This window comes from Rhinopithecus roxellana, chromosome 13 (assembly GCF_007565055.1).
Source record: "Rhinopithecus roxellana isolate Shanxi Qingling chromosome 13, ASM756505v1, whole genome shotgun sequence".
In the NCBI taxonomy this organism is placed as follows: Eukaryota; Metazoa; Chordata; class Mammalia; order Primates; family Cercopithecidae; genus Rhinopithecus; species Rhinopithecus roxellana.
The window spans coordinates 102,431,958-102,576,136 of record NC_044561.1 but is presented as its reverse complement, the minus strand read 5'-3'; the positions used below and the strand labels follow the sequence as shown (position 1 = coordinate 102,576,136).

Sequence of the window (144,179 nt, the reverse complement as noted above, 5' to 3'; positions counted from 1 at the left end):
ATCAAGGCCTCCTTGTTTATTTTCCTGACAATGTTCCCCTTTACCCAGAACAGCGTGGGGGCCAAGCAGGCCGCAGGCAGGGAAAAAGCTTTAACCTCCCGCCTGCTCAGCTCATCACATCACTATTTGACTTGCATTTTAAAAATAATTGCAAACTTAATGAAAAAATAACCTAACCGCCAAACAGGCCAGGGACTCATGGCCAGCATTGGCAGAAGCAAGCCCTTGGCAGCTGTGAGGATGAGATGTAAGGGGTATAGAGGAGTCACTGGAAGACAGGGGACACTCTTTAGGTGGACACTCCCTCTCTCTAGCGCCAGCTTTGGCTCCCTATTGCCCTTTGTATCATGCCCAAATGTCTCAACCCATGTCTTAGAGCCAGTTTTACTCAGGCCCTATGTGGAAGACACTGGAACCCAAAAGGGAAAGGAAGTTGCTCAGGTTGTGCATTGTGTGGGACCTGATGCAGGTAGTGAGGCTGGTTGCGATGGGCTTTCAGGGAAAGAGCAGATGAAAGTGAGAATGTGTCTTTATTACCATCTGAGCCCTGGCTGGGTGTGGCCAACATGCCAGGCAAGCAGTCTTGGGAAGCAGGCACGATGATTATCCATCTTTGATATCCCAGGACTTGAGCCCAGGTCTGTCTGGCTTTTAGCCACCACACTAAGTTCTATAAAAGGAGTTGGAGGTAGAAATGAAGTAACAATGACAATAATAATAAGCAGCTTTCATGGATTGTAGACTATGTGCCACTGTGCCAAGCTCTTTACCATCTCTTTTAATCTTCACAATAACTTTATCTGATAGGTAGTGTTATTGACCCATTTTACAAACGAGGCACAGAGCATTGGTTCAAGGTTGTGCAGCTGGGAAATGGCCTGTACTCTTCTCCCCTGAGAATAATGCTGTACAGTGAGTCGGGGAGTTTTGTGAGGTCTCAAGAACAGGGACCTTGTCTGTCTTATTCACTTGTGTGTCCTCAGAGCCCAAAAGAGAGACTGGCATATAATAGATATTTAATATCTGTGTTGTGAATAAGAATGAACAAATGCACCTGGACCTAGAAATAACTTCCAGACAAACCATCCCAGTTCTCCCTTCGCCATTCCGGATTATCTTGACTTACCTTGAAGTGAACAAGATATTAAGGGGCTCCAAAAGAACTGAGAAATAGAACTTGGTTTGAAAGACAGTAGGGAGCCACAGCAGGTCCTTCAGGAAAGGAGTTCCAAGCTAAGGGAATGATGGTCTTTCTGTGTCTTTATGGATTCCAGGAGATAGTTAAGGTCAATGAGCCTTTAGTCAAAAGGTCAAGTTATCCCCAGTGGTAAGTGTTGGGGGAAGAGGAGGGCACTTCTTAGGAGTTGAGGGTCCCCAATTTGTCATGCTCATTGGTTTTGTAGCTGGGAGTGCCAGGTTCAGGCTGTCCAGCCAGCCTCTTCAGCTTGCCCATGGTAAATCCCATGATCCTGGGTCAAGGATGCCCAAACATGGTATGTCCATAGCCAGCTGACAGAATTAGTATGTTATTGAATCTTTCAACAATGGATTCTTTGAAACTTACAACTCTGGGGTCTTTGAGGTCCATCACAGACTCTGAGGCTATAGAAACTGTTCATCTTAGAATAATGATAGGTACAAAACATTTATTGAGTGCTTACTACTCCAGACACTGTTTACAAATATCATCGCCTTTAATCCTCACAACCACCCCAGGAGGTAGTAGCAATATGACCCCCACTTTACAGATGTGAAGACGGAGGGACTGAAAGGTCATGTAACTTGCCCAGGGTCACTGGCCGCCTGGCTCTAAAGCACATGGCACTGCCTCACAGACACTTAAAATCGTTGAGACTTACACTCTCAAAATTTTAGAATTGGAGAAAGTTACAAGGCCGGATCTTCAAGCCACAGTCTTAAAATCATAGCACTTTAGAACTTGCCATCATTGACTCATCAAATTCTGCCGTCATAAAATCTGGGCATGTTATAATCCTGGAATTCCAGATTCTTGGGGACTTTAAGTCAGAGAAGTTTGGATCCTGGGATATTAGCCTTGGATTACAGACCCTAGCCCAGTCCTCTCATATAGCACAGGGATACTGAGGCCCACAGAAGTGCCAGGAGAAGCCAAGAGAGGCAGATCCTGGTGGATTCAGTGTCATGTTTGAAGGGAGAAATCGGAGCGAACAAAGAAAGCCCCTGGGCAGGCAGGGATCTGTTTGTGATTAGCAGTGGGTTTTTGTGCTGCCGAGGAATGTGCCCAACGTTACTGTTATCCCTGCAGGTTGCTGCCTCCTTTCTTCCCCCTCAGATGCCCTCCTCAGAGCCCATCCTGGCCAGGCTCAATATCCTGTTTCTACCACCAACAAATTGAATTTTCAGAAGTTCCTCCTAACGAAGCCAGCTTAATACATTGGAGGTTTTCTTTGCCTGCATTGCTATTTCTTGGTGGGGTACCTGCTCTTCAGGAGCCCAGAGAGGTTTTGCACACTCGAATCACAACGCTGGGAGGAATGAGGGACAGGAACTATGGGACAGGTGGCTGGGGGCTTAGATAGGCCGAGAGGTGGGAACAGACATGGAGTGTCTCAAGGGGGTGGTGACAGGTTCACAGGGACCTCCATACTGCTCAGGCCACACCTGGGAATTTGGGGGCCTTTAGTCTTTCAGAAACATTAACCAAATGGGGTTTGTTTAGAGGAGGGATGGGGAGAGGTGGTGGGAACCCCATGCTCTGGGAGACCTTTAGCCTGGAATAGATGGAAAGAAGCATAAATTCTAAAGTTCAGCCTCTCAGCAGCTGCTCCCTTGAAGACAGACTTGGGTGGAGCCCTGGGGTATAGACCTAAGACTGAATGGTGGAAAATCCATGAAGATTTTTGTTTTATCAAAAGCAACAGTTCTCAGGCCGGGCATGGTGGCTCACACCTGTAATCCTGAGGTGGGCAGATCACTTGAGGTCAGGAGTTCGAGACCAGCCTGGCCAACATGGTAAAACCCCATCTCTGCTAAAAATACAAAAATTAGCTAGGTGTGGTGTCAGGCACCTGTAGTCCCAGCTACTCAGGAGGCTGTGGTAGGAGAATTGTGTGAACATGGGAAGCAAAGGTTGCAGTGAGCCGAGATTGCATCACTGCACTCCAGCCTGGGCAATGGAGCAAGACACTGTCTCAAAAAAAAAAAAAAAAAAAAAAAAAAAAAAAAAAGCAATGGTTCTCAAAGTACAGTCTGGAACCCATGGGGTTCCTGAGACCATTCCAGGACATCCACATGGTCAAAACTATTTTCACAACAACACTAAGACATTATTTGTTCTTCTCACCCTCAGTGGGGTTGTCCAAAGTTGATATGACATGTGATGCCACCATCACTCTGATAGCAATGAAAAAAATTAATGCAAAAACATTCATGATGCACAAAATACTAAAACTATAAATAAAGAGAAGACTAATACTACTGATTTTTCCTTTCACCTCAGGCTTCAGTGTGAATTTTTCAAAATATTGCATTAAAATATCCTAATTACTGATATTTTTGGCACACAAATTTTAAACGTAAGGCGAGGGCCTCATAACTCACTCTAGTCCTGGCTGTGGATATAATCCACATACACAGAAGCTCTTTGTGGTCCTCAATAATTTTTAAGGATATAAAGGGTGCTGAGATGAAAACATTTGAGAGTCACTGATAAAAGGGATAATGTTGCATCAGCTCAAACTATCCAACAATGGAGGGGATTACATTCCAAGGTACTGAGTTCCCATCACAAGGTGTGTACAAATGGAGGGATTAAAGGATCAGGTGTGGGGAAGAGGCCTAGCGTGCAGCATCTCTTGCTCGGGTGCCTCCTGTGGTCCCACCCACCTGGTGTCCAAGAGATCTTCTCATTTTCCCACTTGAAAGTTTGCAATGGTACCCCACTGTGCTCTGAGCAAAAACCCACCTCTTCTCCATGGCCTACCAGGCCCTATGTGTCCTGGCCCCGTCTCCCACTCTTTCACCCTAGCCTCTTTCTATTTCTTCAGCATGTCAAACTCTTTCTTACCTCAGAGATTTTGCACACACTGTTCCCTCTGCCTGAAACATCTTCCTCTTCACTCTTCTCATGGCTGTTCCTTGTATCTTCTGAGTTTCAACTTGACTGTTGCCTCTAGGAAGGCTTCCCTGATCACCCCATAGTAAGTAGGATTTCTCTGACATCATCTCTCAACCTCTCTTTTGCTTCCTTCATGGAAGTCATCACCGCTTTTTTATATTTACTTGTTGGCATAGATGGTTCTCATCTATTCTCTCCATGAAACCGTGAGCTCCTCCAGGGCAGGAAGCCTGACTGTTCAGACATGGGGTCTCAGCACCTGACCCAGCACCTGGCATGGAGGAGGCCCTTGAGAAGTGTTTGTTAAGCAAATAAACAAATCCATTATGGATTAGTGAATCAATGAGTACATGAATGAAACATTAAACAGAAAAGGCCTCTGACTGCTGATGCTCAGGCACTCACCAGGAAACCCAAAGTAACACAGGTTGTTGGAAACATCAGTAACCATGGCTGGATGGTGTGTGATGAAGTATTAAGTAGTAAGTGTTTGCCCACCACCCATCAGCGCTGATCAAGTTGGAGGAGAGGGAGACTGGCCTGGCTGCAGAAATCTTGGATGAGTCGGGGCTTGAACACAAGCCTCCAGGCCTTTGCCAAGGCAGGTTCCCCTGCCTAGTTTCTCTGAAGATTCACATTGTATTCACTATTAGGGCCCAGCTCAAATAACCCTGCCTCCTATGGCTCTTCCCTGCCTCTTCTCAGGTCAGAACACACCATCCTTGTTCTGGGTGTTATTGTATTAGGATAGCCACCCTTGTCTATCACTGATTTGAAGACATTAGCTTATAAAAATGTCTTGATAGTCTAGATGTTATCCCAGTTTAGAGATGACAAAAGTAAAGGTCTCAGAAGAACTTACATTCCAGTGGAGGAGACTCATTCATGAGCAAAAATGCAAACCCATGTGTTGTGGGTGTTAAGAGTTAAGGTGAAGAATGTTGCCAGGGAAGAGTGGGGAGGCCTCTCTGAGGGATCAAAGAGATGTGGGTACAAATTCCATCTAATAGTCTCAGCTAAAGTTCAATTAACTGCTACCACTAACATTGAGTTAGCTGTTGCTTCCAGGATGTCTGTTTCATCGGGACAGGGACTATGTTCACTTTTCTGTCCCCAGCACCTAGAACAGTGATCAATACATAGTAGGTGCTCCATGTATGATGTGAGGTGAATAAAGGCCTGTCTGCATCAGGCATTGTATATGAATTATTTAATCTCCATGGTCAGAGAGGTAAGGGTTATCATCCCCATTTTGTAGATAAGGAAACGAGGACACAGTGAAGTTAAAGGCTAATGATTTACCCAAGAACACCCAGATAGTAAATGGTGGAGCCCGAGTCGGATTCAAATCCAGTCCAATCTGTCTCATATCTTAGTCACTCTCCTACACAGCCTTACTCACTTGCTGTGTGACCAGGGCACATTGCCCAACCTCTCTGAGCCTCAGTTTCTTTAGCTTTTAAAATAGTACCCATGTCATAGGGTTACTGTGAAAGTTTGGTTCATGTAGAGCTCTTAGACTCCTGCCTGGCACACATTAACACCTCTTTTCAGGTGACCCATTCTCGTTTGATATTGTCAGCCATTGTGAAATAAGAGGGTACAGAGTAAAGCTTTCCAAATGGAAAAACCTGCTATGATTTCTAGAAAGTCTCGGGAAACTTTCTAGGTCAGTTACGGAGTTTGCAGAGAGGAAGGCCTCAGGGACGAGACGCAAAAACAACACCCATGCAAGTTGATTTGTAAACTGCTTTCTTCATCCTTTAGGAGGAATTGCCCAAAAGGCAGCATTTCTGGGGCATGCCCAGGGTCTCCAGGCACTGTGCTGAGGGCTCTGTATCACCTCTGTCGATTTTTTCCAGTTCCATTATACAGATGGCACCACTGAGGCGGTGAAGGGACTTGCCCAGGGCCTCACAGTGCATCAGAAACAGTCAGGACTCAGCTCAAGAAAAGGCCCCAAAGCCAGCACTCCCAACCACACGATCTAAGACCAGGGAACAAGGGGACCATGAGAGTGAGGGCAGGAAAAACGCTGGAAGATGTACCAGAGACTTAGCACTTTACTGATGGCATCTTTCCAGGCCAGTGCCCACCCCTCCTCTCCTGGCCTTCTCTTCCACCTCCCACCCTCCTGGGTTCCTGCACCATTTTCTCACTGGAGCTCCTGCCATGCCTGTTATCTTCTGTTGGTTCCTGGGAAAAGATTCTGAGATGGAGATTGTCATGCAGTGGGTTTACTGGGGAGAGTGCTCAGGAGTAAGACCAATGCAGGAGTGAGGAAGACAGGCCTGGGAGGAGGGAGCAGCTGGCACAATGGAATTACAACAGAAATCTCAGTGACCCCACAGGAGCTCTGGAGCAGAGATGGCCCTTCAGAGCTGAGGAATGGGGTCAGGCGTTTTTTATCACACACCAGCCACTCATTGGCCACAGGCTGCACCTGGAACGAATGTGTCCTTGGGCAGGGCAAGTCCCTACAGCTGAGGGCCATTCCCAGCTGGGAACTCTCAGCAGCTGGCCGTCCCATCAGCTGGGAAGGGTGTCTGGCGAGGGAATCCATGCTAGCCCTCAGCCTCCCTTCCACCTGTCCACTGTTATCTGACAATAGCGATCATGCCACACTGGCTCACACCGGCAGCACACTGTCTACCTCTCAGGCCCCCCCGCCACGTGTGGTGTGTGGCTTCCCTCATTTCATCCTCATGACAACCATGAGAGGGGGACCCTGTTATCCCCACTTTCCAGATGAGGAAACGGAGGCTCAGTGAGATGAAGAGCTTGCCCAGAGTCCCATGGCACAAGAATGCGGTAGCCGGTATTCTCACCCAAGCAGTGGGACCTTTGGGTCCTATCTTGGTCCCTTATAGAAACTCCTTCCTTTAATCCAACTCAGCACTGAGTCCCCAGGAGTCAAAGCTCCTGCCCTCAAAAAGTTCATAATCCAGTGGGGCAAGTCAAGACATATGCACTGGAAAGATAAGGGGTGGTAAGTGCTGTGATGAGAGGTGACTCGAGGGTGGGTGACAGGGATGTCCTGCCCAGGAAGGCAGGTGAGACAAAGGCGGTGAGTTCAGCCTCAGTGGATGAGGAGAGTGCTGCAGGAAGGATTGGGGCAGGGTGGGCTTCTAGGCAGTGGGAGCGCAGATGCAAAGACAGAGAGGGTAAAAGAGAGGAGCCCTCAAGAAATAGAGAGTGGTCTCCTGAGATGACATAATGGGTGGGGGAAGGAAAACAAGGTCATCAAAGTGGAGGGGCTCCAGCCTCAGGGCCCCACATGACGCAGCCCCTGCCCCTCCGTGAATATTTGCTGAACGAATGAATGGTTGGATGGGTGAATGAATCGCTGCTGTGGAGGGTGGATTGGAGGTTACAGAGAGGGGCAGGGAGACTAGTGGGGGGTCCACAGCAAATATCCAGGTAAGAGGAAATGGGCCCAACTTTGCAGGGACCACAGGAGTGAAGCGATGAGAGAGAGAAAGAGAGAGAGGAGCGGAACCCCGCTGGGCATTGTGACCTAGAGCTTCTGTGGCCCATCTCTCAGTCTCACCCTGTTCCACCTCCATGCCCTGCACCATGCTGGATCCCCCACCTGGCAGCTTTTTCCTCTCCCCTCTGCATCTGCAAGTCTTTCACCGGCTGCCTGAGCTCTGCTTCCTCTGGGAAGTCTTATTGACCAATGCAGCTCTCCCTTACCCTGCAAGGTCACTTCCCATCTCCCTCACAGTTTAACCCCAGCAAACTCCATTTGCAGAGGCTGGTGTTAAATTGCAACTCTGCAACTTCTGAACGTCAGGCCAACAGGGAAGCATTTAATGCCCTTCAGCAGGGGTATGATGGGATAAATGTGGATCCATGTATCCAGTACAGGTAGGACCTCTCTACCCCCATATTGCCTGCTCGTTAGCCCTCTAAGGGCAGCATATGGTAAATCTGGGCTTGGAGTTTGGATGATTGGAAACAGGAACGACCTCTCTGGGGACAGTTCTTAAGTTCTAATGGAGCAACTCTTCACAGAGGGGCTTGCAAAGCCCTTAATTAAAGTTACCATCAGAACAAAGATTCTCTGAAGCAAGAATTTGGACCCCATTGGAGTCCTGAATCCAGGCAACCAAGCTTGCATAAGTGTGCAACACAAAGGCGAATGAGTCCCCAAGGAAGAAGAGGCTCCATCCTCAACTTGCTGCCCTTGTCTGAGGGAAGCACCATGCCCTACGGCCAACGTTTACTGAGTTTGCATCCGTTGACTCTTTTGGTTGTGGAAAACTGGCTCCGACAAAAATGGGATTTGCTGGACTGAGAAGGCCAGGCTGGAGCTATAGTGCAGCAGGATCTAAGGGCTCAAGTGATGTCGTTGGGGTGGGGTTTCTCTCCATTTTTTTCTGCTCAGCATCCTTCAGAGTCCACTTCATTCCCAGAGTCTATGAAGGTGGAGTGCATAGGGACAGTCTGTTGGACCAGTGTGGTCACACACATACCCTGAACCAAGGAGCACAACAGCCTCCCTGAGTGGCTGAGGCTGGGGGGCATGTCCCAGATTACACTGACCAAGGAGTAGGAAAATGTTCCCCATCAGAAATTGGTAGAATGGGGAATGGATTCTGGGGAAGTAAGCAATGAACATTATCCATAAGGGCCTACTATATGGTAAGCAGCTATTAATTGCTTTGCCAATTTATTGTTGAGGAAACAGCCTCAGAGAGGTGAAGTCACTCTGACAGCCAGGAAGTAGGGAAAGGCAAGCTTGGAAAACAGCTCTGTCTGGTATCAGAGCCCAGGGTCTGGGGAGCTCCACCATCCTGCTTTCTAGGCAACATCTTTACCCATCTCTGTTTTGGTCCAAGGCACAAAGCTGGTGTCAGATGGCTCTTGGATAAGCCTGTGTGGGAAGGACAGATAGATGGGAGTGTGTATGGATGAATGGATGGGTGAATGGATGAACAGCGGGTGGATGGATAGGTAGGTAGAAGGATGGATGGATTGCTGGCTGTGTGGTTTACCGGTTATGTGGGTGGGTAAATTGGTAGATGGTTAGGTGGAAGGGTGGATGTATGGATAGGTGGGTGGATGCTTGGGTGAATAAGTGAATGGGCAACTGAAAGGACAGGTGGAAGGATGTGTGGGTAGCTAGATGGGAGGGCGAATAGAATAATGCTGACAGAAGCATTAACAATCATGTCTAGCCTCTTGCCCCTCTCTTCCCAACTGCCTTTTCCAGTGGAAAAATTGAAAATCATGGGCCCGGGGAAGACATTCCCCTGTGGTCTGTTAATAGAGGCCCAGCAAGGCCAGCCGAGGCTGTCAGCTCACCCCCCACTAGGACCCTGTCATTAGCCACACTCCCCCAACCCTGCCCTTTGGTGGAAGTATGATCTGGTGGGCACTGAGGGGCTGGGCCCATCCAGACCCCTTATTAAGCCTTATTAAGCCCACAGAGAGGGAGCAAGAAGGGGAGGAGAACTTTCTCCCAAAGGTCAACTGTTGGAAAAAGAAGATACAGATGTTCTCTGGGGTGGTCGTCTACTCTCAGGCCACAAGGAATGTGAAAGTTTGCCTGGCCCTACCTGCTCTGCTGTCTTCTTACAGGCTAGGAAACTGAGGCCCATATCGGAGAGAGGAGGGACACACAGAAGTGAGGACAGAGCTAGACTCAAACCTCAGTCCGGCTCACAGACCATAGCCCAGCCTTTCCCTGAAACCTACAGCCTCAGCATCAACAATGGGGAGGGAAAGGAATGGGCATGAATGTGGCTCCTGCTATATGCCAGGCCCTTGGGCAAAGCATTTTCTGTTCATAGAGCCACTGGTCTCCTCTGTATCCCCACTGGTAAAATGGAAGTTATGCCTGTCCTTTCACTGATTGAACAAGTATTTGTTAAACATTGGTTATACTATGGGCCAAGCACTGGTCTAGGTGCTAGGAATATGGCATTAACTAGCCAAACAAGGTTTCTGCTCTCAGAGAGCTTACTTTCTAGACAGTGATACAGACAGACAAATAAGTAGATAGATAAAATGTGATATGAAGAAAAATGAGTAGAGATGTGAGATGTACAAGAATGGAAGGGACATTCTTTGGATGAGATGGTTGGGGAGGGCCTCTCTGAGAAGGTGATCATGGTCAAGGTCATTAACTGTCCACCAAATCCATTCTCCCCTTTGCTAGTATGTGGGCGAAGCCCACAAGTGGCTGTCCACGCAGGGTCAACATTTCCTAGCTCTATTTGCATTCAGGTGTGTCCGTGTGACCAGATCTTGCCAATAGAATGAGAGCAGAAGTGATGAGTGCCACATCCGGGCCTAGCTTTTGAGAAGTAGGGGAGCTTCCTCCATGTTCTTGTTACTTTTCCCCTGGCTGAATTCATATGATAACAAGGCCCCAGGATAGGGGAGCCACAAGATTAGAAGAGCCTGGATTCCTGCATCACCACATGGAGGAGAGCCACTCATTGCCCTGGCACATCCATTGCATGAGTGAGAAATAAACTCCAGGTGAGACCCAAGAGACAGGTGATGAACTAGGTTAGGGCATTGCAGGCAGAGGAAATAGCATGTGCAAAAGGCTCAAGGCAGAACCAAGCTTGACATGTTGGCACAGAAAGGATACCAGTGTGGCCAGAATAAATGGCACAAGAGGAGGAAATGAGGTGAGCTATGCAGTCAGTGGCCTCAGTCAGGAGTCTGTATTTCAAGGGGCCCCAGTGGAGGTGGCACCATCAGCAGGGGAGAAATACCATCTGGTTCCTACTTGGAAAAGATCCCTCTGGCCACTGTGCAGAGATGAGTTGGAGGGAGGCGGAAATGGACACACCAGAGAGGAGCTGGTGCAGTCATCCTGGCCTGGATGAGGCTGGGGACTTAAGAGTGAGTGAACAGAGTGGATTTGGATACATTTTCAAGGGCTTGCTGATGGGTTGTTTGTGGAAGGTGAAGGAAACCAAATAACCCACAAACCATTGAACAAAATCTAACGCAGAAGCCAATATACATTGGCAAACTCTTTATGGGTATCTGTCTAGCTTCTAATCTCCCTTCCCTGAGAACCTCCCACTCATGCCTATCTGATAACTCTACTTATCTGATAAACTGACCCCTCCCCTGCCCTAGCTGGTGGAGCTAGAGATCAGTCCCTGACTGGGGCTCAGTCAATCAGATCATCCCTGGCTGTCAGACCCCAGTGTGTGTCTGGATGGGGAATAGGCTGGGCCCCAGGACCCTCTCCTTGATAGAGATGGTGGGGTAGGGGGAAGGTCAGCAGCCTAGAAGCCGAGGAAGAATGAGCCCTCCAAGGACCATCTACCCACCCCATAGCAGGGGAAACATAGCTGCAAGTGGACTCAACCACCCTTAACCACAACTGGAGCTGCCACCAGTCAAGTGTGGAAAGTGTTGGTCTTTGCAGAGGCCTGGACTGGCAGGGCAGAGTGGGTCTCCCAGGGTAGAAGATGGGAGGGGCCAGCTCCACTTCTGTGCCTCAGGTTGGGAGACATGATCCTCTGGGTTCTGTCCATACCCTAGACAAGGATATTCCTTGTCTGAGCCTAGAAAAGTTATTCCCCTGGGAAGAAGGGAGGTGCTTCTGTTTCTCCATCTGTCAGGTGGTGGAGTATAACAGATTTCATTTCCAAAAATGGCCCCAACCGTATTTCCATTCCCTCCTGCTCCTCATGAACGCTGCCACTCTCCATCAAGAGGGAGAGTTTATTTCTCCTATCCTGGAGCCTGGCAGGACTTTGTGACTGCCTTGATGAATAGAATGCAACAGAGGTGACTGTGTAACTTCCAAGGGTGGGTAAGAAAAGACAATACAGCTTCTCCCTGGCTCTTTGTCTTGAGACACTCACCCTGGGAACCCAGCCACCATGGTGTAAGGAAGCCCAGGCCTCCTAGAAAAGCCAGAGGTAAATGTTCTGGCTGACATTTACCCAGCCGGGGTCCCAACCAGCAGTCAGCATCAACCACCAGACCCGTGAGGGAATCAGTCCAGCCCCTGGCCATCAAATCTTCCAGCTGAGGCCCCAGACACCATGGAACACAGACAAATCTACCCGCTTGCCCTTCTGGATTCATGCCCCACACAATATGTGAATGCAATGAATCACTGTTTGATACCACTGTGTTCAGTGGTGATGGGTAACGCAGCACTAGATACCGAGAACGCTGACTCAGGCAGACTCTGCCTCCATGACACCCTCCACGCTAAGCATCTGTTCAATTTCCCCACTGTCTTGAAATTTCCAGACACTCCTCTTTGACCCAGGCTTGGCTATGAGCTGGGGCCTCTCAGAGATCTTCCAAAGATCAGCCATGGAACAAGCACTGCTAGGGAATTCACTCCCTGGTCAAGAACTTTTGCTGACTCTCCATTTCCCCAATATCCAATCTCAGCTCCTCTACTGGGCTTCCCAGGCCTGTCCTAATCTCCTCCATCCTCATGTCTCCCTGAAATGGGCCACAGTTCCTCCCTCTGCAGTGTATCAAGAGTAAGAATGTGGGGTTAGGTGAGGTGAGGGGAATCGCAGGCTCTGGGAAAGCTTTGAGAGCTGGGCCTGAAGCTTTAGAAGGCTGTTTTCCCTCATTTAGCAAATATTGAGTCCTAGTGTGCACTATATTCTATTTAAAGTGCTGGGGATACACAGGTGCACCTGCTAGACATAATCCCTGTCCTAAACCCATGAGAATCATATTCTCTTCCACCTCAGGGCCTTTGCACCTGCCATTCTCCTCACCTAAAATCTATTCCCGAAGATTTGTGTACACCTCATCCTTTATCCTTCTAGTCTCACCTTAGAAGGGCCTGCCTGGCCCTTCTCCACTCTACGTTGGCACTGCAGACCTCTGGTGCCCTGACCTTTTGTGTCCTCTCTCCCTCTCCCCCTCTAGTCGCCCCCATTGCTAATTCCCTTTTTTTTTTTTTTTTTTTTTTTGAGACAGAGTCTCACTCTGTCACCCAGGCAGGAGTGCAACGGTGCAATCTTGCCTCCCGGGTTCAAGCGATTCTCCTGTCTCAGCCTCTTGAGAAGCTGCGATTACAGGCACATGCTGCCACAGCCAGCTAATTTTTTGTATTTTAGTAGAGACGGGGTTTCACCATGTTCGAGGCTGGTCTTGAACTTCTGAGCTCAGGCAATCCACCTGCCTCTGTCTCCCAAGGTGCTAGGATTATAGGTGTGAGCCACCATGCCCGGCCTAATTCCCTTTACTCTTAATTTTATCTCCCTGTTCATTTTCTCCTTAAGTCTTGAACAACAATATATAACCTGTGATGGCTGATTTACTTGACGTTTGTCTGACTTCCGCTACTAGAAATGTCAGCTCCCTGAGGCAGGGACTGCGTCTGTCTCATTCACTGCTGTGTGCCTGGGAATGGCACAGGGCCTGGCACCCATGGGTGCTCTATGACTCTTAAACGTGTGTAGCGCAATGCTAGCTGCACAGTGCCTGCCTGCAGCTGGGAAGCTCTCAGTAGGGGGTGATCCTCTCTTCCTCTTCTGCCCCTTATGTGGACGTGCCCTGTAAACACTCAACAGGCTCCCCTCTGTGCCAGGTTCCATGTGGGCACCAATAGCATGTAAGGGCTCAAACACAGTCGCTGGTACCCAAGCAGCTCCCAAATACTGGGGCAGGAGACAGATACCTAGCCTGTACTGGATATCTGGGGACACAATATAGCTGGTAGGGAGAGAGAACACAAAAGGTCAGGGCACCAGAGGTCTGCAGTGCCAAATTAGAGTGGAGTAAGGACTCCATGCTGAGTAAGGAAGGAAGATCAGACGGGGACTGGGGAGTACTTTGAGGGTGGAAAGGAGGGCGATGGAGGCTGTCTGGAAGGCTGAAAGCGAGTGGTAGCAAGAGAGGCAGCCTAGGGTATGACCCTGGGCACGACACACAACCTCTCTGAATCTGTGTCCATGTCGGTATAACATTCTGTGAAGCACACAGGTCCTGGGGCCTTCCTGGGTTCAAATCCCACCCTCTGATTACTCATGACCCTCAATAAGTTCTTTCACCTTGGTTTCTTCATCTGTAAAATGGAGATGACAATAACAGCACCTCCCCACTATCGTGTCTTCAAGATCACACGAGTTAATGCATTGAAAACACTTACGTCAGTGCGAGGCACATGGTAAGTGGTCAATGTGAGCTAGCACTGAAGCAGGAGTCACAGCGGCAGAGCACAGACCAGTGCCTGCGCATGCACACAGTAGGCACTCGTCAGTGATATGGACCTTCCGTCTGCCTCTTACTCTGTAACACATATCACCACCCAACATGGTATTTTTTTGCTTATGTGATTATTGTCCCTTTCCTCTACCAGAATGTGAGCTCCATGAGGGCAGGGGTTCCGTCTGTTTTGTTCCCTTGCATTATCCCCAGAGCCCAGGAAAGTACTTGGCATATAGTAGGTGCTCAATAAGTAGTTGCTGAATGAATGCATTTCTAATTTTTAGTTTTGTACTTGGTACACAGCAAGTGCTCAATAAATGCTGGTTCTCTTCACCCCTACCAGCCTCTCTATCCCATTTCTACCTGCTCCAGAAAGCCCTCTTAGGCTCACAGCATCCACCAACAGTCCTTCATCCCAGGTCAAGTTCCCCACAGACCCCCTTGGCCCACCTCCCATCTGCTTTATCATGCCTGTGGAGCCAAGGTTCAGTTTGTTCCCCGGCACGCCCACCGGCGTGAGTAAGCATCAGCCAGGACCTGGAGAATAGAACCCACTCAGAGAAGAGCCCCTGCTTCTCTGTCCACCCGAGGCCAGAAGTGCTCTTGCCCCTGGACAAACTAGGGAGGATTTCCAAGTCACTGAGAGCCCCATGATCAGATGTCACCAGATCCTCCCACCCTGGCCGCAGGGGCTGCAGTACCACCAGGCCAGAGCCGTCCCCATGCGTGATTTCAACATCTGTAATACTTTCCCTCTCCCTGTGGAATTCCCCCTCCAAATTCCTCCTGCTTCATTATTAGTATATATAAAAAATAAAAAAAAATAAGCTGTCTTAATCATTTTCCATATTAGCTGACAGCCGGCTCCCATATGCCTGGGAGTGAGACTGTACCTCCTGTCGCCCCCCACCCCCTCTGCTGTTCCAAAATGACTAGCCCCAGACAAGGCCCAGTTATTGAAAACCCTCTGTCTTACAGACTCCGCAGCCCTGACTCCTTGGGGTCCTGTCTGGCTGGTGTGGCCCAAGCCAAAAGCAAAGGATGAAGATTCTCTTATGTCCCCAAAAGCGCAGACCTCAGAGCTGGGCTGATTAGGGTGCAAATCTCAGTGTCATCACCTACAAACTGGAACTCCACAAACTGATTTGTCCTGTCCAAGAAAGGGCACAAATTCTGGAGCAGACGGATCTGAGTTCCGTCACTGGAACTCAGCTCTGTCACCTTGGGTGAGCCAGTTCACCACTCTGAGCCTGAGTTTTGTCATCTGTAAAATGGCAGAAACAATAGCACTGGCCTCTCAGTGTCGCAATGACAAATCAAGGAGACTTTGATAACAACGGTGAATATCCACTGATCCCACTGTGTGCCAGGCACTGAGCCAAGCCCTCCCTGCCTCCCCCTCATTGCATCTGCACAACAATCTGTTTTGCAGAGAGAAACAAAGGGCCTGAGAGATTAAAAATTTCTCCAGGACAAAGAATAGGGAGGTGGAGGAGCATCCTGACCCAGCCCCAGCATTTTCAGTTCCATTCGAGAGCCTGGCACCCTGGAGATACTCCACAAGTCCTCACCCCTTTCCCCCAGTTTCACCTTGGTCTTTCCTCCTCTCATGGTCTTGAGCATGGGCATCAGGGATTGGCAGCACTATTGTGTCCTGTCCCCACTGCCCAAACCCAGTGCCAGGACTGTGAGCATCAGGAGAGTAGGTAGGAGCCCATGGCCCATGCATGGCAGATTCAGGTGGCCCAGCACCTTGCGGCTGCTCCTAAAATCACAGACACCTGTATTGAAGAGAGGGAAGTTCTGGATTGAACTTGAACTGATTGATAAGTCCCAAGCCAGAGGAGATAGACTACTATGCCAGACCTCAAACTTGAAGACTGTTTTTGTTTTTACTTAACTGAACCAAACTGATTTTTTTGTTCCTCCCAAATTATAAGTGAATCAGTTCATAATAGAAGCCCCCATTATATCTCCTAGATTTTTAGCCAAAATATCCAAAAAGAATTGGGTTAACATAGCCACATCATCCTGGAATATTTATAGTGACGTGTCATAAAGACTTCCAGTATTTTGCCTCTACTCTTGCTCCAAACTCCAGTGGTTCTAGTTTCTCTATATTGAGTATTCTTTCTGAACCATGTGCTTTGCATATGTCACTTTTCATCCTTTCTGCAGCCTATTCATCTTCATCTTACAGATGAGGAAATTGAAACTCAAAGTGGTTAAATGATCTATAAGACAAGGTTCTGAATTTGAATTTAGGTCTCAGCTGCAGAGCCATGTTACTGCTAACACAGCCTCTGTATGGTTCTCCAAAAGGCCCCTGATCCACTGAGAAACAGCCCTGTCCCACAGTCCCAGCTGACCCGATCCACGAACCCTCCTTCCTCCAGCCAGACAGGCCTCTGCCCTGAGAGGCAGCAGCATCTCCAGCTGCCTGTACTGTCATCCCAGTTCAGCCACTTGCCAAGCATGACAGCTCAGACAAGACCTTTATCTCCTCAGCTTGTTCCCTCCTGTGTTGAGGAGAAATAAAATCCTCCATCTTCCACGCTGTTCTGTGAAGTGAAGCAATCATGTACCTAAAGTACTAGCACATAGCTGGGCATGGTGGCTCACACCTGTAATCCCAGCACTTTGGGAGGCTGAGGCAGGTGTATCACTTGAGCCTAGGAGTTCAAGACCAGCCTGGCTAACATGGCAAAAATCCATCACTTGAGCCTAGGATTTCAAGACCAGCCTGGCCAACATGGCAAAAACCTATACAAAATTAGCTGGGCGTGGTGGCACACATCTGTAATCCCAGCTACTCGGGAGGCTGAGGCACGAGAATCGCTTCAACCCAGGAGGCGGAGCTTGCAGTGAGCTGAGATGGCACCATTGCATTCCAGCATGGGTGACAGAGCAAGACTCTGTCTCAAAAACCACAACAGCAACAACAAAAAGGGCTAGCACTTATTTTACTTCTAAACTCTCCAGCCTCAACCCAATGTAAGTGAAGTGCATATAATAGGTGCTCAATAATTACTCATTGATGATAGAAGCAAGCTTGGAACAACAAAAATAAGAGACTGGGTAGAAATATTACAAAACGTTGGAAGTAGATCCCTCTGGGGTGGAATTATGGGTGATTTTATTGTCTTCTTTGTGATCTTTGTGATTTTTTTTTTCTATTTTCCAAACTCTCAGCTTGAAAGTATGTTATACTGTTTCCTAATTGTATGACGCTATTAACTATAAAATGCACTGTCCACCTAATAGCAGTTTTTGAGAGGAAAGAACAAAACTACTTCATTAGATTGTAAGACTTATTTTGATTTTGGTAGTTAAACTCTGCAGGGCAGAAAGAGTAGAGAGGTGTCTTAGAATCAAGGAAATACATTGGTAATCAACTAATCAAAGTGGTGGTCTTGGGGGACGGAGGCTAATACAATTATTCTTGTTATTGTTATTATTATTTTTGAGACAGCGTCTCCCTCTGGCGCCTAGGCTGGGGTGCAGTGGCATGATCTCGGCTCACTGTAACCTCCACCTCCTGGGTTCAAGCAATTCTCCTGCCTCAGCTTCCTGAGTAGCTGGGACTACAGGCACACGCCACCACGCCTGGCTAACTTTTTGTATTTTAAGAGAGACTGGGTTTCACGGTATTGCTCAAGCTGGTCTCGAACTTCTGAGCTCAGGCAATCCACCTGCCTCAGCCTCCCAAAGTGCTGGGGTTACAGGCGTGAGCCACTGCGCCCAGCCATAATATTATTTTTAAAAGGAGGAAGAGGATACGGGCAACTTTTCATTGCTTCCAGAACCCTGGAACAGCAGCTTAACCTTACCAGCACATCCAGCTCACCTGGTTTACTTGAAAAAAATACAGATGGCCAGGCCCTGTCCTGGTCTGAGTGACCCAGCATCTCTAGGCTGGGGCCCGGGAGTCTGTGTTTTAAGTGGACACAGCAGATTCTGGGCACTGTGTAGTAAACGAATCTCCTCATCCACGTTCTGTCTCGTCTTGCAGATGGGAAATCAGAAGTCCAAGCAGGGGAGGTGTCTAGCACTCTCCTGCCTGAATGGTGAGGGAGGCCAATCTCTTCTTTCACCCCAAGGGCCTTTCTCAGTCCCTGTCACCATCTTACCTCTCCCAGTCCTAGCCCCTTTCCCGGCCTTGCTCTGCCAGCCTAGAGCTGTTTCTTCCTTTTCTCCCTAAGGAAGTGTCCCCTGTTCTTAATTAGGGAGACTCTGAGTATTTTTGTCTCTTTGAGTACTGCATTCTGTTGCCAGCAAATAACTTTAAATAGAAAAAATATGCCCCAAATTAAACTAGAAAACAGAAAATAAATAGGAAGGGGGTGGGCTGAGTGTCAGCCTGCTCTCGGTGGAGAGGGTGGACTCTGGCTCTCCTTTCCTGCATCTCTGCCATGGACACCATTACAGCACCCACCTTCTGGGGTGCTGTGCAGATCAGACAAGAAAAGGCATGCAGTACACTTTGCACAGGGCATCTGAGTGTCCATCAATATCCAAAGTTACTGGGCATACTCGCTGCTTTGATTTTGAGATAATTATGTAAAGAAAATGTCAAGGGACTCAAAGTCCCTCAGTTGACATTTCCCTACCAAGAGCTACTTTATAACATGCTGCCAGATGTCATTTTCTTAATAGGTACAGTTTTAAAGGTATCTCTCCACCTTCTTCCCTACCCCAGTCCAACTGTCCACAGCTGAAAGAGCGACCTTCCAAAAGCCTAACTCAGATCGTATGATTCTTTGCCTCTGAAATTTTCCAAAGCTCCCCATTGTCCACGAAACGCCGGCCTCAGAGCCTTTCAGGACATGGGTCATGAAGGGTCTCAGATTTCAAATTTCACCTTCCTCTACCTTCCTCCTGTCACCCTCCAGCCACACAGACCTGCCCCTTGATCCCCAAATGGATGCTTACTTCCTTTTTTCCCCCAATTGGAAGCCAGGTGCAGAAAGTTAGATTAATCACAGGCCTTAGCTCCAGTCACACTTTTGGCACCAGAGTGAGACCCCCCCCTTATTTTATGTGTCCCTTTCATGCCTCATCCCTACTCTCATCCCTCCCTCATGTGGACACCCCCCTAATGTGTTCAGCATGTGTCTTTAAACATTCACGTGCCCTCGGAAAATGTGCAATGTTGTCGTCTGTGTGTATGATTTTAATTTACATAAATGCTATTCATATCATGGCTTCTTACCTTCTTTCCTTGACACCATCCTGAGATCTAGCCTGCATATGGGTGGAGTCATCACTTCCAACCGCAGAAGAGTCAGCCACAGGGGGCATCCTCTGTGCTTCCCTGCCCATCGTTCTGGTGCTGGCGGCCTAGGCTACCTCTGACTCCCCACAATAAACCTCTGACTGCTTGTTATGTAGGAGAACACAATGACAGCTCCTGCTTATTGCGTAACTAGCCGTTGTTTAGTGACAAGTGGCAGATGCCTCACTCAAGTGGATTTAGACACAGAGACAAAGAAAGTGTAGATCCAGGTGTTCACTAGCTCCTCAGGTAGCTGTCTCCCTCCATCTTAGCAACTCCAAGATCCCAGTCTCCCACCTTGGCAACTGCAGGGGAAAAGAAGCTCCTGAAGCGTTCTCAGGTGACTTTCTAGACTATACCCTTTGTGCTGCTTCTTTGATGGTGGAACCTGGTTTTGTCCTGGCTTCAGCCTTCCCAGATCCATGTGTTTCAGAAGAAGTGAACTCCAGTCTTGGGGGTGTTATGGACTGAATTCAGAATTGTGTTGAAGCCCTAAAGCCCAACGTGGCTGTATTAGAAGACATGGTCTGAAGGGAGGTAATTCGAGTTAAAGGAGGGCACAAGGGTGCTATCCAGTAGGACTGGTGTCCTTGTAAGAGGAAGAGACATCAGAGCTCTCTCTTCACATAGACGTACAGAGCAGAGGCCACATGAGGACACAGTGAGAAGGTGGCCATCTACTGGTTAGAAAGGCCTCACCAGAAACCAAACCTGATGACATCTTGGTCTTGGACTTCCAGCCTCCAGAACTACGAGGAAATACATTTCTGTTGCTTAAGCCACCCGGTCTGTAGTATGTTGTTATGGTCGCCCAGGCAGACTAACACAGGGAATGAACCATGTTTGGTTTAAGGCAATATTTCTCCAGTTTTTTATTATTACCCCTCATTATTGACCTCCTAAAGAGTTGTTTTAAGAATTTTTTCTCCTGGCCGGGTGCGGTGGCTCAAGCCTGTAATCCCAGCACTTTGGGAGGCCGAGACGGGCGGATCACTAGGTCAGGAGATCGAGGCCATCCTGGCTAACACGGTGAAACCCCGTCTCTACTAAAAAATACAAAAAAGTAGCTGGGCGAGGTGGTGGGCGCCTGTAGTCCCAGCTACTCGGGAGGCTGAGGCAGGAGAATGGTGTAAACCCAGGAGGCGGAGCTTGCAGTGAGCGAGATCCGGCCACTGCACTCCAGCCTGGGTGACGGAGCAAGACTCCGTCTCAAAAAAAAAAAAAAAAAAGAATTTTTTCTCCTAAGAGTGCCTCCCACTATGTATATATATATACATATATACTACAGACATATCTATTTATGTAGTGTGATTTCTTGGAAGGTCACAAACTATTGTCATATCCGAGATTTTATCATACCTTACTCTAAACTAATTTTTACAGCCTTAGGAGCAATATTGCCCCATTGAGAATGCACTGCCTAAGGCAATGTACTTGGTCTGTGATTGGTTAGAACGTGGGCATGTGAGGCTAATGTAGACCATAGATGTGAGAACCACAGAGGAAGAAATCGTCCCTTTTTAACCTTTGGTCTTTATCATGGATGGGCATAATGCCTGGATCTGTGGCAGGTATTTTGTGACTATGAGGACAGGCTGATATGCTTTAAATGGCCGACTTGTAGATAAAACCTAGGCCATTGATCATATATATATATATATTTTTTTTTGAGATGGAGTTTCACTCTTGTCACCCAGGCTGAAGTTCAATGGCTCGATCTTGGTTTACTGCAACCTCTGCCTCTCGGGTTCAAGCAATTCTCCTGCCTGAGCCTCCTGAATATCTGGGGTTACAGGCACCCACCACCACACCCAGCTAATTTTTGTATTTTTAGTAGAGATGGGGTTTTGCCATGTTGGTCACGTTGGTTTCGAACTCCTGACCTCAGGTGATCCACCCGCCTCGGCCTTTCAAAGTGCTGGGATTACAGGCGTGAGCCACCGCACCCGGCTCATTGATCATATTTTTGAGCAATAAAAGTAACCAGCCCTGAAGCTGCCCTGCCACAAACTCCCCCTTATGTGAAATGATGCATTTTCACATTTCAGCCTGTTCAGCTATGTAGTTTTTGTAATTGCAGCTGAAGACATTCTAACAGATCCTGTTCTTTTTTCCGTAAGTTTTACCAAATGTCCTGAGGCAGACTGGCAGTGATGGGCCTGTTTAGTCCACGAGTTCATCCCCAAACCAATCTTGTGGCCAAACTTGAATCCTGTGCCCACCCACCTTTGTAGCTCAGGGATGGGAAGGGGTTAACCCCACCTGGACTGAGAGTTGGGGGCTGTTCCTCCAAGGGAGATCAGGGAGATACTTCCCAAAGGGATTGTGAATGCTGAGAGGACAGAAATAACAGCTGGGTTTCACATTCATACCCTCCCTTCTACATGAAATACCCCATCTCCAGCCCAACATACTCCCGCTAGTGCAGCTCAGCATCTCCCTCTTCTGAAAGGTCTCCCCAAGGGCATGTTGAAATTATCCCTTCTCTTTCAGGTGATGCTTACTGGGGCATTTGTAGTCCACCTTTGCCCTAAAGAGGCCAGTCTTCATGGCATGCAGTCATTCATGCATTCATCTACTCTCCAATCTTAATTAGCACCTTCTGTGGCCATCCCCAAGCCTTGGGGTGCTAAGCAAGAATAAGGCACAATTTCCATCCTCAAGCATCTCACAGTCCAGGGGAGGAAGCAAAACTCAGGCATTCATTCAACACACATTTATCCTCTGTATAGATATGAGTAAAATATTCCATATCCTCAAAGAAAGGGGAAACTCCCACACTAATGGGACAGACAGATGAAGAACAAGTAAGTACAATGTATAATGAGGTGACAGAAGCCATCACCCATTGCTCTGACTAGGAGGAAACAACAAGATGCCTTAGACTCTCTTGGTCAAGGAAAGATACACTGACTGTGTGAATGCCAGGTGAGCTGGCATCATTTGTCTGGGATGGGGTGCAGTGGAGGCTTTTGAGGCCTGACAGCTTTCCCTTTCCCCTTACTCCATTGTTTGTCAAGCTCATGCCCAGGAGACCTGTATGCATAAGGAGACCTGGATCTTACAGGAAGAAGAGGTGGAAGAGCCCATACCTGACCTCCGGGAATCAGAATTTGTGTTGCAGGTTGGGTTCTATCAGGCAGACATGAAAATAGAGTTTAGGTGCAAGGTGTTTATTAGGGATCAATATCTGCAAAAGAAAGGGGCAGGAATCAGGATTGAGCAGGAGGAGATACTTAACTGCAATGTGACCCAGTAAAGCCTTGGCCAACATGGTGAGGAAGTCGGGAGCAAAAATTATCCCTCAATGGATACCCCGTTTTACGTGATGTAATTATTACGAATTGCATGCCTGTATCAAAACATCTCATGTACCCCATAAATATATACACCTACTATGTACCCACAAAAATTAAAATTAAAGAGTTACCCCTCAGAGAATCCCAAAAGAGACCAAAATATCCAGACTTTTTGTCTCAGCCACTTCATTTTGATAGTTCACTATTCACCAAACACAGGCTGCCCCAGGAAGGGCATGGCCTGGGATGAAGTGGCCCTCTCAAGCTGAGGCTAACCTTGAAGGGGCTGATGCTGAAGGCTCTCGGCTGACCATGCTTCCCCCGCCTTCAGTTGTCAAGTCCTCCAGGGTCAGCTCAGTTCTGAGTGCCACTTTACTTGGGGTCACTTATTTGATTCCAAGCGGTTCAACATAATAGCAACCACAGTTAGGGAGACCTGTCCTGGTGGATCAGGGTGGCCCAAGCTAAGGTCCGGAGGAAAGAAGCCCCTCAAGAAAAGAAGTCTCCTCTGTCCCTCCACCCCATTCACACTAAGGGCCATGGGTTCGTGGAGAGGGTTTCAGATGGGCACATTATGGGGCTGAGGCTAAAAGTCTCTTTGAACCAACTCGCACTCTTACAGAGGTGATGCTGTGAGGACTAATGAAAACAAGTGGCATCTATTACATGCTTAACATACACCAGGCACTTTTCCAAATTTTTTACCCACATTGGTCATTTAATTCTCACATTATCCTATCAGAGGAATGATGACAATCATGGGTATGTAAACCAGAAAGAGTTAAAACTCTAGAACACAAGCACAGGGCACCAGTGAGCCTGGGAAAGGCCCTGGGCCCCCGGAAGCAGTCTCCCCATCCACCTGCACAGGCCAGGGCTCAACAGAGGCACCATGTGGCCACAAGAGGCAGCAATGGCTGCAGACTGAGCTCTACTAGTTCTTTCCACTTGATGTTTGAATAAAGTCTCCTTAGTCCCTGGAAAACTAGGGGAGATGGGATGAGTATCTCAGCTGGGAACACACCAAGACTTCTTAATAAGGCATGGAGAGGCTCAACCAATTCATTGGAAAGATTAAAAAAAAAAAAAAACTAACTAACTCAAGTTGGTAGATTTTACATGTTACATTTCCATGAGATGTTTGTGAGTAGCAGAGCACAAGGTAGAGAGGTCACTGACAAAGAGCAATTCCCAGTCACCCTTGACATGTGGCATCTCCTCTTATGCCTCCACGTCTGCATAACCTTGGTAATCTTGTGCCCTCTGACACCATTCACCCACCCCTCACCCCACTCCATTCTGCCCATCAGGATAATGCTGTCACATCTTCCAGGAAGCCCTCTCTGGCTGTCTCTCTCCATGACGCTAGGCTACCCGTCCACCTTCCCACAACTTCAAGTACCTCCCTCTATCATTTTATTTACCAATCATTCTAGAGTTTAATTGCACGTGTCTATGACTGACTTTCCTCCTAGATTGTGAGGCAGTATGATCATATTATTTACCTTTCCCGCTGTCATGCATTCCCATTTGTCTCACTCGGCGATTGTCACAACAATGCCGCAAACTAACTACCCCTAAGCTCAGTAGCTTAAAACAACAACTTATTCTCACTCATGGGTCTGTAGGTCAGCTGGGATTCTGGTGGTCTAGACTGGGCTGGGCTCCAGGTATGCATGCGGATCTGCTCCACGCATCTCTTGTCCTCCTTGACCCACAGAAGACAGCTGGAAGCAGGCAGGACCTCACAGGCTTTAGCTCAGAGCTAGTGTGCTGTCACTTCTGCCCACATTCCATCAGCCAAAGCAAGTCACATGGCCAAGTTCAACATCAATTACATGTGGAGAAAACTGATGAGTCACATGGCAAACAGCATGGATATAGGAAAAGGTGAAAATTAGGAATAACATGATTTACTGTGACACAGATGCTTTCTGGTGAACACCAACCTCTCCAAACTCATTTCAAGATCCTTCCTCACCAGCCCGATGCTCAAGGTCAATTCCTGCAACCTTCAGACCTTTGTAGCCTTTCAGTCTTTTGAACACACTGAACCCTTTCAGATCTCAGCTGAAATGTCATCTCCTCAAAGATTTGCATGGCCATAGGCTTTGCCTCCAGGAGACAGTGACCCAACAAACAAGCTTGTATGGGTGAGTCCTTGAATCCAAACCCAACCCTGGCCCTGCCACTCACTGCTGTGAGGCCCTAAGAAAATCTTATCTTTTTTTTTATTGCTGTTTTCTTATCTGCCAAAAGTAAATAAAAATATCTTCCCATATCAGTTAGGAATGTTTGCAACTGCAAGTAGCAGAACCCCTAATAGTAGCTAAAACAATAATATCTCACAAACTGGATTCCTGGAAGCAAGAAGCTCCAGGGCTGGTTTATTGGCTCAGTGATGTGATTAAGGACTAAGTGCTCACTCACACCCTCTTTTTTCTCCTCCTTCCCTCTCCCCATTCTATTAACTTGGTGCAAACGTAATTGTGGTTTTTGCCGTTACTTTCAATGGCAAAAACAGCAATTACTTTTGCACCAACCTTAATATTTCCACAATGTCTTTCCTAAAGCCTCCCACAAGCTTCTCTTTACATTTTACTGGGCAGACATGGATCATATGGCCACTCTAGCAGGAAAGTGAAGTGGGAATGTCAATATCAGGGTTTTGTTGTTGTCGTTCAGCCTCCCTTGGGGGAGGCAGCAAACAAGAAGGGGGTAAGAATTGGCTGCTGTGTAATCAACTCACGATATCCACTCCTGATCCAACTTTCTACGTCACAGAATTTTTGTGAAAATTTGGACTGCCAGTAGCACTCTGAAGGCCACAAGCTTATAAGACAATAATCTATTTTTATTATTATTTGTGACTTATTCAGAAAAAATCAATATTGGAAGAGAATAGTACTTTGCATTTGTTCAACAACGAACTTTCCGAAGGTGAAGGGAAAAGTAATTACTGTCTGAGCCCAGCCTGAGTCCCAGGTCCATGCCAAGTGCAAGCCTGCAAAGACCATTTCCTCCTCCAGGGACTTGCTTCGATCAGGCTAAAACAGCTTCTGCCAAGCCAACCAGGATCCCATGCTGCCAAATCCAGTACTCATTTTCCTGATCTGATTTTATTCAAATTCTCTGAGCATTCAACCCAGTTGACAGCACCCTCCTTGACACATGATCCTGTCTGGGCTTCTGTATCCTCACAGCCCTGGTTGTTCCTCAGTCTCCTCTGCTGGCTTCTCCCCATCTACCTGGTTTCTAGATGCCAGCTGACTCAGGACTCACATCCGAGCTCCTCTCCTCCTTCCCACCCCCATTCTCTGTCCATCTCAGGTTTCTCAAACCTTAGCATGCATCGCCGTCACAGGAAGAGCTTGTTAACACATAGATTGCTGGGTCTCACTCCCACGGTGTCTGATTTCATCGCTCTAGAGTGAAACCTGTACACTTGCATTTCTAACGATTTATAGGTGATGGTGATGATGCTGGTCCTGGGACCACCCCTAGAGAACCTCTCACTGCTCTACCTCAACTGGTGTTTAGAGCCTTGTTTCTTAGCCTTGGCTGCAAATTGGAATCACCTGGGGTGCTTTAAAATATGGACATCTGGATCTCATCCCCCAGAGATTCTGATTTTAATGGTCTGCATTATGTCCTGGGTACCTAGATTTAAAAACCTCCCCCAGGTGACTCCAACATTCAGCTAAAGTTGAAAGCCCCTAGTTTAGATACTACTTACCTGCTAGTAACACCTACATTTATTTCCCTTTCCCAGACTTGTCCTCTGAGTTTCAGCCCAGTATGCCCAATTATTCACTCGATATCTCTGCTTATGTGACTCACAAGCATCTCAGAGTTAACATATCCAAGGTGGAAGTCTGAATCTTCACTTCCAAATTGCTACTTCTCTATCTTCCCCATCTCAGCAAACAACAACTCCATCCATGTGCTGTAGTTTATTGGGGGAAAAACCCTGGAGTTATCCTTGGCTCCTCTCTCCCCTCCATATACAATCCTTTGACATATTCTGTCAGTTCCACCTACAAAACATATCCCTAAATTCTCCTTTCTGCCTGAACTGCTAATACCTACATCAGAATATCATCAACTCTTTCCTGGGTGGTCTCTGCAGCATCCTCACCTCCCTACTTCTACTCTTTACTCCCTCGCCAATGCATCCTCCAAACAGCAGCCAGAATGGTCTCTTAAAATCATAAACCAGACCATGACACACCCTGGTTTAAAGTCTTGCAAAACTTCCTGTCACCTTGGGCATAAAATCCCAGCTCTTGCTCATGGCCAGTGAGATCCTATCCTCTTCTCAACCTTGTCTATTCCACTCTCTCCCTGGCTTAGGTGCTCCAAACACATTGACCTTCCTTCTGTCCCTTAAATACATTCAGTTATTTCTTGCATTTACTATTTCATTAACCTGGATTTCTGTTCCCTTTGGTCTCTGCTTGGCCAGCTACCTCTCATCTTTCAGGTCTGCTTAGGTATCACTGCCTTAAAGTGTCTCCCTGACCCACCTGTTATGCTCTATCATAAGACTCTATATTCTTCTTAGCGCCTATCAGAGTTGGTGATCATTTGATTTGTAAATATATTGGTTTATTATTTGTCTTTCTCACTAGATGTGTGCTTTGTGAGGGCAGGAACCATGGCTGTCTTGGTCACAGTTGACACCTCAGTGCCCAGAAGAGTGAATGAGACACAGTGGGTGTTCAAAACATACTTAGGGAGGGAGAGAAAAGAGGAAGAAAAAGGAGGGAGGAGAAAGGAAGGTCTGGCAATACTCAGAGCCCAGGAACTACACACCAGACACCCCTTGCTTCCACCCAAGAGGTGGTTCAGATTAGAGATTAGATTTCAAGGCTCCAGCTTGCTAGCTTGTAACTGCTTCTACTCAAGACACTCTATTCATGTAGCAAAATCAGAATGTGAAAATGCTTTTTAAGTTCCTTGATGACAGGAATCGTGGCTTGTTTACTCTTTTCCCTGGCATTTGCACAGAGCCTGGCCCTGAATGAAGGTTCAGTAAATGGTTCATGAATGATTTGAATGGCATTTGTCTGAAGGAAATCTAAGAAAGTCTTGCCTTGGTTTCCCCATTAAGTGGGGCAAGCAATTCTTATCTCCCCTTCAAGAGAGCTGCTGCCAACACAGGTAATCCATCCTGAAAGAAAAGATTGGTGGCCACCTGCACCATCAGGTGGAGGGCATCTCTCAGCTGCCCTTGCCACATCTGCAGCCCTAAGCTTCCAGTTGACCTCAGTGGATCAGTCTGCCCAGAGTATATCGTTAGTTTAGGAGCACTCTGCAGGAGGATGTCTGCCTTTCCTAGTGCATAGCTAATGTCCCAGGGGGCTTCCTCTAATTAAAACCCAAACTGCAATTATAGTTGTGCCAAAGCATGCACACATGGTGCCGCTTAAAAGGGACAGATTTACAAGGCGTTAACAACTCCAGAGGCAGCTGTGTCCCAGCACCAGGTGCTACAAATCATCAAAATTAGAACCAAATGGGTCACCGGGGCTCAAGATACAGTATCCAGTGCAGACTAATGGGTGATTCCAAGAAACTTATGAAGATTATTTAAAACACATTAACTATGCTACTTCTACAGGGCCTTTGCACTTACTAGTTCCTCTACTACTTCTTGCCTAACTCTATTCAGATCTCTCTCAATTATCACCTCTTCTGAGACAACTTCTTTGATCACATGAATCTGTACCCTGCTTTATTTTTCTTCATAGTGTTTATTATCATCTGATATTATATATTTGTTCTGAGATTGATAGCCCAAAATATGTGTTTTAATATTGTATAAATGTAAAACACATCAAAATACACAAAATTTTATAATTTTCTGCAATACATATATATGAAGAAGATACAGCATACACACTAAGGAGGTTGCCTTCTTGGGGTTGGGGGTGGTGAGGCAGGGGAATAGAAAGATTGATTTAGAAAGAAGAGAAGAACAATAAAAGAACAAATGAGAATATTTATATATCTTGATGACAATAGTGGGCCATTATATGAAGAATATGATAAACTTGAATTTTTCCTTCCTATCACTTGGTAAACTTGAATTATTCCTCCCTGAAGTTCTGTACTCTGGGATAATTTTCTTTCCTTTTTTTTTTTGGAGATGGAATCAGAGTCTCGCTCTGTCACCAGGCTGGAGTACAGTGGCACAGTCTTGGCTCACTGCAACCTCTGCCTCCTGGGTTCAAGCAATACTCGTGCGTCAGCCTCCCAAGTAGCTGGGATTACAGGCACATACCACCACACCCAGCTAATTTTTGTATTTTTAGTAGGGACAGGGTTTCACCATGTTAGCCAGGATGGTCTCGATCTCCTGACCTCATGATCCGCCCACCTTGGCCTCCCAGAGTGCTGGGATTACAGGTGTGAGCCACTGTACCTGGCCACTCTGGGATAATTTTATTTTGACGGTTAGAAATAACTTTATTGAATATTTTAGTACCAGTCATCTTGTGATAAATTTCAGCCCTGGTTTTGTTGTTGTTGTTGGTCTAAAACCATCTTGATTTTGCGTTTATTTTTGAAGAGTATTTTTACTGGATATAGAATTCTAAGTTGTCAATTATTTATTTTTTTTAGCACTTTATAAATGTTATTTCATTGTCTTCTGGCTTTCATCATTTCTGTTGAAAAGTCCACCATCAGTCTTATTGTTGCTCTTCTGTAGGTAATGTCATTTACCTCTGACTACTTTTAAGATTTTTCTCCTTATTTTTGTTTTTCAGCAGTCTTACTATGACGTTCCTATGTATAACTTTCTTAGTATTTACCCTGCTTGGGATTGTCAGAGCTTCTTGAGTCTGTGTGTTGATATCTTTTATCAGTTTTGAAAAAATTCTTAGCTCTTATTTCTGCAAATATTGTTAATTTTGTATTCTTATCCTCATCTTCTAGGACTCCAAATAAATGTATGTTATATATTTTTACTAGGTCCCACCCATCTATGACACATTTGTGTATTTTCTATTATTTTTCTGTATATACTTTAGTTTGGACACTTTTCAATTTTTTTAAGTGTATTAATCCTATCTTCCACTGTATCAAATCTCTGTTAATCCCATCTAATTAATTTTTGATTTCAGATATTATATTTTCTCATTCTAGAGGTATCATTTTTTCTTTTTTTATAGCTGTTAATTTTCTGATGAAATTCTCCATCTTTTCAAGTATTTTGTGCATATTTTTCTGCTTTTTTAACATATTAATCTTAATACGTCAAAGTCATTATCATATATCTGTTTCTATTGTCTATTTTATTCTCTTTGTTTTCAGATATGTCCTAGCTTTGGCATAACTAATAATTTTAATAGAATGCCACTTATTACGTATAATGTAGAGACTCCAGATGATATGTTCTTCTAGAGAAAATTTACCCTCTGCTAGGCACAGAGTGGGGCTTATCATCGTAAACCAGTCAGGGATTGTACCGAGTCAAGACTGTAAGGTAACCCCAGGAAGGTCAGTCTCCCTGTGTTTCAGTCAGTCACACACTGAACACTTCTTCTCAGAGGCTTTATGCCTGGGTTTATAGCCTCCTGCACCAGATATCCCAGAATCCAGCAAGTGTCCTGAGAGATCAATGAGCTCTCAAGTCTGCCAGAGGCTCTGCTGGTTTCTTCCACACTAGTCCAGTGCTGTATAAAACCTGGATTCTCAGCATCCTGCTTTTGCCTAGAATTGGAAAATGGTCTGGGGTAAAAGAAGCTATATAATTCAGCTCACTCCCCTGCTGTTCATTCCTTTCCAGAATTTTAGCAAGTTGTATATTTTTTCCAATCCTATGATATCTGACAATGATACTATAATATATTTTCTAGTCAATTTACTCTTCCACTTCCTGGGCAACCATTTCACTTTCTCTTACTTCCTCACATCCTTGACCCCTCCTTTCTCTCCTCACTTCTAACTGATGGCTCACAAATGAAAGCAAGTGGAATGATAATAACTTTTTATAAAAACTTCCACATTAGTCCATCACCACATCTCTCTAATACTTCTCCCTCCTTCTCTTTCTTTCTCTCTCCCTTTCTCTCTCTCCATGTGTCTACTGGATCCCATCATTCTCATCTAATCAAGGACTTTGCTCCTATAATCATCCCTCCATGAATCATTTTACCCTGTCTGCTAAATTATTCCCATAAGTAGACAAATATACCAATTATTCTCCCATCTTCTAAAAAGTATATACCCTCCCTTATCTCAATATCTCTGTGCAGCTACCCCTACATTTTGTTTCTTCTCATTTGAAGCAAAACTCCTCAAAAATTGTATATATTCACTATCTGCATCTTCTTTCCTTCTATGTCAAACAGGGTTTCCTCCTTCAAAGCTACTCTCATCAGGGTCACCAACTGCCTCTGCATTGCCAAATCCAGAGGTCAGTTCACAGAAGTCGATTGCTCAGAAGCATTTGACACAGTTCTCTTTGCTGGTTCTTCCTCATGTTCTTGACATCTGAGTGTTGGAGACCCCCAGAACTCAGTCCTAGGACTCTTTCTTTTCCTTCTATATATTCCTTTTAGATGCTTTCCTTATTCTCTTTGTATGTAACTTAATACCTCTACTGGGTAATTTACAAAGAACACAAACTTATTTCTCACAGTTCTAGAAGCTGGAAAGTCCAAGATCAAGGAGCCAGCATGTTCATCTGTGTGGTGAGGGCTGCCTTCTGCTTCCTAGATGGTGCCTTCATGCTGTTGTGCTCCAGAGGAGAGGAAATCTGTATCTTCACATGGTGGAAGATACAGAATTATGAAAAAGGAACAAACTCCCTCCATCAGGCTCTTTTATCAGTACCTGGATCCATTCTGCCCTCATGACTTAAACACCTTTCAAAAGGCCCCACTCTCAACACTGTTGCATTGGCAATTAAGTTTCCAACACATGCGTTTTGGGGAACACATTCAGACCACAGCAACCCTTTTGTTCAGTCTCATGATTTTAAATATCATTTATATTTTATGACTCTCAAATGATTCTAGCTAGAAATTATCTCATGAGCTCTAGACACTCTCTAGATACCCACATTTACAGCAATGAAAGCACATTTAATCAGTTTAACCCAACGAAGTAATACTATTAGCCTAGGCAATACAGACTGAGACTTTATCCAAGATCACATGGATGGCATGTGCTAGACTCCAAAGAGATGCCCAAGTTTTTGTAAATACCCTTCCCTTCCACAAGAATAGAGTTGTTATTTGGTGTGATTTCTCAGGGAGTTGGGAAGATCTCTTATGATACTCCCAAATTGCTCTCCAATCTGCTCAAGTTTTCTGACATGTTGTTCCCGGGTCATAGCATATGCATATACTTACTTGGATTAAGTTCAGCCAAATTATGTCTCCAGAATGGCTGTTCCAGTCTACATTCTTTCCAGTCATGCCTGTGGGCACTTATCTCCACATCTTTGCCAGGTATTAGCAGCCTTTTGGTTTTTGTCTGGTTAATAAATGTAAAGTGCTAATTCTCTGATGTTTTATTTATCATATTACTAATTAATTTGAGCATCTCTCACTTACTTGTTGGATTGTTACTTTTTCCATAAATTGTATCCATTTCTCTTGACAGTTTTTTATTATGGAGTATATATATATATTGCCAACTTAAAGGACTTCTTTGAATATTCTAGTGATTTGTCCCCTGTCAATTTTAGAAATTGCAAACATCTCCTGCTTTGTCATTAGTCTATTATCTTTGTCTTTTTGTCTGTCAATTAAGAGAAATCATTTTCCTGTAAATGTTTTAAAACTTTTCATTGTAAAATAAAACACTTGTAAATGTTTTAGAACTTCTTATTGTAAAATAAAACATATTAAAAATCTCACACGGCAAATGTTTATCTTAGTAAATTATTATAAACTGAACCCTTTAAACTACTACTCAAGTCAAGAACATAACTTCGCCAGCCATTCAGAAGCCCCTCCACATGTCCTATCCCAATTATAGCTCCCTCTCCTCTCCAAAAGCAATATTACCCTGACTTTCATATCAAGCACTTTCTTGCTTCTTTTATCATCCAAGTGTGCATCCCCAGACACTATGGTTTAGTCTTGCCGTTTAAAAAATATGTTGATATACCTTTTGAGTCTCTTTTAATCTACAGGCTCCCTTTCCATCTCTTCTCTTTCTTTAGAATTCATCTGTTGAAGAAGCCAGGCCATTTGACCTGTACAGAGTCCCATAGTTTGGAATTTGCTGATTGCAAGTCTTGGTGAAGTTCAACAGATTCCTCTGTCTAATGTCTTTCCTGTAAATGGACAGCTGGTCCAAAGGCTTGATCAGGTTCAGACACTGTGCTATTTTATCATGTGACACATCTTGTCTGGGTGCTTCTCTTCGAGAAGGCAGTGACGCTTAAAGGTTAGATCTATTAATTCATTGGGGATTGGAAAAAGGTGGTGTTCTAATTTCATCTTTTTCTTTTTCATTTCTGTTACTGGAATAATTTTATAAAGAGATATTTTTCTCACTCTCCATTGGTTATTGCTAGGAACTGAATTGTATCCCTCCCCAAATTCATTCATACGTTGAAGCCTAGCCCCTAATGTCACTGTACTTGGAGATATGGCTGGTAGGGAGGTAGTTGAGGTTAAATGAGGTCAGAAGGGTGGGGTACTAATCCAATAAGACTGGTATCCTTACCAAACAAAGAGACTCCAGTGGTCTGTGTCCTTCTCTCCACACTTACAAAGAGGAAGGGCCATATGAAGACACAGTGAGAAGTCAGCCCTCTGTAAGCCAGGAAGGAAGACTCACCAGAAACCACATTTTGTGGCACCTTGATTTTGGATTTTCCAGCCTCCAGAACTGTGAAAAAATAGATTTCTGTTGTTTAAGCCACCCACTCGGCAGTGTTTTGTTTTGGCAGCCCTACCAAACTAACACCATTACCCAAGTGGTATAATTAATACATAAAAGAGAAGATAACTGCTTGATTCTCTTTATTTAACAGGTTTTGAGATAATGAATTTGTTCCTGTTATTCTCCAAAGGCTACCATTTAAATTCTTTTGTTATTATTAAATCATGGATTTAAGTATAGTTTATGGTTTTCAATCCATTGCATTTTTATTCTAATTGACAATCAAGTTGTTCCATCTTTGAACAGTAAGAAGCTCTTTGGCTTGGCTCCAGAGGCCTTCTGACTTATCTCCTTTAGTCCTTGAAGCTTCTCTGTATCTTGAGTGACAAAATATTCCAGGCTTGTCCTACCTTCATTTCCTGCTTTGTACCTAGAATCAGCCATTTCTTCAAGGAGTCCTGGGTCCTTCTAATGAGAAATTTTATTTCAAGACTATAATATGAATGCTAGAGATGTTCACTGCTCCTGGGCTGCTCTTAAGTCTAGGCTTCTTAAGTGGGCAAAGCTAATATACATATATATATAAATAACTCATGAATTCATAGTGGTTCAATGAGTTCAGTTCTAACTTAGAACTCAGATTGTTCACTTGACTTCTTTTACACTATATTTGAATCTTTTTTCTTACGTTCTGAGAATTCTGGTTCTTAATATCACAGGGGGTGATGTAATTAGGAGGTCAATAGTCTTTAACTATGTAATTTATCCCATGTTGCATACACAACAATACTACCAATCCTAATTCTAATTACCGACAAGAGTTTAAAAAGTTTTGCATATGCTATTCCATTCCCTCTCCATTTTTATATTTACATAATCAAATAATAAAGTCTTTAACATATACTCTCTTTCTAGTCTTAGTTCCACAAGTGAGTATATATCAATGCTCAAAATCAACCTTTATATTGACATCTCTCTACTTATTTGTGTTGTCTGATGCTCGTATTGTAGGAGATTCCTCAGGAAAGGCTCATGGAAAAAGCATTTCCTGAGTTCTTGTAGGCTGATGACAGTTGAAGCCCTTTGTATTGAAAGCCAATTTTGATGGATATAAAATCCTTGAGGGCCAGGCACGGTGGCTTATGCCTGTAATCCCAGCATTTTGGGAGGCCGAGGTGGGCAGATCGCATGAGGTCAGGACTTCAAGACCAGCCTGGCCAATATGGTGAAGCCCTGTCTCTACTAAAAATTCAAAAATTAGCTGGGCATGGTGGCGGGTGCCTGCAATTCCAGCTACTCAGGAGGTTGAGGCAGGAGAATTGCTTGAACCTGGGAGGCAGAGGTTACAGTGAGCCCAGATCACACCACTGCACTCCAGCCTGGGCGACAGAGTGAGACTCCATCTAAAAACAAAAAAATCCTTGAGTTCATATTTTCTTTCCTTAAGGTGTCTTCAATATTTTACTCCTTTTCATCTACCATAAAGTATTTCTGTCAAAAAATTATGATACTCTAATGGTCTTTCTTTATGTTATATACTCTTTTTGCCTAGATGCCCAATTTTAAAATTTGTCTTTACAAGTTGTTTTGGCCGGGTGTAGTGGCTCACACCTGTAATCCCAGGACTTTGAGAGGCCAAGGTGGGCAGATCACGAGGTCAGGAGTTTGAGACTAGCCTTACCAACATGATGAAACCCTGTCTCTACTAAAAATACAAAAATTAGCCAGGCATGGTGGGGTGCACCTGTAATCCCAGCTACTCAGGAGGCTGAGGCAGGAGAATTGCTTGAACCTGGGAGGTGGAGGTTGCAGTGAGCCAAGATCGCGCCACTGAACTCCCTAGGTGACAGAGAGAGACTCAGTCTCAAAAAAAAAACAAGAAAAGAGAAAAAAAAGACAGTTGTTTTACTGGAATGTATCTTGGCATTGGTCAATAGAGGTCAATGTTCTCAGTGCTTTTTCAATATGTATTTTCAATATGTAAATTTAAATATTTCTTGTTTCAAGAAAGGTGATTTTAATTACTTATTATAGTATTTATTTTGTTTATTTGCTTGCTTCAATTTTTCCCTCTTAAGGACTCCTATTATCTCTATGATGGATCTTCTTTGCCTACCGATATTTGTCTCTTCTCATGAATCTTTCTTATATGTTTCTTCATTTTTTGTTTAAAAACTTTCCTCCTTTCAACTATCTTTATCTTAAGGTATTATTGGTTCTGCATATGATGAACAGTCACTCTGTTCCTTCTAGTTTAGACTTTATTTCTTTAATTACATTTCTTTTATTTCTAAATATAATTGCTAAGTTTTTCCTAATGTCTTTTTAGTTCACTTTAACATTGTACGTTGCAGTTCTAATCTACCTTACAAACATGTCTTTCTGAAGTGCTTTCATAATCTGTAAGGATGTTATTCCCCATAGTCTATTTTTCTTATTTTGTATAGAATTTGACCTGGATACTTTTGGGGCTCATTTTTATGTTAAATTAGTTTACCTGAACATTTAGAAGGAGATAATTTAGAATAAAGCCACAACTTAGGGGAGCTCTTCTGAATTCCTACAGTCCTCTCTTTTATAGCTTTGTATTATCTTCAAAAATCCTTTGGAAAGGAAAGCTGCTCATGCCTGCCAGGCCTTTCTCCTAGACTGTGACAGTTCCTTGGCTTATGACAACAAATTCCAAAGCTTTACATGGTGTTCTACCTGTGGGCATGTCTGTGTCCTCATTGCCCCTTTTAATAAGGCCACCAGGCATATTGCATTAAAGGAACACCCGACTCTGGTATGATCTCTTCCTAGCTTAATTAGTTACATCTGTGATGACTCTATTTCCAAATAAGGCCATATTATGAAATCCTTGGGATTAAGACTTCAACATATAAATTTTAGGAGAACATAATACAATCCATAACACTGGATGTCTCTAGTTCCCCTTTGGGAGAGAACCTCTAGGCCCCAAGGTCCTTTGAGGCCCCAGAAGAAACTCAAACCCAAGCCCACATCTCTTTAAGTGTTTCTAGAAGAGACATGTTCCCATTGAGAGTGGTGGCATATTTATTATCTGAATTTTCTCTGAGGCAGTATTGAGGGCCCCTAATCACCCTGTTGCTAAACCAGACAGGGAGAAATCTCCAGATGAAGCTGGTAAGGGAAAGAGAGCAGGCAGGCACGAGCAGCTTTCCTTTAGAAGAAGTCTGAATCCAACCAGGTCCACCAGCAACTTAGTCTCACTTCACTTAGATATACTTAGACATGGAGTGTATTAGTCCATTCTTACACTGCTATAAAGAAATACCTGAGACTGGGTAATTTATAAAGAAAAGAGGTTTAATTGGCTCATGCTTCCGCAGACTGTATAGGTAGCATGGCTGGGGTGGCGTCGGGAAACTTTCAATTACCGCAGAAGGTGAAGGGGAAGCTAGCATGTCTTCACATGGCTACAACAGGAGAGTGAGAGAGAAGGGGAGGGTGCTACATACTTTTAAGCAACCAGGTCTCAGCCAGCCATGGTGGCTCATGCCTGTAATACCAGCACTTTGGGAGGCCGAGGTGGGCAGATCACTTGAGGTTCTGAGTTCGAGACCAGCCTGGCCAACATGGCATAACCCTGTCTCTACTAAAAATACAAACATTAGCTGGGCATGGTGGTGTGCACCTGTAATCTCAGCTACTAGGGAAGCTGAGGCACGAGAATTGCTTGAACCCGGAAGGTGGAGGTTGCAGTGAGCCAAGATCGGGCCACTGCACTCCAGCCTGGGGGACAAAGTGAGACCCTGTCTCAAAATAACAACAAAACAACCAGATCTCATCAGAACCCCTATCATGAGAATAGCAAGGGGGAAATCTACTCCTGTGATTCAATAACCTCCCACCAGGGCCATCCTCCAACATTGGAAAATACAATTCAACATGAGATTTGAGCAGGGACACAAATCCAAACCGTATCACAGAGAATGCCAGCATTAAGTCAAAGCCAGATAGGGCAAGGGGTCCAGCCAACATCACATGGAGAGCTGAGGAGAGCTGGGCCCTCCTGGATCCAAATCATGGTCCGGAGTCCTCACATAATACAAACGAATCTCTAAAGATGCACTATAGAATAGAGCTTTGGCAGGCCCACACAAGGCAGACCCATGACCTGTGGATGTGTATCTCAAACAATCTCCACTCCCCCAAGTTCAGCACCCACCTGAAGTGCCTATTTGTGCCCTCTGCCAATGGGATATAATTGTGAGGTTCCATGGCACAGTTCTGGCCAGAACCACCAACATCTATGCTTTGATTAACTTCATATTTTTATTTAAATTTCTTTTTTTAACTTAAATGTACTTAATTACATGTATTTAAGTAAATGTATTTAAAATTAAAAAAAAAAAAAAAGTCAGGGTGCCTAGCAGGCGGAGCAGCAATGAGTGGCAGTCCAGCCCGCTAGTTGAGACAGTGGCTTTGGCTCCTCCAGGCATGGTGTGGTGGTGGCCAGCGTGATGCTTTGCTGTCACAATTGTCTCCATATTCCACTTTGAAGAGATGGTTCTGGAATGAAGCCAGGATCAATACCATGTTTTACTGGTTTCCTATAAAGATACTATTAGTGGAAAGTCCTTTCAGGATCAGTGAGAAGAGATCTATTTTGAAGAGTATTTATTATTTGAACTGAAATGATAGGTCATGAAATCACCCATGCTTTCATGTTGAAGGATCTTTCCAAGAAGAATGATCACGTCTCAACTACAAGTGGAAAAACAGGATCTACCTCTTGCAATGCCTAGAAGGTATTTATAAAAATACTCTTAAAACGAAATAATGTTATTAAATTCTTGCTAGATTCTCTCACCTACCTGAAAAATTTGAACCCGAGGCATGTTCTGTCTGTTAAAAAAAAAAAAAGGCCAAGTGCAGTGGCTCATGCCTGTAATCCCAACACTTGAGGAGGCTGAGGCAGGAGGATTACTTGAGCCCAGGAGTTTGAGACCAGCCTAGGCAACATAGTGAGACCCTCTTTCTATTAAAAAAAAAAAAGAAAAAAAAAAGTATTAGCAAGTGTTGGAGAGCTGTCGAGGAGGACATATTAGCACCTAACTGGGACTTTCTCCTTAAAGTTATCAGAAGGACTAGTGAAGAACTGGAAATGAAATAACTCTTCCCGTATGTGAGTCAGTGCTTTTCAAGATCCCATCTGAGGCTTGCCTGGGTCACCTTGGGTACACTCATGGAACTCCATCCACACTTAAGAGACACTGACACAGTGGAAAGAGAACTGGACGAAGAACGATTGGTGCCACTACCACTGTGAGGCTTGAGCAAGTCACTGCCCCACAGTAGTCAGCTGTTGGTGTATAAGAACCACCTCAAAGCTCAGTGACTTGAAACAACATTTACTGTTGTAGGTCATGCATCTGCGTCAACCAGAACTCCGTTGACCTTGGCTAGGTCTGATCATGTGACGGTGGGTTGGTTGGGACTTTCCCAGAGGCTGGGCTCCACCAGCACTCATCAGCTGGGGCAGCTCCATTCCATATCTTTCATTTTCCTCCTATGGGAGCCCAGACTTCTTCTCATGGTGATGGCAAAATCACAAGACAGTAGACGGAAACACAGGAGGCTTCATGGGGCCTAGGCTTCAGACTGGTACCCTGCCACTTCCACTTCATTTAATTGCCTAAAACAAGTCACATGGCTCAGTGCAGAGTCACTTCTTTTGTGGGAGGAAGTGCAAAGGGCATGGATACAGAGAAAGGTGAAGAATTGTGACCAGTAATGCGGTCTCCTATAAAAATGCAATCTCTTGCATTGGTTTACAAATTTCTCCATTTGTAGAATAATGACACTGGACTACATGAGAGCTTCTCAGCCTTTTGACGTCAAGGGATACATGGTATTTTTCTTCCATGGGTTCCAAGTTCTGAAAGGTATTTTGTCTTAAGTAAGTTATTTTAAGTAAGTTTATTAAATACTTAAGTATTTAACAAGAGGTAATTTCTTTTAGGTTTTTTGAAATAGTACTATCTTCTGGGACCTCAGTTTTGAAAATAATTGGCTTAGATACTCTCTAAGTATCTAACAGTCCATTTGTTAAAAAGATTCTACAAATCTATTAGGTAATTATTCTAAGTTCTGTGCTTTTAAAATATTCAAGATTCTAATATTTTTATCGTATACTTCTAGGATCAACAGCTAGTAAATAAAACTACATTTCCAAAGAATCTGTTTATAGTTCAAAGATTCTTTGGATTTGTTTCCAAGATTCAGAAACACTGTAAGTAGTAGCACATCTTAAAATGCTAAGTAAAGGATTTTCCTCTGCATTTTTTATTTTCTTCTTCATCTTAAGATATTAACTAAAGGGGCCAGGCAGGGTGACTCACCCCTGTAATCCCAGCACTTTGAAAGGCCGATGGGGGCAGATCACTTGAGGTTAGAAGTTCAAGACCAGCCTGGCCAATAGGGTGAAACCTTGTCTCTACTAAAAAACAAAAATTATCCAGGTGTGGCGGCATGTGCCTGTGATCCCAGCTACTCAGGAGACTGAGGCAGGAGAATCGCTTGAATCCGGGAGGTGGAGGTTGCAGTGAGCCAAGACTGCACCACTGCGCTCCAGCCTAGTTGATAAGAGTGAGACTGGTATCTCAAAAAAAAAGAAAGATATTAACTAAAGGATTTTCCTCTACAATTTTTTATTTGTCATTTGTTTCATTTCCTCATACAAGATAAAGTCCTTTTTAGTGAATGTTCCATGTGCACTTGAAAAGAATTTGTATTCTGCTGGTGTTGGGTAGACTATCTATAAATGCCAGTTAGATACATTTGTTTGATAGCATTGTTCAGCTTTTCTACATTCTTGCTGATTTTATGTCTATTGATATTGATTACTGAGGTTGATGTCTCTAACAATAATTGTGGATTTATCTATTTCTCCTTTCAATTCTCTCAGTTTTTGCCTCCTATGTTTTATAGCTCTGTTGTTAAGTTAGGATTTTACCTCTTAGTAAATAGACTCTTTTATTGTTACTTAATATTTCTCTTTATCCTTAGCAATTTTCTTGGTTCTGAAGTTCACTTTGATATTAATATAGTCATTTCAGCTTTCTTGTTGTTAGTATTTGCATGGCATATCATTTTTCATCCTTTCTATTTGAACCTGGATATAGCATTACATTCGAAGTGAATTTCTTGTAGATAGCATGTAGTTGGGACATTTTTTGTTTGTTTGGTTTAATCCTTCTTGACCATCTGTCTTTTGATTGGTGCATTTAGACGATTGATGCTTATTGTAGCTATTCATCTGTTTGGATTTAGGTCTACCTGAATAATAAGTCTATTAGTAATACTTATTTTCTGTTTCTTACTTCTATTTTTCATTCCACTGTTCTCCCTTTTCTAGCTTCTTTTGGGGGTTGTTTGAACATGATTTAGTATCTCATTTTAATTTCTCTATTGTGTTTCTTACTATATATCTTTGTATAGTTATTTTTAGTGATTGCTCTATTTTGACCTGTCAGAGTCTAGAGTCAATATTTTAGCACTCCAAGTAAAATATAGAAAGTTTACCACCCTGTATGTCTATTTATCTTTATCCTTTTATATTACATTTGTCTTATATATTATAAATGTTTCCATTCACACTTAAATGTATATTCATGGTTTTTCTTTTTTAAAAGAGGGTAATCCCAACTAGTATAAGCTTAAGGTCTCATAAAACTAGATCCAGCCCAGGCCCAGTGGTTCACACCTCTAATTCCAGCACTTTGGGAGGCTGAGGTGAGCAGATCACTTGAGGTCAGAAGTTCGAGACCAACCTGGCCAACAAGGTGAAACCCCGTCTCTATTAAAAATACAAAAATTAGATGGATATGGGCCAATTTGGTGGGTGACTGTAATCCCAGAGACTTGGGAAGCTGAGACATGAGCATCTCTTGTACCTGGGAGGCAAAGGTTGCAGTGAGCCAAGATTGTGCCACTGCACTCCAGCCTAGGCAAGAGAGTAGGACCCTGTCTCAAACACAAACAACAAAAAACTAGATCCAGCCCTACTTCCACCCTCCGCTTTCTCCTTGTCATCCCTCCAAAGAGATGTCAGGACTAAAAAAGACAGACAGAGGCTGACTGCCATTCAGATTCCCCTTTCTTGGCACAGGACAGAAACTGAGGTAATTCTGCAGGTGGTGTCTACACAGACAGTTCTGAGCAGCCTCTTGCAGATTTCTGCAGGTCAGAGAATCGAGAAGAGCCAGGCCTTTCAAGGCGGCACAGGTGAGGCATCAAGAGCTAATAGTCCTGGCTGGAAATCAGGGTGAGGAGGGCACAGGAGCTGCCAGCATGAAGGGATGACATGTAGGACTAGATGTTCTTCCCGTTCTGGGATTTTGTGAGCCTCTCAGGACTTAAACAAGCTGGCGGGGAAGAAGAGTCTTAAACTGACTGTGGTTGCCACCTCAATCACTACCGTTCTCTGTTCCCACCCAGATGAAGCCTTCTTCCCTAGGGCTTCCTTGGCCTCTGTAGTACAAAAGCCCAATCTCAGCTCTCTGTAACCTCCGCCTCCTGGGTTCAAGCGATTCTCCCACAGGTGCATTCTCCTTAGAAGTGCATGCCACCACACTGGCTACTTTTTGTATTTTTAGTAGAGACAGGGTTCTGCCGTGTTGGCCAGGCTGGTCTCAAACTCCTGACCTCAAGTGATCTGCCTGCCTCGGCCTCCCAAAGTGCTGGGATTACAGGTGTGAGCCACTGTGCCAAGCCTCTTTGGCCTCACTTTCCCACATCTTCCAGGTCTCTACATAAGGGTTACCTTCATGGGAAACTTTCTCTGACCATTCTGTATAAAACAACACTCCTTCTCCATCACTACCTAGCCCGTCTCCTTAACTGATTTTTCTTCAGAGTGCTTATCACCACCTATGACATTCTATCATACATTTATTTGTTTATTTGGTTTTCATCTGTCGCTTTCATTAGATTGCAAATTAAACTTCATATTTTAATATGGAGTTAAATTTGCAGAGATTTTATCTGATGTGTCTGTGGTTATATTTCTTCCTTCCTCCAAAAAAATTCTTGGAACATAGAGGCCCTTGATAAACATTTGTTGAATTAATTAATTAATTAATTAAGTCTTTGCTAGCTGCATGAGTGGAAGCTTAAAAAATAAATGGTTTGTATAGGAAAAATAAAGAAAGCTATTCACTGGAATTTGTACCTGGCTCATCTATATTTGGTGTTAAGATAGATTGATTTTTAAGTCTTGCTGTTTATCAGATCTGTCCTGGATTTGTTTCTAAGTTTGTGTAATACCATGACATGTGTTAAGGATCCTAGAATTCCTGGCCTCAGTGGCTCTGGACAACTCACCCTAAAATATAAAGCCAGATCTTAATGACTCCAAGATGTACAGGATAAGCCAAGGGCACCCAGCTTGATTTCACACAGCCGTTCCAGCTTGGGAGGATAATTGAAAAGATTATCACCAGGAAATTGTTTACAGGGACAAGCAAGCTCCAGACATGTCCATCACCACCTCAGGGCCCTACCTGGTTTTTATTTCACATAAGCAGTTTTCTAAGCAAAGAGAAGGATAGAACCCGGCATGGTTTTGTAGGTTTATGTAGCTCCAGGGATGAAAGGGGGGCACCCATAGAGGTCAGGGATGTCTAAGTCATCAAGGAGAGGAAAGGCTCTGAGAACTTGGGCATCCCAAGAGGTGACAGGATGGCTCTGGCTTAGGGCCAACGTAGCCACAGGCCTACAGGGACCAGGCAAGTCCCTGATCCCTGTGACTTAAATAAGCAGAGGTGACCAGGTGGGGGTCAAAGCAGACAGGCCATCTATGTCCCTTCTCAAGGGGGTAGCTCTGACTAATATTTGTTAAACAAGGATGAAAACCCAGTATAGCCAGATTTATTTTGTTTTTCATTAAAAGTCAGAAATTCAGGTTTGCATGTGAAAGCTCCCAACTTTAAATGTTGGCAAGAAAATCAGATTTTAGAAGCATTATTTTCCAGTTAATATTTCCATGTAACAAATCACCCCAGATTTAGTGACGTCAAGCAACCATTTTATGATGTCCATGGATTCTTTGTGTCATGTTTGGACAGGGCAAGTGGGGACAGCTTGACTCAGCTCCCTGGTGTCTGGGGCTTCAGCTGAGAAGATTCAAATGACTGGAGCTAGAATCATAGAGAGGCTTCTCGACTCACATATCTGCTCTCTGGGCTGGGATGACTCAAAGGCTGGGCTCAGCTGGGACTGTCCACTAGGGCACCTACACATGGCTTCTCCATGTGGCCTGAGCCTCCCACAGCATGGTGGCTGTGTTCTGAGACGGAGTGTCCTGAGAGTGGGGGCTGCAGATGAAAGCTGCATGGCCTTTTATGACCTGGATTCTAGTTCCATAGTGTCACTTCTACCATACTCTACTGGTCAAGCAGCCACAAACCCACCCAGATTCAAGGGAAGGGGAGCACAGACCCCACCTCTTGATGGAAGAGCATCAACGAATTTGCAGCCATTTAGAAAGCATCAACGAATTTGCAGCCATTTATAAAAGCACCACACACTGTGTGGGCCACACCAAATGGGTCTGCAGGCTGGATTTGGCCAGAACATTGCTGGCAGCATCTCTGAAGGGTGGAAGTAGATTAGGGTCTAGCTCACATAGTGAACTGAGGCAGCAACATCCCCAGAATATGTATATGGGTATGGAGCCAAGACAGAGGGTGCCTGCCTGGGTGGGCTGCCCTTGGAGCAAATGGCCATGTGGAACTGCTGGTCCAGACACTAGCATGCTCCCTGCTCATAGCCTTCCTCTCCCCTGACCACAGACTTGGGCCCATCCCAAGCTACAGCATGACCCCAGAACACATCTTTACCATGGCTGAGTCATCCTTTTCCTCAGGGACCCAAAGCCCCAACCATTGTCCCTTCTTCTTCCTCTCTAGGAGGACATTTTTAAAGTCCTTGTACTTAAAGGACTGATCTCACTCTTTTTCTAGGTGCCATAAACTCAATGTGTCCATCCAAAATTCATATGTTGAAACCTAATACCCAGTGTGATGGATGTAGAAATGAGCCTTTGGGAGATAAAGCCCTTATAAATGAGTTCAGTGCCCTTATGAAAGAGGTCCCAGGGAGATCTCTTGTCCCTTCTGCCATGTGAGGACAAAGTAGGAAGACTATGAACAAGGAAGAAAGCCCTTACCAGACATCAAATCTGCCAGTGCCTTAATCTTGGGCTCCCAACCTCTAGAATTGTGGGAACTAAATTTCTGTTATTTATTTATAAGATATCCAGTCTATGGTAGTTTGATCAAGCCACATGAACAGACTAAGACACTAGGCAATCTGTCATAAGTGCCTCTGATGGGCCCAAGGTGTTCCCAAGTGGGGAATACCTTCCTTACACATCACTGTCTCAGAGGTGATCCCTAGAAGAATGCACAGGAAAGAATATGCAAGGGAGACAAGGATAGCCAATGAACTTTCATGTAATACACACAATGACCCTGTGAGGTAATTATTCCAGTTTAAGAGATGAGAAAACTGAGTTTCACGGAAGATCCAAAACTTTCCAGGGACAGCCAAGCAAATGGGTGGTTTCATACTAGGTGGAACTGGGGAACTGACTTCAAAGTGCAAGTGAGCAGGACAAGAGAAGACCAGCTTGCTTAGACTGGAGGAGGTAGGTTAGGGAGAAGTGAGGTGGGCCAGGTGTGACTGAACACTACAGAGCCCTGCAAGCCCCACAAAGAGTCATGAACTTAATGAGTCAGGCAGTAGGGAACCACTCAAGGTTCTTGAGCTGAGGGATAACTTCACTAATTAAGGCCAGTGATGATGCAAGCAATTTCTTACAGAGTGCTTTATTTTGCAGATCTCCTTTTCCATCCATTTCCTCATTTGATTCCCATCTGTGTGGTTAGGCTCCCCATTTGTCATATGAGCAAAGTAAGAGTCCCAGAAGTTATAAGATGCCAAAATTACTAGTAGCAAAGCCAACACCGGATGCAAGCCTCCACCCTCCACACCCCAGTGAAGGGCAGTGGGGACTGCATGATACAATGGGCGTCTGCCATTCATTCTGGCCGCCTAGCATCACTCTCCTTCAGCCCTTCTTTCCCTTTAGGGAACTCTCCCTCGTACGTCTCCAGATGATTTTAATGGGGCTGTCAAACATGTGGTCATATGCAAGAGTGAGCACCAGGCCAGACTGACCAATCAGAGTCCTTCTCAGAGATTAACATGGAATGCTTGGGGAAATACAGTCTCAGGTTTTCTCTAGGGTTGCCAATGGCAATGAACCTCTGACAACTATCCTTCTGTCCTATGGGGAATATCTGCTTGAGAATGAAGCGAACAAACAAAACACCCAAGCTGAGAGATAAAGGTAGGAAGACTGCACCTAGGCCACCAGTAAGATCCTACAGATTCAGCCATGCCTGGGTTTCTCAATTTTGAAAACCACTTTGATTGGTTTGGTCACAGGTACCTAAGCCTTATTTAGAAGTAAAATGAACTTGAGCTCTCTGTAAACCACAATTTCTTCATTTATCAGAAAAGAATAATCGGCTGGGCATGGTGACTCACTCCTGTAATCCCAGCACTTTGGGAGCCCTAGGTGGGCAGATCATTTGAGGTCAAGAGTTCAAGACCAGCTTGGGCAACGTGGTGAAACCCCATCTCTACTAAAAATACAAAACTTAGCTGGGTGTGGTGGTGCACACCTGTAGTTCCAGCTACTCAGGAGGCTGAGGCATGAGAATTACTTGAACCCAGGAGGCAGAGGCTACAGTGGGCCAAGACTGCACCACTGCACTCTGGCCTGGGTGACAGAGCGAGACCCTGTCTCAAAAAAAAGAAAAAAAAAAGAAAGAATAATCAAAATAGCAACTTAGCAACTTAGAGAGTTTCTGGAGAATTAAATATACTTCATAAACTGTAAGGTACCAAGAAAAGAAAAGAAAACTGTATTGAGGGACATTAAGGCCTAAGTAAATGGTAAAATATGGCAAATTCATGGATGAGATCGCTCAATATTATAAATATAGTCATTTTCTTCCCTATTTAATTTACAATATAATCCAATTTTAGACAAAACTAAATTAATGAACAATGTAAATTAGACAGCATTTTAAAACGGGGTGGCTATTTTCAAAATAACAGTGTTAATATTTTTAAGTTGAGGTGCCATTATGCTGAGATAGCTCCAGTGCTTTGTTTCCTATGTAAGCAAATCAAAGCCTAATGTAAACAGTAAAATGATACTAGAGATTTAGCCGATTTGAAACTGCCAACTAACCTCTAGGTACTTTCCACCAGATCATGCCCAAATAAGGCAAACATCTACCTGTAGCCAGTGAAGTACTGTCTTTGCTTTGCTTCCACATTCACCCTATAAAAGCCTGCTGCTCAACTGGTAAAGTGGAGCTCTCTGAACTTCTTCTAGTTCTGAGTGCTGCCCAATTCATTAATCACTTTTTTGCCCAAATAAACTCTGCTAAATTTAATTTGTCTAAAGTTTTTCTTTTAACAACAGAATGGACCATAGTTTTAGCTCCCAACTCTCTCTCTCTTGCTCCCTATAAGAGTATTATGCTTCCTGTATAAACCTACCTTCTTCTTGCCTCCAAAATCAACTCCTGGATTCTGGAGTTAATGGTGAAAGCCCTTCATCAGTTGAAACTACAGTACCTATCCAATCCAATCCTCTCCGTTTTACTCCAGATCACACCTCCTCATGCTCCACTTACCATCTTCTTGGCCATTTGTTTCTCACTAAGGGCATTCCTTTCTGCTACCATTCTAACACCTCTTTTCCATCCTTAAGTTTTAAGTCTTAACTTATGATCCCTTGTCCAAGAAGTCTTCCTTGATTACTTCTCCCCGCAGCAAACTTTCTCTAATATTACATGTATAGATTGTGGAGCAAAACATTTCCCTGAGATGCAAATTTTCAGATACCCTCTCAGACCTACTAAATCAGAAACTCTGGGGATAGGAATCAGAAATCTGGATTTTAACAAGCCCCCCAGATAAAATACTGATGTACTTCAAGTTTAAGAACCATGTTGGTTCCTTGCCCTGACTAGCAATTAGCTTAGTAAGAGACGTTGGACCAAATTCTGGACAGAGATGTGAGAGGAATAGGCAAGAAGGGGGCTTATGGAGGAATTTCCTCACTCTAATAAAAGACATAGGAAAAAAGGCGATACCCATTAAAGTGTTTTTTATTTCAAGCAGTAAAAAATCTAGCTAACATAGGCTTAAATAAATAGAAATTTTATCCTTCTCATTTTCAAAAAATCTAGAAGTTGACAGTCACTGTGATGCTGGTCATCACAGGCTCAGCAATGTCTGTGATTCTCTTGGCTGCTCCCTCTGAACACAGGATGGCTGCCACAGTTCAGGTATCACATCATATTCCAGGCAGGAGGAGGAGATAGGGAAGGCTGCTGCAAGCAATGCCTGTTTCTCTTATGAGGAAAGTAGAGACTTCTACTCATTTCTCATTGGCTGGAATTGGCCATGTGGCCACTTCTGGCGGTAAAGTGGATATTCAGCTTTTCCAGCCTCCTTAATGGAGACAGGCAAGGAAGGGATATGGGGCAAGCATATCCAAAGCGTCTTCCTCACTGAGTTCAGTTCTAGCTTCTCGTAGCTAAAAATCTTCCTGACAGGAAGTGTTACCAGTTTCTTTCTCAGTAGTTGGGGGGAATTAATAAAATAGTGTATGATTTAGGCCCAGAGTGGGTTCAAAAACAAGATAAGCATTCACCACAATTGGTATGAACTTCTCCAGCATGTCTCTCCACTTCTCTTGTCTGTCTTTATGTTTTCTGCAGAATCATTCATCTGGGAATATCAGGAACGTGGGCCCTTAGAATTCACCAACAGAGTGAGCAAGGGAGAACGGTTCTGGTTCTGAAGTGAGAGAGACCCAGGGTTAACTTTTGGTCTGTCACTTCCACCTCTCTGAGCCTCAATTTCCTCTTCTGTAAAATGGGGTTAATGAAAGCCCCCATCTCCCCCAGGGCAGATATGAGGATGAAATAAGGTTCACCGTATAAAGCAATGAGCTCAGTGCCTAGTACTAAGATAGGTGCTCAGTGAACCAGTACCTGTTATTGTCTCTCACTATTTTAGCACAAGCCTGTTGTCGTGCAGCCGAGGAGGTTGCTGTTATGACGTCAGGCCACTGAAAATTAGTAGGCAGTTTTCTTATTATGCCTCCTTAGGTGTTGCTTTAACGAAAGCAAAACTAAACTCTCATTAGCACATCAGTCATTTCCATGTACGTGAGCGTCATCAGAGGCATGAAAACGGCAACCTTGAGAGGAGGGGGAAGAAGATGCCTCCCCCTTCAGCCCCTTTATCAGAAGATCAAGCCCAGTGCGGGGAGGGGAAGTCAGTGATCATTCCTCCTACTCCAGGACAGAGGTGGCCAGCATTCCTAGCTGCCCTCTGCACTTCCTGACATTTGTGGTTTAATCAAGCCCCATTAATCCCTCCCTGTTTCAAAGTTCAGCACAGGAACCACAAACTCCCACAGCCTTTGACAGGAATCATGTGGCTAAAGCCAAGGGGAATTCTTTGAAAGGTAATTAGTGTCTTTGAATTCAGGGCCCTTTGATTTTGCTTCCTGGCTTTAAACGGTCACAGAACATTTTGCAGAAAAGGGGGAAAACACAAAGGCAGCAGCTAGAGCCCCTTACACTGGGACTTCTGCAGCCTTTCAAGTTGTGCTGTGGCCTGAGAGAGGAAACTTGCAAACATGATCAAGTGTGGGTGAGTTGTTGAGTTGTACCAGGGGCCATGCATGCATTCATTCATTCATTCAGGCTCACAAGGCACCATGCTAAACACTGGATGTACAGTTTTCATTGATCAATCATTCAATCAGTCATTCGTTTACTAATATCCCTGGATCAAACATTGAGCTAAGCCCCAGGGCTATAAGTTTAGTGTTTAATGGGAGAGGCAGACAAGAATTAAACAAATAAAAACAATTGCTGTTGAGAATAAAGTACAAACTAAGTAGTCATCCAGCGAGGAGAAAGAGATCATCTTTACAGTAGGTATTTAGGGAAGGCCACTCTGAGGAGGGAACAGTGCCTGTGGACACCATGATACATAGATGCCAGTTATTTAATACAGGGCAGAAGGGGGATCATATGTCAATAGAGGTTTGTACTGTTGCCATGTTTGGGAGGATTAAGGAACGCTACAGAGAGCAGATGTAGGAGTAATTGTAAGCTGGTTAATACTATTGTTACAACCCTGAAGTCTGAAACCACAGAGGTAGATACTTTGCTCAACACATGTGTCATGGTTTGGCTGTGGCTCTGCTCACGCCATCATCATCATCCTTACTCCAGGGCCCAGTTGCTGAGGCCTAAGAAGAGAGAATTTTCAAGGGTTTCAAACCCGCTGTTAAATGCTCCAGCCTGGAAGAGATGTGTTACTTGTACCCACAACTCATTGAGCAGATCTTATCACATAACCTCAATCCAACCACAAGGGGGCCAATAAGCAGTATCCTACATTGTGTCTGGGAGATACAGACATGTTTGGCGAAAAGCCACCTCACTGCGGACTGAGCTTTGGAGCAGAGAAGCAGGACATGTGAATTGCAGACATAGGAAATAGAATGTACACAGACACAAAGGAATAAAATAGTTTGGAGTTCTGGTAGCTCGAGTACTGGTAGGGCTTAAACGGAGCTGAAAAGGTAGCCATAAAATCCCCTGAGATGGGTACTATTATGATTTCCCTTTCTGAGATGATAAAATTGAGGACACAACTAGTGAATGGTTGAATTGATACTTGAACTGACGCAATCTGATCCTAGCATCTGAACTTTTAATCCTCATGCTATATTGCCTTTAAGGTATGGAGGGACCAGAATACAGAAGATCTTTAATGCCAGGCTAAGGAGGTTGACCTCCACAGGCTAAGCAGTGATATTTGTACAAGTCATGGTTGTGGTTGTTTAAAATACACACACTTTTTATGCATATTAAATATACAGACACATTCTTCTTTCCTATTAAGAAATGTGGTCCCCCTTGATTATTTTTAAAATGGGAGATTCTCTTAGTGTATTTTTCTTTGCCATCTTTTGATATAGAAGAGTTTTCAGGGAAGTATTTCTTTACAGTAAGGAAATGACCCCAGGATTATTGTTAATAATCCCTGAAATTCATTTTCCCCTTTAAGGATACAGTTAGGAATGGTAGGATCTGTGGTAAACTAGAAAGAATTATGTCTCTTGCAAAGAGTGAAGTTGTTTTTCACTTGCATCCTATTGTCACATGTGGAAATGTGGAGTAATTTAAATATTTTAGATATTTTATGAAATCTCACAATTTTGAAATATTGACTTAAAGCATGGTACAAACCTAACAAAACACATCTGTGGGCCAAAATGCTCATGGGAGCATTGATTTGTGTCTTCCATACGGTGGCCAGCCTCTAAGATGGCCCCAAATGATCCCACATCCTGGTATTTATTCCTTTGTGTTGTCTTTTCCTACATTGAATTACGACTGGCCTGAGTGATCAGTAGAATATGGTGGAAGTGACAGTGTGTAACTTCTGAATCTAGCTCCTAAGGGCATTGAGCTTCCACCTTGTTCTCTTAAATTGCTCACTCTGAGGACAGCAGTCACCATGCCCTAAGGACACTTAAGCTGTCTTGTGTTGAGACCCATGTAAAAAGGAACACAGGCCCCACCCAGCCTATAGCCAGCATCAACTGTCCAGCTATGTAAGTAAGTCTCCTTGGATGTGGATCTTTCAGCTCGTCAAACCTTCAGATGAGCACAGCCCCAGCCAATACCTAACTGCAACCTCATGAAAGGTCCTGAGCCAGAACCCCCTAGTCAAGCTGCTCCCAAATTCTTGACTCATAGAAACCACGAGACATTGGTAAAAGACTACTGTTGTGTACATAGCCAGCAGTTAATGAACTATCTCTAAAGAGCCTAAAAGGAAATATTTTTGTCTTTGTGAACCATATAGTCTCTGTCACAATAATTCAACTCTGCAAAGGCAGCCATAGATGATACATAAATTAACAGGTGTGGCAGTGTTCCAATAAAACTTTATTTACAGAACAAGCAGCAGGCCAGATTTGGCCTGAGGATTTTAGTTTGTCAACTTCGATTTTAAGCCACTATGTTTTGCAATTTGTCATGTGGTCATATATAACTAATCCACTCCCTGAATTCGTGAAGTGGCCTGAATAGACCACATTTCAGACAAAGCACATTGTTAGTAATTTAGCGGTCAAATTAGAAGAAACTGGTGGCAGGGCGAGCCTGGAAGGGCAACAGTTCTAAGAAGAGATGATGGGCCCAAGCTTGGGTGAGGAGACGTGTGAATCCAGGTGAGGCATAACTGTCTTCTGTGCTGCCTGCCAATCAACATGACAAGGAGGATGTTAAAACCATAATAGAGACCGTTGCCTTTACTTCTCCCTTCAGTGTCTGGTGTTGCCCTTGAACAGTCCTGGTAACGAGCAAATGGAGCAGGCAGGGAGGAAGGTTTTCCCCCAACAATGCTGCAGAAAACTCACAGAGCCAGTACAATGAATGTAAGCTCCTCAGTTGGTAACAAGATGGTTGACACCAACTGAGCCATGAGCCCAGAATAAAGAAACGCCCTGTGGAAGATTCCAGAAACACTGGCTGTCACCCAGTCACTCCACCCCTTCCATGCACACTCTGCCATCTGTTCCTCTAGCCCCTCTGAAGACCCCATTCCCACCCCTGTGAGTCAAGGGAGCAGTGAGGCCAGTGCACATGGACAGACCAAAGCCAGAAACGTCTGCAATACGATGGGTAGAGAAGCGAGGGCGGGGGAAGAAATAGAGATAGAAGATAGAGAAATAAAAGGGAGGAGAAGAAGGAGGAAAGGTGAGAAAGAGAGAACCAAATAGTCCAGGAGAGGCTGGACGCAAGGATTCGAACAATGAATTGACTGGGTTCAATTCAAACTCAGTGAATCGAACCCTAGGCAGAATCTGGTCTCTGTCTTGATCCATCAGTGTGGACTTCATTCTCCAGCAATCTAGGTGACTACAGCTTCTGGATTCCAAATCCACACAAAGCAATGTCAATCTTCCAGTAGTTTAGGGATTCACTCTAATTGGCTCTCAGTTCATGTGCCATATGCCTGAACCAATCACTGCAGTTCAGGAAATACCTAATTCTGATGGGCTTTCATGTCACAGGCCCACATACTTGAACAAATCACCACGGTTCAGGGAATACCTAACTCTGATTGACTTGAGATCAGCACTCCACCTCCCAGGCTGAAGGAAGGAGAGGACTGAATCCCGAAAAGAAAACCATGACTTTTGCCAGAAGAAAAAGGAATGGTTGTAAGATGAACCCTTTTGAGTTCTACTTCCTGCTAGAACTTCTGGGAGAGTGATTTGTCAAGCATCTTCCAGTCTGGTGCAACCATTATTAGACACCCACTGTGAGAGCTGGAATGGCTGGTTGACAATTTCCTTTTCGATTTATTCCTCTGATCAGGTACAGAGAAGGAAGGATGTGCCTGCACAGGCACAATTCTAGGCCTTGGGCACCAGGTCCAGCACTCTCTGGCAATGAGGTAGGTCACATGAGTCAGACTCCAAAAGGAATTGATGGGGTGAGTAGGGTTGTGTGTGTGGAGAGCAGGGAGGACAGAGTTTCTCTCCAAGGGAGCTCTCCCTCTCTGGCTCTCTCTTCCTTTGAGGACCTAAGAGTCTGGTGAGGGAATGAGATAGATACATGAGTGTGGTCATGTCATTATAGAGGGAAGCATTATATAGGGGGTGGGGGTCCAAATACAGGCCCTTGCTGAGCTTAAGGAGGTCAAGGAGGCTGCCTGGTAGCAGTGATGTTTGAGCTGAATTTTAAAAGATGAGCACCAGTTAGCTGAAAAGAGGGAAAATGCCTTCCCATGGATGAGAACAACATGTACAAAAGCTCGTGATGTTGTTGTAGCACAGTCAATGACACCATGTGCTTGAATGTGCCAGTGAGGAGTGGGTGATGGAGCTGGGGATGTCGGCAGGCCCTAGTGACACAGTTTTAAGCTTTTTGTTTTTGTTTTTTTTTGAGATGGAGTCTTGCTCTGTTGCCAGGCTAGAGTTCAGTGACATGATCTCGGCTCCCTGCAAACTCCACCTCCCAGGTTCAAATGATTCTCCTGCCTCAGCCTCCCAAGTAACTGGGAATACAGGTGCCTGCCACCGCGCCTAGCTAATTATTTTGGTAGAGACGACATTTCACCATCTTGGCCGGGCTGGTCTTGAACTCCTGACCTCATGATCCACCTGCCTTGGCCTCCCAAAGTACTGGGATTACAGGCGTGAGCCACCATGCCCGGCCCACAGTTTTAAGTTCTACAGCTGAAACTGAGTGAAGGTTTGATGTTCTTCTCCACCTCTGTGGAAACTGGGAAGGGCAGGGGAAGATTTTACGATGGGGAGTGACCACTTGTAAATGTGCAAATGGCTTTGATCTTGGAGGGCTGAAGGGTATTACAGATGTGTGAATCAGGACTCCTGGTTGTAGGGAGCAGAAGCCAGCCAACTCCAACCACCTTGGCTCAAGTGCAGTTTAGGAAGGGATCCTGGGGCAACACATGTTATCAGTCCAAATTGGTTGTGTGAAGCCGCCATGGGGAGGTGACAGTATAACTTGGTGTATTCTTTCTGGAAGGCAGTTGGGTAAAATGAGCTAGATTCCACTTCTAGGAATTCATCCAAAGAAATTCATCCAAAGAAAAAGTAAAGATGAGAGCAAAGATTTAGTTTCACACATGTTCATTGCATCACTGTGTATACAGGAAATAGTAGGAAACAATCTGAATGTCCCACAGTAGAAGCCCAGCCTGTGTAATGAGTCTGATGGTGGATGGCCCTTCAGTCATTCCATCTGCTGCTGTGGTAAGGATTGGTAATTCCCAGGCATTTTTGTCCACGGGCTAAGGCTGCTCTATGAAAATGTTTTTGCTAGTCTATAGTAAAATCAGAAAAACAGAGACAACACCAAAATGTTCATAAAACTTTTTTTTTTTTTTCTGTAACATCATCTCTACTCAACTTCTTTGGCTTGGTGACGATAATGGATGTCAACTCATTTCATCTTTCCAAGATGCAAATAACAAAAAATACAATTAACAATGGCACAAACAAATAGGGGCTTATTTTTTAACATGAAAAGAAGTCTGGAGGTAGACGCCCCTGGGAAAATGTCAGTGCTCATCAACACTAGGCAGGTAGGGGTCTCTGTGATTCTCTGGCCCTTTCTTTCATGGTCCCACCATGGCTGTCACTGTTCTTGGCAGAGTGCTCATGTTCAAGGTAGGAAGAGGGAGGATGAAATTGAACCAATGATTCTTTCCCTTCCTCATATATCTCGTTGGCTAAACTGGGTCACAAGGACACCCTTAGCTGCAAGGGAGTCTAGGAAATCAAGAATCTGGCAGAGGGAATGGGATTACCATGTCAGGTTTACTAATGATGATTAATTGCCCAGGACAGGGTACTTGACCCCCTCAAACAAAACTAAGAAAGAAAGGGATAGAGGTATAGGAAATGGTTACTGAGCGAGCAGCTAGGCATGCCTGCCATAACTAATGGGAAGATAGTTGGCAAGCCTAGGTCAGCCCCACAACAACCCTAATTTTTGGAAGGTGGAATTTACTGCCCCATGAAATGATGGACACTAGGAAGCACTGGAATAAAAGACTGATTTTCAAACCAGATTCCTGTGTTGCCCAGAGTTATTGAGGGGCTGCTGTTAGAGCAGGAAGGTGGAGGAAGAGGTGGAGATACTGGTCCCCAATTTTCCTGCCACTTTTATTGGAGTACTATATTGAGCATATGCATCAAATTATATTTGCTGTATAGTAATGTCCCCTTATCCTCAAGGGATAATTTATTTTCTTTTTGTCTTTTTCTGAGATGGAGTCTCGCAGCATCATGAGGTTGGAGTGCAGTGGCGCAATCTCAGCTCACTGCAACCTCCACCTCCCGGATTCAAGCAATTTTCCTGCCTCAGCCTCCCGAGTAGCTGGGACTATAGGTGCTCATCTCCACGCCCAGCTAAGTTTTGTATTTGTAGTAGAGATGGGGTTTCACCATGTTGCCCAGGATGGTCTTGATCTCTTGACCTCGTGATCCACCCACCTCAGCCTCCCAAAGTGCTGGGATTATGGGCATGAGCCACTGTGCCTGGCTCAAGGGATAATTTCTAAGACCCCCTGTGGATGCCTGAAACTACCACTAGTGCCAAACAACCTGATTACCATCAATCAGAACTCGTTTCTGTTCATATCTTCCACCCACAATTGTAATGCCTTTTCCATTTTAACTAAGCACTTATCATACCCTATGGCCATAACTTTTACAGTTTGAGATATGACAGCAAAATTAGCATAAATTTCATTTTCCTTCTTCACATTTTCATAGATGGAAGAGTCTGTCTAACCACAGATCATAACAACCTCAGCATATGACTTTTTTATTTCCCTATTAAGCCAAGAACTTTCATCTTGACTTTCCACTTAAAGGAAGCACTTTACAGCTTCTCTTTGGCATATCCAAATTCCCAACATCACTACTGTTGCACTTTGGGGCCATTGTTAAGTAAAATAAGGGTGACTTGAACACAAGCACTGCAACACCAGGACATTGGATCTGAGAACTGAGCCAGCTGCTATGTAACTAACAGTTAGGGCGTGTGTACAGCATGGGTATGTTGGACAAGGGGATAATTTCATCACACTACTCAGAGTGGCATGCAATTTAAAACTTATGAGTTGTTAATTTCTGAAATTTTCCATTTAATATTTTTGGACCATGGTTGACCTTAGGTAACAGACACCAAGGATAAGTGGGGGTTATTATATACATATATGTATATATGTATACCTATATATATGTGTGTATATGCATATATGTGTATCTTTACACATACACATACATACATACATACATAAAGATATAGAAGGATACGTAGCAGGGATTTCAAACTGGTGGCCTCTGGAGCGAAAATCAATATTTAAAATCTCTCTGACTTTTGAATTTGTTTACACTTGGCTTTGTATTCTCCATTACTTCACAGATTCAGACATTCCTGATTTTTTAATGTAAAAGTTCACATATTTGTGTTAGTATTTGTATAAATTAACTCACCCTATGCACACATTTATATTAATTTTGCTACCACACAATTCAAATTTACATCAACTGCCTGGCCCCATAAGCATTTAGTTCATGAGTCTGAATATTCCCAGGCATTAACTATGGTTCTCTCTAGGTCATGAGTCGTTTTTAATTTTTTCTTTTTCCTGGTCTGTGCTGTCTAATTTTGCTAAAATAAACAAACATGGCTTTTGTAATAAGGGAGAAAGACGCCATTTTAATTAAAAAGTAATAACAACGTGGCCTGTGGGCTGTTTGGGCCCCTCTGGGCTGTTTGGGCCACGCTCCACTGGCCCCCACTGAGCCTGGCTCTTCTGGGCTGCTGCTCTTCCTGCCTCCCCAGCCTGCTTCAAATGTGTCGCCAAGTGAGTTGCTGGGGTCCCGGCCTTTCCCTATGATTGGGGTCCAGTGAGAGCTGGGGGTTGGGTACTCTCTGAAGAATGGGCCCTTCCTGGAAGAGTTTGGAAACCCAGTTGGGGTCTGAGGTCCTTTCAAACGCTAAACTCAAGCGTGGGTACTCAGTCCCTGGAAATGCCAAGTGCTTTATTCTGACTGGGACTGTTGATAGATATATTACTTCTTGCTAATGTGGTAGTATCACAACACAGTTCCACTCTCAGCTACTGCAAGTCACTAAGACAACATCTGGTTTGAATCTTTTCTCATTACGGCCTAAAAAAATAAAAGCTGAAATCCAAACCACTCCTTTAACACTTTGCCTCTCTTCCTTCTTTCTTCCTCTCCCTTTTCTCTTTCTTTTGCACTCCAGAAACTTCAAACGAGAGGAAGGAGTTTAGAAACTGTCCATCCTATATGCCCTTCTCCCCATTTTACAGATGGGGACACTGAAGCCGAGGGAAGAGCAGTGCCCTGCTATATCACAAACCTTCTTAAGGCAAGTAGCTCAAGTCTCCCAGGTTTCTTATCTGCAAGCCAGGATGGCAGTGACCTCTCCCCACATCACCTTTAAGGGACCCCCTCAAAGGGCAGACAGGATAGGGCGTGGTGATCAGTAAGGAACCTAGGCAAGCATTAGCTGTTGTCACTGTCCAAGAGCTTCTAGTTAATTGGTAGCAGAATTAGGTCTTTCTAGAATCTGAGTCCTCTGATTTCTCATGATAATGTACCCTACAATTTACTTGGGAGGAAGTACTGAGAAGATAATAACAATGATATCTTCTAACATGCTGGATGCTCCACTAAGTGTTTTATGAATAGTGCAACATCACAGAGCAGAGTAATGTGTTGGAGCCGAGCTATGACCTTGAGCAAGCATATCACTCTTTAAACCTCTTTCCACTCGTGAAAAATTGAAACAGTAATAGGGGTAACAAGATTGTTAAGAGGATGAAATGAGAGCATGTGTGTATAGGGCTAGGTGCTACCATGACGCACACATGTGCACAAATGATGCAGGCTTTACTTTCTCTAATGGATCTCTGTGCGTGTGTGCGCTCGCATGTGTGTGTGTGTATGTGTGCGCGTGTGTGCGTGTGTGCGTGTGTGTGTGTGTGTGTAAGAAGCTCCTGGGGATCTTGCTTCTCCTCTCTCTGCTTCTTCTCTACTTCCTTCTTTCTACTTCTCTTTCCCTGACTTCTCTTTTTCTCTTCCCTGATCTTCCTTCCTAGACACACAGGACATCCCTAACAATTTATCCTAGATTTTTTTTCTACCTATGAAAAAATAGGTAGAAAAGTAGATCTTGCTTTTGATCTTTCTTAGAAAAGTCAAGATCCATCTTGCTGCCCAGCAGGCCAGGCTTTTCATGTATCAATGAGACCCTAAAGAGTTGGGAAGATTAGCTTCTCTCAAAAAAAAAAAAAAAAAAAAAAAAAAAAAAGAAAGAAAAGAAAGAAAAAAGAAAAGACTGGCTTGCAAGACTATTTCTTTGTGAGGAACCCATAATTTCTATTTGGAAGGTCCAAGGTTCAACATAAACTTTTTTTCCCTTGAGCTCCTGCTGTAACACTCTTGATCCCCACTGATACCTCTGGCTTCCTGGGGGGAAAGCTAAGGGACAAGGAAAGGGAAAGAAGAAAAGCCCAATGAAATATTTCAAAATCTTAGTCCTTCTTATACTTCTGGGAAGCATTTACTCAGTGCCTGGAACTTAAGTAGAAATCAATGATCTCAGTGATTACTATTTTTTTTCACATATTCCCCACAATAGTAGATATTATCATTATATATTTGCTTCAAAAATAAACCATCTTATTCAAGTATAATTCATATACAGAAAAGTGCACAAACCCTAAGTCTGCAGCTTAATATCAAAGTGATATTAAGTGAACACACTAAGTGACTGTTACTCTTCATATTCCCTCCCTCCTCATGTTCCCTCCCCTTCCCTGCCCCAAATAGCAACCTCTCTCATGACTTCTAACACCATGGACTCATTTTGCCTGTTTTGGCACTTTATGTACATGGAATCATGCAGTACAGTACAGTATTGTATCTGGTTTCTTTCATTGAAAACTATAATTGTGAAATTCATCCACATTGTTACACAAAGTAGAAGCTTGTTTATTTTTGTTGCTCTTTAGTTTTCTATTATATGAGTAAACCACAATTTATTTATTCATTTTACTGGCAATGTATTTTAATATTATTCCCAGTTTGGGGCTTTTGTAGAATTCTATGAACACTTTGTATTTGTCTTCTGGTGCACATAGGTACTCATTTATGTTAGGCATAAACCTAGGAGTAGAATTGATAGTCCACAGGGTATGCATATATTTGGCTTTATTAGATACTATCAATCCTCCAGAGCTGCTGTACCAATGTAAAGTAAGATGTATAAAAGCTTCAGTTGCCCTACATTCTTGTTTATACTTGGTATTGTCAGACTTTTCCTTTTTAGCCATTCTGGTGAATGTGTGGAAATATCTCATTGAGGCTTAAATTTTCCTTTCCCTGATAATCAGTAAAGCTGAGCACATTTTCATTTGTTTATTGGTCATTTGGATATTCTCTTTTGTGAAGAGCTTGTCTGGGTATGTTGTCCCTTTTTAAATTGAGTTGCCTTTTTCTTAATGACTGAAGGCACTTTTTATATGTTCTATTCAACACGTCCTTTTTTGGTTGTTCATACATCTAATGTGTTCTTTTACTCTGTAGTTTATTTTTTGCTTTCTTGATAATGTCTTTGGATGAACAGACATTCCTAATTTCAATAAAATCCAGTTTATCAATCTTCCTTTATGATTAGTGTTTCTCTGAACTGTTTAAGGAATCTTTGCCTAACCTAAGGACATGAATGTATTTACCTGTTGTTTTGATTTTCACATTTAGATTCACAAATCACCTGGAATGTATTTATTTATTTATTTATTTATTTATTATTTATTTAATGGTGTGAGGTAGGGAATTGTCTTAGCTTAGGCTGCTATATCAAAATACCATACACTGAGTGTCTTGAACAACAGACATTTATTTCTCACAGTTCTGGAGGCTAAGAAGTCCAAGATCACAACATTCAGCTTCTGGTGAGGGTCCCCTTCCAAGTTTGCAGATGGCCACACTCTTGCTGTGCTTACATGGTGCTTCCTCTGTGAGTGCATGGAGAGAGAGAGATCTCTCTGTCTTCCTCTTCTTAAAAGGGCACTAATCCCATCAGGAGGGGCTCACCCTCATGATCTAATCTAAACCTCCTTACCTCCCAAAATCCCATCTCCAAATATCATCACATTCAGTGTTAGTGCTTCAACATATGAATTTGGCAGTGGGTAGGGTGAAGAGTAAGGGGGACAAAAACATTCATCTCCTAACAGGAATCAAAGATTTATTTTTTCCAAAATGAACATCCTATTGCCCTATTACCATTTATTGAAAAGTCTGCTTTTTGTCCTAAATCATCACATACAGGTGGGGCTGTTTCCAGATTCGGTGCATTCCATTGGTCTCTTTGCGCCAATACTACCTTATCTTAATTACTGATTTTATAATATACATCTCTGCTAGAGTAAAGTCTCCTAATTTCTTCTTCAAGATTTTATTTGGCTATTCTTGGCTCAGGGTTTTCATGTAAATTTTAGAATAAAATCAACTTTTTTTTCTTTTTCAAAGAAAGAAAGAAAAATTTCCTGGGGTTTGATCAAGATTGCATTAAATTTGTATGTCCAATCCGGAAAAGCTGACATCACTGCAAGTTGAACAAACCTGAACATAGATGATAACCATTTTAGATATAAGAACATTAAATTCAGGATCATTAATGGAGAAGTGTGACCCAGTCATCTCTGAAACAGGATGATCATGAGCCCTGATAAAACACACTGTCGAGATTAACTCCTCGGAGACTGCTGGAGGAGCTGGGAGCTTTGCAAGAGTGGTCCTACACTCAGTCAGTTTGAGAAGAGAAACAGCCTTGGCCAGAGGAAGGACCCCAGATAACAGAGGTAGATGGGCTTAACATGTTCCTACCCCTACACAGATTAAGTATGCCTTGAGCCCATCACCTGTCTTTGCTGAGCCTCATTTATCTAACTCTGGAGGCAATGAAGCCAGTATAACCTTACAATGTAGATTTGAAGTTCAAGTGAGATCATGGGGGTGTTCATTCATTCATTCATCCGTTTACACAACCAATAGATTCACCTACCATGCGCCAAAGAGGCCAGATAAATTGGACAAACTGTCTGCTAACATTCTGAAAAGGAAAAGAGACAAAATAACGAGGGAATGAATAAATAATCACAGTAATGATTAAGGGTCATAACTGCCTCGTGGCAGGTGGGGCAGCTTCTTGAGAAAAAGATTTGAGAATGCTTTATAAACTAAAAGGGCCGCACATACTTAAGAGTCATTTTTATTCTGCTTCTTTCTTTCCTGCTTTTTCTTCTCTAACAAGTGGAGGTCGATATAGGACAAATTACAGTTAATTTATTCCCCCATTTCCCTAAGCCTTATTTTTTTTTTTTTTTTTTTTTTTTTTTTTTTTTTTTTTTTTTTGAGGCGGAGTCTCGCTCTGTCGCCCGGGCTGGAGTGCAGTGGCCGGATCTCAGCTCACTGCAAGCTCCGCCTCCCGGGTTTACGCCATTCTCCTGCCTCAGCCTCCCAAGTAGCTGGGACTACAGGCGCCCGCCACCTCGCCTGGCTAGTTTTTTTTGTATTTTTAGTAGAGACGGGGTTTCACCGTGTTCGCCAGGATGGTCTCGATCTCCTGACCTTGTGATCCGCCCGTCTCGGCCTCCCAAAGTGCTGGGATTACAGGCTTGAGCCACCGCGCCCGGCCCTTAAGCCTTATTTTTAAAGTTAAAAAAATAATAACAGCTAGTGTTTAATGAGCTTACCCTGTGTCTAGCAGTGTCTAAAACTTTAAATTAAGAGATAATTCACATACTGTAAAATTCACCCTTTTAAAAGCATCCAATCCAGTGGTTTGTGCAACGATTGCCACTATCTATTTCCAGAATATTTTTATCACCCTAAAAACCTCCCACCAGAGTGAACCCTAATTTAAACTATGGCCTTTAGGTGATAATGATGTGTCAATGTAGATTCACTGATTGTAGCAAGTGTACCAGTCTGGTATGGGATTTTGATAGTGGAGGAGGCCATGTATATATGGGGGGAGAGGGTATGTGGGAAATCTCAGTACCTTCCACTCAATTTTGCTGTAAATTGAAAACTGCTCTTTAAAAAGTCTATTAAAAAAGAAAAAAAGTAAGAAACCTCATGCCCATTAGCAGTCACTGCCAATTCCCCCTCCCACAAGCCACCAGCAACCATTAATCTACTTTATGTCTCTAAAGATTTGCCTATTCTGGACTCATATGAAGAGTCGTACAATATGTGGACTTTTCAGTCTGGCTTCTTTCACTTAGCATTGTGTTTTCAAGGTTCATCCATGCTGTCACATTGTCACAACAAAGTTAACAAAGTACTGTATCAGTATTTCATTATTTTTGATGGCCAAATAATATTCCATTGCATGGCTATGTCATATTTTACTTATCTGTTTATCAGTTGATGGAACACTTAGATAGTTTCCACCTTTTGGTAAATATGAGTAATGCTGCTATGGACATACATATACAAGTTTTTGTGTGAATATGTGTTTTCACTTCTCTTGAGTGTATAACTAGGATTGGAATTCATGGGTTATATTCATGGGAATTCTAGGTTTAACTCTTTGAGGAACCGCCAAATCATTTTCCAAAAGGTATGTATCATTTCACATTTCTACCAGCAACATATGAGAGTTCCAATTTCTCCACATTCTCACCAGCATGTTATTGCCCCTCTTTTTTTATTACAGCATCTTAGTGGATGTGAATGTTATCTCATTCTAATTTTGATTTGCATTTCCCTAAAGACTAATAAAGTTGATCATCTTTTCTTTTCATGTGTATATTGCCCATTTGTGTATCTTCCTTGGAAAAACGTCTACACAAATCTTTTGTCTTTTTTTTTTTTTTTTTTTTTGAGATGGAGTTTTGCTCTTGTAGCCGAGACTGGAGTGCAATGGTGCAACCACAGCTCACTGCAACCTCTGCCTCCCAGGTTCAAGCGATTCTCCTGCCTCAGCCTCCCAAGTAGCTGAGATTACAGGTGTCCGTAACCACGCCCAGCTAATTTTTGTATTTCTTTGTTTAGTAGAGACAGGGTTTCACCATGTTGGCCAGGATGGTCTTGAAGTCCTGACCTCGGCCTCCCTTTGTCCATTTTTAAATTGGGTTGTGGTTTTTTAATTCCTGAGATGTAGGAGTATATATTCTAGATATTTAGACCCTTATCAGGTATGTGTTTTGGAAATATTCTCCATTTCTGTGGGTTGTCTTTTCATTTTCTTGATAGTGTTATTTGAATTACAAACATCTTTAATTTTTATTTTGGATGGTTGTGCTTTAGATGTAACATTGAAAAAAACATTGCCTAATCCAAGGTAATGAAGACTTACTCCTAAATTTTATTCTAAGAGCTTTATAGTATTAGCGCTCACATTTAAGACTTTGATCCATTTTTAGTCAATTTACATATATGGATTAAGATAAGAATCCATCTTTAGTCTTTTGTATTCTGTTGTTCCAGGACCATTTGTTGAAAAGACTATTCTTTGGCCAGGCTTGATGGCTCACAACTGTAATCCCAGCACTTTGGGAGGCTGAGGTGGGCAGATCACGTGGTAAGGAGTTTGAGACTAGCCTGGCCAACATGGTGAAACCCCAGTCTCTACTAAAAATACAAAAAAAAAAAAAAAAAAAAATTAGCCAGGCACGGTGGCACACACCTGTAGTCCCAGCTACTCAGGAGGCTGAGGCAGGAGAATTGCATGAACCCAGGAGGCAGAGGTTGCAGTGAGCCGAGATCGTGCCACTGCACTTCAGCCTGGGTGACAGAGCAAGACTTCATTTCAAAAAAAAAAAAAAAAGAGACTATTCTTTTCCCCATTGAATTATCTTAGTATCTTTATCAAAAATCAATTGCCCATAAATGTATGAATTTACTTATTTCTGGACTCTCAATTCTGTTCCAGTGATCTATATGTCTATACTTATGCCAGTACCACATAGTCTTGATTGCTAGAGCTTTGTAATAGATTTCAAAATAGAAAGGTATGAGTCTGCCAATGTTTCCTTTTAAAGATTATTTTGACCTTTCTCGGTCCCTTGCATTTCCACATGAATTTTAGGACCAACTTATCAATATCTGCCAAATTGTCAGCTGGGATTTTGATAGGAATTACAATGATCGGTAAATCAATTTGGAGAATATCGCCAAGTTATCTCTTTCAATTATGAACACAGATTTCTTCCCATTTATTTTATGTATGTATGTATGTATGTATGTATGTATGTATGTATGTATGTATTTGTTTATTTACTTTTGAGACGGAGTCTCGCTCTGTCACCCAGACTGGAGTGCAGTGGCACGATCTCGGCTCACTGCAAGCTCCACCTCCTGGGTTCACGTCATTCTCCTGCCTCAGCCTCCTGAGTAGCTGAGAGTACAGGCGCCCGCTACCATGCCCAGCTAATTTTTTTGTATTTTTAGTAGAGATGGAGTTTCACCGTGTTAGCCAGGTTGGTCTTGATCTCCTGACCTCATGATCCGCCTGCCTTGGCCTCCCAAAGTGCTGGGATTACAGGCATGAGCCACACACCCAGACTTCCCATTTATTTAAATTTTTAATTTCTTTCAATAATGTCTCTCAGTTTTCAGTATACGAGTCTTCTGCTTCTTTTGTTAAATTTATTCCTAAATATCTTATCCTTTTTGGTGCTATTATAAATGGAATTGTTTAATTTCATTTTGGATTGTTCATTGTTGATGCATAGAAATATAATTGATTTTTTCATTTTGATCTTATATTCTGCAGCCTTGCAGAATCCTTTTATTAGCCTTATGAGCTTTTTTTTGGTGAAATCTTTAGGATTTTATAAAGATCATGATGATGTCATCTGCAAATAGAAATAGTTTTGCTTTTTCCTTTCCAATATAGATGCCTTTTTTTTATATTGTTATTATCATACAAATTATTATAGACTACATGACCATCAACATAGATTCATAACCATTTCTTTACACACTCATCTTTTAAGTCAGATAAGAGGAAAAAGGTTTATAAAAATATGTAAATATTTACATGACATGTATTTCTACTGTATCCTTTTACTGGTGTTCTTTATTCCTTCTTGTGAATTCAAGTTGCTGTCTAGAGTCCTTTTTTTCAGCCTGAAGAATTCTCTTTAGTATTTCTTAAAGAACAGATTTGCTAACAATAAAGTCTCTTAGTTTTTGTTTATCTGGGAATGTTTTAATTTCTGTCTTGTTTTTTAAGAAAAGCTTTGCTGGATATAGAATTCTTGATTGACAATCTCTTTCAGTGCTTTGAATGTGTCATTTCATCACCTTCTGGTCTCCATGGTTTCAAATGAGAAATCAGCTGTTAATCTTATTAGGGATCCCTTGTACCTGGTGAGTAATTTTTTTTCTTGCTGCCTTCAAGATTCTTTCCATGTGTTTCACTTTCAACAGTTTGATTATGATGTGTCTATGTGTAGGTCTCTGAGTTTATCCTAGAGCTTGTTATGCTGCTTAGATGTGTAGATAAATGTTTTTCCATCAAATTATTTCTTCAAATATTCTGAATCTTTCTCTCCTTTGCTTCTGGAACTCCTATTATGCATATGGCATTATGCTTGATGATGTCCCATAGGTCTTTGAGACTGTTTATTTTCTTCATTCATTTTTGTTTGTGTCCTTCAGACTGACTACTCTCAATTGTTTCATCTTCAAGTTTGCTGATTTTCTTGTTGCATGCTCCAATTTGCTGTTATGTCCCTCTAGTGAAGTTTTAATCTTAGTTATTGTGATTTCCAACTCCAAAATTTCCATTTGATCCTTTTATAAATATAATTTTAAATCTCTTTATTGTTATTATCTATTTGGTGAGACATCATTCTACTTTCCTCTAGTTCTTTATACATTATTTCCTTTAGCATGTATTTTAAATGGATTATTTAAAGTCTTTGTCTGGTAAGTTCAATGTCTGGGCTTCCTCAGGGACAGTTTTTATTGATTCCTTTTTCTCCTATGTGGGGACCAGTTTCTCCTCCTTCTCTTTCTCCTTCTTCTCCTCTTTTTTCTCCTTCTTGTCCTCCTCTTCCCCCTCTTTCTTCCCCTGCTTCTGCTTCTTCTTTATTTTTTTGAGACAGAGTCTCACTCTGTAACCCAGACTGGAATGCAGTAGTGTGATCATAGCTCACTGCAGCCTTAAACTCCTGGGTTCAAGCAGTCTTCCTGCCTCAGCCTTCCAAGTAGCTAGGACTACAGGTGCACACCACCACAGGCTAGTTTTTAAAATTTTTTTAGAGATGGGGTATTGTTATGTTGCCCAGGCTCGTCTTGAACTCCTGGTCTCAAACAATGCTCCCTCATTAGCCTCCCAACGTGCTGGAATTACAAACGTATCCGGCCACATGGCCATGAACATGGCCATAGTTTCTTATTTCTTTTCATGTCTCTTTTTTTGTTTGTTTGTTTAAACCTGACTATTTTACATAATGTATTATGGATGCTCTGGAAATTATATTCTAGCCCCTGCCCCCCACATGTTGATGTTGTGGTGTTTGGTTTTTTTAAGTGACTTTTCTGAACTGTTTCTATAAAGATTGATCCTTTTTTCTGTGTGATATTGAAATATTGGGCAGAAATTTCCTTAAATGCCTGCAACTAAAATATCTCCCAGCTTTTGTTTAGGGTCTGTCTGTATGTTGAAGCATATTCAAAACTCAGGTAGGCAATTGATAACTCTGCGTTAGACTTCACGTTCTGCTTGTGCAGAGCCTCAAGGTCATCCAGAGGTAATAGTTTAGGGCCCTCTCAAGTCTTTCCTGTGTACATGGACAGTCCTGGGCAACGGTACCATCCCACACATGCTCATGGACTTCTAGATTCCCAGGAAATGTCAGAGCTTTTCAAAGCCCCTATAGGACATCTTATTCTCCAGCTTTTCCTTTAAAGCTTTTTGGTTAACTTATTGTTTGCCCCAAATGTTATATACAACCAGTGCAATCACAAAGTTAAATAATTGCCTCTAAACGTTTTTGACAAATACCACCAGTGAAAAGGCAAGAAAAGCTTTTTGCATTGGGTAAGCTCTGAGTGAGCTAAAATAAAGACAGTCTTGCAAGTGGGGTCACCAGATGGACCAACAAGGACAATTCCAGGGCATGTGACTTTGAAGAAGCTTCAACTCTATTCTATCCCCTCTGGTGGCTGCCAGTTTGATAGTTTTCATCATAAATGTGGGCTACTGGTTTCCAAGGCTACCACAGAGCTGAAAAGAGGGGGATGGGAATAGGGCAAGTAAGAACATCACAGAGGTCACTGTTCTTATCAAGATTTAGCCTTTTTTCTTGAATAAATGCTCCCTCAATTGCTGCAAGCCTTTGATTAATTTCAAGATTCTGAAAAAGTTGATTCTGACCATTTTTTCCAGTTTTCTCATTGGAGGAAAGAATTTTCCAGTCTTCCTCCACCATTTTTACTGATGTCACTCACCTCTGTTCTAAGGCCACATACTGCCTTATGTAATTTTCACCACAACTCTATGAGGCAGGTATTGATTTTTTAAATTATTATTTTATTTTCTCCATTTTACAGATGAGGCATCTGAGGCACAGAGAGGTGAAGTAACTTGCCCCAGGTCACACAGCCAACAAGTGGTAGAGCAAGGATTCAAACGCAGAGTTTAACTCTAGGCCTGGAATTCTCGCTGGGATCTTTTGTCTCCCTAGAAGTGGGAAAGGAGCACTGGCTTTGGGAGTTGGGAAGTCTGAGTTCAAGTCCCAGCTTTGCTGCTGTCCAGTTATGTGAGCCTCAGTGCATGACTCGCTCTCTGCCTCAGTTTCCCCATAGGTAAAATGAAGTAGTTGACTGATATCTCCTATTTTCTCCAAGAGTTAGCATTTCCCCAGAGTGAGAACTGCCCACCAGACATAAACTATGACCCCTGCATGGGGACCAGGCCTGGGCACTGCTGCTGCAAAGAAAGGTACCCTGTCCTCCCAGAGCTCTTCCTTAGTGGGGAGCAGCAGCCATCACAAACTGCTCTGGCCCAGCCTAGTCACTTGGGTGCTTTAGGTGACTCCAGAGGAGGCTTTTGCCTGCCGGGACTGCCACTGGCAACAGGATCCTTTCACTTGTGTTGTGGATCCCAGAGCACTAATTCCCCCTCTGGCTCCTGGGCGGTGCTGCCCAACACCAAGGAAGGCCAGGCTGAGAAGGGGAAGTCTTTGCTCCATCCTCTGCTCCTCTCACTTCTACTCCCCATCTTAATTCCCCTCCCACCAAAGCCTGCAGGAACCTGACTCTGCTTTCAGTCCATGGAATAAAGGGCATTCTTTAAAGAAAATATTTTCCCAGTCTTTTCTTTGACCCATGAGGCCCTACTAATATCAGGCTTCCAAGTTACCCCTATGACCTCATCTCCTATCGCTCACCTCCCTCCCTGGGCTCCTGACACACATGCCAGGCACACTCCCACCTCAGGGCTTTTGTACTTACTGTTCCATCCACCTGGGACATCAGAGGGCTCACTCTGTCACCTCTTCAGGTCTTTGCTCAAACATCCCTTTTCAGTGAGGCCTTCCCTGGACTCCCTAGTTAAAATGCCTTACTCCTAACCTCCCTTTCTTCTCCCCACTTCATTTTCCCCCTTAGGACAATAAATTGCTTTTTTGCCCAAACCAGTTTGTTTTCCTTCCTTTGCAAACTAAGCATTCCTATGATCACAGCCCTCAGTGAAGACTCGAGAGCTGAACCTCCAAAGGCAAGGGCTCCTCCTCTGACCCCACCAAAGGTCTTGGCATGGAGCTGGGTGAATCGGAGGCCCAGACCCAAAGCAGGACTACTTGCCTTGCTTCGGCAATTGGCACAGGGACGCTCTAAGATGACAGCTGTGTGCAGGACGACAGCTGGGCCACAGACAAGGCAGGGAGAAGACACAGATTCAGATTCAGATGAAGCTGGACTCTGCCCTGTCCTTCCCATCCTCGCCAACTTGAGACCTGACCCAGCAGTTGGGAAACATCTTTTCCTTTTCTCTTGCTAAAGTCCAGCTGGGGCCAATCTTTTTCCACCAGGCCATGTGAGCAAGATGGAAACTATGACAGTTCTGGATGGGCTGGAGGCTGGACTTTATCCTGCCACATCCCTGACAGCCAGTCATTCTGACCTACCACATCCATGCCACCTGCCTGCCAGGCCATTCCCAGAGCTGCTCTGTCCTGGACAGCTTGGCAGCTGTGAAGTGCCTCACACAGTGGAGGGAATAGGAGATGATGTCACTCAGGAGTTCGGTTGACTGAGCACTCCTGGAAAGATGGGCAGACTGAGGCCCCACCAGGGGAGGAGGTGTTCAACAAAATCTCGTGTTCAACAAAATCACGTGGCTTGCGAGACCAGACAGGCCTGGGTTTTAACCCAGTTTGTGCTGACTTTCGAAGTGGTCAGAACTATTCTTACAAGGTGTCAACGCACACTAAGTGAGGGCATGGGTCAGGGTTGTTTGTGTGTGTTGCCCATTTCATCCTCCTCACAATCCAGTGTAAGAGAGACTGTTATAACCTTTGATTAGGGAACCAAGGCTTCACTGTCTGTGAAGTGTTCTACTCTACCAGTTCATTTCATCTTCACGCAACCAGGGAGCATTACAATTAGCCACTCCATTTTACAGATGAGGAAACTGAAACCCAGAAAAGTTGAGAAGTGCTGGATGAGAAGCCTGGAATCTCCAGGCCAAAAAGGTCTATAGAGAAAACTACAGCACACCCTTCTGGGGAATGTGTGATTCTAGTTTTGTTCATTGTCTCTGAACTTGATATTTTGCACTTTATAAATTGCAGATAACTGATAGACATACAAACTTTGTCTTGTCTGATGGAATTGACTTCCATCCCTTTGTGGAAAAATTAACTCTGCCTCCAATTGTAATTCAGGTCCTTTATTCCATATAAATTTATGCTTGTTTGACTTGTCCTTTGACCTAGTTGTAACATCTGTCTACTTATTTTACTCTATATACGTTTGTGCTTTTCTTTTGAATGAATTATAACATCTGTCTTGCCCCCTCATTGGTTAACAAGCAAAGTAAAATCTTTAGTATGGGTTCATTTTTATAGCTGTGAGAGAGTCATGGTTTTAATCTTTTTCTGAAAATTATCTTTTAACAGAGCCTTAGAAATCAATGCCTGATTCTTATTGAAGTAGTTCTGGAAACCAACCCTCCCATTCCTCCTCGCTCACCTCCAGTGCTCAGGGCGCCATCCCATTTTGTAGGTCATCCTCATTTGGGGTGCTACCTATCACCCCTCAGCTTACAAATATGCAAATTAAGGCTCAAAGAGGCAAAGCAACTTGCCCAAGTCTACACAGGAAAGCCAAGCTCTGTGTGTGTGTGTGTGTGTGTATGTGTCCTGACTGCTTGACCAGGTTGTGAATTCAGCTCCAGGTGGAGTACAAAGAACACATTTGGAAACAATGTGGTGCTTAGTGGGGGCCAGGTGATGCTGTGGTTAAAGAGCAGGTTCCAGGGGACTTGGCAGGTTGTACAATCTCCAGGGAGTGAGACTGCAGCAGTACTGTTAGTACTGTTGGTAGTGTCTTTGACTCCTGCAAATCCTAAAGAATAGTCCAGGCCTAGGTGGTGGCCTATTTCTGTCCCTTCCTAGCTCTCCGCCTAAGAAAATTGCCCAGGGTCATACTGCTTGTAAGTGAAAAAGCTGGGATTTGAGCCCAGAAAGTCTGACTTGCGAACTTGCGTGCTGCAGGCTTCAAGACTTGGACTTAGACCCAAGTTTGTTCTTCTCAGCTGTGTGACCCTGGAAACGTTGATTAATTTCTCTGAGCTACTTAACTTCTCATTTAAAAGTTGTTAAGAAAATTGAATTAGATAACATGAGCCACGTGCCAGACACATAGTAAACCCTCAATAAATAGCTGCTGTTTTCTAAGACCTCTTTATCTCAAATAATGAGCCACCTCTTAGGAGCCCTTACCATGAGCCAGGTACTGTGGGAGACACTTTATTGATATCATGTCCAGAAATCCTCCCAACAGCCCTTGGGAAGACACCACTATAACCCCTATTTGACAATTTGAGAAGCCATTTCCCCAAAGTTGCACAGTGAGTAAGCAAAGAGGTCAAGATGTAAACCCAGGTTGCCTGACTCCAAGGTCTAGACACTTTTCTACAACTATGCACCTGCTAATCTATTTATTCACTCATCACATATTTATTGGGCACCTACTATGTATGCCAGGCTCTGTTCTAGGTGCCAGGACTATAGCAGTGAACCAAACAGACACAAATCCCTGTGCTCGTGGGGCTGATATTCTGGTTTGGGGAACATCAGGCAGAACTTCTAGCCTTTCAATGTGAGGCTGGTCACCCCTCCCACCTGCCTGACCAAGGTGGGAAAGTGCCTGATGGAACTTTGGGGCTGGAGCTGGACATGGGTGGCATGGGGGCAAGGCAAGGATCAGGCCCAAGTCTGTGAAAGGATGGAGACAAGGAGAAGTAGGGGGTACAGAAAAGAGAGTGGCCTCAGAAACCGACCCACTGTGCCTCCAAGGACTTGGGTTCTCTGAGGACTGTCTATCCCTGAGGGCAACGATGCCCAGAGCTAAAATCAGGTATTTCCAGGTGTGAAGGCTGACTGCAGTGTGGACAGAGCCTGCTGGGGGACTCTGGTCTAGGGCTTCCCTGAACCTCCTGGTGGAATGAAGTGAGGATGGAGGAGAGTGTGCCTCTTGCTCCGTGGCTGCCGTCCGCGGGCATTTGGGTGGGCCGGGGTGCCCTCTTGTGGCTTCCCTTGTCTCTGCAGAGACTCTTCATGTGTCCTTGTTGTTGGAGGAGCTTCCAATGCCTAGACCATTTCTCTGTTCCCAGTCTGGACCTTGACCCTTTTTTCTATTCCCAGCCTTTTCTGCCCCTGAGGTCTGAAAAATGGTCCTCAGTCATGAATCTTCCCTTTTCCTGTGTAGATCTTGAAACTCAGAGCTCAGAATCCCGCAAGTCCTTAGTAATGCTGTTGGAGGCATGGCACTGTGGTGAGGAGGCAAGCAGGCTGACTGCCTGGCTCAAATCCTGACCCTGCTGCTTAGGACAATGGCACAACTTCTCCCTGAATTTTCTCATTTTTCAAGCAAAGATCATAATAGTTTCTACCTTAAAGTGTTGTTCTGGGAATTAAATGAGACAATATACATTGGTTAATTTGTCCGTCAAAGCCTCAGTACCAACCCCCGACCCTCACCACACACGCACACTCACACCTTTTATGCCTTTCCTTAGTATTGCAGGTGCCTGAAACCTAACAAGTGCATTTTTCAAAATGACTTGCCAGCTGGGTTCCGAGTTAGATCCAGCCACTGGGCAGCAGAGGCAGGGGCACATCATTGCTTCTCCAACAGCAGTGGCAGAATCTCGAGTTTCAGGTTTCAGTTTCGCAGCAGCCTCTGCAGGTCCCCCCACCACCCTACATACATACATGCTGCCCCAGGATGAGAGGCAGCTGTGATCGCTGCTGGTGGTTTCCTGAAGCTCCTGCAATGTCCAGACTTTCTGAAAGTTGGTGGCAGCTTTCCCTAATCTTTACATTCCAATCCATTCACTGGCTCAGTAAGCACCACATTTTCCCCCTTAAATCCCCTTCTGCTGGATGTCGAGCAACCAGGGCTCTCATTCATTGTTGGCAGGTGTGGAAAATGGTATGACCATTTTGGGAACCCATTTGGCAGTTTCCTATAAACATATACTGTTCCGTAAGATCCAGCAATTCTACTCCTAGGAATTTATCCAAGACCAATGACATCATAAGGCCATACCAAGACCTGTCCATGTATGTCTATAGCAGCATGACTCATCATCATCCCAAGCTGGAAACAACCCAAATGCCCATCAGTGAGGGACTGGACAAATTAGCACATCCATACAACAGAATATTACTCAGTAAAAAGGAAGGGACTGATACACACGACATGGATGAAGTTTGGACATGATGATGAGTGAAAAAAGCCAGGCATGAAGGGGTATTATTTTATGTGTCAGCTATGGAGGGGTGCCAAACCTTCTTCAAGAAAATAATTGCTATGCAGCTGTGAGGAGTGCAGTTTGCTAACATCCTCCAGCTGTAGGACCACTGGGACCATGCTGAAGCCATGCTCTTTACAGGCAGCCCACCGAGCAGAGAGAGCACTAAGGCCTGGCCATTTCAGTCCAACAGGGAACTCTCTATGACGTTTCTTGGTGCTGGAGTTCTCCGTTGGGCTGGCTGAGACTTTCTCACTAATGCTTATTCCTTCCATCTCTTCTTTCGTAGGTGCCAGATCTGCAGAAAGGCCTGAAGGTTCTCCCCACATACTTCTGTTCCCACCCCCCTTTTTCTTTTGTGACTTATCCCCAGTAAACCTCTAATACTGCTAACTCCATCTTGACATCTGCTTCCTGGGGCAACATATACATTTCATTTATATGAACTTTTAAGAGAGGCAAAAGTAGACACAAAAAACATAGATGCAAAAGCCACAGATCAGTGGTTACCTGGTGATATGGTTTGGATGTTTCATCCCCTCCAAATCGCCTGCTGAAATGTGACCTCCAATGCTGGAAGCAGGCCTAGTGGGAGGTGTTTGGGTCATGGGGCTTGATGTCCTCCCCATGATAATCAGTGAGTTCTCACTCTGTAAGTTCATGTGAGAGCTGGTTATTTAAAGGATCCTGGCACCTCTTCCTTGCTCCCTTCCCTTCTCTCTCTCCATATGACATGCATGCTTCCCCTTTGCCTTCCACCATGATTGAAAGCTTCCTAGGCCTCACCAGAAGCCAAGCAGATACTGATACCATGCTAGACGGCCTGCAGTGCCTTTCTTTACAAATTACCCAGTCCCAGGTATTCCTTTATAGCAATGCAAAATGGACTAACACCTCAGCTAGGGGCTAGAAAGATTAACTGCTAAGGCACATGAGGAAATTTTTTAGAGTCATATCTTAGTCATGGTGGTTACACTGGTCTATACATTAGTCAAAACTCATGAAGTATACAACTAAAATGGGTGATTTTATTGTATGTAAATTATACCTCAATAAAGATGAATTTTTAAATATCCTTTCTTTTTGGAAATATGTAGAGAATATGGTGGTTATAAGACTGTGTGCTTTTGTCAAAACTCAGAATTATACACTGAAAAGGGGGAGTTGTATAATCTATAAATTATATTCTTGGCCAGGCATGGTGGCTCACCCCTGTAATCCCAACACTTTGGGAGGCCAAGGCAGGTGAATCACTTGAGGTCAAGAGATCGAGACCAGCCTGGCCAACATGGTGAAACCTCATCTCTACTAAAAATACAAAAATTAGCTGGGCCTGGTGGTGCATGCCTGTAATCCCAGCTACTTGGGAGGCTGAGGTAGGAGAATCTCTTGAACCCAGGAGGCAGAGGTTGCAGTGAGCCAAGATCGTGCTACTGTACTCCAGCCTGGGTGATGGAGCAAGACTCTGTCTCAAAGGAAAAAAAATACGTGTATATTTTTTCATTGAAGAAGAATGAATTAGGGAAATAATAATTTTTACTGATTATCATTTGGTTATTGCTGAAAATAACTTCATAGATGAGGAGGGAGGTGCTAATCAGTGATCTGCTTCATTGACGGCCTCATACTTCCTGATTTCAAAACTTACTACAAAGCTACTTCGAAACATTATGGTACTGGCATAAAGACAGAGATATAGACCAATGGAACGGAATAGAGAGCCCAGAAATGAACCTTCACATGTATGGTCAAATGATTTTCAACAAGGACGCCAAGACCATTCAATAGGGAAAGAACAGCCTTTTCAACCAATGATGCTAGGGAAACTGGATATTCATATAAAAAGAATGAAGCTGGACCCCTCCCTCACACCACACACAAAAATGAACTCAAGATGGATCAAAGACCTGAATGTAAGACCTAAAAGTACAAAACTCTTGGAAGAAAATGTAGGGCAAATTCTTCACAACATTGGATTTGGCAGCGATTTCTTGAAAATGACATCAAAGGCACAGGCAGCAAAAGGAAAATCAGGCAAATTGAACTTTATAAAAATTAAAAGCTTTTGTGCATCAATAGACACTATCAACAGAGTAAAAGGCAATTCACAGAAAGGGAGAAAATATTTACAAATCATATATCGGATAAGGGAATCATATCCAAAATATATAGAGAACACCTAAAATTGAACAACAAAAACCAAACAACTCAGTTAAAAAATGAGCAAAGGACTTGAACAAACATTCTCCTAAGTCAAACGAATGGTCAATAAGTACATCAAAAGATGCTCAGCATCCCTAATCATTAGGGAAATGCAAATCAAAATTATAATAAGATACCACTGGCTGGGCATGGTAGCTCATGCCTGTAATATCAGCACTTTGGGAGGCTGGGATGGGTGGATGGCTTGAGCTCAGGAGTTTAAGACCAACCTTGGCAACATGGTGAAACTCCATCTCTATTTAAAAAATAAAAAAGATACCACCTCATACTCATTAGAATGGCTAAATGGCTACTATGAAAACAAAACAAAACAAAACAAAAAAACACAAAATAACAAGTGTTGCTGAGAAGGTGGACAAATTGGAATGCTTCTGTACTGTTGGTGGGAATGTAAAATAGTGCAGCCTCCGTGGAAAGCAGTATGGTTAATATCACTAAACTGTAGACCTGAAGTGATTACGATGATCAATTTTATGCTATGTGTATTTTACCACAATAAAAAAAAACTTAAAAAAACTATAGAGTTACATAAAAAATTCTTTTTTTTTTTTTTTTTTTTTTTTTTTTTTTTTTTTGAGACAGAGTCTTGCTCTGTCACCCAGGCTGGAGTGACACGATCTCAGCTCACTGCAAGCTCTGCCTCCCGGGTTCACACCATTCTCCTGCCTCAGCTGCCCGAGTAGCTGGGATTACAGGCACCCGCCACCACACCTGGCTTTTTTTTTTTTTTTTTTGTATTTTTAGTAGAGACGGAGTTTCACCGTGTTAGCCAGGATGGTCTTATCTCCTGACCTCGTGATCCGCCTGCCTCGGCCTCCCAAAGTGCTGGGATTACAGGCGTAAGCCACTGTGCCCGGCCTAAAAATTATCATCTTTTTAAGAAAAGAGGTATCTGCTGTGGGTGTCAAATATGCTGGGTACCCCACTGACAAGGGGAATGGGAAGTTGGGAAGTCTTGGATATCAGATACTTGGCAGAAGCAAAGAACAATATCAATCATGGAGGGCTTCCTGGAGGAGGTGATATGGTTGGGTTGATGCTAGGCCGAGGAAGAATTACAGTAGTGAATGATTTCACCTCAGTGCCCATCTAGGCACTGCCCCTTGGTTCAGTTCTTCATGGTTTCCAGGGAGGCAGGGAGCTTGGAATACCCACATTGCTGTCACTTGGCAACCAGGAACTGGTGGCTGCAGCCACCGGCCAAGTTCTTTCTATCATCCTGGGCCCTCATCTCTGGCATGGCCTCTTGGTAGAGGGGGCCCAGACAGGGAGGCACCCGCCACCCGCTTCCCTTCTCAGCCACTCACAGCGCTTACAAGGGCAGAATGGGACTCTTGCTGATGTAGGTAAGTCCACAGAAAGTGCTGGATGAATCAGGGGCAACACACACACACACACACCAGCCCCGGGAGGTCCTCCCATTTGCTCCCATCCCTGGAGGACCCTGGGGTTCAGGACAGGTGGAACATAGTCCTGGCCTTCAGGGGATTCATAGCCTGGTTCAGGAGATAGAGTTTACCTCATTCTTTCAATACACTGACGCCAGTGCCTATTCCATGCTGGCTGCTGGGTTACAGACTTTCCAAGGCATGGCTCACCCCTGGTCAGGGGTGTGGGAGGACATAGCAGACCGCACTACAACACCCTCGTCACCCTTCAGCAGTCACCTCTACACGCAGACTGCTTTCTCTAAATTATGTGACTCTCTGCCTGAGGGCCTTCCAGGACCCCAGAAGCAGCTCTCAGCCTGTGGCAGATGCCCTCAAATGGAAGAGCTCTGAGACATGCCCCATACTGCCTCCCAGAGTTCCCGGGTAGGCGTGCGGTCCAGTTGCCCGTAGAGGTAACTGGCTTCATCACACTCCCTCTGCTGGCTGCCTTTCCTTCCTGTCTCACTTCCCTACTCCACTGCCCCCACTGCTATTTCCTGGAATCAGCTCCCAGATAAACCACTCAAATCCCTGTCTCACCGTGGGCTTCTGAGAGAATACTTGTTAAGACAGGGATGATGGTGTAGAAGAGGGGGCCAGCGTTCTGTAAGATGCCAGCTACAACCAACTGTATGCAAAGCAGTGTTGAACCAAGGGGTGGGGATGACGGAGCTGCCTGCCCTGGTGCAGACAAGGAGTGGGTACATTTGCTGTAAAAAACTTAAAAGTAGTAATAAAACAGACCAAAAGTCAGTCCACTTTTTGCTATCATCATGAACCAACAATTTACATCAACTTCAATGATAAAATTCTCCATCTGACTAAGGCTGATAGCTCTCACTGTCCCATGCCCACCCCTTGGTACCCCACTGACGCCAAGCACACTGAGGAAAGAGCAATTAATCATGGGCAAAGAGATGAGGGAAACCTCATTCAGGAGGCAACACTGACCTTCTAATCACACAGAGCTAGCTGCATTCCACCATGCCTTTGCACATACTGTTTCCTTTTACTGGAACACCTTTTGCTCCTTAATCCACCTTTTTTTTTTTTCTTTTTTTTTTTTTTTTTTGGAGATAGTCTCACTTTGTCACCCAGGCTAGAGTGCAGTGGCTTGATCTCAGCTCACTGCAACCTCCACCTCCTGGGTTCAAGCGATTCTCCTGCCTCAGCCTCCCAAGTGGCTGGGATTACAGGTGCCTGCTACCACGCCTGGCTAATTTTTGTATTTTTAGTAGAGACAGCGTTCCACCATTTTGGGCAAGCTGGTCTTGAACTCCTGACCTCGTGATCTGCCCACCTCAGCCTCCCAAAGTGCTGGGATTACAGGCGTGAGCCACCGCGCCTGGCCAGTGCTTTTTTTTTTTAAACACTAGACAGCCCTATAGGGACAGGAACCTGTTCATCTGTGTCTGGCCCACACTAGGCACTTAGGAATGGGCTGCCACTAAGTAGGCACCTTAAGTGGACACCCTGCACTACGGTTCATGGCAGCGCAGCCTATCAAAGTGTATTGATGGAATGAATCTGTAGAACTTTCCCATAACTGGATAAGGGTATTACAACAGAAGGGACAGAACAAGCAAAAGCAGGGAAGCCCGAAAATGCAGAACTTCTCAGTAGAAAGGGCAAATAGCTTTATGCCACAGGCAGTACATCTCAGAGAGGAGTTCCACAGCCATCAGCTTTAGTGTCATCCAGAATGTGGTCAACATACATGGACTCTTCCTCAGACCTTCTCATCCAGAATCTCTGCAGAAGGAGTTCAAGAATCTGGGTGTCTCAAGGAAACTCTAGGAACACAAAATTTGGAGAGGCACAGGACCAGCTGACAACGGGAGTGGTGAACTATAAAGAGGTAAGAGTGGCCTGATTGGGTTGGGGCTAGGCCAAGAATTCATTCCTTCATTCAGTATTCATTCTTTCTTTCAATAAGTACAGATTGATCCCAGAAGGCATTCAGGTATATATGTACACAAGGTAGACATGCTCCCTGTTCCTTTGTCACAGTCTAGTGGAAAGACAGTCATTAAATAAGCAAAGAAAGAAATACCTAATATAGTTTCAGGTTATGATTAGTGCTTTGTTGGAAAAAAACAAACAAACAAACAGGAGAGGGGTTAAAGACTGGAGAAGGTCATTTGGATGGAATGGTCTGGAAAGCCCTCTATTGAGGATGGTAGGAGTCAGGGATGGAGCCACTAGAAATGAAGAAGCAAGACATGTAGATATTTGGGAAAAGAGCATTCCAGGAAGAGGAATGCAAAGGCCTAAACAGAACACATGAAAGAGGGAAAGTGATTGGGAAGCTACTGCAATAGTCTAAGTGTGAGATGCTGGAGGATCAGACCAGGGTGGAAGCAGTGAAGGTGATGGGAAGTGGTCAGATTCATAATATACTTTGAGAGTGGAGTCAACTAGCTTTGCTGTTGGACCAGATGTAGCTGTGAGAGAAGAAGGGGAGCCAAGGTCATTGCAGGTATAAAGGGGATGAGAGGACAGTTGAAGGAGATTGAATCAGAGAGGTACAGGACTGGCAGGGCTGGGGCAGGAGGTGGCAGACCACATGCAGGTTCCTGCAGACCACGGAGAGGACTTGACTTTTCCATTGAGTGTGATGGGAACCCTGTGAGATTTTGAGCCAAGGGATGTGATCTGACTTGTTTTCTTTTTTCTTTTTGTTTCTTTTTTGAGACAGAGTATCGCTCTGTTGCCCAGGCTGAAGTGCAATGGTGAGATCTTGGCTCATTGCAACCTGCACCTCCCCGGTTCCATCAATTCTCATGCCTCAGCCTCCTGAGTACCTAGGACTAAAGGCATGCGCCACCTCGCCCAGCTAATTTTTGTATTTTTAGTAGAGACAGGTTTTCACCATGTTGGCCAGGCTGGTCTCAAACTCCTGACCTCAAGTGATCCACCTGCCTCAGCCTCCCGAAGTGATGGGATTACAGGCGTGAGCCGCCACACCCGGCCGATCTGACCTGTTTTCTAACAGAATCTCTCTGGTTGTGAAGTGCAGAACAGACTAGAGAGAGACAGGAATGGAATGGGGCAGTTCCGAGGCTGATGCCAGGCATCCAAGTGAAAGATGACAGGAGCTTGAACCGGGTTGGTGACTGGGATGGGGAAACTAAATTTATTCGGGTAAAAACAATAAGTGGATTTCATGAAACTTGTTGACATAATGGGTAGTAAAAATCATAAAGGGGGTAGGCAAATAAATGATTGAAATTTGGTAGTGGGTCAGGAGCTTCAGCTCTGCGGGCAGCAGTTGTGTCTTCTTGCAGAAATGGTTTCAACTCTCAGCCGTTTTGTCATCTGCAAAATGGGGATAATAATGGTACATCATAGAGTTGTTGAGAAGGTGATGTAAAGGTTTTAGTACAGGATGTAGCACACAATAAACACTTAATAAATGTTATCTTAGAAGCCAGACTGCTAGGTTCCTGTAACCATCTTAGCCATTCACCGGCTGGCTGTTGTCATCTTGGTCAAATTAGCCCTCTGTGCCTCAGTTTCCTCATCTGTGCAATAAGGCACATTAATCGTTAATATCAACTGCATAGAGTTGGGTTGTGAAGATTAAATAAACGAATACAAGTAAAGCATTTAGAATAATGTGGCCGGTAGTAAGCACTGCCTACGTATTAACGATTATTAAGAATGTATTTTAGCCACATTTCCCAGCCCCTTCCCCGGCCTAGCATAACCCATTTTGTGCATGTGAAGTCTGGCTCTCAGCAAGGTGGCCTCTTGGAGGGCGCTGTGCCTGCGTGAAGCGATCCTGTCCGCCGCGGCGAAGACCCAGGTTCCGGCTTTGAGGGGCCACGCCCCGCGCGGTCCCTGGCGGAACCTTTTAGTTCTGCGCTCGGGTTGCCAGCCCGGCGCGCCTCACGCAGTTGCGCCCGCTCCTGGGGCTACTTCCGGCTGCCCCGCCCCGCCCCGCCCCTGGGCGTCTCCATCTTGGTCTCAGGTGTAGACTCGGCCAGAGCTAGCGCAGGAGTGAAGCGGAGTTATAGCTATCCCGGCCGCGGAGCTGGCTCACTGCACTACCTCCTCCCCCTTCTCTCCTCCAGACGCCGTAGTCGCTGGCGCTCATGGCGGGCCTGGAGGTACTGTTCGCATCGGCAGCGCCGGCCATCACCTGCACGCAGGACGCGCTCGTCTGCTTCTTGCATTGGGAAATGGTGACACACGGCTACTACGGCTTGGGTGTCGGTGACCAGGTACGCCACGCAGCCGGCCAGGGTGGAGGAGGGAACTGTCTTCTGTCCAAACTCAGAGGACCGGAGGGCTGGTCCAGAGCGCCCGATTTCCCCGCCTTTCCCAATGCAGGGCCTGGGGCACATGACAGCGTTGGTAAAAACCCGCGGGTCGGAGTTTGCTCACCTGCTGCAACCCAGCCCAGAGTCCCTCACAGCACAGCTGGCACAACATGATTTGTAAACTCAAGGGCAGAAACTCGCTTCAACACAGCCTGGCAGCTTCTCAGGCCAGGACTGTGTGGACCTAGTATTCCATAGAATGGAAAAGAATCCAGACAGGAGTTTAGCTCCCCAGAGCACTCCTCACCCACCTAATCTCCTCTGAATTCCTTCCCACCCAGCCTTGGGGTGAGGGGACTGACTCAGTTCTGCCCTCGTACCACACTAGAGCCTCCACCAAACATCTGGATCCAAGCACAGGTACGGGAGTGAGCTTTGACCTACTCAGCCCCAGGCCAGGGCCCTTTTTTCACCCCTTAGCATGGGCCCAGAGAGTTCACATGCCTTTCAGGCTTTACTCAAGGGCCCAGCGTAGTCCACTCGCTACTGCCATCCCCAGCTCAAGCTCTAGGAAACAGTCCCCCCCAGAATCGTATACACATACAGCCTGATGTGAGAGTCATATAAGATTTTCTCCTCATAGCTGTCCCCATAGGGCCAGCCCCCTCCACTCCCATCCCCAGGCTCCACCTCTTACAGCTAGGGACGTTGTTGTCATCCCCACAGAGTTCCAGGACCGCTGGGCCCAACCCACCTCACTTATTCTTTGCTCTAGCATTCTTCTATCTTTCCTGTCTCTTCCCTGTGACCCTCATCCCCCACATCCACATCATCCTAGACATCTGCTTCCTGGGACAACTGGGCCTGCCTCCATGCCTGCCCCTCACTGTCACTGTTCTCTCACTCTCAGAACCAAGACCAGCTATGGGAAACCGACCACCCCACCTGTTGCATCTTGCAGTGAGATTTCACCCTTCCACTCCTTTTTGACTGCTTCATTTCTGAACTCCTCTAATCATTTTTTTAGCTTCTCAAATAGAGTCTTAATTCTCCTCTCCTGACATAGCTTTAGGGACCTGTCTTCAAACTTGTTTTGTACATTCTGAGCAGTTAGGCAAGTATCCCCTTTCCCCTACCCCTCACTGCTGTCTCTATTCCTCTCTGTCTCTTAGAACTAAAGACCAAGACCACGATACCCCTCTCACACTTTACCTCCTTCAGCAGAAATCAGAGTCCAAGAACTGTCAGGGATTTTGGCTCTTTCCCCCCCGCCCCCGACCCCAGACCTCAGTTATCTCACTGGGACCCCAGGTACACACTCAGGATCCCCATTCCCACCTCCAAACTCACACGTACTTCATCTCTCAAATGGGCTCTATGACTGGAGATGAGGATGGAAAAGAATAGCCAGCCTTTCACACGCACATACCTGGAAGCAGGAACCATTTCACCTTCCCAAACACGTCTGTCCCTGTCCCTTCTCTTTGTGCTGCTCTTCATTGCACATACCTTCTAAATGCCTTTCAGCATTTCAGACCTTAGTACCAGGTAGAGACAGCGCCCTCGCATTTCGGTGTCAGGCCCCTCTTTCAGTGCATAGTCCCCCCAACAGAAGTCTTGTCTCCCCACTTGCCCTACTCCAGCTTTTTAATCTTGAGCAGCTCTTCACTTGCCCCAGTCATTTTATTTCAACTTTTCCTAGATTCTTCAAAGAAACTGGTATCTGGGATGGTGCAGGGGACAGTGGGGCTGAGAAGAGGAGTAAGATTTGATTTTGACCTGGGAGCTCCTCCATTGGCCCTCAGCTCCCTTGTCCTTCAGATGGAACAGCTGTGCTCTGCACTGTCCCTTCTCATGGACCTCATTCCCCTTATATACCCCTAGCTAGCTACTTCCACTCTGCCACACTGTCAGAACCCTGTCCACCTCTGCTCCGGAACTTGTTCTAGAGGGCGTGCCTGATGCCCTTCTCTTCTTGCCATTCCACAAATAAATATCAATCACTGTGAATCTGCTCCCACCATTCTTACCCTCACTCATCCTGTTGAATCACTTTGACAGTTTGGGAACATCAGTTCACATAAGTCGATACCTTCTTTTAGCTGGCATTATCACCTTTCCATACACTCAAGGCTGCAAAATTTTCAGATGAAATGTACAGAAAGAATACAATCTCATTTTAATACTGTTTTTTTCTGTTGTTGTTGTTGTTTTCAAAAAAAAGGTCCTTGACCAATTCCCCAAGGTCCATCTGATTTTTCTCTGTTCATGGTGCTATTTTTTGAGCTTCTGCAGGCCAGAAAAAGATGCTGGTTTCAGAAATCTTTGGGGAGGCCCAGGAGCCTGGAGAATGGGGTTTTTGTAAGGCATTGCCACCTTTCTTCCTGAATCTTGCATGCCCTTGAAGGAATGGGTGTTTGGATTGCAAACTAGAGCGTGGTGTATTTTTGTTTCGTTCTGCCTTTTCTCCTTGATTGCCAGTGGGGCTCAGGTTACACTTGTCCTCCTGTCACTTCTGCTGAGTCTACTTTCATTCAGAGTGGAAGCTGGAGAGGCATCTTTCCTGTTAGTTTATTTAAAAGGAGGTTTAATTTTTCAGCCTGGGGCCAGCCAACTCAGCTGACTTGATTGTATTTTCCAAGCTCAGAGGATATTTGTGTTGCCTCTCCTGCCATCTCCTGTTTCCACCCTTCTGTATGCTTGACTACACAAGTTGACAGTTAAATGGAAAGCTAGATTGTCTTCTTTCTCTTAGGTTTTGCCTCCTCTGTTACAGGGGAATTGTGTACGTAAAACTTGATTAGAAGACCAGTGCAGCCACTGGCTTCAAGAAAAATCCAATGTTAGAATTTGGATTTCTTTCTTAATGTCAGAACCACTCCTTGCAAGAACTTTACAGCTTTGTCAAGTAGTTTAGGTGGCAAGGGGGTAGGTAAGGGATGACTTAGGTGGTCATCAACATAAGTTAGATAATTTTGTTTTCTGTTGTGGGGAATGTAAGGATTGTGGTGAAAGAGAGAAAATGCCCAAAATGATCTGTTTAAGTTTCTTTGGGTGCATTTTAGCTCAGAGGCATTGGGTCAAACTCATGGCCATTAAAGAATGCTTCCAGTACCAGGATTTTGCCTAGGAAAACAGTTATCTTTATTCTTTTAGGGCCAGTCTTATGGACCTGGCTGGGGAAAACCTCTAGCCATAGCCTGGGCAATCAGGAGCTCTGAATTCCAAGTACAACCCTATAGCTGACTTGCTGAGACCTTGGTCAGCTCTCTGACCCTCTCAGGCCTTAGAATTTTCTTTCTTTTTTTTTCAAGATGGAGTCTCACTCTCACTCAGGCTAGAGGGCAGTGGTGTAATCTTGGCTCACTGCAACCTCTGCCTCCTGAGTTTAAGCAATTCTCCTGCCTCAGCCTCCCCAGTAGCTGGGATTTATAGGTCCCCGCCACCATGCCTGGCTAATTTTATTTTGTATTTTTAATAGAGACCGGGTTTCACCATGTTGGCCAGGCTGGTCTCGAACTCCTGACTTCAAGTGATCTATCTGCCTCTGCCTCCCAAAGGGGTGGGATTACAGGCATGAGCCACTGCACTCAGCCTCAGGCCTTTGATTTTTCATCAGAGGAAGTTAAACCATGTGACTGTGTACTTAGGCTACTTTCCAACTGTGGCTTTCTGGAACTCTTGATATTTGATGTCAGGGTTTACAGGGCAGTTGCATGCCGTGTTTGGCCTGATATCCCCAGGGTCTGTGCTCTGTTTACTGGGAAACATCAGTTGCACTGCAGTTAGAGACAGCAGTCACCTGACTCAGGGATTTTCTGTAACTCTGGAAGCCAAAGGTGATGGGGTGGTGAGCAGACCAAATTGTTTATATTCCGAGAGAGAACTGTGGTGGTTTGAATGCTGTACATGGAGGATATAATATAAATTTAAAGGCCTTTGACAGAGCAAAGATGAGGATGTCATCAAATTTCTGGCTTCCAAAGTAAACAAATCCATAACACTAAACACTAAACATATTTGGGAAAGTTACCCAGTTTGGGGTGAGGGGATAGTTTCTTTTTCTCAGAAGAATAGTTTGATTAGTTTCATTTTTGTTTTTCCTCACTCTCATTTCTGTGCTTCAGGCCTGTGAATTTCATCCTCATCCAGCCAGGTTTTAAACCATGCCAGCTGTGACATCCTGAATTTTATTTGGATTCTCTTTCCCCAAAGGATTTCTGAGCACCAGGGGTGACCAAAGGGGACAGGCCAGCTGTTCTCAATGTGTGGTCTCCCCTTGTCCTTGGTGTGTGAAGTTTTGCTTTGCTGGACCTTTGTCTTTTCCATTTTCTTCATCTCCCACTCCCTCCCGCTGTATTCTCATGACTGCAGATCTTCCCAGTCCACCTGACCCATGGTGAGCAATATAAACATACATCCATGAAAAAAGATTCTAACTTTTTTTGTGCTTTTTAAAATTTTTACATAAAGGTACTGGAGTGTAAACCTCATTTTGGGGGGAACTTTTCTTTAAATCATATTTTTTATTTTACGTATAATACTATCATTAGATCTGGTTTGTTCCTTCTGACTGCTGAATAGTATTCCACTGTAAGCATATTTTGCATTTTATCTCCACTTTGGCTACCTTAGCCAAGGCTATCCTTTGTTATGGACCCTGTGCACAGGGTTTCTTCTGGGAGTAGGGATTTTAAATCATAGGATATTGGCTTACCTAATTGCACTAAAAACTTCCAGATTGCTTCCCAAAGGGGCTGTACGAGTTTAAATGCCCATCAGCAGGGACTAGAGGTTCCTGTTCTCCCCACATCTACACAGACATCTGGCAAAAAATAGAAAACTGGGTAATAACAGTCCGAATCATATAACTTAGTGTCTCATTATTTCAGTTCTGCTTCTCTGATTGCTAGTAAAATTGAATAACTCTTTAGATAGTATTAACTGCTCTTTTTCTTGTTCGTATCTTTTGCCACTTTTTGGAGTTCCCAGTCGTTATTGTTCATTTTCCAGGCATTCCCTTTATGTAGAGGTTATTAATTTCTTTCCTTTGCAGCCATAGCAAATGTCTCTTCCTAGCCTGTGGCTGCTTATTAACTTAGTAGTGTCTCTGTTGAACAGAGGCTTTCAATTACAATGTCAAAGGCAGCTTTTTTTTTCTTTTATGAATCTTGTTTAAGAAATCTTCCCCACCTGGAAATCACTGTATTATTTTTCCTGTAGAAATAATTTGAGAACTGTTTCTCAAACTTTAGTATAGAAAGTCTTAGGATTTTTTAAAAAGAAAAAAGGAAGACATCACAACTCATAATAAAAGATGTATTTTACACCCACCAGGCTGACAAGCATGAAAATGGCAAGCATTTTACCCCTACTAGATTGGCAAGCAACAATAGCAATGTTGCCAACTACACGGAGCAACAGGAGCTTTCATACATTGCTAGTGGGAGTATAAATCAGTAACTCTTTAGAAAACAACTTGACTTTATCTTATAAATTAAAAGCTTTTCCTCCATGCATATTCTATAGAAATTTATCCACATATGTACCAGATGTGTACAAGAATGTTCATAGCAGCATTGTTCGTAATAGCAAAACATATAAGCTGGGAAATACTCCAAATCACCATCAACAAGTAGATGTATAAATTGCAGCATAGTCATACAGAATGCTTTGTAGCTGTGAATGTGAATCAGCTGTAGTTAAATGCATTGACATGGATGCCTTTCCAAAAACAATATTGAATAAAAAAGGCAAATGACAGAAGTGATGCCGTTTATTTAAAATTCAAAAACATTTGAAACAATATATTTTTATGGTTGCAATATAGAGTAATATAACTCTAGGGAAAAGTAAAGAAATTGTTTAAGAGTGGTGATTACCCTTGAAGGGGAAGGAGGGACATTTATTGGAGTATGCTACCCAAGGCTTTAGCAGTATTGCTGATGTTCTATTTCTTAAGCTGGTGGTAGAGACATTTTATAATTCTTTGTTATTTGTACATATGCTACATTTTGTGTACTATGAAATTATAATTTTTGTACATCACTGCAGTCAGTTAGGGTGTATTAGGATCTGTGATTTTAGTTAACACCTTGGTAATCCTATTGTAGTTAGCCTAAGGTCCAAACTTTGGAAAACACTACTTAGAACTTCTCAGTGTTCCTCAAGGTGACTGGCTTAATTCTTAGCAGAGGGATGGGGAACAGATGATTATTAAACCAACACTGCAGGTTCTTGACAGGTTCCAATGCTGTGTCAGAAAGGTAGCTCAATATGAGGGAGAGCGCAGTAGAACAGAAGCCCAGAGACCTGGGCCCTAGACCTCTCTCTCGCTGTAGGATCTTGGGAAAGTCATTTCTCTTGACCTCCACATCTTCATCTGTGAAGTGAGGCAGGTAAGATTAGCTTATCTTGTGAGGTTCTTTATAATTCTGTGTTTTGAGGTCATGATCTTTCTCCTCTCAACTGTGCTGTCTTCCCAGCCGGGTCCCAATGATAAGAAGTCAGAACTGCTGCCAGCTGGGTGGAACAACAATAAGGACCTGTATGTCCTCCGGTATGAGTATAAGGATGGATCCAGAAAGCTCCTTGTGAAAGCCGTCACCGTGGAGAGCAGCATGATCCTCAATGTGCTGGTGAGTCTCTGAGACACGTGAGTCTGCTGATGAGATGAGGATAGGAATGGCTGTTTTGAAACCCATTTAACACTCTGGATCCAGAGCTCCAATGTTCTTGTAGCCCTTACCCAGTGATCCCACTTCTGGAAATTTATCTTAAGGTGAGAACCCTAAGTATAAAAAACCTTTGTACACAAAGGTATTCACCACCTGGAATTAAGAAGGAGGGGCTTTCTGTCAACAGGGAAATGGTTAAATAAGGTAAATCTATTCAGTGACAAGATAGAAGGAAAAAACTTAGGTAACTCCAGTGGGCTACTTCAGTTCCTTAAATAAACTGAATTCTTTGCTGCCTTGGAGCCCTTGCACTTTATATTTCCTATGCTGGAAGGCTCTTCCCCTCCCCCATCTGCCCCTCTCACAGCCCTCCACCATTCCTTCAGCCTGGACAATTCTCTTTCATGTTTGACTTCCTCAAAAAGTTCAGTTCTGACTACCCACTCCTACCACTCCTACTGCCAAAAATATCTAAATTATGTCTCTTTACGCCATCATTTTATTTTCCTGCCTGACACTCATTGCAGCTTGTAATTGTGTACTTATTTGTGCTTTGCTTTTATTCTGCCATGGGACTGTATGTGCCACAAGGACAGTGACTTTCTTTTTGTTAACTTTTGTCTTAGTGGTTTGTGTGTGACCATGTGGAAGTATCCTGCTATATGTATTATACTGCACTTTGCGTTTTTTTCACTCGATGTTTTGGAGGTCTTGACATGGAAATACATATAGATGTACCTTATTTGTTTTAACTATTATGTAGTTTCTCATGGCACCGTAATTTCTTTATTCCTTTCCCTTTTGATGAACATTTAGATCTTGTGTCAGATAGGGTTCTTGGTTTCAAACAACAAAGACCTCTTGGGTTAGTTTAATCAAAAAGGGTTTATTAAAAGAACCAGGATCACCCAGGTGCAGTGGCTCACACCGTAATCCCAACACTTTGGGAGGCTAAGGCAGGTGGATCACTTGAAGTCAGGAGTTTGAGACTAGCCTGGTCAATGTGGTAAAACCTTGTCTCTACTAAAGATATTTTTAAAAATTAGCCAGGCATGGTGGTGGGTAATCCCAGCTACTTGGGAGGCTGAGGTAAGAGAATCCCTTCAACCCAAGAGACAGAGTTTGCTGTGAGCCAAGATTGCACCACTGAACTCCAGCCTGGGCGATAGAGCAAGCATCTGTCTCAAAACAAACAAAACAAAACAAAAAGAACCAGGATAGCTCATTGAAACAGGTTTAAGGCTAGGTTTCCAGAAGCAGTGTCCCAAATCATGCCCCGGAAACCGCTGCTGCCACCAACACTGCCCAGTATTAGGTACTGGCTGATTCTGTCTGCCCTGGTGCACCCTTCTGTTAAGCTGCTGATATGACCCCCTGGCCTCTGCTGCTACCCTCATTAGCAAGATATCTGCCCCTTGCTGGGTCTGCCTCTTCATGTTTCTCACTTCCAACTCAAAGTTGATGCATCAGTTCGACACCTCAATTACCATGCCTGAGCCCTTTTGCGAAAGAGCCTGGGAAGTAGGTGTTTTAGCCTCTGCCTTGGAAAGGCAATATTCCTAAATCAGAGAAGTCTCCAAGCCTTAGGAAGGTATTTTATATAAACAGTCCTTATATATGTCTTTGTGGACATATGTGAATATGTCTTTAGGTTGAAGACTCTGTGACTCTCCTTCCACCCTCCCACTCTTAGCCTAGAAATATCCCAGTCTCTCACTTTCTATTTTCACTCATCTAGGAATATGGCTCACAGCAAGTGGCAGACTTGACCCTGAACTTGGATGATTATATCGATGCAGAACACCTGGGTGACTTCCACAGGTACTTCTAAATGATGTCTTTTCCCTGAGAAAGAGAGAACCAATGGCAAGATATAAGGAATAGGGTAGATGTGTCCAGAAAATTAAGGAAGGTGAATGGAAGAAACTTTTACTTCTGGGCACAACTTCCTAATTTTCTTTTCTGTTTTTTATGTATTTGAAGAGGAGACTCACATAGGAAATGCCACATGAGACAAGATGATGCAATCAAGAGTCCACAAGTGCTGTGGTGGCTGCAGAGTAGAGGTGGAGCCAGGCCAACTCATTCAGCCAGAGCAGACTCCTGGGAGAATGTGTGCCTCATTGGGTCCCCAATCCCAATCTCCAACTTAAAAAAAAAAAAAAAAAAAAAAATTATTTTCTTTAGGGTCGTTTTAGTTACAAGCGAAATTGAGCAGAAAGTGCAGAGCATTCCCATACTACCTCCTGGTCCCATACACCCACAGCTTATAGCTTCCCCGTGTCAATATCCCACACATAGTGATACACTCCTTACAACTGATGAGTCTACATTGACACATCATTATTAGGGCTCAAGCCTGCTGTTGTGCAGTCTGTGGGGTTTGACAAATAGATGAGAATGTGTGTCTACCATTATAGTATCACACAGAGTAGTTTGACTACCCTAAAAATCTGTGCTCCTCCTATTCTTCACTCCCTTTTCACTAACTCCTGGCAACCACTGATCTTTTTACTGTCTCCATAATTTTGTCTTTTCTAGAGTGTCATATAGTTGGTATCATACAGTAGTACATGCTAGGCCTTTTCAGCAGATAGAGCTAGGAAAATTTTTCCTTATGAGTTTAAATTGCCACCTCTGTTTTTAATATAACACTACAGGATTCTTTTTCTCTTATTCCGTACTTATATGTCCCTTCTGCTGTGGTGAGAACCCTGATTCCCAACAGCATCAACATATTTACTTATTTAGTTGATCCTAGAATACACACAAATATTTTCTGAACTACATCAGTGCCTACCAAGAATAAACCTACTGAGTAAAGTTCCAAATGATTTATTTCCGGTTCTTTTTGTTTTTTGTTTTTTGTTTTTTTTGTTTTTTTTTTTGAGATGGAGTCTTGCTCTGTCGCCCGAGCTGGAGTGCAGTGGCCGGATCTCAGCTCACTGCAAGCTCCGCCTCCTGGGTTTTACGCCATTCTCCTGCCTCAGCCTCCGAAGTAGCTGGGACTACAGGCGCCCGCCACCTCGCCCGGCTAGTTTTTTGTATTTTTAGTAGAGACGGGGTTTCACCGTGTTAGCCAGGATGGTCTCGATCTCCTGACCTCGTGATGCACCCGTCTCGGCCTCCCAAAGTGCTGGGATTACAGGCTTGAGCCACCGCGCCCGGCCCTCTTTTTGTCTTTTAACTATGTCCCACAAAAGATGTAGGCAGAGTAGTGTCTTCCAAAGGTACTTAGATTAGTGCTTGTTTTTTAAATCAGTATAATGAAGTTATCTGTTTTATAGATAGTTAAGCTGATTTATGTCTGCTTTATTCCATTATAGGGAATTTTCCCCCATCTTCATTGACCACCGCAGGGTTTTATTTTTTATTTTATTTTATTTTTTTGAGATGGAGTCTAGCACTGTCACCTAGGCTGGAGTACAGTGTGACAATTCAAGCAATTCTGCTGCCTCAGCTTCCCGAGTAACTGGGATTACAGGTGTGCACCACCACACCCAGCTAATTTTTGCGTTTTTAATAGAGATGGAGTTTTGCTCTTGGCCAGGCTGGTCTCAAACTCCTGACCTCAAGTGTTCCACCCGCTCAGGTGATCCTCCCAAAGTGTTGGGATTACGGGTGTGAGCCACCACGCCCAGCCATCCTCAGGGTTTTAGAGTAAGCTTGGCATCACTATAAATAGCTTCTGTGTGAGGAGGTCTTTTACGTATTCCCCTCCTGCATGCCACCCTCCAGTGTATTTCCCTCATAGCAGTCGGACCAATCTTTTTCAGACATAGATCAGATCATGGTTACAACTCTGGCTTAGAACCCTTCAGTGATGCCACTTCACACCCATTAGGATGAGTACTATCAAAATAACCAGAAAATAAACAAGCGTTGTCAAGGATATGGAGAAATTGGAACCCTTGTGCACTCTTGGGAATGTAAAATGGTGCAGCCACTATGGAAAACAATATGACAGTTCTTCAAAAAATTACTGTATAATCCTGCATGTCCGCTTCTGGGCATATACCCAAAAGAATTGAAAGTAGGTCTTGAAAAGATATTTGTACACACATGTTCATAGAAGCATTATTCACAGTAGCCAAAAGGTGAAAGCATCCTGGCTGTCCATTGACAGATGAATGGATAAACAAAAGGTAGTATGTAAATACAGTAGAATATTATGCAGCTTTAAAAAGGAAGGAAATTCTGGCCCATGCTACAACATGGACAAACCTTGAAGACATTATGCTAAATGAAATAAGCCATTCACAAAAGGACAAATTCTGTATGATTCTATAAAAGGTACCTAGATTAGTCAAATTTATAGAGACAAAGTAGATCGTGGTTGCCAGATACTGGGGCAAGAGGGGAATGGGGAGGGGAGTTAGGGATTAATGGGTACAGAGTTTGTTTTGCAAAATGAAAAGAGATCTGGAGGTGGATGGTAGGTGATTGCACAACAGTGTTAATGTACTTAACACTACTGAACACTTAAAAATGGTTAAGATGGTAAATTTTATGCATATTTTACCACCATTAAAAGGCTTCAGGGAATGCTCATTGCTCTTAGGATAAAGAACACAATCCTTGATGAGGCCTTAAAGCCTAGCATTCACCCCTTCAGTCTCACCTTGTGCGGCCTTCCCCACATCCCTGTGCTTTAGCCAGTGTCATTCTTCTGCCCTCCTCAGACTGCTTCCTTCTGCATAAAGTGCTCTCCCTGATCTCATGTAGCCAACTCCTGTTTATCTTTTGGTTACCAATTTAAATGTCAGTTCCTCAGAGAAGCTTCCTCTGGCTCCCAGGCTTAAAGCTTCAAAACATTTTCCAATTTTTTTTGGAGACATGTTTCCCTGTGTTGCCCAGGCAGGCTGGAGTACAGGGGCACAATCAACTCATTGCAGCCTCAACCTGCTGGGCTCAAGTGACCCTCCCACCTGAGCCTCCCAAATAATTGGGTCTACAGGCATGTGCCACCATGCCCAGCCAGTTTTTTATTTTTTGTAGAGATGACGTCTTTGCTGTGTTGCCATGGTTCAAAACATCATTTTTTAAGCATTTAATCAATCAGTAGATATTTTACATTTGCCTTCTTAGAGTTGGTCGTCCCTTGCCTGTGATCTCCTTGAGGGCAGGGCTTCGGTCACTTTTGCGTACTGTAGACCAAGAGGGGAAAGGGAAATTAGCCAGGCCTGACCAGCAGAATGCTGCTCCTCTGGGTGTTGCACACACCCTGACACTGAACCCTCTTCATGGGTGAGGGAGGGACATTTGGAGAATGGTCTCTTGACTTCTTCACTCTGGAGTTCCATTGGGAGAGAAATTGACAAAACCTGTGGAAGAACCTAGGCATTATATTGGCCATTCATGCTCATTAGAGCATTCCGTCTGCTCAGTAATACTGAGAGAGAATTGTGATCTTGTCTCTGTTTTTTAAGTACATTTGTTTGAGGGGTTTTTGTGTGAGGGAGAGGATGTGTGTTGTGTTTTGTTTTGTTTTTTGATTACTGTGAAATGAGGGACACAATAGTACTACCTCAGGGTTTTTCTGAGAATGGAATGAGATGTCAGCACATAGAGTGCTTAGTGCTTAGTCCAGCTTTTAGTAAAATACACAAAGGGGAAAAAAATCTGATCACCAGGAATCATCTCCGTGGAAATGGGCGGTGAAAGCTGAGGTATGGCTCTGCCTCCTGATCAGAGGCCCTCTCTCCCTCCTTTGCCTTTCAACCATAGCTTCCTCCATGTAGCCCTCTTTGTTAGGTCATTGTGGCATGTCTTGACTCTTCTAGGAATTTTTGCTCCTCAGTGAGCAAACTGTGATTTGCTAAGAAATATAAACCTCTTGTGTTCCATTCTGCTGTACCCTTTCTGTGTCAGATGAGATGATAGGCTGTCGCAGTTGTTCTGCCAAGGCTTAGAAATTATGTGAGAACCTCTCCTTCAGGACCTGGTGGTTTTTTAATCAGGCCTGAATTTTACACATGCCTAGGGATATCAGAGGCCTCCCTCTGATCTGATTAAAAGGAAAGAGGATTTGAATTTACCCCCGCACCCAGCTTGGGCAGGCAAGCAGCTCATCTTTTTACCCATGGATGTCCAGTGGCTCCAACATCATTTGTTACTCCTTCATTGAATTGCTTTTGAAACTTTGTCAAAAATCAGTTGTCTGTACATCTGTGGATCTATCTCTGGATTCTCTGTTCTTTTCCATTGATCACTATGTCTCTTCCTCTGTCAGTATTACTCTACCAGTATTGATTATTGATTATTGTAGGCCTTAATATTGAGTGGAATAATTCCTCCCACTTTTTCTTCGTCAAGATAGTTTTAGCTATTCTAGGTTCTGTGCCTTGTCCTTTTCCTTTTTTTCTTTTTTTTTTTTTCTTTTTTTGAGACAGAGTCTCGCTCTGTCTACCAGGCTGGAGTGCAATGGCGTGATCTTGGCTCACTACAACCTCTGCCTCCTGGGTTCAAGCGATTCTCCTCCCTCAACCTCCTGAGTAGCTGGGACTACAGACGCATGCCACCACGACTGGCTAACTTTTTGTATTTTTAGTACAGACCAGGTTTCACTGTGTTAGCCAGGATGGTCTTGATCTCCTGAACTTGTGATCTGCCCATCTTAGCCTCACAAAGTGCTAGGATTGCAGACGTGAACCACCACATCTGGCCTCTGTGCCTTTTCATATAAACTTTAGAGTAGGCTTGTCTATATCTATGAAAAACCTTGCTAGGATTTTGATAAGAGTTGCATTAAACCTATAGATTAGTTTGGGGAGAATTGACATTCTTGCTGTGAACATGGTGTATCTTATCTCTCCATGTTAATGTTTAGGTTTTATTTGATTTCCATCAGTATCATTTGTAATTTTCAACATATATATCCTGTACATACTTTGTTATTCATTTAAAGCAGAAAGGGAGATGATTATAAATGGCATTCTGTCATTTGTTTTGGTTTTCAGATGTTCATTGTTAGTATATAGAAATGTAGTTGATTTTCCTATGTTGAACTTGTATCCCGTCACCTTGCTGAATTCAAGGTATTCTAGGATTTTTTTTTTTTTTTTTTTTTTTTTTTTTTGTGGATTCCTTGGGAATTTCAGGGTAGACTATCATGTCATTTGCAAATAGGGACAGTATTATTACTTACTTGCTAATGTGAATGCCTTTTCTTTTTCTTGTCTTATTGCAGTGGTCAGGATGTCCAATATTACGTTAAATAAGAGTGACAAGAAAGAACATTCTTTCCTTGTTCCCAATCTTAGGGGCAAAGTATTCAGTCTTTCACAGTAAAGTCTATTGTTATGGGTAGGTTTTTTGTAAATGTTCTTTATCAGATTAAAGAAGTTCCCCTTTATTCTTAGTTTGTTGAGAGTTTTTAATCTTGAATGGATTTATCATGTTGGATTTTGTCAAAAGCTTTTTTCTGTATCAATTGATATGATCATATGATTTTTCTTCCATAGCTTATTGATATGGTAGATTACATTGATTGATTTGTGACTACTAACCAGTCTTGCATGCCTAGAACAAGTCATACTTAGTCATGGTATATAATTCTTTTTATACATTTTTAAATTCAATTTGCTCATATTTTGTTGAGGATTTTTTATGTGTATAAGTTCTTAGGATATAATAGTCTGTATTTATTTATTTATTTTTTGTATGGTCTTTGCCTGGGGTTTGCTACCAGAGTAATACTGGTCCCATGAAAGGGGTTGGAAAGTATTCCCTCCTTGTATATTTTCTAGAAGTGATGGTAAATTTTATATTAATTCTTCCTTAAATGTTTGGTAGAATTCTCCCTGAAACAATCTGAGGCTGGAGATTTTTATTTTTTGTTTTTTGTTTTTTGTTTTTGTTTTTTGTTTTTTTTAGAATGTTAAGTGTAATTCAGTTTCTTTAATGAAACTATTCAGATTATCTGTTTCATTTTGGCTGAGTTGTAGTTTATGGTTTTTAAGAATTGGTCTATTCTGAATTGTTGGATTAAGTTGTTCTTAGTATTCTCTTATTATCCTTTCAGTGGCTACAGATCTATCGTAATATCTTCTGTTTCATTCTTGTTACTGGTGACTTGTGTCCTCTTTTTATATTTGTCAGTCTTGCTAGAAGTTGGTCAATTGTATTCATTTTTTTTTTTTTTTTTGAAGAATTGACTTTTTGTTTCATTTTCTCTTGTTTCTCTTTTTCGTTGACTTATGTTCTTACCTTTATTACTTCTGCTTGCTTTGGGTTAATTTGCTCTTCTTTTTCTAGGTTCTTTAGGTCAGAATTTTGGTTATTGATTTGAGTTCCTTCCTCTTTTTTGATGTAAGCATTTAGTGCTATGAGGTTTCTTCTCAGCAATCCTTTAGTTATATCCTGCATATTTTCATTTGTTTTTATTTTCATTTTAATTCAGTGCTATATATTTCTTTTTTGGGACTTTGATCCAAGGATTTTCTAGAAGTATGTTGCTTAATTTGCATATATTTAGAGAGTTAACTTTTTGTTTTGATTTCTGTTGTGCTTCCATATGGTTGGAGAACATGCTTTGTATGGTTTCAGTTATTTTACATTTGTGAGCTTTGCCTTATGGGCAGGATGTGGTTCATTTTAAAATACCAGTGTTTTAGGAAGCCTGGAGTCCTACCCATTCTGTTACCTCAGCCTGCCTCCACACCTCAGCTGTGGCTTACATCACTTGTCTCTCACAGGCAAAGAAAAAGAGGCCCAGGCAGGACGGGATAGGTGTTAGGGGCAGCCTTCTGAGGACTCCTGAGTTAGTGACAGAACTGGACCTTGAGCCCCCAGAGCTCTGCCTGCCTGGACCAGGAACCTGATTCATCCTCTCCATGGAGGCTTTGCCTTCCATGACCCTTCCCATGACACGTGATGAACACACAATGAAGCTGAGGGAGGGGTGAGGTGGGTGAGAACAGAGGAGTAGCCAGTCCAGGCTCTGTGCCCCTACACCCTCACCTCTTTCTAATGGGGTGGTAACGAGGAGGGGCAACCCAGATGCCTAAGAAGCTTAGGCCCAAATCTCAGAGACAGCGTGGGGCTGTTGCCCCCCTCACCCAGGTCCACCAGGCGGTCTGCTCCCCCACTTATAAACAGGCCAAGCGCAACTCCAGGAGCTATCAGGGCCGCCGCTGCCATCGTTGCAGCCAGAATACCGCTTCCAGGGTTCCTAGCCAACTGCAAGCAGTTGACTCTTCGTCTGCTTCCTGCAGGACCTACAAGAACAGTGAGGAGCTTCGGTCTCGTATTGTGTCTGGAGTCATCACACCTATCCATGAGCAGTGGGAGAAAGCTAGTGTAAGCAGTCCCCACCGGGAGTTCCCCCCTGCTACCGCCAGAGAGGTGGACCCACTCCGGATTCCTCCATACCACCCACGCACCAGCCAGCAGCCTCCCTGGTGAGTACAGAGCCTCCAGCGGGAAGCCCATGCTTCTGCAGAGGGATTCCAGCCAGCTATCCCCATCCTGCCACTTGACCCCATCTCTGGCCCGTGTGTGTTTTCAACAAAATGATCAATGTCTTGGGGTGCATGGAATTAGAAAGTGGAGACGTAAGTGGAGCAGTGAGTTCTTGAACTGCTACTAGTCACCTTAATTACCTAACATCTTAAGCCTGCCTGACTTCTTTCTAGAGGCCACACAGAGCCCCTGAGTCTTTCCAAGGATCAGTGCCTCTGGGGCTTATGTGCAGTAGTCCAGGGTTGCTGCCCAGGTAATTCACAGCTAATTCATCCCAGAGCTCTTTGTCTAGACAGGGCCCTGGGCCAGTCTGTTTGAGAAAATGCAAAGATGCAGAGGTACTAACCCAGAGGAGATGCAGTCCCAATGTCTTGCCCATTTCATTTCATTTCACTGTAGTCCCCCAACCTCTCACTATCAACTTCAGAAGTTTTCCAAAATAGCATGGGGTACGAGTGAGTCACATTCCAAGGTTTTTGCAGATTAGGATGGCAGCATTAGGACTGGAGACTTCTGCTCAGAGGGAGGAGACAAGGACCAGGAGACCCTAGTCTCTAGCTGAGATACCACTTCTCAATGTGGAGCCCATACTGTGATACCATACTGTTGGGGGGATAAGGGACAGAGTTCACTGTGAGGGACATAAATAAGAACTTAATAAATATAGACTACCATTGTTATTTTATTCTGGTGCATAATTATATGCCTTTAGTTAGCTAAAAATGGGAAATCAGTTAAATTATTACAAGTAATGATTGGCATATGTCTCTGGCAAAGTCTTTACCAAAAATATTGAGTCCTGTGAAGACAATGGAGAATAAGAAAAAGTGGCTGAAAAGATTGAAAATGACTTGTCTGATATATCTTATTTTACCAAAGGAAATAGAGATAAGATGACCTGCCTGAGTTCACCAGCCACCAATAAAGAGGTAGAGCCAGGGCTGGGGTCTAGGTGTCCTTACTCCCTGCACAGTGCTCTGCCTATGATGTAAACAGATGTGATCTAACCACCTTTCCATGGTGGAAAGATTTAAGAATAAGCCCTGGTCAGAAGTCAGGTTGGGAAAACATTTTAGACCTGAAGTAAATAGTAATTCTCAGCTTTATTAGACCCAATGCCCATTTCAAAACAAATATTCTGTAAAATAGCTCTTACTGTATTGAAATGGAATTCATAGGTATTCTAACTTACCTCATGCACATTTCAGAGGAAATCAGTATAAAGTCCTAACTATAACATAAATTAGAAAAAGAGTAATTAATAAGATGATGATGTATGTTCCACGTGTAGGTGCATGAGTACACTGGAGAGCATAGATGTTTACACGTGTATGTGATATTATCTTGAATTCAACAGTGACAAAAGCTGTTGTATACAGATGTATTATGTCAACAACTCAAATACCACAAAACTCTGTTGCTGTTACTAACATGACTTTTTTGAAATGGTAAACAGCTGTTAGGAGAATTGCAAACAAAATAGTGATTGAATATTGTTTCTTCAATTATGCCATAGTTACATTCCTGGAAAAACGTGCTTGTTTTAAAGTAGCAGAAAAAAAATACTTTGTGTTCATACATAAAATGGCCTTACATTCAGATAATTTATTTAGGCTTACACCTCCATGAATATCTAAACAAGACATTTGAAAATTGTGTGGGATGTAGGTCATTCTGCATTTCGTGAATCTCTACTATCAATTGTAGAATATCCAGCATCTCTAGTCTCTGCCTGTAAATGCCAAGAAGGCCCTCCAACTACTGTGACAAGCAAAAATGACCCCAGGGCTTGCACTATGGCACCTGTAGGTTATGCTTCCCTATTTAGGAATCATAGACCTAGAGTATAGAATTGTGAAAGTAAAAATCCTAGCCTTGGAAGAACTGAGAGAATGAGAAAATCACTATGTTGCAACTTCTGCTGAAATAATGTACCTAGTCACAAATTGTCAATGGTTGATAAAACTATGAAGTAAAGGTTGATAGGGGACTTTATAATAGGTGGATCTGGTGAGTAGCGTCTGAACCCATTGATTAATCTTAACGCTAAAAGTGGGATAGCCAGATACTGTTTTCTAATATTATGCAATAGTAAGTTCACAGCAACCTCAATCTAGATCTAACTCCCAGTTTCAAAATATGAAGGACAGAAGAATGAGTTAAACAGACACACAAGGATACAACATCCAAAATTGGAATACAGAAAAATTGTATAGGATAAATTGACCTTGTTTTTACACCAAATAAATTAATTGCATGGGGAGAAAAGGGAGAAAGAGGCCGTTATGGAAAGAGTCATGCCAACTATCCTTGTGATTCAAACCAATTCAAAAAATTTTTTTTAAACATTTGGGGAAATTTTAGCATGGACCAGGTGTTAGATAACATTATGAATTACTGCCAATTTTGTTAGGTGAAATAATTCTGCTTATGTTAAAAAAAAAGAAGTCTTTATCTGTTAGAGATATACATTGAAGTATTTAAAGGTGAAATGATGTGTGTGGGATTTGCTTTAAAATAACTTCAGCCCCCCAAAAGAGTAAGATGTGGGGGAGGGGAACTATAAGTAAAATAAGAATGGTGGACTATTGATAATTATTGAAGTTAGGTGGGAATACACACAGGAACTCATGATACTGTTCTTACTATTTTTTGGTATGTTAAAAAATTTCCTTAGTAAGGATTTTTTATTAATACTAGTTCTTCACAAAGTCTTCCAAAAATAGAAGAGGAGGGAATACTTCCCAGCTTCTTCTGTGAGGCTAGAATTGTCCTGATACCAATACCAAAGACATTACAAGAAAACTACAAACCAGTATCCTTTATCAATACAGATATAAAAACCCTTAACAAAGTACTAACAAACCAAATCCAGCAACGTATACAAAGGATTATATACCCTGACCAAGTGAAATTGATTCCAGGAATGATTGATTTAACATCTGAAAATAAATCAGTGCAATACACCATATCGATAGAACAAAGGAGGCCAGGTGCCCGGTGGCTCATGCCTGTAATCCCAACACTTTGGGAGGCTGAGGCAGGTGGATCACCTGAGATCAGGAGTTCAAGAGCAGCCTGGCCAACGTGGTGAAACCCCTTCTCTACTAAAAATACAGAAATTAGCTGGGTGTGATGGTGGGCACCTATAATCCCAGCTACTCAGGAGGCTGAGGCACAGGAATCTCTTGAACCCAGGAGGCAGAGGTTGCAGTGAGCTGAGATGGTGCCACTGCACTCCAGCCTGGGTGACAGAGCAAGACTGCATCTCAAAAAAGAAAAAAAAAAAAAAAATACAACAAAGGATAAAAACTACGGGTTCATCTCGATAGAGTAATAGCATTTAACAAAGTCTGATACCCTTTCATGACAGAAGCATTCAGCTAGCCTGGGAAATACAGTGAGACCCTGTCTCTACAAAAAATTTAAAAATTAGCCAGACATGATGGCATATACCTGTAGTTCCAGCTACTTAGGGGGCTGAGGTGAGAGGATCACTTCAACCTGGGAGGTCAAGGCTGCAGTCTGTCATCACACCACTGCACTCCAGCCTGGGCAACAAAGTGAGACCCTGTCTCAAAAACAAAAAACAAAAAACAAAACAAAACAAAAAAAACGCATTCGCGATAGAAGGGGCCAGGCATGGTGACTCACCCCTGTAATCCCAGCACTTTGGGAGGCCAAGGTGAGTGGATCATTTGAGGTCGGGAGTTCAAGATCAGCCTGGCCAACATGGTGAAACCCTGTCTCTACTAAAAATGTAAAAATAGGCCGGGCGCGGTGGCTCAAGCCTGTAATCCCAGCACTTTGGGAGGCCGAGACGGGCGGATCACGAGGTCAGGAGATCGAGACCATCCTGGCTAACATGGTGAAACCCCGTCTCTACTAAAAATACAAAAAAACTAGCCGGGCGACCTGGCGGGCGCCTGTAGTCCCAGCTACTCGGGAGGCTGAGGCAGGAGAATGGCGTGAACCCGGGAGGCGGAGCTTGCAGTGAGCTGAGATCCGGCCACTGCACTCCAGCCTGGGCGACAGAGCGAGACTCCGTCTCAAAAAAAAAAAAAAAAAAAAAAAAATGTAAAAATAATCTGGACATGGTTGCGTATGCCTGTAATCCCAGCTACTCGATAGGCTGAGGCAGGAGAATCGCGTGAACCTGGGAGGTGGAGGTTGCAGTGAGCCGAGATCACGCCACTGCACTCCAGCCTGGACAGGAGAGCGAGACTGTTTCAAAAAACATGCACACAAAAACAACAACAACAAAAACAACAATAGAAGGGAGGTTTCTCAAGCCAATAAAGAGCATCTACAAAAAAAAAGCTCACAGCTGACAGTCTCCTTAATGGAGAAAGATGGAGTGTTTTCCTCTTAAGATCCGGAACAAGGCAAGCATGTTTGCTTTTGTTTTTGCCACTTTTATATAACATTGTACTTGATATTCTAGCCAGGGCAATCACTCAAGAAAAAGAAATAAGAGGTATTCAGATTGGAAAATAGGAAGTAAAAATATCTCTATTTGTCAATGACATGATATCTTGTATACGGAAAATCCTAAGGAATCCTCTAAAAAAACAGAACTAAGCAAATTCAGCAACGTGGCAGGATATAAAATTGATATCCTGACTAACACGGTGAAATACCATCTCTACTAAAAATACAAAACATTAGCTGGGCGTGGTGGCAGGTGCCTGTAGTCCCAGCTACTCGGGTGGCTGAGGCAGGAGAATGACATGAACCCAGGAGGCAGAGCTTGCAGTGAGTTGAGATTGCACCACTGCACTCCAGCCTGGGCGACAGAGCGAGACTGCATCTCAAAAAAAAAAAAAAAAAAAAAATTGATAAAATCAATTGTATTTCTATACGTTAGCAATGAACAATCTAAAAATTAATGAAATTATCCCATTTATAACAACCCCACAAAGAATATAATACTTAAAAATATATTTAACAAAAGAAGAATTGTAAAAGATTTGTGCACTGTGAAAGATTTGGGAAAGAATTGTATAAGATTTGTACAGTGAAAACTATAAAACATTATTGAAAGAAATTAAAGATTTAAATAAAGGAATGACATTCTGTGCTAACGACTAGGAAGAGTTAATATTAGCCATACTCCCCAACTTGATCTATGTATTCAGTGCGATCCCAATGAAAATCCCAGCAGATTTTGGGTTTTTCCCCCCAGAAATTGGCAAGCTGATCCTAAAATTCAGGTAGAAGTGCAAGGGAACCAGAATGGCTAAAACAATCTCAAAGAAAAACAAATTTGGAAGACTTCCAGATCCCAATTTCAAAACTTACTACAAAGCTTCAGTCATCAGGACAGTATGCCACTGGCATGAGAATAAATATATAGAGCAAGGAAATAGAATTGAGAGTCTAGAAATTAACCCATACGTTCATAGGGAATCGATTTCAGCAAGGGTGCCAAGACAGTTTAGTAGAGAAACCATAGTCTTTTCAAATGGTGCTGGGACGATTGGATATCCACATGGAAAAGAATGAAGTTGGGTCGCTTCCTCAATTAACTCAAAATGAATCACACACCTGAGTGTAAGAGTTTGAACTATAAAATTTCTAGACCTAGTAATAAGTCTACCTTGGGTAGTCTTATTCGCCGACCTTCGGTTAGACTGGTTTCTTAGACACAACACCTGGCAGGTCAAAAGCACAAGCAGTGAGGAAAAAATAGACAAATTGAACTTTGTCAAAATTAAAATATTTTGTACATAAAACGATAGTATCAAGAAAGTGAAAAGATAATCCACAGAATGGGAGAGAATATTTGCAAATCAGATATCTGACAAGAAACTTGTATCCAGAATGTATAAAGAGCTCTTAGAACTGAACAATACAAAAGAAAACCCAATTTTAAAATGTTCAAAGGATTTGAATAGATATTTCTCCAAGGAGGATGTACAGATAGTCTGTGAGCACATGAAAAGATGTGCAACAACATTGGTCATTAGGGAAATGGAAATCCAAACCAACAAATAGCATTATTTGCAATAGCCAAAAAGTAGGAACAACCTAAATGTCTATTAGTTGATGAACAGCAAATGTGATACATGCTTACAACTGATTATATTAATAGCAGTAAAAATGAACTACTTATACATGTTATAACATAGATGAACCTTGAAAACATCACGTTAAGTGAAAGAAGACAGTCATAAAAGACTATATATTATGTGATTTATTTAATGTGAAATGTCCAGAATAGGCAAGAGATAGAAAACAGATTAGTGGTTGCCGGGGTGGAGGTGGAGGATGGGAAAGCAGGAATGAGGAGAGACTGCTAATGGGTACAAGGTTCTTTTTGGGGTGAAGAAAATGTTCCAAAAAATTAGAATATTTGCACATTCTGTGAACATCTAAAAACCATGCATTATACATGTTAGCTGGTTGAATTTTTTAAGTGAAATGTATCTCAATAAAGCTGTAAAAAAATGGGTATTTTACAAAAGTCCTAGAGTTGGCTTAATTGGAAACACGAATATATAATGATAGAAATGATTTCCTTGAGATCAAACCATAGTCCAAGAGAATCGATAATAACTGCCCATGACTGGGGCTTTTTTTTTTTTTTTTTAATATTTTTCCTTCAGCTAGAGAGTGGTTTGTTAGTACCTAAACAATATTTTAAGTATTCATCATCATACCAGCAAAAGTGGTTTATTTAAAATTAGCTACTGAATGCCTTCCCCCTAAGGAACAAGGCAAGGATAACCACACTGACCACTCTTATTTAGCATAATACTAGAAGTTTTGCCCACACATTAAAACAAGAAAAAGAATTTATCATACAGATAAGGTAGGAAGAAATAAACTGGTTTATATATGCAGATGACATAATGATCTACATAGAAAATCCCAGGGAATCTACCTAAAATAATAATAAAAATGAGTTTAACAAGGTTGCCGGATACCAGATTAACATAGAAAAATTAATTGTATTTTTATATACTAGCAATAAACAGATGGAATGAAATTTAAAATACCGTACTGTTTGTAGTTGTTCAAAAACTACTCAGGTAGGCTGGGCATGATGACTCATGCCTGTAATCCCAGCACTCTGAGAGCCTGAAGAGGGTGGATTACCTGAGGTCAGGAGTTTGAGACCAGCCTGGCCAACCAACATGGTGAAACCCTGTCTCTACTAAAAATAGAAAAATTAGCCAGGCATGGTGGTGCACGCCTGTAATCCCAGCTACTTGGGAGGCTGAGGTGGGAGAATCGCTTGAAGCCAGGAGGCAGAGGTTGCAGTGAGCCAGGATTGCACCACTGCACTCCAGCCTGGACAACAGAGCAAGACTCCGTCCCCCGCCCCCCAAAAAAAGCTAAAATACTCAGATATAATTCTAACAAAACTTGTATAAGACTTTTATACTGAAAACTACAAACTGCTAGTGAAAGAAATCAAAGAAGATCTAAATAAATGGGGAGACATAACATATTCAGCATAGTAAAAATGTCAGATACTCCACAAATTGATATACTATTTTAATGCAATTCCTATCAAAATCCCAACAAGAATTTCTGTAGATATGGCAAGATATAACAGATAATTCTAATATTTATATGGAAAGTCAAAGAATCTAGAATAGCTATAACAATTTTTTAGAAGAATAAAGTAGAAGAAGTCATTCTACCCAATATTAAGGCTAATTATATAGCTAAAGTAATCAAGATGGTGGAATTGGCAGAGGGACAGACATATAGATAAGTAGAACAGAATAGTGAGCACAGAAATAAGACCAGCCAACTTCTGACAAGGGTACAAAAACAAGTCAATGGAGGAAGGAACGTCTTTTCAACAGATGGTGCTGGAGCAACTGGATAATCAAAAGCAAAAATATGAGCCTTGACCTAAACCTTATATAAAAATGACCTCAAATTGGATCATTGATTTAAATGTAACATACAATGCTACAACACTCCTAGAAGAAAACACAAGAGGAAATCTTCAGTATCTAGGGCTTAGTGAAGAGTTCTTAGATACAGCACTAAATGCACAATGTTTTAAAAAGATGCTAAATTGGACTTCATCGAAATTTAGAACTTTTACTCTGTGAAAGACCCTGTTAAGAGGATAGAAGCGGCCGGGCGCGGTGGCTCAAGCCTGTAATCCCAGCACTTTGGGAGGCCGAGACGGGCGGATCACGAGGTCAGGAGATCGAGACCATCCTGGCTAACACGGTGAAACCCTGTCTCTACTAAAAATAAAAAAATCTAGCCGGGCGTGGTGGTGGGCGCCTGTAGTCCCAGCTACTCGGGAGGCTGAGGCAGGAGAATGGCGTAAACCCGGGAGGCGGAGCTTGCAGTGAGCCGAGATCCGGCCACTGCACTCCAGCCTGGGCGACAGAGCGAAACTCCGTCTCAAAAAAAAAAAAAAAAAAAAAAAAAGGATAGAAGCATAACCTACAGTTTGGGAGGAAATGCTAGAAAACCGTATGTTTAACAAAGGATTCATATCTAGATAAAGAACTCTCAAAAATCAACTGCTTAAGAAACTATCTAATTAGAAAATTGAAAAATGAAGGCTAGGCATGGTGGCTCATGCCTGTAATCCCAGCGCTTTGGGAAGCTGAGGTTGGTAGATCACCTGAGGCCAGGAATTCGAGACCAGCCTGGCCAACATGGCGAAACCTTGTCTCTTCAAAAATACAAAAATTAGCGGGTATGGTGGTGCATGCCTGTACTCCCAGCTACTCAGGAGGCTGAGGCAGGAGGATCACTTGAACCTGGGAGGCGGAGGTTGCAGTGAGCCGAGATGGCACCACTGCACTCCAGCCTGGGTGACAGAGCAAGACTCCGTCCCCCCAGAGAAAAGAAAAAGTGGAAAAATGATATGAAGAGGTGATACGCTGAGAAGCACGTACAGATGTCAAAGAAGCAATGAAAAGATCAGCATTGCTAGCCATTAAGCTAGAGGAAATGCAAATGAAACCACAATGGGATGTTTCACACCTATTAGAATAGCTAAAATTAAAAATAGTGATGATGCTAAATTCTAGAGAGAGTGCAGAAAAACTGAATCATGTACACTGCTGGGGGGCATGTCAAGTGTTACAGCTACTCTGGAAAATCATTTGGCAGTTTCTTAAAAAACTAAACATGTACTTAATAGTTAGATCCAGGAATCACACTCCTGAACATTTATCTCAGAAAAATGAAAATTGTGCCCACAGAAAAACCTGTACACAGATGTTCAGAGGAGTTTTATTTGTAATAGCCAAAAGCTGGAAATAATCCAGATGTCCCTCCTCCGGTAATGAATAGTTAAAGGAACCGTGGTGTATCCGTACTGTGGAATACTACTCGGCAGTATAAAGGAATGAACTGTTGAAGCACAGCAATTTGCTTAATCAAAGTCATTATGCTGAATGAAAGAAGCCATTCCCAAAAGGTCACATATTGTGTGATTCCACTTATATAACATTTTTTAAATGATACAATTGTAGAGGTGCTAAACAGATTAATGGTTGCCAGGGGTTATGAGGGCAGAGTTGTAGGTGTGGTTGTTAAGGGGAGTAGCATGAGAGAGATCTTTGTGGTGGTTTAACTGTTAGAGAAAACTGAGTGAAGTGTATTAGAACCTCTTGTACTGTTTTTCCAACCCCTGTGAATCTTTTTTTTTTTTTTTTTTTTTTTGACAGAGTCTCCCTCTATCACCCAGTGTGGAGTGCAGTGGTACTATCTTGGCTCACTGCAGCCTCCACCTCCTGGGTTCAAGTGACTCTCCTGCCTCAGCCTTCTGAGTAGCTGGGATTACAGATGGCTGCCACCACATCCAGCTCATTTTTGTATTTTTAGTAGAGACAGAATTTTACCATGTCGGCCAGGCTGGTCTCAAACTCCTGCACTCAAGTGATCTGCCCACCTCAGCCTCCCAAAAGGCTGGGATTACAGGCATGAGCCACTGTGTCTGGGCCCCTGTGAATCTTTAATTATTTAACAGTAAAAGGGTTCTCAAAATTTAGATGCTGAAGAGCCACTTAGGTTCTTAAGTCCATGGTATTTAGTCAGCTGTGTGTAGGGGGACAGTGGCTCTAGCCCTGAGTGTTTCACGAAGGCCAGTGAGGCCTTTTGTCCTCATATCATCTAGTCAGGGATGAGCAACGGACTGGGAGCACATAGGGAAAGGAATCTGAGCTGTACCTGAAGGCTTCCCCAAGGAAGGGACTGACCACTAAGCAGACTCCTAAAGAATAAGGAAGAGATGTTAGCCAGACAGAAAGTAGGGCAGAAAGGGCATCTTAGCCTGAAGGCCTGTTCTGTACAGAGCCCTGGAAGGACAGGCAGTGGAGCCAGAGCCGGGCAGGGGTCTTTAAGTGGGTTGCTGAGACCAGGTCAAGCTTCCCCACTTAGGGTAAGGGAAAGGATACAATACTCTTTACCAGGGTAGAAAATTACCAAGAAGTGATGTAGGCCTTAGTTCAGTGAATCCATACTAAGTGAAGGCTCTGAGTCTCTGGTCTGAGGAGGCTTCAGAGAAGATGTGGATATTCTACTAGGCCCAGAAAATAAGGAGGGTACCAGTCAACCACTGGACTGCTGCAGGTCCAGCAAGTCCTGCCCCAACCTGGTTTTGGTTGGCAGAAACCTCTGGTTCTCTGTCTCTGGAGTTCACCCTACTTTTGACAGTACCACCACTCAGTTATTTTTGTCTGATCTCAAGATTACTGGCTTTTTTCAAGCGCATATTTTCTTTGCTCTGTGTTTTCACCCATTGCTTGGACCTGTGCATTGTACATTTTTGGTGAGTCCTCTGTTCAGCAAATATTTGTTTCTCTGTGGGTTCAGGGATTCCTAGGGCTGGGCCCCTACTACAGAGGCATGCACTTCCCCTGTGGCATGGGAAATAGGTGAGTTAAGAGAGATAATTGCTGTTACAGAGGTTAACACAGAGATACTTCATGAGTATCCTGGGAAAGGCTACTTGGAAGTGCTGCCTGAGCTGTGTCTCATGGGAAAGGGAATTATTTCTTACACTCTCTCTCGGCCTTTCCATGTGTCTGAATTACTACATAACAGATTTTTTTTTTTTTTTTTTTTTTTTAATGAAGAAGGTTGTTCCAGATTGAGGAAACAGTAGATTAGAGGCATCAAGGTCTAAAAACATGGGGCTGTCCCTGAACTTCAACTGGACAAAAATAATTTTTCTGGAATCATAGCATATACCAGCTAGGGAGGATGGGGCCAGATTTGGGGAAGCCCCTGATGTGAAGCACGTGGATCTCCCTGTGGACAGTTGGAAACCACTGAAGGATTCTGAGGGCAACAGTGCCTTTGGCTAATGAGCCTGGTGGGTTGGAGAGGATCAGGCAGAAGATCAAGCTTGTGCCTCCTCCATACCACTCTGAAGGAAGAACTTGGTCCCCTTCCTTCGCTGCCTCACCTCTCCCTTCATGTCAAGAAGAGTATTTTGTAGCAGTTAGGAGCACAGGCTTTGGAGATTGATCAGCTGTGTTCAAACCCTGAGCTTATACCTTTCCCTGTCTCTTAGCATATTTAGCCTCTTGGAGCCTCAGGTTTCTCATCTGCACCTTGGGAATAATTACAGCTGTCTCAGAGGTTTTGTAGGATTGAATGTGATGATGGATGTCACATGTTGACATTCAATAATTATTCAATGGTCTAGTAACTGGTCACTGGAAAAAAATACTCAGTGGATTCCCATTCAGGTAGCTGGCAAAGATGAGAAGAAGATTGAAGATTTAATGAGTAGAGGGTCTCTCAAAAAATAACCTTGTTTTATTTTTTTTTAAATACTACCATCTTCCCCCCAAAACAGATTTGATGTAGGATTAGGTGTGAGAGTGTCAGCCCAGAGAGGGTGTTGGGCAACTGTATTTAGGCCCAGGCCTAGGTCCATTATAGACATTGTTTGCGTTATCATCATCATCATCACCCTGTGTTGAGGACAGAAGTAATTTCCCTTTCTTGGCTGTTCACTGTGTGTTGGTCTGTGAACCAAGTGTGTTAATATATGGTTGCTCATCTTCTGGACAGCCCTACAAGAAGATCAGTGGCATCCCTGTTTACAGGGGAAGAGACAGTGGCTGAGAGAGGTAGCACGTAGCTTCTCAGCGTTATCTCCCTGGGAGGGTGAGCACTGGGATTTACCCCGAAGTGGGTCTAACTCAGCAGCTCGTGCTTTTCCCACTGCACCTGTCGGCGTTAGTTCATGTAATAAGCAGTGTGTGTACAAATTCAATGTAGTGTAGACTGATTATGGAGAAAAGCCCATCTCCTTTCCCCTCCTCAATTAAATCTTTCTCAGGCAGACCTATTTCATAAGACTAAGGCACTGAACTGGAGAGATGGTTGGAAGAGGAGGCAGAATGTTTAGGAGGCTTTTTCTTAGCCTCTAGCAAATTGGCAGCCTATCAGATCTCCCCTCTGCACTCACCTCACCTGCCTCTGCCCCCACTCTCTGCTTGTTCCTTGGCCAGCCCCATTTGTCCGTGAGCTCAGATAGCTGTGGTTCCTTTACCACAGCTCGCATCACCACCACGTTGCTCAGCAACCAGGCACTCAAACTTCCACCTTTTCCTTTCCCCCGAAATGCCTAGTTTTGGGGTGAAGCCACAGGCAGGAAGGAGGCAAAAAGCAGCACAGCAGCTGGCCTCTCTGTCTGCTGCAGGGTGTTAATTATCCCATCACTGAGCAGCCATCACTGAACACCGTTGGCTGGTGCTCTGAGCAGAAATAGCAGCCTCTACTCCTTCCCATAGGACACAGTCCTGTGTCTCACCCCTCGCCTTAAACACTTGTTTTGCCTATCTCACACCTGGAAATTTGCAAATACAAACTAAAGTTGGGATTGTCTGCCCTAGAGCGTAGAGACTTGTTTCCCTAGGTGTGTAGTGATGTATGGCTGCAGCTTGTAAAGGATTCTAGGTCTGCTGTGATACTGGGTGTGTCTAGGCGAGGAGTATAGCTAGAGAAGACATTCCGTTGTAGTGGAAAATTGGAGGTGGGCAGGTCTTTCCTACTCCTGAGATGTCTAGGAAAGAATTACTGAAAACAACCCATCTGTAAGGAAAATATTTTTTTATCCAGCCTAACTTTTTATTGTCATTATCTGTCCTCTGATAGTCAGGAGACTATATGCCCCAAATCTTGCTCCATGTTTTGAAAAAAACAGTTTTTCTATGCTTAACCAGCTTCTTTAAAAATAAATCTTTAGATATAAAGCTCTTATTTATGTCATTCTGAATTCATTTTTAATCCCAACCAGTCTGTATCTTTACATATTTTTAAGTGTTCCAAATAGTTTGCATTCTGCATTTTCTTTTTAAATTTCGTAATCTATTTACTAAAGTGCTAAACATAACTCTTTTAGCATCTGATATTTCATTTTACTAGTATGCTATGGTTTATATCACTTCTATGTGGTATTTCAAGCATTTCTAATTTTTCATTGTAAATAGTACAGCTATGAACATCCCTGTGTATTAGGGTTTTTTTTCTTTTACTTCCTTGAGTTATACTGCTTACACTGGAGGACCTCAAACTTTATGTTCTGAGGAACCCTCTAGCACTCTAAAAATTATTGAGGACCCCAGAGAGCTCTTATATGGGTTATATGTATCAATATTTACTGCATTAGCAGTTACAAATGATATTTTCAAAATGCACATTTATTCATTCATTTAAAAATAAGCCCATAAGTGTTAATATAAATAACAAATTTCTCTGAAAATCTTTTCAAAACAAAATTTAGAAGAGTAACATTCTTTTACATTTTTGCAAATCTCTTTAATGTCTGGCTTAATGAAAGACAACTAGATTCTCGTTTCTGCTTCTGCATTCAGTCTGTAGGGGATATGTTGTTTTCATTGAAGCCTTTCACATATCAGTTGTTGGAAAAAAGGACTAGTTTAATAACCTTTTCAAATAATTATAGATATTCTTCTTTACTGTTTTGTTTGTTTGAGGCGGAGTCTCGCTCTGTCGCCCAGGCTGGAGTGCAGTGGCGTGATCTTGGCTAACTGCAAGCTCCGCCTCCCGAGTTCACACCATTCTCCTGCCTCAGCTTCCCTAGTAGCTGGGACTACAGGTGCCTGCCACCATACCCGGCTGATTTTTTTTTTTTTTTTTTTTTTTTTTTTTTTTTGTATTTTTAGTAGAGACAGGATTTCACTGTGTTAGCCAGGATGGTCTCGATCTCCTGACCTCACGATCCGCCCACCTTGGCCTCCCAAAGTGCTGGGATTACAGGTGTGAGCCACCGCGCCTGGCCTCTTCTTTACTGTTGAGCCAACTTGACAAGTAGTAGTTTTTGTAAGGGTTAGTTGTAATGTGGAATCTGAATCCATATCAGTGAACTTTTTTATATATCTGTTACATTAAAATCCACTGGTCTATCATGCCCTTTGAATGGACCTTTTACCTGTGTATAATACTGTTATAGAAGATTGTGTATTTTGGTCATTTGGAAAATATTGATTCACTGAGATATGCAGATCTGCTCTCAAAGTTCACACATTTTATTATATAATATCATTGCTGATTTTTGCTTGAAAACTTGAATTTTCTCATTGGCAGTAAATACCATTCATTATTTTCCTTGAAGTAATGGGCTCACATCCTTTTGGAGAAGATGCCTGCTATGTAGCCAAGTCTGAATAAGCATGGTTTGTCATTCTTTCAAGTAAAAAAAAAAAAATGTTTTCTGTGAAAAAATGACTGCTTCAGCTAGTGACTTGAACAACTGCACAAGTACTTTTCATCAAGACAACCACTGTGCCTCTGTGTGCAGCAGAAGTGCTTTATGCAAGGCCAGATGTGATGGCCCATGCCTGTAATCCCAGCACTTCAGGAGGCTGAGGCAAGTGAGTTGCTTGAGCCTAGAAGTTTGAGACCAGCCTGGGCAACATGGTGAACTCTGTCTCTGAAAATTAGCTGGGTGTGGTGGCGTGGCCCTGGAGTCCCAGCTACTTGAGAGGCCGAGGTGGGAGGATTGCTTGAGCCTAGGAGGTGGAGGTTGTGGTGAGCCGTGATCATACCACTGCACTCCAGCCTGGGCAACAGCAAAACCCTGTCTCAAAAAAACAAAAAAAGAAGTGCTTTATGCCCATTTCCCACTTCACACAGAATATTAAAAAGACATATTCAAATACTGAAATTTTACAAAACTTGACAATCTATACCTCTTCATGAAGTACATGCTAAAGTGAAGCTAGATGTGGGTGAGTGAGTGGTAAGGGAGGATGCAGTGACTGCCAGGTCAGTGCTACTGCTTTGAGTCATACTATGGCATCAGCAGTTCCACCCACTATTGCTTTTGCACCATCAGTGCAAATGTCAACACAGCAAAAAAAAAGCAAACAGTTTCTGAGATAAAATAGTTTTGACCTCATGGTAAAATGTGGCTCATGTCCATGAGCCATATTTAAAATTTTTTTTTTTCTTGAGGTTTACTAGCCATTTGGATTTCATCTTTTGTGAAGAGGTAATCAAATCTCTTGTTCATTTTTCTATTGGCTTGTCTTTTTATGACTGTTGGCATTGTTTATACATTCTGAAGTTAAGTCCTTCGTTAAATAAATGCATTACAAATGTCTTCCTCCCCTCTGTAGCTTGCCTTTTTACCCTGTTAATGGGATTTTTTTAAATTGTTAAAACATTCTTAATTTTTATGTAATCTAGCTTATCAGTTCTTTCCCTTTGTTTCATGCTCTTTTGATTTTTGTTTAAGAAGTCTTTGCCCTATGCCAAGGTCATGGAGAAATCCTCGTATATTTTCTCCTAGAAGCTTTAATGGTTTCCCTTTTATATTTAGATCTATAATCCATTTAAAATATTTTTTATGTGTGGCGTGAGATTTGTATTTTTCCACATTGCTATCCAGTTGGTCCAGCACCATATTTTGAAAAGATTGTCCTCTACCTATGTTACTTTAATAATTTAATTTTCATTTTTCATTACTTGTGAAACTGTTCTCTATTCTTAAAATTTGTTTTCATTCTTTTCCCGTTGGAGTCACATAATATCCCTTTGGTTCAATAACATTTATATAGCCAGTATTTATTTATTAAGTGCCAATGATTCCAGACAAATGCTGGGCATTTAATCCCTGTGCTCTTATTTAATCCCCTCAACAATTCCATGAGATTGATAAGGGCTCTCCCCATTTTGCAGGTAAGGAAGCTGAAGTTCATGTACAGTAAGTAACTTCCTCACAACAGTAAGAAGGAAAAGTTGTGTTATAATAGTAAATTACTGAATTCTACTTATTGGACTCTAAATGTACAGGCACTACACTTTTGTAAGCATTCTCATTTAATATATATGTAACAACCCTGTGAAGTAGATACTATTATCTGTATTTTACACAAGAGAAAGCTAGGGCTTGGAGATTTTATAACTTGCCCTGGGTCACATAGCTGTGAAATGGTGAGGCCAGAATTTGAACCTGAGTCCATCATGTGCCACTTACTGGGAATATGTCATGAGGTGTGGACTCAGCCTTCAAGGAGCTCACAGTTGATTGGGGCTAATTGCCCTTTTCATTCCAGATCATAAATCTTTTAAAAATAATTTTAGAAGTATGTCTGAGATCTGCTGAACCTCATTGAAGAGTGATTAATCTGAAGGGTAGAAGGAAAGGTTTCATAGAGATGATGCCTGATGAGCTAAGTTTTAAAGGACCAATAAAAGTTCTATGGTATTGACGGTAATTGACTTTTATGCAGAGGGAACGATGGGTACCAATGGGGCTATGAAATCATCTTGTACAAGTGGGGGAGTTTTTGTTTCACTCATGTCAGCGTGTGAAGGGAGAAAAGATGAATGTGAGGACCAAATCACAAGGCCAGTGTGTGCTAAGAAGCTGGATTTGATCCATGGGGTGATGGGAGCCATCAATGTTTTGAAAAGTTATGTGGTTGGGACTCGGTTAACCACGGATTTTTTTTTTCTCTTGAAGAATCCCAGTCATATTCTGACAGTGTACATGTTAACATGGTTAATATTTATTGAGCTTTCCCTGTGGGCTGAGCAGTTACAGTAAGTGTAAAATATATGTAAAACAATCTCTTTTAAGCCTCATAAGAGAATGAGGTAGATGCTCTTGATATCTCTGTTTTGTGCAGAAGAAAACTGAAGCACCAAGAGCTTGACTTGCCCAAAGCAACATATCTCATGAGCATTGGAGCAGGATTCAGCCCTTAGTATTTCCCACTTTTGATACATATATTGGCAGTTGTTTCAGAAGAAATGAGCTTGGCTTAGATTGCTCGAAGAACAAAGAAATGGCCTTGGCTTGGATTGCTCCAAGTACTGGTTGGAACACAGTACAGCAGTGGAGCAGAGACATAGGAGATGACACCGTGGGGTAAGCACAGGCCAGTGTATGTAGCCCATGGGGCCAACATCAGGAAAATGGGAAGCCACTGGGCAGGTTTTACAAGGGAGGGACTTCATATTGTTTACATTAAAAAACAAAATAACCCTCTGGCTCCTTTGTAGAGATGGATTATAGAGGGACAAGAGTAAAAACAGACCCAGAGAAGAAGCTGACACAGGCAGCCAGGCAAGAAATAGTGGTGGTCGGTGGTAGATGGTGGTATATAAGACAGGTGGCTCTAGGGTCTGTTTGGAAGTACACCTGGCAGGACTTGCCGATGGGTTGGCTTAATGAAGGGAAGAAAACTCAAGGACGATGCAAGTTCTCTTTTTAGCCTGTCATTTCTGGTTTGGGGCTACCATAACTAATGATTCATTACTTTTATGGACATACTTTTATGCAATTTGGGGCACGTCTCTGAATGTTTCCTTAGAATAGATTCCTATATAATTACTACATTAAGGACCAAGTCTGTTTATAGAGATTTTCATACTTATTGCTCAGTTGCCCTTCTAAACAGTTGTGTTAATTGACATTCTATGTTTCAGTGTCATTTTCCTATCCTTACCAATGCTGGAGTCAGTCTCATTATTCTTTTAAATTACTTAGAAAAACAGTGTCTTCGTAACATCTGTTAGCTAACTGAACTCAAAGTGTAAGGCTAGTAAAGTGAGGAAAGTATTTGCAGCATATGTGTGCATCATAAATTTCCACGAACTTAGTGGCTTTAAACTGCACCCACTTATTATGTCATAATTCTCTAGGTCAAGAATATGGATTTGCTTGGCTCATTCAGGTCATTAGCAGAATTCAGTTCCTTGTGGTTATAAGACTAAGGTTCCTATCCCTCTCCCTCAGTTCCATAAGACCTTCTGCATTTCTTCTCATGTGGCTGCCTCCTCTTCAAAGCCAGCAGTGCTGTGTTAAGTCTCTTCTTGGGCATTCTTCTTCTGCCACATTCCATGTTCTGTGCTTTTAAGGGTTCCTGTTTATTAGATTAGCCCACTGAGATAATGTGCCCTTTTGAGGTCAACTGTGCCATATAACAAAACAATCACAGGATTGCTTTCTCATCACATTCATAGGTACTGGGGATTAGGAGTTGTGGAGTCTTGAGAGGGGATTGAATTCCATCTACCACAGTCTGTTCTCTGGCCTCTCAAATATGAAATATATCTTTCTTCCCCTGAGGTTTCCAAGAGTCTTAACGCATTACTGCATCAACTCAGTCTAAAATGTTATCTAGATGTCATTAACTTGAAGGACCAAGACCTAATCATCTCAGTCAGGTGCAGTTGAGGCTCCTGAGCACAACTCCTTTCAATTAGTTGACCAAAGAAACATTAGTTCTTTGTTCCCATCATATAGTAGTGGAGTGACAGAAGGTAAGATATCTGTTTTCTAACATAGAGAAAAAAAAATGTACATGAAAGGTATTAAGTACAGTAGTTACACATGCATACCCCAGAAACATCATCAATGCTTGCAATAGAAAATTAAGTAAATTTTAAAAATTTACTTCTCTTGAGTATGTATTGGCCATTAAAAATGTTAATAGCAAAAACAACTTAGGAAATACAGCATCTATTTTTCCTTAATAATAGAGATGGGAGGGTCTCACTGTGTTGCCCAGGCTAGTCTCGAACTCCTGGACTCTCAGTCCTCCCACCTCGACCTCCCAAAGTGCTTGGATTACAGGCGTCAACCACTGCACTCGGCCTTTAGAGATATGGTTTTGCCATGCTGGCCAGGCTGGTCTCGAACTCCTGGCCTCAAGTGATTTGCCCACCTCAACCTCCCAAAGTGCTGGGATTACAGGCATGAGCCACCGTGCCCAGCCTGCAACTGCCTTTCTGGCCTTTCTTGTTCTCTGTTTCTTCTCTCCTCCCCATATTTCATGGTCCAGAGAGAAAAATAGAGATGGTTCCATATTTCAGAGCAATCAAGACTCTTTATTCCCAAGCATTTTAACAGCCACTAGAAGCCCCCTGTGTTTGCCACTCTGTCGGGGGGCACTTCATGGAGTCAGGTAAGATGCTCACTGCCCTCTGGCACCACCTGGTCTGCCTCCAGTTGGGCAGGATATTGGAGGCTGCTAGAAACTTTGACTGCTAGCTCCATGAACTGTGGCTTGGGAGTAGTAACCTAGGTCAGGAAAAATTCCTTCCCTCGGAAACCTGGCCTTGTCCATTTAAATCACAGTATTCTGCGATTCCAACCCATCAGGTGGAACTGACTGGAGGAGCACCTACTTTTGGATTTTTTCCCAGTTCTCTAATTAATGGCTTCTTACCTGGTAGCTTAGATTAGCTGCTATATATAAGGCTTTCCCAAGGTCTGGCAGGAACCTGCCACTGCCCCGAAACTGTCAGGTTTGTATTTCTTGCCAGGGCTCTGCGAAGATTCCAAAGCACATCTTTCAAAATTATAAAGATTTTTGTTGTATTATATCCATATCCATTCGAGAAAAAACAGGAAAGTATAAAGAAATACCTCACCACCCAGGAGTAACTGTCACTGTTTACACTCTCAGTACACTTCTTTCTAGTTGTAATTATACATACCACCACCACTACCCTGCATACAGACATTTTTCACAGTTAATTTCCCTAGGCTGTTGATAAACCCCATTTCCCCTCGATACTTAACATTACAGCATGAGTGTTTTTCCACATCATTTTTAAAACATTCTCAGAACATGGTTTTTATTGTTTCCATGGCTACATTTAGGAACCTGCCATGATGTTCCTAACTGGTCTCCATTTAAGCTGACTGCAGTTTCCTTGATTGATGTCTCTGTGAATATATTTTAATTTAAATTCTTTATTCTTTATTTAAAATGAACACCTCGACATAAAATTATCAGATCAAAGAATATAGAGATATATAAGAGGGTCTCACTCACTACTGCCGGCCTGTGCTCCACATCTTCCCACTGCTCTGCCGCCTAGAAGGAGGAACTCTTCCCGCTCCTCCACCAATCACAATGGAAGAAGAGATTGCCATACTTGTCATTGACAATGGCTCCAGCATGTGCAAAGCTGGTTTTGCTGGGGATGACGCCCCTCGAACCATGTTTCCCTCCACCGTCAGGTGCTCCCAACACCAGGGCATGATGGTGGGGATGGGCCAGAAGGACTTCTACCAGAGCAAACACAGCATCCTGACACTGAAGTACCCCATCGAGCACAGGATTGTCACCAAACAGGAAGACATGGAGAAGATCTGGCATCACACCGGCTACAGCAAGCTGCATGTGTTCCTGGAGGAGCACCTGGTGCTGCTGACTGAGGGCCCCCTAAACCCCAAGGCCAACAGAGAGAAGATGGCTCATATCACGTTTGAGACCTTCAATACCCTGGACATGTACGTGGCAGTCCAGGCCATACTTCTATGCCTCTGGGCGCACTACTGTCATTATCATGGATTCTGGAGATGGAGTCACACACAGTGCCTGTCTACGAGGGCTGTGCCCTCCCCACGCCATCCTGTGTCTGGACCTGGCTGGCCAGAACCTGACCACCTCATGAAGATTCTCGTAGAGTGTGACTACAACTTCACTAGCACGGCCGAGCGGGAGATCGTGCATGACATCAAGGAGAAGCAGTGCTACGTCGCCCTGGACTTTGAGCAGGAGATGCCCACCGCCACATCATCCTCCTCCCTGGAGAAAAGCTACAAACTACCTGACAGCCAGGTAATTACCATTGGCAACATGCAGTTCCAGTATTTGGAGGCGTTGTTCCAGCCCTTCTTTCTGGGCGTGGAATTTTGCAGCATCCATGAGATCACCTTCAGCTCCATCATAAGGTATGATGTGGACATCCACAAGGACCTGTACACCAACACGGTGCTGGCCGGTGGCACCACCATGTACCCAGGCATCTCCAACAGGATGCAGAAAGAGATCACTGCCCTGGTGTCCAGCACAAGGAAGATCAAGATCATTGCGCTCCTAGAGCGCAAGTACTCCGTGTAGATCAGCAGCTCCATCCTGGCCTCATTGTCCACCTTCCAGCAGATGTGGGTTAGCAAGCAGGAGTATGACGAGTTGGGCCCCTCCATGTCCACCGCAAATGCTTCTAAATGGACTACAAGCAGATGTGTAGCATTTGCTGCATAGGGTAATTCAGATGTATAAATTTGCCCCTGACAAATGTATACACCTCATGCCAGTCTCATAAAACTGGAATAAGCTTTTGGAAAGAAATTTGTCCTTGAAGCTTGATCAGCAGTGGATTGTAGAACTTGTTGCTGATTTTGACCTTGTATTCAAGTTAACTGTTCTCTTGGTATTTGTTTAATACTCTGTTCATGCCTTTGATTTCAACCCTTAGCACATGTGGTTTGGGCACTTCATGACTGAGATGAAGAACATGCCTGTGGAAGACAAGTCCATGACTTGGTGGGTCTGTGTGGCTGGCAGTCTCCCACTGGTGCAGGGTATTAATGTATCAGGGCTGAGTATTCTGGGATTTCTCTAGAGGCTGGCAAGGGCTCCTGAACCAGTTGTCATTTCTGTCTTGCCTGTAGGACCCAGTTTCCTTTCTTAGCTGATGTCTTCCTGCCAGAACACCATGGGGTGTTACTTGCCTTGAGCTGGAAGCGGTTTGCATTTACACCTGTAAATTTATTCATCCTTTTCATTTATGTAAGGTTTTTTTTGGTATGCAATTCTTGAGTCTTTAAGAGATGACAACAAATTTTGTTTTTTTTTACTGTTATGTGAGAACATTAGGCCTAGCAGCACATCATTGTGTAAGAAAAAAAATAAAAATGCTGCCATTAAAAAAAAAAAGACATATAAAACTTCTGAAGGACTATGTATTTTTATGTGTATCTGTATCTATATATATTACAGAGATAATATAGAATTACTCTCCAGAAAGCATGCAGTCATTTATGTGCTTTCTAGCTCATGCATTCTCCATGAAGGCAGAAATCGGCTCTTGGGGTCGGGGCAGTCCTAGAGATTACAGTGGTTTGTGGCCCTCCTTCAGGTACAATGCATAAACAGATACACAGTACATCTATAGTACTAAAATTTTATACAGGGCTATATTGACAAAAAGGTTGAGAAGCACTGTTCTAGCTATATGTGACTCCATACATCTGTCTCTACCTTGGAAGCTTCTGTCTGAATCTTAGCTTTGGGTTTTTTTTTTTTTTTTTTTTTTTTTTTTTTTTTTTTTGAGGCAGAGTCTCGCTCTGTCACCCAGGCTGGAGTGCAGTGGCCGGATCTCGGCACACTGCGAACTCCGCCTCCTGGGTTCACGCCATTCTCCTGCCTCAGCCTCCCGAGTAGCTGGGACTACAGCCGCCTGCCACCTCGTCCGGCTAGTTTTTTGTATTTTTTTAGTAGAGACGGGGTTTCACTGTGTTAGCCAGGATGGTCTCGATCTCCTGACCTCGGGTTTAAGAATAATATTTTTCTGATGTAAAACTTCTTGGTTCATTATACAAAGTTGAAGAAACTGAGAATGATGGACTTGTCTTCCACAGGCATGTTCTTCATCTCAGTCATGAAGTGCCCAAACCACATGTGCTAAGGGTTGAAATCAAAGACATGAACAGAGTATTAAACAAATACCAAGAGAACAGTTAACTTGAATACAAGGTCAAAATCAGCAACGAGTTCTACAATCCACTGCTGATCAAGCTTCAAGGACAAAATTTATCTGGAGGTTACCAATATTACTATTTTAAAATATTAATATTTAATATTTTAATCTATGTTTTTAGGTTTGTGTTCCGCCCTTCTTACATAATTGTCATTGTAGGATTATCATTGTTCATCTGAGCCAAGGACCACCCTGAAATATCCCTTGTGTTATGGTCTCATGCAGGGGTTTGCCATGCCTGCAAGTGTGTTTGTGATCCCACATGTATCAGGTGCCTGGCTGCTCTGGGACTTGCAGTAATTGTCTCTTGTTTGTTTCAGGTGTGATCCCCTGGGCCCATTTGCTATCGGGGGAGAAGACTTAGACCCTTTTGGGTGAGTACTGCTGGGGAGGTGGCAGCAACACAACTTGCTCTTGTGGCTTTTCAGCCCCAGTTCATCTTCTAATTTTAGAGTTTTCAGTCAGTCTCTTCCTTTGGGGTGGAGGAGGGAGTTGTTGCTGAGCGGCTGAGAAAGCACTGCCACATGTGCGCCCCTCTTCAGCTAGAGCAGTGCAGGAGAGCGCTGAGTGTTGGCAGGGAGGTGAGCAAGCCCAGCAGGCAGCTCTTCTGCCATTTCCCGGTCCCCCTGCCCACCCTAGTTTATCAACTGTATAGTGAAGAGCACATGGTGGGCCTTAGGGCAGCTCAGGGCTATTCAGAGATTACCCCACTTGATAAAGGGAGCCTCTGAGCCCCATTAGACTCTGGATGGTTCTTATCATGCATCCAACAAAGTTACTATAGCCTCTGCTCTCCACTGTCTTCCCTGAATGATTCCAACTAGATTTTAACCTCTGCTGCAAAGTGATCCCAACTTCAGCATCTCATTCATAGACAGTGGGAATATAACTAAGCAGTGACCTCAAAATTTTGGGAACCATCAGCTCATTCATCCTAGTTTGAGCACATGAGGTCAGGTCCATGGAACTCCATGAGGGACAGATGCTGTCAGGAGCCAGACTTAGGCAATCTACAGGCAGTCAGAAATTGCCCTGAGGCCCTTAAGGGAAAGAGCAGAAAAAACCAACATCACGAATTTTCTCAATGCTATTATTAGTCTTAAACCTAAAGTAGCACCCTGCAGAACCTTGTGAGTGCATTGAAGTTGACCTTGGCAAGTTCTGGCTCTTGGTCTTGATCAAGTTGGCCCTCTTGGGTATAGGATGTGGCAGGGATCTCAATTTTGAGGAGCCCTGCAGAACCAAAAGCACTGTGCAGAAGAACCAACCCCTGCAGAGCCAAAAGTACTCAGCTGTGAAGTATGCTCTTCGTATAGGCTTTGTGTTCTTGCCCTTGCCCACTTTTTGCTGGCTCTCAGGCAGCCATCCACATGTCTGCTTGGGCCATCCACATTAGACAACCCAGCCATTCTTGGTCCATTCTCACCTCCCTCACCTGTTCTCCAGCGGCAGTCCTTGCCACACCTGCTTACCCAACTTTTCTTCTTGCCTTAGGCATCGGAGAGGTGGCATGATTGTGGATCCCCTGAGATCTGGCTTCCCAAGAGCACTTATTGACCCTTCCTCAGGCCTCCCGAACCGGCTTCCTCCAGGCGCTGTGCCCCCAGGAGCTCGCTTTGACCCCTTTGGACCCATTGGGACCAGCCCACCTGGGTAGGTAGTCACTCAGGTATGCTGAGAAGTAGGACCTGATGGCAGCTTGGCTCAGTGTGGCAGCAACGAAGGTTTCTAGCCCCAGGCACACAGTTGCTGCTGCCTTCACCTGTTGCTGCCAGGAGAGTGGAGCCTCCTCCAGGTCCCTGCCTGATGCCTCCCTGGAGCCTTCTAGGAGCTCCCTATCCCTCAATGCCTCTCTTTCCCCAGCTCCCCTCTGGGGAGGACTCAAAGTAGGAGGAGGAACTAATAGTTCTTGAAAGTTAAGTATGTGTCAGAAACTCATTGGATCCTTTCTTCAGGAGTCTTGGGTAGATAGTGGTGTCTACATTTTATAGATGCAGAAAGTGAGACCCTGAAAGATTAGGTAACTTATACCAAGTGGGGGAGTCAGGATTCAAACCCAGGCTGTCTGGCTCTTGAGTGCATGTTTTTAAATTCCTCACACCACCACATCATTTTGAAGGGCAGGTTCCCTCAGTGCAGGGTCACGTCTGCCCATGTCCCCCTGGTCTCTCCATCACTCCAACTCATCAGCCCCTCTTTCCATTCCAGACCTAACCCAGACCATCTCCCCCCGCCGGGCTACGATGACATGTACCTGTGAAGGCCTCAAGAATGTAACATCCCAGGCTTCCCTCCACTCTCCTGGAGCTGCCACTGCTGTCCCCATCAGCAACCATGTTCTTGCAGACTGGGGGCAAGGGATTCTGCTCATATGTTTGCAGGCCGGCTGGGATAGCCTTCCCACCCCTTATCAGAGCCAAGACACCTGCTGCAGCTCTCCACCTAGCTGTGGATAGCTCCCAAAGAGAAATCAGTGTGTCTCTTTCACCACCAGCTCCTCCCCTTTCACCACCAACTCCTCCCCACTTCCCAAGGGAGACTCCGGCAACCTTCAGCAACATATATCCTCGACCAGATGCAGTGCTATAAGAACAGAATGCATTTTGGATGTTATTATTAAGAACCAAATGTCAATACAGAATTCCTGTTGCCGGCTTCCCACTTTTCTTTTTACATTAATGCATAGCTCCTTCCATTTATGAGACTTTAGAGTTTGAGTTTCTGTAGGGCTGAATGACTCTTTTTTCCTGCCCAGGGCCCATTCTTGCTTCTCAGGCACCTTCCGTTCATTAATTGCCATTGCTCCTGACATTACTAAGATGGGTCCCCATCTGGCTGCACGAATGGAAGTGAGTGACTGGAATCCCATAGGCCACAAGGATGACTTTCACAAGGGCAGGAACATTGTGGAAAGACTGCATCATTCTGATGAGGCAAAATCCTCCAGCTATTCCTGTCTGGGCCAGTTTTGTAGGTCCATCTGTGCATGGGCAACAGTAGTCAAAAAGCCAAGGAAAAAACAGAGCAGACCTGAAGGCTAATCTTATTTTTGCCACTAACTTAGTGACTGACCCTAAGCAAGTCCCTTCTCCTCTTAGGACCTTGTGCCAACCCTATGAAACTGGAGGTGGCTTTCTTGCTCTAAAGCATTTGGATGTCTCATTCTGTGTTTGGTAACCCCTGTAAACTGGGGCAGAGGAAAAGAATGATGATTCAAGGCCATACTTCCCTTGAACCTTGTGTGGTTCTTGCCTAACTCTGGTTTTTGGACCCCATGGGGCCCAGACCGAGCACAGGAGCTTGGACTACATCTGAGTATGGTGTTGAACTTCGGGAGGAGCAGGGAGTCCTGTGCCTTGTATCCTGGCCCACCTGACCTTTGGTGTTCTCCGGATCCTTTTCAGCCCGAGGCCTGACAGACGCGGGCAGTGATGAGCCCTGTTCTGGAGTGGAAAGAGCACGATAGAGCACCAGGCTAAGAGGCACGAGATCAAGGCGGTAGTCACTTCCGCTCTGCAGCTAGCATTTCAACCATATGTGGGTCCTTTCATTTCTCAGCTCCTTGGATTCCTTCCCCTAAATTAGGACCTATTATTTACCTGTAGGTAAAGAAGGTACCGTAGCTCTTCTGAGGTATCTGCTGGGCTGTTTTCTGTAGCCTCAGATTGCTTATCTTCTTAGCCTGAATACAGGTAGATGAAAACTAAACCGATGCCTAGGCCCAGGGTCAGTCTCAGATGGAAGCTGGGCCTGGGTGGGGAGGCTGTCATGCGCAACAACCTGGGTACTTCTGTCAGTCCCCATGGCAAGCAGTGATTTAGTAAAAGACCCCAGAGACAGGGAAGCCAACCACCTTGAAACCTTTAGAACATCTCTGCTTTGAAGAAAGACCCAGAGATCAGGCAGAGGTGCAGATTCAATCATTATTCATAACCTTTGAGAGCTGGCAAGTGGGAGGAATGTTAGTTTTTGTTTTGGAATTGGACCATACTTGCAACCAAAAGGACTTAGAGCAGTTTGCTCATAAAAATATCCTTTATTATAAAAGGAAATATTTAAAGGATGATAGAGACCATCAGACAGAACCAGGGAAGGTAGATAACTTTTAGGATCTTGATGTGAGGAAAAGATAAAATTTAAACAATAAATTTGCCACTTAGATTTTCTAGTAGCAAAGGTCGAAAAGATAGTCATATACAAAATTCTGTTTTCTGAAAACAAAATTGTGATTAATCTGCAGAATCAGCCATTTTCTGTGAGTTTCCTTGCATCAAGGACACTGAGAAACACAGTCATTTTCTTTGGTGTTCTATGGGAGGAAGTGAATAGAGCCTTTAGGAACTTCCTGGTCAAGCTGATGGTGCTTATTTTGGTCTGGGCCACTTCCCTCCTTCCAGTCATGAGTAATCATCAAGCAGGAGGTTGGAACGTTTCAGGTGTATATTTTGTAGAACCCAAAAGATTGGAGCCTTAGCAATAAACATCAGCACTAAGTGACCTGTTCCTCCTTTTTTAAATAACAGCTTTATTGAGATATAATATACATACCCATAATTTACATACCTGTTTAAAGTATGCAATTCAGTGGATTTAGTGTGTTCACAGTGTTGCACATCCACCACCATTTCTAATTCCAGAACATTTTCACCACCTCAGAAAGAAACCACACACCCATTGGCATGACTCCCCATTACCTTGCCCCCAGCCCCAGGCAACCACTAACATCTATCTCTAAAGATTTCTTTTTGTTTTTTCTGGACAGTTCTCATAAATGGAATCACTCAATATTATGGCCTTGTGTGTCTGGCTTCTTTCATTTCATGTGATGGTTTCAGGATTCATTCATGCTGTAGCATGTATCCATGGTATGGATATATCACATTTTGCTTATCCTTTTATCAGTTGATGGACAGTTGGGTTGTTTCTACAAAAAGGCTATTATGAGTAATGCAGCCAAGAACACTTGTGTACCAGTTTTTGAGTTTTCAGTTGTTTGAGTTTCAGATGTTTTCAGTTCATTTGGGTATATACCAAGGAGTGGAATTGCTGATTCACATGGTAGCGCCATATTCTACTTTGTGAGGAATTGTCAGACAGTTTTCCACAGAAGCTGTACCATTTTACATTTACACTGGTAATTTATGAGGGTTCCAGTTTCTCCACATCCTCACCAACACTTGTTATTTTTCATGCTTATGGCCATCCTAGTTAGTGTGAAGTGGCATCTTATTATGGTCTTCTCTTCCATTTTTTAAGAAAGAATTTTGACTTACACCACGCAAGGCAGAGACCAGAATCAGTGCTCCTTGGGGAGCAGTCTATGGTTTTGATAATCACCACCTTGGGATGAACATGGCTGGTGAGCTGCAGAGGAGTTGATTAGACTTTTGGGGATGGTTCTGGGCTGGATGTGATATAGGGCAGGTTCTGTCTCTAGAGAAAGTTCTCATGACCTTTTCAGATCTAATGAGATTCACATCATCACTTTGGTTTGGTTTGAAATTTCTTTGTTTATCCAGTGAATTACAAGTAGAATAAAGATCTAGTTCTAAATTGTCTTTTGGTGGTGAAGTGCTGTAGACCATCTCGGACCATTTCTATGATACACCAGCAGCCCCCACATCTCACCTTCTCTTCCTAGGCTTGTCTCTTCCCCAATTCTTAATAGTTAGCTGTGTTTCTTACTGCATTCATCTCCTCAGTCATCAGCGTCTGTCAGCCTTCATTGTGAAGTCATGCGTCTCTCGAGACCGAAACTCCGAGAATGTATTGTGCTCACAGCGGAGGTGGTGTGCCTGTGCTGGCTGGTCATTAGTTGTTGACATGTAATTAGAAAATAGGTAGCAAGCTCCACGCAGCCTCACTCTTTGGAACCTCGTTTCTCCTATGGCCTCCCTTTCTACTGTTGTTAAGAACATTCTGTTAATGATCCATGCCTCTCTTCACAGGAGAAAATTAGAATCTGTGGAGCAGTTTGTATTCTTTGTCACCTAAATTTGTCTACTTCTGTACATTTCCAATAAGGCTTCACCAGGGCAAGGGAAGATTCCCCACATGTGTATCCCCAGCTGTTTCTGTCATAAAACTTGTATGTGTGTAAACCACTATTGACTTTTTGTACCAAAGGAGATACTGAAAGACAGACATCCAAGTCCCCAGCCCTTTATTGCCCTTGGGATACCACAAGGCACAGATATAGGCAGCTGCTGTGTGGCTCTGGAGTTCCTAATCCCCAGATTGTAGCAATGATGATGTGATCCTGCTGCTCTCTGGACCATAACCTTTTTGGTTACAAAAGGTAAATTTCTCTTTACTGCAGCTGAGCCCCAGGACTAATGCGTCCCTGCATTAACCCCAGGACACATGCACCAAGTCACTGCAGCCGTGCTTGGTCCTGAATCTGTCCTGGAGGGTGGGTCAAAAGGCAAGTGTGGCAGGTAGGATGGTAGGCAGGGAGGGGTGGCAAGGCCTAGCTGACTGAGGACAGACCCAGCAACAATGATAGGAGATTTGAACACCGCACAAGTGGCAGTGCCTGTGGGAGGCGCAAAGTGGAAGGCCCAGCCCCTCCTTAGAGGAGCATGAGGCTGACGGTGCAGTGCAGTAGAAGACACTGGATGGCCATTTGAACAGCTGTGCTCCAGATGAGCCACCTAAGGTGAGTGTTGTGAGAGTCACCGTGGGTTTAGAGGGGCAAGGTAATGAGAGGATGCTGCTGACGCAAACAGTTCTCCATGAGATTTGTGTACACTTAAAGTGTGAGAATCTCACATGTACTATGCCTTTTTCCTTTACATGAATATCAAGTACAAAGAATTGAGTCAGTCAGTCCTCTTGGTTAATGGCACATTAGAACTCTGATTTGAAGTTTTCATTGATTTTTCCCCCAGGATCCACTCCATTCCTTTGCCCCCATGGGTCACTCACATGTGTTTCATGTATCATATAAAATTCAGCACCTTTATAGCATATATTGTATCTTCAAATCATAACCATAATGAGGTGTTATCCCCATTTCCTATACCAGAAAAGAAAGGATTGGAAAGGTCCAGTAATTTGCTCAAGGTCAAGCAGGAGTCTCAGACTCTGTCAAGCATGGGTTACTCACAGCCTTCCCTTTGTCAGTGTGTGGCCATCCTCATCTGCAAAATGAGCATCACCCTTATCTGCAGGATTCTTGCAAGATCCAACCAAATAATGTGTCTTATTAACAGAGAGTTGGGGCTCGGTGGGTGCTTGCTGCAATTGTTACTGAAGTCATATGGGTAGATAAGGGTGGGACTCAAGGACAAGAGAAGAACCTTGGAATATCCCCCGGTGCAGGAAATAAGCATTTATCTGGTGCACACAGTGTGCTAGGCTTCTCCTCATCGCATGTAGTACCCCTGACAACCCCAAGGTAAATACAGCTAGTGGCATTAGTTGAGATGCTGCACATACCCCCTGGGGTGGCAGAATCATGATTGGAACCCATGTCAGTGCTCTTTTCAGTAGAACTGCTGTGCCCAGACCTCACATCCTCTCTAGGTGAGGTGCATGGGTCCCTGGGCAAAACCCATTCCAGAAGCTGGGAAACCACGTCAGGACTTGTGTTCTTCATAATCCCCAGGATGGTCTTAAGGCTCCTCAGTCAGTCCTGTTTGCACAGCGTGCCTTATGCTCCTGAGTACTTCCATCTGCAGCCACGGTGCCCAGAGCACGTGGTTAGGAGGAGCAGCTGAAACCACCTGCACAACCTTCATTCCACAGAGGAAGAAACAGGCTCAAGAAGCCCATATGTGACGGGGAGCTCCTAAGAGGCTTCCCTGGGCCACAGGAATGGGCTCAGACTCTGCGCAGGGCTCTGTCACCTGGCCCCATGTGCTGCTCACCTCAGCCTTCTGAGTTCAGTAGGATGGCAGCTACTCTTCCCTATTGACAGGTGAAAAAGCAGGTCCACAGCTGTTGAGTGACTTTCCCAAGGCCACACAGACCACAAATTGTGGCTCCAAGTCCAAGGCATTTCCAGTGAGCACTGCCCAAATCAGTCATGGAGGTCCCTGAGTGACAAAAATATGAGGGACCCCTTCTTACCCCGTCCCAGTTCCCGCAGCTAGGCTGAGAAGAGGAAGGTGCCATACAGGTTCAGCACCCTGGTCAGCGGCCAGCCTCCCTAAAGGTGCTGGAGGAGGCCTTTGGAGCTAGGTCAGGTCAGTGTCTGCTGCTTCCTCACCCAGGATGGCCCACTCCTGGGGACAGGCAGGCATCCTGAGAGGAGGGGGTCTGGACCTAGGCTTCTTGCCACCCAATACAGAGCCCTGCCCTCTCCTCCTTCAGAAGGAAGCATGGGAGCAGTTCCATCCTCTAGGTTTCTTGGTTCTCAGGACAGAAATTCAAGTGAGAAGCCTATGAAGAGAGAGATGGCCCAGGGGCCCTTGGCCATGGTGGCCTTGGACAAGTTTGGCTTTCCCCCTCTGTAAAATGTAGATAAGGATGGACCCACTTCCCCAAGATCCTGCCTGTCTGTGAGAGTCCATGACTAAGTGGGCCATGGGCTGGACTGAGTTCAGTGCTCCCCTAACCTGCCCTCCTCCTCTTCCCCACAGAGCTTACCAATTTACATGTAAACCACGGGCATCAAAGTGACAGCTGAGAGCCCAGGTTTGCCCACCAATGTGCTCTGACTGGCTGCATTTTATTAAATTTGAAAGATGCATGATGGCAGCTATTAAATTTGAGTTTTGACTCTGTTCTTTACCAGTGGTGTGACCTTCGGCAAGTCACTTAATCTGGCTATGCCAAAGCATCCTCATATGTCAAATGGAGGTAGTGATAGGACCCCTCTATAGGATTGTTGTGAGTTTTAAGTGATCTAGTACATGTAAAGACAGATGAGGGCTTGGCACAGAGAGAACACTATTGCTTAAAAATTGGGTGACTTAATGTGTGTAATAAGTAACTGGTTCATTGCAGTGTACAAACATGAAGTGTTTTCTTTTTATCCAGCTGACCTCTATCAAATACTCCTTTCTTATCTCAACATTTTGGGCCCAGCCAGTAACTAACTGGGCACTTTGGTTTTCAAACTCAGTCCAGCCCAGCTTAAACTTTCCAACTCCCAAACTTCCAAGAGGTAGTCTCTGGCTTCTTCTGAGGTCTCTTGCTCCTCCACTGTGGTGGGTGAGGGGGAGGAAGGGAGAAAAGTAAAGTTTCTTCAATGGCCATGATGATGTTGGTGAGAGGAGATTTTGTTTTTTGTTTTTTTTTTTTGTTTGTTTGTTTTTTTAAGTAACAGAGTCTCTGTTGCCCAGGCTAGAGTGCAGTGGCATGGTCAAAGCTCACTGCAGCCTTAAACTCCTGGCCTCAAGTGATCCTCAAGATGGAGTCTTGCTATGTTGCCCAAGCTGGTCTTGAACTCCTGGCCTCATGTGATCCTTCCGCCTCAGCCTCTGGAGTAGCTGAGATTACAGGCACAAGCCACTATGCCTAGCTACAGGTGTTCTTACTCTAATTCATACTAGGGTTTCGGGTTTGGTTTGGTTTGGTTTGATGCTGGGGTTTTCAGTAGACTATATGGGTAATTTGGGGGTGGTGGCGAATTATCTGGACCCTCAGAGAGGAGTGGGGATCTCTGTCCTATCTAAGAGGCTCACAGCCCATCTCTTTGACGTAGTATGCTGGGCTGCAGTCACCTGTGCCACCCACAGCTCAGCCTCCTCTCACCTCGCTGCATCAGTGCTTGGAGCCCCAGGAACACTGGGGTCCTCTACCTACCTACAAGGGCCTTAGGACACTGCGAGGGGAGGTAGGACTGTCCCTCCTCCTCCCTAATCCCCAATACCACCATCCCTTCAAGTGAGCATGGGCTGTTCCCACAGGGGCCTTCCCACCTCAGGAATTCTCTGGTCAGAAATAGACCTCATCTCCATGTTCACAAACTCTTCTGAGCTCCAGAAGATACATTTCAAGCCCTCTCAAGAATACCCTCCTTACATTTTTTATCTGTTCAGTGCAGTATCTCCAAAACCTAGCACAGAGTGCTCAAATCTTTGTTGAAAGAATGAATAAAGGGTGCTTGGATGGGTAGCACTCAGGTGGTCCACAGGCCCTGCAGCTTAGCCCTGCAGCTGGGAGGCAGGCATCAGTCCCCTTCTTAAGTGATTTAGTAAGTCCTGGGCAGGGGGAAGGGTGTGGAGGTCTGGTCCCAGCAGGTGGCATCTCATTGGACACTCCCTTGTCCTCAACCACCATTCTCAGGCAGCGGGATAATCCCTTTCAGCATTCTTTTACCCACACAAAGGTCCAGCAGTCCAGCTGCTCTTGAAAAATCAGGAGTTCTGGTAACCCTGAGCCCATCCACCACAGGGCATCAGCCAGCAGGAATTGAAGCAGACCTCCCCTTTAATCCTGCCGCTGTCACAGCCACCTGCTTAGTTTGTTAATGTCACCTGCCGAGCCCTGCAGGCATTTGCACTTGGGTCCCTGCTTTAATCTGATGAGGAAGGGTGGGGATGTCAGGAGGAGAGTCAGCAGTAGTAACAACTCTCCCGTGGGTGCCTAACCCCCATGAGTGACTTCAGTAAAATGAAATGCAGACACGAAAAGGAATCAAAAAGAGAGGAATAGGGGGAGATTGGAGGAAGAGAAGAAAGATGAGATGGGAGAGAAATGGCTTTTGCTAAATGCCCTTGGCCCTAAGTCAGTACTGACCCAGACACTGAGCCACCCGGGAAGAGGTTGGCATGGAAGCCGCCTTCTTCCTCTGCCCTCCCGGCTCCCCTGGGGCCAGCTTTCCTTCCACTCACTAACCTCCCTGTCAGCCCAGGAGAGCAGCGGCCGCCACCTTGACCTTGGTGGCTCAAGAGTCCAAGTAGGGACAGGTTGTTGAGATGAAGTACCTGGAGCTTGAGGTCATGTCCTCTGGCTGCAGCAGGATCTCTGAGAGAAGGGCTGGGGGTACTGGAGTCCACAGTCCCATGGACGGGCCTCCCCAGTGCCAGTGTCACCCCTAAAGTGCATGACATCAGAAGATTCTTCTTGCCACACACATCTGCAAGCAATTATAGTGGCTGACAGTGACCTCTCTCCATGTGCTATACATTGTCTCTGTGTGAACTGAGTCTTCATAATGGCCCTGTGACTTCAGTACTGTGGTTGTCCCCATTCTATAGATGATGAAACTCTGAGGCATGCCCTTCAGTATGCCTCATCCCACACTCCAGCCCAGAATGCAGACCTCCCTTCCACCCCCTGCCATCCCCCTCCCCACTCCCACCAACCCCCCCGCCCCCCACCACCACCACAGTGCATGCCAGGCTGTGTAGGCCTCTGAGCCTCTGCTTATGCTGTTCCTCTGCCCTGAGTGCCTTTCCTTCTCTCCACTCTCTCTTCACACTGGTACTGCCTCATTGTTTTAAGATTCCCATTAGACACACCCTTCTTTCCTGGAAGAAGGGTGACGCTTTCTGACCCCAGTTCAATCAGATCTCTCCTCCACACACAGAGTCCACTGTGCATGACCATCACAGCAGCAATCACTGTCCTCTTTCCCCAGACAGCCTGTGACCAACTCAAGAGCAGGGTCTGTGTGTACCCTACAGCGCCTAGCTCAGGGAGGAATGCAGATTGTGTGTGAATGAATGAATGAACAAACGAACATGAATAGCTAACATCAAGCAATTATGGGGTGCCAGACACCGTGCTAAGTGCTTTACAGGTATCATTTTATTTTCTGCTCACCACAGCCTTATGGGGAAGGCACTGTTATTAGCACCACCCTTTTACAGATGAGGAAACAGGCTAAGAGGCATTAAACTACAACCAAGCATCCAGGCAGTCCCACTCATCTGACGGACCATCCTCAGTGCACCTCCTCTGTAAGGGACTCTGCCTCTGACAAGCCCTCTGAGATTTGAGTAGGGAGAAAGCTCAGAATCACTTGGCCCTCTGGGAGGAGGAAGATGGTCATCCTGCAACCCTCTGCACCATTTAGGTGTCCTGGTCCTGTCCATTTGCTCATGGAACAGCTTGATCTAGAAGAGAAATAATGTGGCAAAGAGGGTTTTTGGGCCAAAGACAAGAAGATACCACAGGGCCAGGGTTGTTACTGTCTTTAGCCAGGCCTCTGGCCATTGGGACATTGGCTGCCCTCAAAGCGGGGGGTTGGAAGCTTGGGGAGTCTCTTGGCTAAATCCTACCCATCTCCTCTATGCTCCATCCCTAAGATATCCAACACCTGACCAGTAGATGCTAACATACCTTCACTGACAAGAAGCTCCCTACCACTCCAGCCCAAATCTCAGCAAGTTTCTCTTTCTCTAGCTGAAATGTACCTCCTGGGGACCATCAAAAGGAGTCCATTCTCCAGGAGAGACGAGCAGGCCCAGATGGAGGGCCTCCCTGACTTCGTGAGTGCTTCCTGACAGAACCTGACACAGAACCCCATTTCCTGTGGCTTCTTAATAATGCCTCCCTTCCCCCCTACTCCTGCCCCTTCAAAGCTCTCCAGACCCAGAGTACCAAGCTCTCAACTTCGGAAAGCCCTCTGCTTGTGTTCTTTGATCCCCCAGCTTTCAGAGAAGACAGAGTGGGAAGGTTTCCAATTTTCCTCTGGTAGACCAAAGAGATGGAGTAATTTGCCTAAAGGCCCACAGGGAGAAGGGGTGACCAGCAGGACCTAGTTCTCCTGGTTCCCAGCCCAGGACCACACAGTCCCCTCCAGAAATGCCAGGACAGAAACGCTTCTGGACATCTCTCCCCATCCTGCTAAGGGTGCGGGGAGCAGGAAGAATACAGAGAAACCAGCTTCACCTGGGGAGGAGAAACTTGATTGTTGCTGTGAGGTTGGCATCCTGGGAACTGCAAGGCCTATGGCTGGTGGAGAAACAGAAAATATCGTCAATCATCCAGAGGATGTCCTGGCTTGAAGCTGCTTTACAAGATAGGTGTCCTTGGCCTCTGGGCTAAGTCAGACAAGAGAAAGCTGTGTGTGTGTGTGTGTGTGTGTGTGTGTGTGTGTGTGTGTGTGTGTGTGTACGTGCATGCACATGTGTGTGCTCATGCACATATGCACGTGTGTGTGTATAGATATGTACATACAGGGAGGACATTTTAAAGAGAATCCCAGGGAAATTAATGCTTATTCTCAAGGAAGGGAGCAGTAATGGTGGAATCTCAGGCAGCTGGCATTTTTGGCTGGGAGATGCCTGAGGTAAGTGAGTAGATGTGATCATGGATACTGGGGTTCCAAAGGGCCAGGCCTGGGCACTCAAGGTCCTTGGATGGGAAGAATCCAGCTGGTTTATCTCACAGGCCCCTAAACACCCAGCAAATGTCTCCCAGGTCTAGCTGGAACCTGGCTATGTCCCAACAAGGTTGGGGGAGAAGGGTCTTCATGAGGGAGACCCCTCTAACCCTTCCACATAAAGCCCTACCAAGGCCCAGGGAGAGGAAGGCAAATGGGTTCCCAAGTTCCCAGCTGCAGGGTCCAGTGACAAAATCAGCGCCTTTGAGGCATGTGATCCTTTGCACAACTGATCATCACCCCTAGAGAGGGCTCCAGGAGTTTGAGAAGGAGCCATGGGCCTTCTGGGTTCTGCATATGGCTCTGCAGCACCAGCAGGTATAGGAAGCTTTTGTTACATGTATTCATCCATTCATTCAACAATGAGCACCTATAATGTGCCAAACATGTTTCTAACACTGGGAGTACAGCAAGAACCAGTTAGACCTAAATTCCGGCTTTCATGGAGCTTGTAATCCAGTAAGGGAGGTCGTGGGTGGGAAAGACAAGTACAAGGCTCAGCCTGCTGGGTCACGATTAGTGATCAGAGAAAAATAAGGCCGCAAAGGAGAAAAGGGAATGAGGTGGGGTGGGGTACAATTTTAAATACGGTGTTCAGCAAAGGCTTCACTGAGGAGGAGATATTTGAACAAAGCCCCTAAGGAGGTGAGGGAGTGGGCCTTGCAGATATTGAGGAGAAGTACCTTCCAGGCAGAGGAAACAGCACATCTGAAGTCCCTTGGATGTAAGCGTGCCCAGTAAGGTTGAGGAATGGTCAAGAGGCAAGTGTGGCTGGGGTGAGTAAGCAAGGGGGTAAGGGGTGAGAGATAAGGTCAGAGAAGCACAGGGGCCCAATTGCTTAGGGCCTTGTAGGCCACTGTGAGGGATGAACCCCGGTTTGGGGTTATCTGAAGCTTATGCAGTCCGGGGGGGACATCTTCAAGATAGATAAATCAATTCAGGGCCTTGGAAGGGGCTTGTGCTAGAGAGAGGCCCGGACACTTAAGCTTTGCCAGTCTTGCTATAAATCTGCCACTGGTTGTGGTGAGAATTTTGGCTTTTGCCTGGAGAGGGAGCCATAGGAGAGTTTTGAGCAGAGGAGTGGCATGACCTGACCACCCTCTGGCCTTCCTCTGGCTGCTGACTGGAGGATGAACCTGGCGGTGGGGCGGCGAGGAGGGGAGGAGAAGCGGGTAAGAGAGAAAGCCAGAACACCAGTGAGCAACCCCGGACTGGCAGTGACAGCCAAGGGTGGACAGCGATCAGATTCTGAAAGTGGAGCTGACAAGATGTGCTGATCTGGGATGTGAGGTGTGATAGGAGAAAGGCAGAAGGGTTGGCCACAGCATCTGAGGCCTAATCCAGCTATCCCCAGTTGAGGTGGGGAAGGAGAGCATCATCATTCCTGGACCTTATACTATGCAGTTCTCCATTTTATCTGTAATCTGCACCACCACCCTGAGGCAGAGCTTTCGTTAAACCCACTTCACAGATAGAGAAATCCCGACTCAAAGAAGTGGAGTAACTTGCCCAAGGTCACACAGCCAGTAAGTGGCAGAGCCTGGATTCCAACTTTAGTCTTACCGATTCCAAAATCGGTATCTGTTCTGATGCACCAGGAAAAGCAAGGTTTGGGGCCCTAGGAGCGGGTTGGGTGGGAGAGGCAGTTCCTGGAGGAGAGGCAATTTCAGTAACCACAGGGGCCCCTGGGATGCCTGCAAAGAAAGTTCTCAGCACCCTACTCCGTGTTCCTAATCACCTCCTTCTTAAACCTGTTTCTGATCCACCAGCTGGCAGATCTCAGCTGTAATCATGGGAAATGTTTTTGTCATCTCTCAAGCTTTCTTAATTCACTGACAAGGTAATAACTGCCTCGGTCCATTATACACATTTTCTAAAAGAGTTTCAACATTAGAATGCAAAGCAGACTTCTCTGGCTTAGAAAAACCTGAGATTCCTGGGATTTAATCATCAAACAGATTTAGCCCCTAAATCTGTTTGATGATTAACATCAAACATTTCATAAGAAAAAAACAAATGGCAATGTGGCCAGCATGTCCAGGCCACCCAAATGTGTCTGATTTCTCCCCTAAATAAACTCGTTGCATTTAAACTGATAGGAACTGATGGTCCCAGATGCATTCACTCAACAGGTATGACAGATCATTAGTATCCAGATGAGTCTGCCACCATCACAGTAATCCATATGACTTGGTTGATATTTTTATTATTAGCATTATGGATTGAAAAGCCTTAGCCCATGATTTGGGATGTCCAATCCTCTGTAGTTTACTTAGAACAGCTCATGCCACGTTCTGTGGCTGTGCCTGCTTGGAGCCTGGGAGAAAGCGACACAACAGCGGAAGCCTAGGACTTGTCAATCTTTTACCATCTTGGAGCTTTGCTCTTTTCAAACCACACCCCTTCAATACCACAACAAAAATCTGGGAAGCCAAGACAAACAACCCTTGTCCCTTCCAGCCTTCCTCTAGCTCTCAGCAATTGGTAAAACCTACCAGTAGGAGCAGATATTTGATCTGTCATAGAAGCTGTGATATTACACTCCCCAGATGTTCAACTTACTGGACTGAAGGCTCAAGTTACAGCTCATCAGGGCCTCTCTACCCTACAGACTCCATGCCCACCCCACCCTCCCATCCCCAAGAACCAGGATCCTCGGCCCATGTGGCCAACTGAGATGGAGTAAGTAGGACCTACATTGGGCAGGGGATTCACTAAAATGACTCCTGTAGGGTCTCTACACCAGTGGCTTAGAAGGCATGTGCTCTCGAAGCCCTCGGGGGCCATTCAAACTGAAGGATGCCTCCCCACAGTCCTCAAACACCTATATCTTCTTGCCCCAGGGCCTACTTCCTTTCCTTATCAAGAGTTTAAAGAGAGTCTGCAGGAACCTAGAAACATTTCATAAGAAAAAACACATGGCAATGTGGCCAGCATGTCTAGGCCACCCAAATGTGCCTGATTTCTACCCCGAATAAACTGTGGCTTCACTTTACAGTGGGAGAGTGGGGGAGATTAAGGTTACAAATTCAACATAAAAAAATTTTTTTCCTGCTATCCGAATAAGGTCAGGAGCAAGAGACATACTATTGAGGAGAAGGTGATCAAGGCCTGCATCATGCCCACAGAAATACAATAAAGCCCTCACCCTTTCCTGTGTAAAAGATCCTTCTTGCCCAAAGAACTGGGGAATATTGTGCACTTGGCTTTGTAAAAATGTGTCACTGCAAGACAAAAACCAGGCTGTCGCAACTTTGAACTGAACCCAACCCCACCAGGGAGCTCTTTCCTGAGACCATGAGAGCTGCTGGCTGTGGTGGTCCCTGAAGTCAGGCCAGAAAGTGGCAGGGAGAATGGTTAGTGCCTGGTGGATGCCTTCCTCCCCTGGAGGAGTGACTGGAGACAGAGACTGGGTTCCCATTCCCAGGGAAGAACTAGAGGGACCTCAGGGGTCATCCAGTCCAACTCCCTCACTTGAAGGCAGGGCAACTGAGGCCTGGTGAGGGTAGGATCACAGTTTAGTCAGTGGGGGTACTGGGGGTCACTCTGGTGCTGACTTCTCCCCTCATCATGAAGCCACCTCCCACCTTAGATGGTCAGGGCTGAAAGGGACCCCTCAACACCCTCACTCAGCCGATAAGGACAGAAGAGGTCCCTCACTCCCAAGGCATGAGGGAACGAGATGGGCAACCTTTCAAACAGCTCCCGATCTTCAGAAACGCCAAGAAACCTCATCCTCCAAGAGCAGCGGTTTCCAAACTTTTGTATTTTTAGCAGCAGAAGCCATCCTCCAAACAAAACCGTATGCAAAACCTCAGCTAAAAAACAGATCAGTGGGCTGCTTGCCCATGTGGGGCATGGGCTGGGCCCTGAGCTCTCCCTCCAGTACCCAGTACTTCTTCCACAAGCCCCTATGTGAGCTCAGTTTGAAACCCCAGGCCTTGGCGGGGGGCGGGTGTGGGGGGATCTTGTGGCAATGGAGCTAAAGCAGCCAGATAAGGTGGGAGTACTTAAGACCTCTGGAGGGTGTGGCTAGTCTCTGAGACCTGGACAACTTCATTCTCCACCAGGGCCTGGCCCCCATCCCCATTGAGCTGTCTCATGCGCAGGTTAATGGAGCCATAGGTCTTCCTGGAGCCCCTGCCGGGGACGAAGGTCCTCCGGCGGTACAGCTCGCCCTTGCACAGGGAGACCATGAGCAGCACCGACAAGAGCATGCCGCCCACCGTGAGCAGCCCCAGGCCTGCGATGATGCACTTGTCCAAGTGGGAGCCTAGGCGGGCGTAGTACATTTCTAGTCGTTCCATCTCCCGCGCTGTCACTGTGTCCGGATTGACTCGAGCCTCACGGGGGATGGCGTATGCTGTCACCACCAGGAGAATCCCACTCACCAGGAAAACGAGGGCGGAAACAAAGCCATAATCCACCGGGCGGCTCACGGGCTCCAGGCCTGGCCCCTCCTCTGAATGCAGGGACAGATCATCCCGCTGGGATCGGGGCAGTGAGGAGACACCCCCAGAGGGACTAGGTGAGCTGCCCAGTCTCGTGTTCCCAGGGTTCTGGAAATGGGTCTCGTGCTCCTCTGAGGAGAAGCAGGCATTCTCCACACCCTCCCTGGATGTGGCCACCGGGTCCAGGGGAGCTGATCTCCTTGGGGCTTGGGGACCGTTGCTCAATGTCTTCAGTTCCAGACCAGGGGGAGATGCCATTGGGAAGGAGGGCCCCAGCTCATCCCTTGGCCCGTTGGCAGCTGGAAGAGAAAACAAAGTCATTTGAATGTAGCAACCTCTCCCTGTTGTGGAGGACATCACACCAGTCCCCAAGCACATGAAGGTGAGTCAGGCACGATTCCCACTTGGGGGTGTCTGCCAGACAGAGGGAAAGACAGGGAATAAGACAATGACAGAACAGTGTGATCCAGGCCCAGATCCCACTCCACCACCAGCTAGGGGTATGGCTGTGGGCAATTCACTAATCCTGTCTTGGCTTCAGTTTCCCCACCTATAAAATAATCCTACTACTCCCCTCTAGTTCACAAAGCTGGAGTAGGATCGAGATAACCTATGCAAAATGCTCAGAACCCTGAGTGCTCAGTGTTAGCGATGAACTCCTATTATGATGGAGGGAATGTAGATAGCGTGAACATCAGGCTCAAATCCCAGCTTCACCACTTGAGCTTGGGCAAGTGATGTGACCTCTCCAGATTCAGTCTTCTTCTTATCTGTAAAATGGTAATGAATCAAATGCCTCCCTCATAAGGCTGTTGTGAGGATTTCATAAAATAGTGCATGCAAGACCCTGGCCAGTGCAATCCATGAAACTTGTTGTATGAGGGAAGGATGACAGGGGTGGGGGAGGGGGTAGAAATGCAGAAGCTGTGGGAACAGAGGAAGGGAAGTTTCTGGGAGTTGGTGGCATTTGAGCCAGATCTCAGAAGATGAATTGGATATTTCCCAGCAATGGAAGGTGATGAGGGCATTCTGGAAAGGGGAACAGACTGCCTCAGAGGCCAGCTGGGGCCGGCTCACAAAGGACTCTGAAAGCCAGGCCAAGGAGCCTGAGAGCCATGCGAGCTAAGGAGCTGGAGCGGGAAGTGCTGACATCTGCCTCGGCTTCAGAAGAAAGGAGGACTGATGGGATGGGAGGGGGCAAAGTGAAGGACGGGGGTCCAGCAAGGAAGCCAGCAGGTTGGGGATGGCATGGCTGAAAGGGCCAAGAGGAAGGAGCAGACTGGAGAGCCATGACTAGGTCAAAGCCAAATGCTTTTATGTAAACAGAAGGGTGGGGACCTGGACTAGGACCACAGGAGGGGAAGCAGGAGGGAGAGGTGGGAAGAGGGACACTCTCTGTGCTGCAAGAGGACTTACCCCACCCAACAACCTGAACACACACCCACCCAGACACAGCACATGTGCATTCCCGCTGAAGGATACTGACTGACAGCCCAGGGACCATATTTGGCTGACAGAAGTTTTGCTTTGTTTTGTTCCTGGCCTGTTCATTTGTTTTTGGTGAATTAGTTGCAAATGTATAAAAAGCAAAAGTTTTACATTTTACATTTTAAATGTTGGATTCCTGGCTTCTCCTGCAAAATGAAAGAGTCTGGCCACCTTAGGCCCCTGTTCCCTTATAACACTCACCTGGAGTTGGCAATCGGGGCTCTTAGGCAGATCTAGCCTCTCCCTGGCAGGTCCTACCTCAGCCCCCTTTCTTGCCTGGCATGTGTCATTCCTGATCCACAGCAGAACTGCATCATTCCTTGTATATACTGATGGCCTGAGGGCACATGCACATACACTCAGAGCCCTAGGCACACAAGCCCACGGGCTAGAGACCCCCAGGTGCAAAGTGGCTCACATGCTCCAGTGTGTCTACACACACATACATGCACACACACATGATTCTCTGCATTTTCATGTTGGAGTTTATTCTCCAGTGCACTGTGGTTCTCTTTCTGTCTCTCTGTCTCTGTGTGTGTGTGTGTGTGTGTGTGTATGTGTAAATATGAGCAAATGAAGTGAGGATGAATGGAATGAATGAATGAAACTCAAAGAGCCTCATTGCAGGAAGACATGTTTTTCAATCTTTCTGACCTTCCTGTCAATATGGACTAGCATCAAACACCTCCTCTTAGCACATATAGGGCCTTTCATGTGAGTACAAAGCTCCTTTCCCTTTACAACCCGTTTCTATCACTACATCTCTCTCTTTCCAGAGTCCCATTTTAGTAAATGTTTACCAAGCACCTACTAGCTGTTGAGCCGTGTACCCGACACTTCATGCAGGAGTATCTCATATCCCCCTCCCCAGCCCCACGATCCGGAATTACTGTCTTCACTTCATAAAACATGGCCAAGATCCCATGGCCTGTATGGGAGGGTGGGACAGGAATTGAATGCAGGCTCCCTAAGAATTATTATCACGTACAAACCTGCAAACTCATACCACTGTGCTGGTGGCATCACTCCACCAGCCTTCCCTGGCTCTGCATCCCTCACTCATAGACCCTTCATTTTATCCGGCTGTTTAACAGCAACCGTGAGCACCTTGAGAGCAGGGATAAGTTTCAGTTCCATCTGGGTCCCCAGCCTGGGCCCAGACTCCTCTTACTTTCCAGTGAATAGACAGAAAAAAGAGATGTGTTTATTGGTTGGCTTTTTACTCTTAGCACCAAAAATATTTTCCTGAGTGCCCAGCCACAAACAGGTACCAGCAGTGGGTGCCACGTGGGTGCTCAGAAGTGGCCCCCAACCACACCCTCAGCACCTTCCACCCAACTTAGCTCCTGGAGTGGCCCAGGAACCCCTTTCCCAGACTGACATGTTGATGCCTCCATAATCTGGAAGAAATCTGGGGCTCCCAAATTCTGGGAGCAGGGCTCTCCTTCACGCTGCAGGACCCCAAAACTTTTTTCTTAGGATGCCACAGTGAGAGGGCAGAGAAAAAAGAGGATTCCTCTCACCCAGAGTTAGGACATCTCTCTGTTTCATGCACAGGTTCAGAGATACTCGCCAGTTACACAAAGGCCGTGCCCAGTTACCCAAACAGTAACAGAAACACACCAACTGACACAGCTGCTCCTGCTCACCGTTCACACCCCACGACCCCACCAGTTACTAATTTCATCTGCAGTCAGACAGGTCCTGAAAGGAACACTCCAGTTCCACACTCACTCCCCCAGCAGCTGTTCCCACAGCAGTACCCACAGACACCCAGAAGCCACGTAGTGTGACCCTCAGATCTTCCGGCCACACGATTACCCATACCTTGGGAGGGGGTAGGAGTGGTCACACGCACGCGCGAGTACACACACACACACACACACACACACACACACACTCTTAAGTGCCCTGGGAGTAAGATCCAAGCCAGATCCACCAAGACCCGCAGGGGCCCAATACCCCACCCACCGCGCGCACTGACACCCGGAGAGAGGGACGCACAGCGGCTGTGGATGAAGCTTCACAAAACCCAATCGATAGACACACGCACGAGTTGTACACAAAGCCTTGGGGCGCGTAGATACGCACACGCAGGTCCACGCTGTTGTACCCAAAGTTGCGCGCAGAAAGCCCCAGCACGCTGGCTGCCCACCGCGCCCGCTCCCGCCGGCCCGCAGTCCACACCCCCTGCTCCTGCCCTTGACCATAGGCGCGGGCCGGGGCAGGCCGAATCGGACCAGGCGGAGGCCCGGGGAGGCCGGGTCCCCTGGCCGCATGTCCTTCGGCGGGCCGCGAGGTCAGGCTAGCTGTCCCTCGCCCCCACTCCCCGCCCCCGGCCCTCGGCCTCCAGCCGCCCCCCGCAGTCCCCTCTCCGCGTGCGTACCTGTGCCGGGCCTCCCTCCCTGCCTCCCCACGCGGGGGCGAAGGGCGCCCGGCGGCCGGCGGGCGAGGGTGCGTCCTCCCGGTGCCCGTCCGCCTTCCCGCAGCCGGCGTCCGCCTGCGGGGGTCTCTCCTGCGGCGCAGCCCGGAGGGCGCGGGCCTGGCCGCCACTGCCTCGCCCTCCCGGTCTCCCGCCCCCTTCCCGGCCCGGCCCGGAGCAGCTGCCGAGGCGCACGTACCTGCTCGCGCCGCGCGGAGCTGTACGGCGGCGGTGGCGGCCGCTGGGGGGGGATCCGGGGACAGAGGGACAGGAGAAGGGGCGGGGGCCGGGGATCGCCGAGCGCCGCGGAGCGAGCTCCGCCCGCGGCCGGCGAGGACGCCCGGAGAGTTAGCACAGAGAGGGACTGGAAGGCGTGTGATGGTCTGGGGTGAGGGTGCGGGGGCTCCAATCCATCGTCCTCCCCTCCCCTCCAGGCAGATCTGGATCGCCAGCGCCTGGGCTTAGTGAACTGGGGCTTCCAGCCCGCGGTCCCCGGGCGTAAGGGCGGGGCGGGCGGGGGGTGCTGGAGAACACCCCTCCCCCGCCGCCTGCCTCTCCACACCACTGGAGAGCCCCTATTGCCCCAAGCCCAGGTGCCTCCCCCCTCCTCACTCCCACTCTCCCACTTCCCCTTCCCCCCACCCCCCACCCCACACAGCCTCCAGGTAGGACCCTGGGTCCTCTCTGAGGTCCTTAGGTCGGGACAGTCTCCTCGGGTGCTTGCGACTCCGTGGCTCAAGGGCGCCACCTGAAGGCTGCGAGAAAGATCTGATGAGCCCCCTCCCTCTTTTCTCTGCAATTTTTTCTCTGTGGGACAGTGGAGTGCACCGCCCAAGAGGGGTGTTCTCTTGGGGGCATTGCCAATGGCCAAACACACCCTCACCCTCCAAGGCCCAGTTGTGGGGCCTCTTCTCCTGGAAGCCCTCCCTGGGCACACACACCCACTCACCCCAGGGGCCCCTCCATCTGGGCTCTCCTTTTGCCTGCACTGTTTGCTTTGATCTCTGACAGTCGTGATTTTGTTTAAGGGTCAGACTCCTCCATCGGATTGGCAGCTCCTGGAGAACAGGACCCATGTCTGATCGCCTAGAACGACCTAGGTGGGTGCGGGTGAACAGGCTGTGAATAGGAGTGACTTTCACTTATTTCCTTTACAGGGCAGGGCTGGAGTTAAGATGAGTCGAGTGAAGTGCCTAGAGTACCAAATTCAAGGAGACATTCCCTCTTTGGGTAACACACGCCAACCCCAGAGAAAGCTTTGGTCTGAATCGTGCAGGTTCGGGGAAGACACGGTGAGCAGCTGAATGGTGTGGCCTCGGGTAGTACTTCTGGCCTCTGAGCCTGTGTACACTTTTGTCCATGAGGATCGTGAATGTGCAGGCTTCAAGGGCTGTGGGAGGGCCAGCAGAAGTTGGCCATGTGGAAGGACAGGCAAATGAGAGTGCCATGTCCTCCTCGGCCACCTTATGAGCGGAGCCTAACCTGTCCTCCTCCAAAGTTCTGTGCAGTCCTCACCAACCAGGAGACTGGAAGTCACCCTGGATGATGGATGCCTGTGCCTTCAAGGCCAGCATAGCCTAACTCTGGGCAGGTCCACCAGGGCTGGGAAGGCCTCCATTTCCTCTCAGTCTGGCAGAGGCCTGGCCTGTTGTTAGAGACTTCAAAGGGATGCTAGCCCTTGCACCACACTCCTGTTCAAACCCCAGCTCCACCGCCACAGCTGGGTGCCCTGGTGTAAAGGACTCCCCTCCTGGAGCTCAGTTTCCTCCTCTGTGAAATGGATGTGGGAAGCTTTATGGGAATGGGATGAGACACCTCCCTTAAAGCACTCACTGTTCCTTCCCTCAGTCATGCGCTGTCCAACCTCAGCCTTTGCGCTGGCTGTTCCTTCTGCCTGGGATGTTTTTCTTTCTGATATTTCCCGCCCTCACCCCCTTCCCTCACTTCCTTCAAGTCTTTGCTCAAATGCCACCTTCTCAGAGACACCATTCCAGGCCCTCCTTTCAAAAATAGCAGTGCCCCAGCACTCTTTACTCCCTCACTCTGAATTTTTCTCTACAGCATTTAC

At 44.6% G+C, this 144,179-nt stretch overlaps 2 protein-coding genes across 4 annotated transcripts; one reads left to right on the top strand and one right to left on the bottom strand.

Moving 5' to 3' along the window:
- Nucleotides 1–80,938: 80,938 nt before the first annotated feature.
- Nucleotides 80,939–125,258, top strand: PSMF1 (proteasome inhibitor subunit 1). Its single transcript, XM_010361300.2, has 7 exons — nucleotides 80,939–81,310; nucleotides 87,835–87,987; nucleotides 89,765–89,847; nucleotides 97,242–97,427; nucleotides 120,789–120,842; nucleotides 121,963–122,121; nucleotides 122,677–125,258. Exons 1-7 carry the CDS (start codon nucleotides 81,182–81,184, stop codon nucleotides 122,726–122,728), a joined length of 816 nt encoding a protein of 271 aa, XP_010359602.2. The 5' UTR covers nucleotides 80,939–81,181; the 3' UTR covers nucleotides 122,729–125,258.
- Nucleotides 125,259–137,495: 12,237 nt separating this feature from the next.
- TMEM74B (transmembrane protein 74B) lies at nucleotides 137,496–142,842 on the bottom strand. Of its 3 annotated transcripts, XM_030914332.1 has the most exons (3): nucleotides 141,213–141,611; nucleotides 140,682–140,859; nucleotides 137,496–138,500 (listed from the first exon to the last, which is right to left on the bottom strand). In XM_030914332.1, exons 2-3 carry the CDS (start codon nucleotides 140,710–140,712, stop codon nucleotides 137,761–137,763), a joined length of 771 nt encoding a protein of 256 aa, XP_030770192.1. In that variant the 5' UTR covers nucleotides 140,713–140,859; nucleotides 141,213–141,611; the 3' UTR covers nucleotides 137,496–137,760. The 3 variants fall into 3 exon arrangements, with proteins under 3 accessions (XP_030770192.1, XP_030770191.1, XP_030770193.1); XM_030914331.1 differs by lacking the exons at nucleotides 140,682–140,859; nucleotides 141,213–141,611 and adding an exon at nucleotides 142,076–142,842; XM_030914333.1 differs by lacking the exons at nucleotides 140,682–140,859; nucleotides 141,213–141,611 and adding an exon at nucleotides 142,311–142,388.
- Nucleotides 142,843–144,179: the final 1,337 nt, after the last annotated feature.

Excerpts from the sequence above, each read along its gene's own strand:
- PSMF1 (XM_010361300.2), top strand. The coding sequence starts at position 81,182 with ATGGCGGGCCTGGAGGTACTGTTCGCATCGGCAGCGCCGGCCATCACC. Across the intron at positions 89,848-97,241 it reads CACCTGGGTGACTTCCACAG|GACCTACAAGAACAGTGAGG; the intron begins GTACTTCTAAAT and ends TGCTTCCTGCAG. Across the intron at positions 122,122-122,676 it reads ATTGGGACCAGCCCACCTGG|ACCTAACCCAGACCATCTCC; the intron begins GTAGGTAGTCAC and ends TTTCCATTCCAG.
- TMEM74B (XM_030914332.1), bottom strand. The coding sequence starts at position 140,712 with ATGCCACCAGCACAGTGGTATGAGTTTGCAG. Across the intron at positions 138,501-140,681 it reads ACAGTGGTATGAGTTTGCAG|CTGCCAACGGGCCAAGGGAT; the intron begins GTTTGTACGTGA and ends TTTCTCTTCCAG.